The following is a 144,179-nucleotide window of genomic DNA, read 5'->3' on the forward strand; positions in this document are numbered from 1 at the left end:
CACAGAAAACAGCTTACTTCCAAAACTAAGGTGGATATAATGTCTTACATTTGGGTCCATCCCTGACTGACGGAAAAACTATTATAACTTCAAAAGACTTAGAATATAGCACACAGGTCACGCTTTTAAAATCTTAAAAGCGTCAGTTTACATTCGTTGCAACTGCATTAAAAATTAAACACTTAATTTTCAGGATTTCTCTAAAATGTTGTGTTTCAGGTATTTAAACGCTCATTTTGAGAACTTTTACAAGCCTCAGAAATATTTCAATAGAAATACTGCCCTCTTGTGGCGTCTACTGTAAAGCTCTCTATTGGTCGAGTGAATCCGGGTTACAAATCATATACAACGTCCAAGAATCAGAAGCTAATATAACTATAATTTCATCTTCTACAGAGCAACCGATCAGTTATTGAGTTATTTAGCAGTAACAGGACTTTTATGAAATATTATGAACTCAATGACACAAGCTCTAAGTCTGTTTCCGGCTCAGTTTTCTATTTTTGACTGTTTATTGAAGAATAGATATTTCATGCTGGGGCGAGTTACTGGTGTGAAAGAAGCTTTTTATATTAAATTCAGCCAGACAACATGAGGCTTGAGCAAATGTCATTCTTGCACAAAAAGAAAAGATTATGCAATTTAACATGAAAAAATTTTTTTTTTAGTAAAGCCATAGAAACGTTAAAGGTATAGTTCAACCAAAAAATAACATTTGCTCAATGTTTACTCACTCTAAGTTCATCCTAGATGTAGAGGAGTTTATTTTTTGCATTGGAACAGATTTGGAGATTTTGTTCAGCAATGGATGCTCTGCAGTGAATGGGTGCCATCAGAATTAGAGTCTAAACAGTTGATAAAAACATCACAATAATCCACAGCAATCCAGTCCATCAGTTATAAATCTTGTGAAGCAAAAAGCTGCATATTTGTAAAGACAAATCCATCAAGGTGTTGAATCTGAATCTCTTCCGATTCAGATGAGACAACTTTTTCACCGGAGAAAGCAATTTTACAGATAGAGCTAATTGTTTGAAGTTAAAAACAATTTAATGATGGAATTGTTTATTATAAACATGCAGATTTTAGAAATGTGTTGATTACTTGTGATGTTTTTTTGAGCTGTTTGGACTCTCATTCTGACGGCACCCATTCACTGCAGAGCATCCATTGCAGAGTAAGTGATGTAATGCTACATTTCTCACAATCTATTGCGATGAAGAAACAAACTCAAACATTTTAGTAGGATCTTGGAGGTAAATATTTTGGTTTTTGGGTGAACTATTCCTTTATGACCCAAATGTATATGATAACAGTTGATTTTAACAACAAACAGCAATCAGAAGATTTGATTATCTCCTTATAAAACAACCTAGTACCTGATTTCCAGCACGACAAACATTCAAAGCAGAACAGAGCAGCATTAAAGGTATAATCTGGTGCCAAAATGTAGCCAAATCTCCCTACAAGCATGGAATTAGTGTGGGCACAGCGCACCAAACAAGCACATTTACATGTTAAGCATGTCAACATTGGCAAGTCACTGAAAATGCACGACATCAGAAAAAAATAATGAATCTGAATAAATTAAGATATTTATTTGCAATGCTTGATGGACCGTTATTTGAGCTGCCAGACACAATTTCCCTCCTGCTATTATTAAAGTAACACATGGAGACTTGGCTTGTAACACATACAGTTATCATTAAACAGGAAACACTTGCTTAAATCATTGGAGAGGTTTGACAAGAGCAAAGATTTCGCATTTAGAGCTGGTGAAGTACAAAACTTGTAGTTTTAATAAAGAAGTTTGCCTTTGTTGCTGTTTCAGTACCTGATAAATGAGTATAATGTTGCTGGTTTGATACTTTGAGAGATACATTCACCGAACATCAATATATGAGAGATGCTTAAGGTCTTTCACTATCCAGTTAAAAAAAAAAAAATCTTTACTTCAAGTGGCCACTAAACTGTCTATGAAGTCGATATGAACCTTTAAAAAATGAAAATTATGAAAATTGAGATGCATTGTCATGAAATAATGTCATAATGCAAAAAATTTAAAAAGGCCTATTTTTTTTTTTTTTTTTATCCACATGTTTTTCTTTTGATTTTTGGATTGAATATGACCCAGACATGCTCCTGACACAAATTAATTTTATCATGGCTAAATTGGTGATGACGAAGGTCACACATGCACCATTCAATTTAAGTTCAGAGTTTAAAGGTGCTGTAGGGAACTTTTGTAAAAAAGATATTTTTTACATATTTATTAAACCTGTCATTATGTCCTGACAGTAGAATATGAGACAGATAATCTGTGAATAAATCAAGCTCCTCTGGCTCCTCCCAGTGTCCTATTGCCATTTGCAGAAACTCCATCGCTCCCAGTAAGAAATCAACAATCAGAGCTGCGGTCCGTAACTTTGTTTGTGTTCAAAATGTAGAAAAATGTATACAATAAGCGAGTACACAATGAATCCATTTTCCAAACCGTGTTTTTAGCTTGTCCTGAATCACTAGGGTGCACCTATAATAAGTGTTTATATTAGGACTATTTTAGATTGCTTCTGTGATACCGCGGCGGAGTAACCAGTACCTTTGTGATTCTTCATAGACATAAACAGAGAGAAGTAGTTCCGGCTACGATGTTCTTCCGCAAGACGCAAGCAGTTCTGTTTATTAACCGCTACAGCGCCAAAGTTTCCCTACCCGCAACTTTAATGCATGCATCCTGGTCCTGATTACTAAAACATTTACAGACATATCAAAGTTAAAAGTCCTCGCTCTCATATCCCAAAAACAGATGACATGGCAGTAATAATTAAAACAATAATTTAACACTGAAGAATAATCAGTCTACATTTAGGCTATTTGTGTGTCTGTTATTATAAATACCACATAGTTTACTGTCCTCGAGTATCTGACTGAAATTCATTATAGTGCAAATTCTAAGGTGTAAGAGAAATATGAAAGATGAGAATATAACAAGGAAAGGGAAAAGACTTGGCAGAAAGAAAGAGAGAGAGGGGAAAACGAGTGTGAGAGAGTGTAAAGCAAGAGGTTTTTTTAGTCCAGAAGTCAGGACAGAATCATGTGTAATACACTTTTACATTCACCACTGCATATTTATACAGCATTTCAAAACGCTCGAGAATATTTTGAACTGTTTCTCTTTTAAACAGGTACGATTGAGAAACTACTCGAGATTAATGAGACAATTTCCTCCAGATTATTAAAAAACTCCCCTCGTCTGTTTCATCTGAAAAAGATTCAAGTAAAAGATTTCTGACTTTAAAAGAAGCATAACTAATTAAAATAATGAACTTCAGCTAGTACACACTATATAAAATGCCTGAGAGACTCCAAATTCTTCACTTTCCCTGATATAGGGTCACACTGACAGTATTATTCATATAAATTACAGTGCTTAGACTGAGTACTGAAAATATTGCAGAGTTTAGAGCAGATCACTAGTTACATGTTTTATCAATGAAAATGATGGAGTGATTCGCCATCGTAACATTTGTCAGACAAAGTGGAGGCCTGGAGATAAATAAAGAGGCATCCAGATGCTTTCACTTTGGCAATTAAAGTCTTTCCACATCCCGGTGCCCATAAAATACACATATATTGCTTCTACATGTACAATAGGGCTGCATAGACTGCTTTATCATACTTGCTTATTCTTCAACAGAGATGGCTAAACTTCAACATACATGCCATCTGGCGTTTTCAGATTATTATTGCTTTTTTAGCATTTGATTATTATTTTTAGTGCTTTTTTCCTCTGAGAGAGTGTGCACATGGGATGTCCAGGACTGGGTCGATTAATTTTAACACTGGACAAAAATGCATTCATTAAAAAAATAAAAAATAAATATGGCAATTCCCCAAGCACTACAACACTTTATGCAAAATGCAAAATAATGCATAAATGATCAGAAAAATAAACCACCGGGTGTATATTGCAGATGATTATGCCTTTCATTCTCGGTCAGACTGACAACCTCTGCTTCTTCAACCGCTCAGCCTGAGGAGAGCGAGGGAATGTGATAAATAATATAAATAAATATACACATAATAAGGCACAGTAAATAAAGTAAAGAAATAATAATAATAATAATATTATTTCCCTATTATGCTGGTTGCCCCAAAGCAGAAATGTATTGTTGTGCACCCTCTCCCCTTTATTTATTTCTTTTAGTTAGCTACAGTAACAGATAGTTGTGTGCAATTCCTACCTCTGATTAAATTAAAGGAAGAACCTTTGTGTGTGTTAAGCAAAACAGAAAGCTGACCATGCAGTTTTTAATTATTTAATGATTAAAGAGCAACCACAAGCTGTTGCTTTGGAAGAGTGGGAACACACAGGGGCTTTATTAAAAAACCCACATCTGTTGCTAAAAAAGCATGCAAGACAAAACTATGCACAATGCAATGAATTTAGGCCTACCTTAAGTGTAGCAGGTGTAGCTGTTTGATGTGCACACATCCTTTCTTTCCCTTACCATCATCACAAGTGATTAGCTTTGTTTTATTGAGGTTATGTACCCTCCTATTGATTCTGACGGACATTAATTACCATAATCTAATTAGTTTACCAATCCAGCCCTCAATTTCTTCACAGACCACATGAGGGCAGACTTGGCATGTTCAAATAAACTAGCCTCCATAATCAACCAGAAACATGGATGCATGTAATATATTCAAGGTTAATTAAACTGGAGAATGGATGCTTGCTGGCATCAAGGAGTCATTATCTTCAAGAACAGGGGACTGGCCGCAAGCCAGTGACTAAACTAAACATTGCTGTGTTTGATTAGTTATCGTGGTGCTCGCATCTTCCTGTGATGGATGTAAACTGGGAGATGCATTCATCTAATTTCTTCAACCCTTCAGTTAGCAGAGGAAACTGTGTGCACTTAGATAATGCTGCAACAGAGATTTCTGTTATTAATCTGTTCGTCTAATATTTTAGACATTCCTGCTAGAGCGCTGTTGGCTGCTATTCAGAAATATTATGTTTGATATTTTTCTCTTTGTACTCCAGTGATATCTGGGCTAAATATGGAGAGAGTATTCTTTATTAAAGAAATAGACTCTGTGAATGTATTGTTTGTTTGTGAAATTAGCTACTAACCTGCAGAAGTTACTAGGTGGAAGTAACAAGTTTAAGTTAAACACTTCTTAAGGATGGATTTATTACAAAGAGCTTTTCACTTTAATTGATGGACTGGTGTTGATTACTTGTGATGTTGTGGATTATTGTGGTGTTCTTCGAACTCTTATTCTGACGGCACTCATCCCACTGATGAGCATGCTAAATTTCTCGAAATTTATGCAGAAACAAACTCGGTTCCTTTAGATGGCCTGAGGGTGAGCAAATATTAAACATTTTTAGGTGAACTATTATTTTAATACTGTTTGAAATGTATTTTTAAGACAGCAGTGTTTGCAACCCATTTAAAATGCATTGAATTTATTCTTTATTTTCCAATAAAAAAAAAATTAATAATGTTGAATGATAATTTTTTTTTTATGTTTAGCAGCTGATTCAGAAAAACAGAGAAACCAAAACAATAATAATAATTACAAAAAAAATCTGGTTTATTTTATTATAGTTGTCTGTCTATTATTTAAACTAAAAAAAATCATTATATTTATTGTAGTTAGTTAGTTGTTAGTTGTTGTGTATTCTTATCACTGACTAAATTAAAAGGAAGTAGCTTTTTAAGCAAAAGAGAAAGCTGATCATGCAGTTTTATTATTAAATGAAAGAGCAACCATAGATGTTGCTTTGGAGAGTGGAGCAATATAATGATGTGTCTGGAAGTGAAGTGCAGTTCTGCTAAAAGTGCAGTAAGAGACCTGCTCAGCAACCTCTATCATCTTAGCTCCTCCGAGACTAAAGTCTCTCTCCTTCCCCGACTTCAAGTCACCATTGCATTGTACGTGACTTTAAAGGATCAGGTAGATCCTGTGGGTAATTGTTATGGTGATTGTTCCTGTCACCTCTCTCCCCTCTGTTGATAGCAACACAAGCTTTGACAACAGTGTACACTTTAGAAGGAGCTGGATCCCTGAGCACCCAAAATCTAATCTTTTTTATGCTGAGGATTGAGGCCAAAGGATTTTTTTTTTTTTATCATCACTTGTAATTAAAAAAGCAATCAAACTGCATGTTGAGAAAAGTGGTGCAGAGATGTAGATGAATCCATCATCAAAATCATATAAAAGCAGGGTTCTTCTGTCACAGATTCATGTTTATTTTTCTTGTATATTAAGTGCACCCAAATGGGTCAAAATTATAATTTTTCTTTTATGCCATTCAGATATTAAGTAAAGATCATGTTCCATGAATTTATTTTGTAAATTTCCTTCCGTAAATATATAAAAACATAAATTTTTATGTAGCTTTTAAGCAAAAGAGAAAGCTGATCATGCAGTTTTTAATTATTAAATGAAAGAGCAACCATAGATGTTGCTTTGGAAGAGTGGAAGAGTGGAGCAATATAATGATGTGTCTGGAAGTGAAGTGCAGTTCTGCTAAAAGTGCAGTAAGAGACCTGCTCAGCAACCTCTATCATCTTAGCTCCTCCGAGACTAAAGTCTCTCTCCTTCCCCGACTTCAAGTCACCATGCATTGTACGTGACTTTAAAGGATCAGGTAGATCCTGTGGGTAATTGTTATGGTGATTGTTCCTGTCACCTCTCTCCCCTCTGTTGATAGCAACACAAGCTTTGACAACAGTGTACACTTTAGAAGGAGCTGGATTCCCTGAGCACCCAAAATCTAATCTTTTATTATGCTGAGGATTGAGGCCAAAGGATTTTTTTTATTTTTTTTTTAATCATCACTTGTAATAAAAAAGCAATCAAACTGCATGTTGAGAAAAGTGGTGCAGAGATGTGATGAATCCATCACATTTCAAAATCATATAAAAGCAGGGTTCTTCTGTCACAGATTCATGTTTATTTTTCTTGTATATTAAGTGCAACCCAAATGGGTCAAAATTATAATTTTTTCTTTTATGCCATTCGGATATTTAAGTAAAGATCATGTTCCATGAATTTATTTTGTAAATTTCCTTCCGTAAATATTAAAAACTTAATTTTTTTATTAATAATATGCATTGCTAAGAACTTCATTTAGACAACTTTAAAGGTGATTTATCAGTTTTAGATTTGTTTGCACCCCTAGATTTTCAAATAGTTGTATCTCAGGCCAAATATTGTCCTTCTAACAAACCATACATCAATGGAAAGTTTCAGATGATGTATAAATCTAAATTTCGAAAAATTGATACTTAAGACTGGTTTGTGGTCCAGGGTCATATGCACTTGTTCTTTCTTGCCTGCTGTATTTCTGTGGTTAGAGTGAATGAAGTTACTTTGTCAGTGACAACCCTGTTCACCGAACACTTCACATGATGCAACGCTGCCACAACTTTTTCTCAGCATTCACCCTTTATATGTGTGCAAGTCTCAAGGCTTGGCTGCATTTTGGCTCATTCTGTCTTTGTTCATAAGAAGGAGCTTTGCTATGCTGCAGACCGTGGCAGAAACACACTGTGATCTCATTACATTTTCAGTTCAAGCTGAAACAAGAAAATAAATCTGTCACAAAGAGGGCAGAGGCCCAGCTGTGCGGCAGAATGGGCCTGAAAAAATACGTAGATGCTGTACCAAAGTACACTTTTTTGGTTACACTTAATTTTAAGGTGTCATTGTTACAGTGTACTTAAACTTTTAAGTACTGAGTAACTTTAGTTAAAAACATGTACTAGGATAGGATTAGAATTAGAAAACTTGCATGTAATTATGCATAATTTATTGTTTTTATAATAGTAAGTGTAACGTGTAAAAAGAACAACAAAATAAAGTGTTACCCTTTTTTGTACACTTTTTTTATGAGGGTGTAATATTTATTTCACAGTGCATGCATTTTCTTGCATGCCGTTTGATTGCATGTGGTGAGATGACTTTTTTTCACTGGAGAAAGCAATATTATGTATAGAGGATTTTATTCTTCATTTATTTAACCTTGTGTTTCACATTAATTGATGAACTGGAGTAGTTTGGATTATTGTGATGTTTTTATCATCTGTTTGGACTCTCATTCCGACGGCACCCATTCAATGCATCTATTGATGAGTGAGTGATATGATGCTGCATCCGTTTAAATCTAAATTTCTTAATCACCTTGGATAGATTGAGGGTATTTTCTTCAAAATATATTTTTTAAGCGAACTATTCCTTTAAATGCTGTTTGCGGTCGGTGAGAAAAAGAAAAAAAAAACATGTGAAAAAGCACCAAATCCAGCTCTCATTCTCGATTTTTAATTACGACTTATATGTTTAGCCAGAAACTCTTGTCTTAGTTTTGCTGCTGGAATTTCTCCAGTGTGTCGACTCCAGTCACCTGCATTAATCAGACAATACTTGATATTCATAAGCAAGCCCCTAGCCTCAACCTTTTTTAATGCAGATATCTTATGAAAACTCATTTCTGAATGATGAAGAGAAAGCATTGTCTATTAGTGCAACCGGAAACAAATTTGCTGAATAATGTTTTGTAACACAGCCCAATCAAGAACATAATGGTGTAGCTGAAATGACTTCTCGTGCAAGAATCCGGTAATAAACATCAGATTTCCCACATGAGTTTCTTTAGAGACTTTCATTGTGAGGGACATTTGGGTTTTGAGCGAATGTAGGCCTTTTACTGAACAAATACGTTCTGACTCTTTCCAGCATTTCCCCATTCGTCAGTGTGACAGTGCATGCGTGGTGGAAATGAATAGATAAATAGAGAGAACACATCTGGGTTGCAGATTATTCCTGGCACATGGAGACAACTCTGACACCGGGTGACAGAACATGTTTGGCTGACTGTCTTTAGTAATGCATCAACTTGAACACATTAGTAAAAAAAAAAAAAAAAGAAAATAATTATACTATATATATATATATATATATATATATATATATGTAAACAAAACCAAAATAAAAAAGTTTTCAAGGACCCCCATAAATTCACCCTTGCAAGGACACCCTTCCTAAAATATAAATAATTTTTTTTTCATAATTGAAAGTTAATTTAAAATTATTTTATTTATTTATTACTATCAAAATACATTAAAAAAATCAAAACTTTTGGAGAAAATCTGCTATTATTTTTGGAAATCTATACAATACAAACTGTTTCCTAAGCACATCACTCACAACAAACTTGAAATAATAAGAATAACATATTTTTTATTTCCTGCTTTCCAAAAAATACTTTTTTCACACTGTGCCTGTTTGCCTCTTGAGCTCTGACCTGCATCTATTTCGTCATTGATTATTAAATCTCCCCTGTGTCACAACGTCAACGTTGTACATATTGATGAAAAATTAATCAGCTGAGTGTGGTGGTCTGATTTAAGGAGTCTACTCTGTGACTTCTGAAACTTCAACATTCTGTTCTGTAAGACTGAAAAGCATTAAATGTGCTTGACGAACAGATGAGAACGGGTTTCTAGGTGAAATGTATCTGCAAATTGATTCCTCACTTGAATTAATTTTCATGTCATGCTACATCTATTTCATTTCTGACTGTCCTCTTTTCGGTTCTACAAAAAGTTCTTTTCATTATCTCACTGGATCCTTCATCCGAATGGCATCAATCTTGAACAGACACTTCCATCATAAATTACATGCCTAGCATTCCCTGTCGACCGCTTTCCTCCCAGAATCCACCAGGTGGCTGAACTAACAGCAATAAGTGTATCTCTCCTGCGAACAAGCAGCCATATTGATCACTGCTCATGTTTCTTCTGAATCCATCTCCATCATCCAGTGGCCATTTTCCACATCATATTTCTCTTTTCACGGGAGACTGATGTTTCTGAGGCTTTGAGAAGTGGGAAGGGTCTCAAACAGTGAGATTCCATCAAAGTAAAGGTCCATAGTTCCCCCTCAAGGCACTACCGGCAATGCAACCCAACACATCACTGTCATACCTCCAGGTCTCTCGGGTCCAGAAAGACAACAATATCTGTAACAAATTTAAAAGATGTCAAAATAACTCAGATGCCTTTGGCAATATTCACTCTTTCATTCCTTAGAAAACTTTCCTACTTGTAGAAACTTTCAATAGACTACTTTCTATTAGTGGTGACTTACATGCATTTAGGTGTTGATATTTACAAGGCAGCTATACTTAGAAGAAAAGTCAGAAATCCACTGGTCAGCAGATTTATTAATCAGTCTTTTGATTCACTAGAAAGAATTGTCTCATAAGAGTCAGTCACTCGGTATTCATACCGTCACCGGTTTTGTTGGTGTTCATGCCTATGTCCCAATATGCACACTATCCATGCAAAATTCTGTCATATTAGTCGATTTCAATACTATTTTGGGTGCACATTGGGACCCATGCATGTCTTGTGCCTTGTATTCATGCTCTTAGTTTGGTTTCCTGGTTTTCGTGTGTTTCTTGCCCTCATTTGGTCATGTCAGGTGCTACCCTTGTCTAAGTGTTATGTTCTGATTGGTCGTCTTAGTCATGTGTCTTGTTTCTCAGTGGCTGGATCTGTCATGTGACCTTCACTGTTTGGTATAAGTAGCTCTCATGTTCCCTTTATTGCTTGCTAAGAGTTAAAGTGTTCATAAGAAGTCCTGAGGTAATATTATGATTACTGGGCTAGAACGGTGTCTAAAATGTCATTGTAGAGTGACGTAGAGCTAGGCAGAGCAGATGCAATAAATAAACTTAAGAGCAGCACACATTCAGATGTATTCCTGATTAGATCAATGTCCAAAAGTTTTTTAGTCCACAATCATCTCTTTGGTCTTGCTGACGTTTAGAGAGAGATTGTTATCAGCACACCATGCTGTGAGTGCATTAACCTCATCTCTGTAGGATGTCTCATCGCCATTACTGATGAGTCCTAGGATAGTAGTATCGTCAGCAAATTTGATGATGATGTTGGAGATATGCTTAGCAGAGCAGTCATATGTGAACAGGGAGTACAAGAATGGACTGAGTACACATCCCTGTGGGGCACCAGTGCTGAGTGTAAGTGAGGAGGATGTGTGATTTCCAATTCTAACCACCTGGGGTCTGCCGGTCAGGAAGTCCAGGTTAACGCTGGTCCTTTGCAGGTTTACTCTGGTCCTTTGCTGGTTTGAGCTGGTCCTTTGCTGGTTTACGCTGGTCCTTTGCTGGTTTACGCTGGTCCTTTGCTGGTTTACTCTGGTCCTTTGCTGGTTTACGCTGGTCCTTTGCAGGTTTACGCTGGTCCTTTGCTGGTTTGAGCTGGTCCTTTGCTGGTTTACGCTGGTCCTTTGCTGGTTTACGCTGGTCCTTTGCTGGTTTACTCTGGTCCTTTGCTGGTTTACGCTGGTCCTTTGCTGGTTTACGCTGGTCCTTTGCAGGTTTACGCTGGTCCTTTGCTGGTTTGAACTGGTCTTTTGGTGGTTTACGCTGGTCCTTTGCTGGTTTACGCTGGTCTTTTGCTGGTTTACGCTGGTCTTTTGCTGGCTTACGCTGGTCCTTTGCTGGTTTATGCTGGTCCTATGCAGGTTTACGCTGGTCCTATGCAGGTTTATGCTGGTCCTTTGCTGGTTTACGCTGGTCCTATGCAGGTTTATGCTGGTCCTTTGCTGGTTTGAGCTGGTCCTTTGCTGGTTTACGCTGGTCTTTTGCTGGTTTACGCTGGTCATTTTGCTCGTTTACGCTGGTCCTTTGCCAGCACATGACCAGCATAAACCAGCAAAGGACCAGCATAAACCAGCATCCCAGCATCAAAACATACCTAACCATCATATGCTGGTTTTTTCAGCAGGGTTTTGATTCACTAAAAATAACTGGCTCAAGAGTCAATCACTTGGCAATCACATGAGACTGGCCATTCTGCAGGATTCACTAAGAAAAACCAACTCACATTTGGGAATATCTGCACTGTATGTTTTTGATTCACTCAGTAATCAAACTTTATGTTTCGATTCACCAAAAATATCCCACTTATAAGAGTCAGTCATTTGGGAATGAGTTACCCGATGATCGCCAGTTCTGTTTTTTATTCACTCACAAGAACTGCCTCATAAGAGTCACTGAACTACACTGATCCTGCTGTGTAAAATAAACAGTTTATAGGGAAATCACACTAGACTGCTAGCAGCGCTGTATGTTTTAGTGTAATGCATGACCGAGAACTGGTACCAGAACCCAACTTCATGACTTTCATTTGGTTGCACTAAAAACAAAATTAAAAAATTGGAAATTTAAGAGGGTGATTTAGCCTAATCACTACTAATTACTGAAAAAAGAGTATAAGTGTTTAGATAGCTTTACTCTAATGATCTTTAAATCTGGATAACTTGGTACCATTGCTTGCTAAAGTCCCCAGCAGGGTTGAGTTTCTATTACTTTTCTTATCTCCATTGGCCAGTCCCTCTCCAAAGCTCTTAAATGGGTTTTTGGCCCAGGGAAAATGAATATTGACTTTCTATTGACACCAGACCATTGCTGCAGGTCCTTGGTATTACACCCAAATGCATTGTTCATTTCCCAGCGAGGCTGATTCAGATGTGCAGTCCAGCTCTTCAGAGTGTGCACTGAACCAGTTACTGAACGCGATGATGAGAAATGTCTGTGCAGCTCATTTACAGATCATCGTATTCATTCAGATGGCTCCTTGACATTGACCTCTTTACTGACCATTTTAATTAAATTTTCACAGTATTATAATCTAGGCTAATTCAAGCCATTAAAAGGTCACTCAAGCTGTAAAGATTTATTGCACACGAATTGGTAGGTGATATTCAACATGAAAACGTAATTTCTCATTCTTGGCATGTTATTAGCTTTGAATGCATTTGCATTATAAGCGCACAAAGATATATTAAATGTTTATTGACCAGTTCGTGTTGTGTCATGCTGTAAATAACATATTGTATTTGTATTTTACTAGCTGTCATTGTGAAGAAAGAAAGAAAAAAATCCATGACATTATTTTGAAAAGCCCCACAGTAACTGGAAAACCTTGATTCTGCTTAATAAATATCACCGTCTCCCATTTTTGCTCTTTAAAAAAAATCTGTCAGAAAATGTCTTGCTTTTTTTTTCTCTTTTTTTGCAGTATGTAGCCTACTCATCCTGTCTATAAAAATATCAATTTTCTATCCATTATAAAACATTGCTTGTCATCTTGAGTCAAATGGAGCTGTCAAGCAATGATTCCCTCATCTGAACAGTTTAACAGCGTGCAGTAGATGTTTGGATAAAAAGTCTTTTCATTGAACGGTGTGGCCTGAAGTGACACATTTTATCAAAGGTTTGCAAAAGCTATCTTTTTTCATAAAATAATACATATGTCTTTGGAGCCACAGGTGTAAAAACCCAAAAAAAAAAAAAAAATAAATAAAAAAATAAAAACATTCTGCATTACATGGAGCACAATGAGAGGTAAAAACAATTGGCTTTATGAAATGTGACTTTGTATATTTCTGTGAGAAATGAAAGCCAGCGTTGTGGTTTTGAGTTATGCTGGACAGGATAACAGGGCTCTAAATCATGCATGGGAATTCACTGACACAATTCTGCCATAGTATGACTGATATAGCCTCTGAATTCATTAAATAGATTTGTCACTGACCTCACAAGAACAAAATGGATTATATACTGAATACTGTGACACCTTGGCTTGTTATATTCATTACCCCGTTTGGAACAAGTTTGAATTTAAACTATTCCAGTTAAACTATTCTGACTCTAAAATGTTAAGTAAGAATACTAAACATAGATGTGGCATAAATTGTGCACGTTTTAGGTTTTTCCCAAACAAAGCTACCAGGTGAGACCTGGGCTAGTTGTCACTTTTTTACTGAAGTGAATATTCTAAAAGTTAATTATTTTCTGTATAGGGGCATACACTATTAAAATAAAATATATCTACTTTTACATAAAGAAAGATGCAGGTCATTTACCACATATTTACATTTCTTGACACCATGCCCCAACAACAGGCCAACAATCACACCATATAGTCACCTTTATTAATAAAGAACTTGCTTCACAAGTAATAAACAAAAATAACAATCAGTGATGCAACCTTCATTAAATGTAAGACAGTTTAATACGAGATGATATTGCAAAATTTGTCAATTATAGAATGGGCTTGATTCAGCAATATAGCATCTCAAAAGAAGACAATAGAGTAATTACTAAGTTAACTTCAGTTTGTGTTTTGTTCTCATTCGATACTTCTAGTGCACTTGAATCAATAATATTACTGAATATAAAGTCATTTATACAGAGAGTTGTCTAGATGGCTTTCGGAAAATGTTTAACTGCAAAATGAATTGATTCATAAAATGTATAGATAACCTGAAGAAATAAAACTTTTTGACTCAAAAGCTTATACCGAGATCCAGCCCTTGTAACCACTAGCTTCTCTGTTTGCACTTTCAAAAGTAATACACAGGTCAGATCTAATGTAGTGTTTGACGGTCTGCTAATATGCTTCTTTGAATCAATTCCTATCACCATCTCTGTCTCACAATGAATGCACTAAAGGATCTGTAGGCCCATTCTGCTCTGATGCAAGACTTGCACATACCATGGAAATGATTCCTGCATCGTAGCTCAAAGAGAGATATTGTGAAGACATTTGCTGATATGAATGAGGAACTGGATGGACACCTTGCATGTCTTTCTCTCAACTTTTTCATCTCTCTTCGTCAGACTTTCACATTGCCCTATTTTTCCACTTCTCTCTCATCAAAAGCCTCTAGTCCCAGCTCTGACCCCTCTTCCTCTTTCTCAACCTCAGCCTCCTTTCTCTCCAGCTCCTGAATTCATTTTGTTACCCTTGTTCTTCCTGGACTTTTCAGAAACAGACAGCACAAAATAGTTTTTGGCTGAATTCATAATAATATACTGTAGCAATATTCTTAGTATTTCTGCCAAGTAAGGAATAATCATATAATCTAATATTGATGTAATCTGTGCATTAGTGATGATATTTTTTTTAACTAACTTGTTATGCAGGTTACATAAACACACCAGTAGGTGTAGGTGGTCATTGACTCATTCATTCAATCAGTCCCTCCAGAAAAACGCAAATTTTTTTTGTGATTGTTGCGGGCAAAAATCCTTGATTTTGCGGCACGTTTTCTTAAAAAAATGCGATTGAATATGCGGTATATTTTTGCAATTTTAATGCGTGAACTTGCAAAACCTGCGGTTTGATGAAAAAGAGAAAAAAAGATGATTCCCCAACACCTTTTTCTCACTAGGATACTACCTTAATGTAAAGAGTAATTTCTTATTACTTCCTATGATAAGCGAGCATACTAAATCACAGAATATTTAAGTTGCAATCTCTTACTGCAACGTAAATTATTTGACATACTACTAATATAATTACAACTGTAAGTTTTTGGTACTGTTCTGTAACAAAAAAGTGGAATCTTACAACTGTAAAGTTGCATCAACTTCTGAATGAAACTACAACAGTGTTAGTAGTCTAGTGAGAAAGGGGTGTTTGGGGAATAACCTTTGTTTCTCTATTTCATCAAACCGCAGTTTTCGTAAGTTCTCGCAATATAATTTGGCTCCACTGTCATGTAACAAATCGGGAAACTGCTTCGCGCATTCTTTTGCGCTTATTTTTGTTGGCAAATAAGAATGATTTGCGCGCTTCAAGTTTCACGTAATTACGTCACTTCATGAGGTTCCCATGGCAATAGGGGGAAAATGGCTTACTTGCGAAAATACAAGGATTATGAAATCATGCTAGCCCCACATATTTTGCTTTCTGAAATCGGCAATTTATGCAACAAAAGAGCGGCATATTTTAAAAAATGCAACCCCGCATTAAATCAGGCGATCGCGTTTTTCTGGAGGGACTGATTCAATCACACTGATCCATTAAAGACATTAACAATACACCCTAATCAGTTTAGACACCATATTAAATGTAACATTAATGGCACACGTTGTTTAAAGGTCCTAGATAAAAAAAAAAAAAAATGTTTTATGGAGTTTGTCTACATAATATTTTTTTTTCATTTTCTTTTTAGAAAGACATTTAATCACCTGAACAATTGGTGTGTCATCAAATAATAGTAGGTCTATTGACTGTCTAACTGATTTGTGCAAAAAAATACTCAATAATGAGCGAAACGCATGTGCTGTCGGCTCTGCATCAGTTAGTTTGTCTGTGGCTTTATTTGGAGCTATTTTCACTGATAGAGAAAAAAAAAAAACGGAAAAAGCACTGGTAATTGTGTATCTAAAACAGAAGTTACTCAAAATTGACATCTCTTGTTGAACTGCTGTATAAAATCAATCGCATTTGCAATCATCTGTTTAACTCACACTGCTGTGATTACCTGTGCTGATTACAGGTTACACAATTATTTTCATGCAAAGCTGTTATTGAATTTTAATCTATGTCAGACAAACCAGCCCAGTGCACATTAAATAAAATGAACTGTGATTTCCTGTTGATTGTGTGGCTACACCAAAACTGCATTCCCCTTTTTCATCATCTCCTCTATTCCCGTTTTCTTTCCTCTCAAACCATCTTTCGTCTTCCTTCCTGAATGCACCCTCTGATATTCTTCCTTTTGTCAGGAAAGAATGAGGTTTAGATACCCTTGCAATACTCCTTCGCACAAGGTTATGCAACCCCATAACTGTCCCCACTCAGCGCTATAGTTCAGTGGGAGAATATCAGTATCAGACTGATGAATATTATATCCTGATTGCTGTCACATTTATGGGCTATGATGCACTACAAACACAGGGTTCATGGTGAGGCTAAGCAAGTTGTGCAATGCGATAAACATAAATTGTCCTGCAACCTCGGACTGCAATCACGGACTATGATTCTATAGAAGTGGTTTTGATTGAGAACTTGAAGGCCTAAAACATGTCAGCAAGAGCTGATTTTTGGTACAAAATAAGTACATCCAAATCAACTAATCATTAAATATAAAGCAGTATATCTAAACGGCAATGCCAACATGAAAATGTGTGGATTTGAGATGTGATATTGTTTACTTTAGCCTTTTCCTCAAATGGTGGCTGGCGTTTTTAGCCTTAGTTCTCTCTCTCTCTCTCTCTCTCTCTCTCACACACACACACACACGTTTGTTTCTGTGTAAAGTGTGTTCATCCCATAGGTGTAATGGTTTTTATACTGTACAAACTGTATATTCTATGGCCCTTCACCAACCCTACACCTAACCCTAACCCTCACAGGAAACTTTGTGCATTTTTACTTTCTCAAAAAAACTCATTCTGTATGATTTATAAGCGTTTTGAAAAATGGGGACATGGGTTATGTCCTCATAAGTCACCCTCTCCTTGTAATACCTGTGTCATACCCATGTCATTATACAGAGTTGTGTCCTGATATGACACAAAAACAAGAGCACACACACACACACACACACACACACACACACAAACTTTATAAATACGATTACTAAAACTTCTTTTTTAGGATGTTTGGCATGTTATATCATCAGTAAAACAATGCCTTAAAATAACTAGGCATACTGGCTTATAAAAACAAAATGCAATACATATTTTAATACAGTAAGAAGCAGATAATGAGTTGAAGAAATGCAAAGTAGTACAGTTGGAATGTTGCAGGAAAGATTAATGAGCGTATGTTGGCGTATCACTTTAAAAGTTGTTGTAGTACAAAATAATTTGACAAGCGGTAATTGATTACAAGCGTCTGGCGTCAGGTACAGAATACTGCTTTTATCTCTGAATGCAAATTGTGTGATTATGATTAATGGGCCCTGGCCTCAAGTGTTTTGACTTTTGCTTATTCTGCATCTTGGGGAAAAGCATGAAGTTGATGCTGCATTCAGAAACGGAGCGACTTAGAAAAACAAAATTGCCCTTGTGTCATTCAGCCTCCAGCGAAGCTGTCAATGCAGCAGCGTTAAATTCTGCTTCTCAAAAAGTAGGCTACAACAAAGGCTAGTTTAATAAAAATGCATCAGAAAGGTTTAAAAGCTGAATTAATTCATCAGTATGAAGGAAAGACATAATGAAAGCTTATTCCATGAGATTAGAATGAAGTTAAAAAGGTTTAATATTTCTAAACAAACTGATTTCTCTTTGCATTGCCCATGCTATAGTACAGCAGATCAGCAGAACTTCTGTACAGAACAAGGAGACAGCAAATGTGAGGTGAAATTTTATAAACTGAAACAAAAGAATAAAGCTACACTTTTATCTTCAGACAAAGGAAAAACAATAAATGTGAAGCAAAACCCCGAAGACAGTTCAGAGATTCTGATGTTCACTCAAAGCTGTTTTTCTAACAGAGGAAATATGACCTTATGAAGCTGGAGGGAGGGCCACTTTATCTGCATCATCAATCAAACTCAGAAAACAATTTAATGCCTGTCAATAGAGAATGTTGCATCGCGTTCAGCACAGACGCCTCCAGAAGACATGACTAGTCAAGCAGACAACTGACGCTTTCTCCAATAAACCTTTTCAAGACAGAGGATCAAAATCAAGATTTTATCCCTTGTCATCCAGATACGTTTAATGTTCTGTTTGAGCTTGGGCTTCCATTTAAAATTAGCATGTACAAATAATTTCAGTTAAATTAACCAATTTATCTCCCTTCCCTTATGCACTTTCCATAAATTTCACCTTTAGATTGGTAATGTCCAAAACAAACTGGTGGGACATACTGTAGGAAAGCATTGAAAATGTGAAAATGCATGGCTTTTAGTTCTCAAAGAGCTGGTCTACAATACATTTTCTTAGACGTTTCTACCTGACATTTCAATTTCCAGTAACAAAAGAGTGCAGGACACTAACTTGTTTGACAAATGGTTTTCAGAAGATTTTCTAGGTTTTTGTTGAAAAGTCATTTCTGTATGATGGAAAAGAGCCCGTAACTCTTCCCTATTGATGTTTTCTAAGGACAAATGTGCCTTGATCTTTAGAGACAAGAGGGCTTTATGGGATAAATCGAAAAGAATGAATTCGCAGTGCTTTCCCTGGCAATAAAGCCTCACCATCAAAGGAAAACTGGCTCTGTTGAAGCCAGCACTTTTGGTTCAAGAGAATACAAATAATTTCAGCTCATTACTCCAGATGGACAGTAAATGTAGTTTTTCTCGCTTGCTTGTGTCTTTCTTTCTTATTTCTGTCTTTTACTATGGTATGCTACTATCAGTATTCCACTTTCCATTTTCAGTACCTCAGCTCTTTCTGGAAATATAACCCAATGCGACATTCGGCTATCCCATTTGCTCATATTTGACTAAAGCTATTTCTGGTAATCCAGTAGACCATGACTGATTTTATTGCATATTCTCTGTGAGTGCTTGACTATTTCTTGCCATATTAGCAAAAAATGAATTTGCCCACATTAGCCTGAAGTCCTTCTAGTGTTGAACCACTTTTTATATTGATGATAATCTTCTCCACCAAGTATTCTGGAAATGGCGATTAAATGTTGATTTTCCATCATTGGAGCGGCAGATGAGATTTTACATCGCTGTATCCCTGAAATCAGTCGAGGACTGATAAAACGAGCCATCTGAAAGCAATATCTTCCATGTTTCAAGGTTGATAAGGTCTGCATTCTGTGTAATAAATTATCTTATTGCTTTTTAACTGGATGACAAAATGGGAATTTGCGATTTTGCTTCAAGCCACATCTTCGTAATGGAGCGCTCTACTATCGCATCAGGTTTATAGTTAGTGCAGTTCTTCAGTTTCTGGAGGAGAACTGTTCTACTTATGTGCACCCTTCAAGTCAGAAATATCATAATTATAGGTTCTGAGCACATTAATAACCAAACAGCATCACATTCACAAGTGTGAAATTCTAGGTGACACATGAGTTGCCAAATTGTGATGTTAGAAAGTGCATGCTGATTAAAAACATGGCAGGTAAACATCTGCAATAATATTATATATCTATATTTTTTTTTACATCTTTATATAGAGATAAGTGAGCCTGTGTGTAGGGAATAGTATTAGGCTGTTCACTTTCACTCAATGGATTGTTTTATGTAACAAAATCATTTAGCTTTGATACCATGCATTATTAAGTGATAGAAATGACTATTTTCATTATTTTGAATTCAGACGTAGTTATTGTGATGAAAAGAAATGCACGCTAGGGGGAAACTTTTTTTAAACCGAGAGTTGTCTCATTGAGAAAATATGGAGGATGCAGCATCTGTATTTTTTTTTTTTTGGTCACACTTTATTTTTAGGTCCAGTTCTCATTATTATTTAACCATTAACTATGACTTTTGCCTCAGTTAATTTCTAATTTGCTGCTTATTAATAGTTTATAATGTAGTTGTTAAGTTTAGGGTATTGGGTAGGATAATGGATGTCATGCATTATATGTACTTTATAAGCACTAATAAACAGCCAACATGTTAATAATAGGCATGCTAATAAGCAACTAGTTATTAGTGAGAATTGGACCCCATATTTTTCTTTTTTTTTTTACAATAATACTGTTTGCATGCACAAAATAAAATAGTATTTTACAATAATAATAAACAAAAATCACATATATTTAATATATTTACAGCACTTTCAGAAATTGAATTAAAACATTAAAACAAATCTGATTAGCATTTTATTATTTACATTTTTTTATTTATTATTAATTTTGTAAAAGCATAGAGTTAAAAACCTTGTTGGATATTTGCCAAAAATGCTACATTACCATATCTTGTTCCAAACATAGTGACTTGAACAAACCTTACTGTAACACATTATTTTAAGGAGCAATTCTGACTATTAACTAGTCACTTACTAGCATGCAGATTACTAGCATATTGGCTGTTTATTAGTACAACACAAATTCTAGATCCCTGCATACATAAGCATAACAACTACCTTACTAACTATTAATCAGCAGCTAATAAGGAGTTTATTACGGGAAAGCTCTTGGTTATTAGTGAATATGTTTAAAGTGTTACTGTACTTCCTCACTAGTAAATACAAACTTCCCAGAGGGGACCTGAATGCACAAGAAGGCTCGACTCAGCAGTAACAATTTTCCCAGGTGCACTGAAGACAGTAATAATGTTGAAAATACATCCTCTTTACATCCACTAATCAGAATTTACAGTTACCGTGGAATGAGGCAACATCACACTCCCATCACAGTACACTTACATATGTGTGATTTCATGCAAGAATAGGCCTACATAATGTTAAACAAGACTAAATCCTAAAAACGAATAACATTTATGCAATTGTCATGCAATATTTGCTTTGTTTGCCTCGGTACACAAAAGGCATTTTGTCCGACATGCTGTGACTAACAATAACATCAAAAAATACACTCAACATAATTACAACAGGATCAATTTTATTTGTGCACTGTAATCCAAATATTCCAGTATCACCATATTACAGTCTTTATTCAGCGATCTTCATCTCAATCCTGAGCAGAGACCATACTGTAAGTATCAATTCTTTATGAATTACTTTTGGTACTGCTTTTCACATTTTTTTTTTCTGCAATAATTAAATGATTGTGATTGGCATTGGACTTATCTGTCTGTCATATTTTATACTGTACATACATAGAGTTAAAAGTGGAATCAGTGACTATAAAATATTTTTAATGCTACATTGTTACTAAAATGGTATTTCCCTGCATATTTGGATAAGTTTAGGTTTGGTTAAGGGGTATATAAATCCGAATTGCTTTTTGATAAATCTATAAAAATGCATATTCGCTATAAAATGGGTAAGTTTAGGTTTGACACTGCACAGCATTTTGTTGTGCTCAGAGCATCTTTATTGTTTAGTTTTTGTGTAGACTTGGTGTTCATCTCTGTCATAAGCAGTGGGCGGGGCTAAACAGGCAGTGCTGTAGAAGCAGGTGTTGATCTTCTTCTGTAGAGGAGTTTTGGAACATACAGTATATATTTTAACTACAATTAACTCTTATATGCACAAAATCAAGGGGATTTTGGTTTCTCAGTTCAGAAAACTTGATCCGCTACATATAAGATTGATAATTGTATCAGCCCACTTGTCCACTGGCCACTTTTGATAACAACTGTGCTACGGTTTCTGAACCATGAAAGTATTTTAGTGATGTCTTCTGCAGTGCCCGCTCCAAGTAGTTTCTATTCATTTATATTGTTTGATATACTTTCTGTCAATAATCCAGTATATTTATTTAGTCTTTAAGCTAAATCGTCCTCTCCAATTTCATACTTTTGTTTATTAGTCTATCATTGCGCGAGTGCCGGGTAATTTCAGACTCTGTCAGACAAAAACATTTAATTCCACCGCTGATGTCAGGGAAGATGGAGCACTGCGCAATATATCATCGTAGAGCTTGGACGATGCCCAATGAGGGGATGCCAGCTCTGACAATTCAATTAAATCATCCAGCGGCCACACCGTGCCCAGCTGACCCGCGTGTCCGCACTGAGGCTGCAATAAAATGATGGTGTCATTTGCCGGAGTGTTAGAGAGTTAAAATCCATTTAGGCAGCTCGAGCAGCTATTCATCAGACTAACTAGAAAGGTACTAATAGAAGGCAGTGAGCTGAGAAGAAATCCATATGCACGATGCAATAAGATGCATGGTATGATGTACTCATTTAATTTTTACTAGAAAGAACGGACTGTTCTTTTTTGGAAGTGCATTTTTTCGTGGCAGTGGAGCGTGTGCAGTACAGCTTGATTGTGAAATGAGGTGCCTTTCTGCTAATTGCCTCAAGTGCTACGTTAGCAGTGTATTTCTGACTTCATTAGCAAATTGTTCTACCGTTGCTGGAGGCAGGATGACCGTGCCTCTCTGCTTTTGTGTTTTGTTTTGTTTTTGTCGGCAGCTGTGCCCAGGTGCACTTCTCACCATTGTGAACGTCATTTTTTTTGCTTCCAGCATTTGTTTTGCTACAACAAATAACTTCAGATCAAGTATACAATAGCTGTTTATGTGCTTGTAAAATGACTGTGTGACTGTTGTTAATGAAGAACAAAATGTTTTCACACAAACTTTCCAGACAGTCATTAGTTGTATCTCTTTCTGCAGTTACATTTGATTCACCAGTAGGTGGCAGCATGGGACTGAATTTTTTAATGAGTCCTTGAATTGTTCATTCAAATGATTAGTTCAAAATGCCAGTACATTCAAGAAATAACTGTCTTGATGGCTTTATGAGTGATTAATTGAAATATTTATTCAACAAATCATCCATTAGAATTATTTAAGTAAACAAACGATATAATAGGCAGTTGGCTGGGTGCACTGAACTGTTTACTTATTTTTGCCAAAATCTCAGTTATGCAAGTTTCCTATGTTGCAAACTGAGGTTGCAACATCTACATTACACTATAATATAGCATTTATAAAATATAAATAAAAAAATATATACCAAAGCATAACATTTTAGTATATTAAACAATAATGTTTTAGTAATAAAGTCCAGACATTTCAAGTAGATATAGTGTGAAGGTGCGTCTAATTAATATTGTTTTGTCATATCATGTAATATAAGATTTAATTTTGATTTGGAGATTACGTTGCACTGAAAGTTATTTTAACCAAATGCAAAAAATGATTGTCTATCGGTTATTTTACAATGGAGGACTGTTTTATTCTATTTTATATTGAACTGTAACATTTTCCCAATTTGTAATGCATGTGTTATATTTAGTGATATTTTAATTCATATATAAAACATATGGTTTTAGATAACAGTATAATACATTTAAAATATATATTTTTCGACTTTTAGGCCAGTATGCATATTAAACATTGTCCAAAAAAGATATATCTTCCAGAGAAGGACCTCAAATGCACTTTCAAATGAAGTATGGGAAATCACATTCTCCAGGCTCACATCAGAAAGCTTTACTGTTTTTTTTTAGCCTTCTAAGAGGCTATCATTATAACTGTCACTTCTTATGATGCATAAAGGACTCTGAGCCGATTGGATGACCTTGACAGAACTCATTTGCATAACCCTCAGCACCCCACCGCCGTGCCAGTGTGCCATTCTCAGTTAAAGCATGAAAATGCAGCTTGCTTTCTGAAAAACCCCACACCCTTTTCCCCTCTCACACACACAAACTTTACAGACAGCATTAGCCAGTTGCTGGAGAGCTTCAGATATAATGAAATCTGTAAATAGTTCATTGTGAATAGAGTCTATACTTATGACTTTGCAGAGTGCTCGCTGATGCTGATCCCAAGCGATTAATTCATCCTTTATTGGTTTTTAAAAGTAGCAGAGATGGCGCAACGTAATTATTTGGGTATTGTCTGCATAGCTTCATGCAAGCTAATTAATGTGTTTGTGACTGCAGACAGAGAAAGAGAGGACGACGGACAGATGATTGCATGTATTTAGATTTTTACCATGATTACTAAATAATTAAATCTGAGGCTTTTTGAAAACAGAGAAATGTAATTTAAAAAATAATTGAAAATAATGATTGTGACTCAGATCTGTAGGCACACTGTGTCCTTTTTTTGTCACTGCTTGGATGAGTGTTAATATATCAAAACGTATAGGTCTGATAAATTATCAGTTTGTGATATATTCCTAGCATCAGCAAATAGTTTTGTTTTTATTCTTAACTTGCACATAAATCCCACATTCACAGAGGATCTCTAACTCTTTTTGTGATTTGGTGAAATTGTTCATTCTTTAAAGTAATTGCAGTGGCTGTTTAATTACGTTTTCAATCTTGGTCCAATCACGTCCTTTCATTCCTACAATAGAGATTTACATTTAAATTGACATTTTATCACGAGAGCCTGGGCAGAGGTGCTTTAGTACAACAGACGACGTTTCATTCTCTCAGGCCTTAAGTGAGAACTTTTCTCATGATTTTCAGTCACTGTTGAATTCAGTGCATCTGATATGTGAGCAGTTTAGGATATTTTTGTATTTTATGTAACTTAAATTTTATTATTTTAAGTTTTTTTAATTGGGCATCTAAATCTGCATTTTATGAGGGCTTCTATAATTTACATTGTTTATTGAATTAAGCAAATCAGACAGGGTCAATCAGATCAAACATAACCTGTATTTACCATGCACAAAAGCTGAACAATGCAAAAGCATGAAGTAAAATGTGAGCATTTGTGAACAGAAATGTAAGTAGTATTAGAAAGTAGCTATTCAAGCTACTACCTTTCTTCTTTATTCCCTTTAAATGCTTCAATTTCTTGAGTGGAATTCTTTAATTTCTTTAAATAAAAGGACCATTACTTTTGTGATGGTCACACTTGCACACACACACACACACACACACACACACACAGCTTTGGCCTTGGATATAATTGGTCTTAAAAGTACACTAAACCTTTTAAAAACAATCTGGGCTAATTGGACTATGGGGAAAAAACAAACAGCAGACCAGCAGATATGGTTTAAAACAATATAGAACCAATTTTGAATTATTTAAAAATTGTTCCAATGACATACATTTAAGGCAGCTCTGTGTGGATATAAATCAACGACAACGATTTTGAAAGCCTGAAATAAAAATACAAGACCTTGCAAAGATCGTTTTAGAGAAGGAGTGCTACAGAATTATTGGAAAAATGAGGAGTGCAGAGTCTCAAAATCATATACAAGGGCTCTTAAAAACACAGCAACCACTTAGAGATAACCCAGGCATGCTGCAATCCAGCTCCAGTCTCTCAGTCAATGACCTTGACATCTCAGCCAAAGAGAGTCCCTGAAAAAACAAACAGATGTGAAAGCAGTGGCCTGCTGTGACCGGCAGGAGGGAGGCAGCATCAGCCAATCAGATGTAAGGACACACTGAAACGAACACACAAGTGGTTGTGCTAATGAATATTTTGCACACTCTAAATCAAAAGCTGCAATAAGACCGGTCAGTTACAGTGCATTGCTGGAAGTCAACTGTAACATCATTCATTTAATTTATTCAGAAATCAATATGAGGGTGATATGTTAGCTTTTTCAGGCGTTAAAAATCAAACAATTATTAAACATGAGATGCATCCTCCATCCTCAGTGTAATACACCGCACACTGAAAGCTGTAGCTGTCAGTATAAGATAGCAAGTACCAAATACATGTGTTTCAAATAAATGCATTTAAAGGGTATACAGTAAATGAAATGCCAAACAAACATTCAATAATAAAGCTTTGTTTTAATCAAAAGTAAATCATGAAACTACATAAAATATAAAAAGGTGTAACAATTTATCCAGTTTAATAACATAAATGAACACTAATAAAATAAAGTAACAAACATGAAAAAGATTTTCGGTCCACATTGTCTTTAAGGTGTCTAATATTAACGTATGAATTCACGATTATTAAGTTTTATTCAGTGTTGTCATATAGAAACGAGTAAACTTTAACAGTAAATTTAGGTATGCATATAAATCCAACTGCAGTTGTTAGTGAAGACTGCACTAAGATGTTGCAATGATACAATATTGCTCTAAATTAAAAGTTCAAATGTTACAAATAAGTTACATTACTAATATATTGGTAGCACTAATATAACGATTTTATGATACAGTATATGTTACAATAAAGTAACAATTGTGAAACAAATGAGTTATTAAGGGGTTTTTTTATGTGTAAAAGTAAACCAGAATGTGATCAAACAGTTTAAAATAAGGGACAGAGATAATATACACATTTTCATGACTGCAGAAATATGTTAATTCAGGATACACATTATCCCACTGGTTACAATCATGACACAATTGTTGAGCATACAACATAAAAAAATATTTAATGATTTAATATTTCAAAGGGTTATTAATGACACATCATCTGGATATTTTCATGTCTGGAATTTTTATTTTGGATCAAACAGGTTAATTTCTACATACAGTATATAGGTATCTGTGGTAGCTGAGGATTATTTTTCCACATGTCAACAGGTAAATGTGAAGTGAATGCTGGGTGACCGTTCACATCTGAGCAAAGGGAGTCCAGCTGATATGACCAGGTCAATCACCAAAAGTGTCTTGAAATGAATCCTGGCAGCTGCACGGAGCCATGCAGAGACTTGAGCAAAGATGTGATGTGTGGAAATACATCAGTGTTCAATGCACATCAAGCAGTTCTATTCTCAATGCTGATGCAGTCAAATCAAAAAGGAATAAGTTACAATAGTTTGATGCACTGTATAAACCTTACATTGTGAGAGCTGGTAGTGAAATGTGACCAGTGAAGGTCAGTTGGTTGTCTTGACTCTTCAGCTTTGTACACTCCATGGTAAAGAATATTAGTCTTGAATAAACGGATATGTCACTGGGTGAAGTAGATAAAAGCAACTTCATGTTTCTGTCACAGATTTTTTTTTTCTCCTAACATATGACTTTTAATCTGTACTTTAAATGCATGCAGTTTCTTCTCCCCTGATGTCACCAAACACAACTGCCAAAATTATTATTATTATTATTTTTTACTGAAGGTTCCTACGCTGGCCAGTGAAACTGATAGCCACGCTTCAAATGCACAACATTGTTTGAGCCATTGATAGGAGAAACTGAACAAAATTAATATAATTTCATATAAAGTTTCAGTCAAAAGTTAGGAGTAATTAAAATATTTTAATGCTTTATGAAAGTCTCTTACGCACACCTATAAGAAACTAGGTTGCATGTTTTCTGATTAAAATACAGTAACTGTAATATTGTGAAATATTGTTGCAATTTTACAGGATTGCAATTCATAAATGATAAATATATAATAATTTATTCCTGTGATGCAAAGCTGAATTTTCTGCAGTCATTACTCCAATCTTAACCCTAATATGCTGATTGGCGCTTAAGAAACACTTTGTAACATTATTATTAATATTATTAACAGTTGTGCTGCTTACTATTTTTGTGAAAACTGTTAAACCCTAAATTTCAAAGGCTTATAGCTAAGTATTTAACAAGGAAATTGAAATAGTATTTGTGCCCCTGCAGCACAAAAGCAGTCTTAAGTTGCTGGGATATATTTGTAGAAATAGCCAAAAAAGCGTTGTATGGGTCAAAATGATAGATTTTTCTTTTATGCCCAAAATCATTCGGATATTAAGCAAAGATCATGATCCATTAAGGTATTTTGTAAATTTCCTACCATAAAAAAAGGTATTTAGATTCCAGATATCCAAATATTGTCAGATCCTAATAAACCATCCATCAATGGAAAGATGATTTATCAGCTTAAACCTGGTTTTGAGGTCCTTGGTCACATTTTACTGTTTCTGGTTTTACTGTATTTTTGATCAAATAAATGCAGCTCTGGGGAGCATAAGATACTTGTTTCAAAAACGTAATATACTTCAAACTCTCTGTCAGTAGTTTACAGTTTTAACCTCGTTAATCTCTTGTATATGAGATTCTTAATACTTAATATAGTATATGAGATTCTTAAGTGCTGTCGCCACTTTTATTATAATTGTCAATGTTTCTTTAGGTGTATTTGCATACAAATCCAGTCATGCAGGGTCTGGTTTTAACAGTGTCTTGGAGCAGCGTCTTTCTCTCTCTCCTCTGGAGATCTCATTATGGTTTCTGCAAGCTGTTCGGCCTCAGCAGTTATCACACATGCTCATCATTATAACACGGCTTTGCTCACTGATCTGAGAACAGTTGTGGTGGACCACCTACAGTGTCTAAAATTATGTTGAAAGTCAAGATCAGTGCAGAGAGGCACATCTTCACATATATTGTTTAGATTACTCAAATGAGTGACAACTATGTAGCTACAGCCAGTAAAGTGTACAAGAGACCTCTTGATCCACTTCCTATTTTGCCAACAATAGCATCATCTCACTTTTTATTTATTCCCAGCAGTTCCACAGGACTCTAAAGCCAACACTTACAAAAAAGTATACAATGGTAATGTGATGTTCCAGATGATACTAACACAAAAGGTATAATCAAACACAGTGGTACTAAATGATTACCATATTCATGTACTTTAGCATTTACATTCACAAGTACTTTAAAGGGGTCATATGATGCAATTTCAAATTTTCCTTTCTCTTTTGGAGAGTAACAAACTCTTGGTGCATAAAGAAGATCTGTAACGTTGCGAAGACTAATATCTGAAAGCCAAAAGTCAACCACGCCCCCCTAAAATGCATCATTTAAACACGCCCCCACATGTCTACGTCACTCACAGTCTGTAAGTACGTTTTCTTGTGTAAAGGATTTGCCACTGACGGTTCAAATGCGAGTGGTTTTATGTTTACGTAGCGCAATATGCAGCGCGATATGCAACACAACACGTAAAAAGTCTTTATAATCAGTAATTATGTCCCCACTGGATGCAACAAATACCTTGATTGTAATGGGTGTTATAGTTTTTGTCTGGTTGTGCCATGAGACGGGATTACTTTATGGTAAGGGGCGTAATATTTCCATCACGCGCTTGAGGCATTCGTCCAATCACAAAGCACTGGATAGCTGGCCAATCAGAGCACACCTTGCTTTTCAGAATGATGAGCTTTGTAAAAATCTAAACGTTTCAGAAAGGTGGGGAATAGAGGAGAAACAATAATGTACAGAATGTGGAAAATAATGTGTTCTTTGAACCTTAAACTGCATAAACACATTGCATTACACCAAATACACAAAATAATGTCCTTTTAAGCAACATCGTATGACCATTTCAAAGAATACCATAAAAAATAATATAGTGCAATATGTCGAAAAAGTGTAAATTTGTCGAAATTGAGATTCATACATCATCTGAAAGCTGAATAAATAATCTTTCCATTAATGTATGGTTTGTTAGGTGGACAATATTTGGCCGAGATAAAACTATTTGAAAATCTGGAATCTGAAGATGCAAAAAAATCGAAATATTGAGAAAATCACCTTAAAAGTTGTCCAAATTATGTTCTTAGCAATGCATATTACAAATAAAAAATGTGGTTATGACATATTTACAGTAGAACATTTATAAAATATCTTCATGGAACATGATCTTTACTTAAAATACAATGTTTTTTGGGAGGCTATGATATATACCCCAGCGACTTAAGTGTATGTAAACACACACACACACACACACACACACACACACAAATAATTAATAGGTTAATTTAACAAGGATATATTTATTTAATTAATTCATAAAAAAATCATGGTTTCCACAAAAATATTACATTTAAATAAAAGATATTACAACCATAATTAATAATGTAGCACTAATAATATTCAAGCACCAAATCAGCATATTGGAATGATTTCTGAAGGATATATGTGACGCCATCACTATTCTTTATAACACACCACATATCGCTGCCCAAGCAACAACCGACTATAGAGAAAAACACATTGAAAAAAACAAAAAGCACATTCTTTCTATCTCGACCAGACTTTTTGCCGTCAGTAGCTCAATAAAAGTATTCTCTGGAAGGTGTCCTAGTGACCTGCTTCTCTCCTTCTTCTCATTCCCATCCTGCCTTTCCCTTCAAATCTCCCCATTACTCTGTCCTGCCATCCATCCTGAGCGTCAGAGGAAAGAATGGAAGGGATAATGTGAGTCATACATCAGTTTCCACTCTCCTGTTTCGTGAGGAGGGCTGCCCTTGTCAAAGGCGTGAACCTGTAACTGTCCTCTTTGGCTACATTGAAAGCTGTCTCTCTCCTATTGTGTCCTCTGGGTGTTTAACAACTCTAGGAGTGAAAACATTAACATTTTACAACTTCTACTTTTATCTCGCAAGGCCAGACTAAACAACACAATTGTTTTTTTCTCGCTTTCATTTTAACATGAAAGAGATGTTGTTATGGAGACACTAGCTGTCTGAAGACATTCACAATCATACGGTACACATATCTCGTCTGACAGAGTCAAGATAAAAGCAGAGGCATTTATTTTGCTTTGTTTTAGACACAACAAGACATTTTTTTAAATTTGATTAATGAAACATTGTTATCGCAATTTAGCAGACATGTTGGTCCCTTGAGAGCTTATTATAAAGCATGGTCTTTCAGAGCAACCTTGGTTTAAAGTTGGCATTCACACTATGCATTAAATTATTTTTAAATAAATAAATTAATGATTGATTAATTGTAACATGAATTATAAACAAACAAACAAACAAATAAAACACAAACAAAAAATATTATATCTACTATTATATATTAATATTTGTGATTTATATCTAAAAGTGCATTTTAGTCAGAAAAAAAAACTATAAATAGAACACATAATCCTGAATTAGAACGAGTGGAGATGACGTTTTTTTTTTTTTTTAAATAGTTTAAAAAAAAATTGTTGTTAATTATTTTTAACAAACAAATAGATGACTGATCATTGGTGAAAACTCTCTTAAATCTTCTACAATATAATACAATTTTTTAAATAAATAAATAAATATATAGTATAGATAATAGGATGATTATTGGTAAAACGTCTATTATATCTACTACTATAACATTTATATAAAATAAATACATATTTTTAGAATAAATGATAAAATGTCTATTAACAAATCATTGATTATATCTACTTCAATAATAAAATATTTGTGACATCTAAAAACTGTTCTAGACAGAATAAATGCATATTGCTAATAAAAAGCATCTACAGTATGAAGAAATATGCTTTTTGAAGCCAAATGATGTAGTTACTCCCACCAACTAAACCCTGCTCTCTTTGTGGTTTGGAGCCAAACTCCTCATACAAACCTGAATGCAGAAATGGAAAAGAGTGTCTTCTGTTTGGCTGAGTTTTTAATTGGTGAGGTGAAAAAAGACCAACACGTTCTTTGTTTACAGAGACTAAGGTTGTCACAGAGACTTGGGGGAATTCTCAAGACACCTATTTCAGTGACATCCGTCAGGTAGCAGGAAAATGTTATGCATGATATAAAAAAAAGCAGCTATTAAATAGCTTGTCCTATCAGAGTTTAAGTCTAAATAAGCCTTATTTCCCCAAAGACTGTGAACACTGTGACTGTGTGAACACATTACTGTGGAAAGGGCAGTAGGAGTGTTTTGGAAACCTGTTTGAAAACAATAATTGATTCAGTGATAGAGGTATTCCATCAGTGAATTTATCAGTCTATGGATTTATAACTGAAATAACCAAATTTCATTGATATAGAATGACAAATAAAATCAACTTAACATGAAATAAAGCAAGGGTGTAACTTAAACCGCAAAATACTTAAAATACCTTCTGAATGTTTTATATTTACACTACCATTTAAAAAAAAAAAAAAAAAACGACATCATTTTATTTGATCAAAAATAATTCAATTTAATGTTGAAAAAGATCGTAGAGCTTAATTTCGTGGTGATTCTTTTTTCAGGATTCTTTGATGAATGGAAAGTTCAAAAGAAAAAAATAAATGTTATATATAAATGCAACATTGTAACAGTCAATAAAGCTTGCAAATTACAAAATTATATTAACCATATTCATTTGAAATGGTCAAATCTGTGAATAAATATGTAAATATTACAAGGTCTTTCAACATTTGGACCAATACTTGATAAAATAAATAAATAAATAAATAAAACACACATCACCAGCTCTCCCACTACTGGTCCACTGAATTAGTTAGTCGTCTTGGAGGAAGCAGATTGTGATTCATAGATGCGTGCTCGCAGTGCATTTGCTTCTATGACTTTATCGCTGAACCACATCTTGGGTAAAAAGCATAAGCTAAAACAAAAGCACCACAGCCAGCTGATATATTTCTCCTGTTTGTTTCATTGCACCACATGCCTGCTACGGGTGAATTTGCAGCGACAGCGCTTGTTGAGTCTCCAGTGTGGTTTTAAATAAGATCTTCCCCTTGTAGATGAGTGGAGGGAGAAGATGCTTGTTTATGAATCTATTGGAGCTGAACAGCTAAAGCCTGGCTGAGCAGGTTTCTGCAGTCTCTCTTAGTAAACACACTGGAAAACAAATTAAAAAATGCCTTGAGATCACACAGGTGGTCATTTAAGAAGTGCTTACAGTTGGATGGCTTCTTACAAACGTTTCTGCCTCTGTCAGGCATTGTGCTCTCTCTCTCTCTCTCTCTCTCTCTCTCTCAGGACTACATGAGCACTAAACACTTGAGAGGAAAGAAATGGAGTGGCTTTCACTGCAGATGAGAGAGGAAAAAATGAGTGAATACATCAATGAAAAGCAGTAACATTTATTTTCAAGAGTTGTGAGCTTTTGAGTTTGCTTCAAAGAAGAAGAGGAGCAGCAAGCTGAGTTTGACCGCTGTGAGAAGCATTCAGTGCTCTAGTGCTGAGTTGTGTGGTTTGTATCTTGCGGCGACAGTATTTAGAAATGCAAAGCTTAACAAAGGTTGTCCTTTCTTTTTCTCAACTAGTTTCTCAAGACTCCAGACATAGAGCTTCAGACAATATCTAGTGGAGGAACAAAGGTAACAGAAAATTAAACTTTTTTCATTTGAACAATGTATCGATGCAAAGCCCAATCTTTCATAAACTTAAATTATGTCATTCTTTTAGCTTAGTCACTCTCTTACACACCGATCCGTCAAACACTCTTAAAAATAAAAAGTTATTTATTGGAACTGATTTGGAGAAATGTAGCATTGCATCACATGCTCACCAATGGATGCTCTGGAGTGAATGGGTGCCGTCAGAATGAGAGTCCAAACAGCTGATAAAAACATCACAATAATCCAGAAGTAATCCACACTACTCCAGTGAAAAGCTCAGTGTTTGTAAAAAACAACAACAAGAAGATATTATATTTTAAATATGCACAGACCAAGCACCATTTATTAGCTATATCTATCCTGATTCAAATGAGATTACTTTATTTTTTATTTTTTGGGAGATTGAAATGTTATGGATAGAGGACTGCCAAAGGAACAGTTTAAAATTAAAGACCTATTAATGTTAGATTTGTTTATTACAGACAACCATCTTTTCACTTTTCAAGATGTTAATTGATTCACTGGAATCATGTGAATCACATGTGGATTATTGAGATGTTTTTTATCAGCTGTTTGGAGTCTCGTTCTGACGGCACCCATTCACTGCAAAGCATCAGTTGGTAAATTTTTAGGCTGAAGTGCTGAACTATTCAAATAAAATAATCTTCATTTTAAATATTTTAAGAATTGTGCATAGAAAGGCTCACAAAATTGTTATTCTGTGGCATTTCTACAAAACTCCTTTTGTAACCTTTGTTTTTTACAGTGTACTTTTTTCCATTTCCAATGCATAACTTATAATGGGTTTCGAACGTTGTCTCACCTCGACTTTGCTAAATAAATGTCACCTTTCATAATTATTGCTTGTGATGTCATCGATCCTACAATATAAATCAACACAGATACTGAGTTTCACATCAGTTAAATCATACAACACTGTACAAAAGAAAAGAAAACTTGTTTTTATTGTTTCGATCTTCCTGGATTATCATATTCTGAGTATTTTACAACGTGTTTCTACAACAAGACCTTAACATTATATCCATATCTTAATTTATTTAAAATCAAATATTTTGTACATGCTTAGGGAGGAACATTCCCTGGTCTGATGGCATAAGGATGGAGAAAGGCACATGAGTTCTTGAGTGAACACATGGTTTTGTTGTGCATTAGCAATTAAGTCTGTAAATCAAGAAAAGATAAAGAGCTGAAACTATTGTGTCAAATTAAAGTCTATACTATTTTTTGTACCCAAAAAATACCCAAGTTTCAACATGGATCTTCAATTATCCAAAGCAATTCACAGCCTGAAGAAATAAGTGTTGAAATGGCAATTGATAAGAAGTAAAACTCAAGACATTGCTCAGAGGGGTTTGCAACTTTTCGCTTTCTCTCTTCTTTGTTTATCCGCAACTCTTTTGAATATTTCTCTTGATATTTCACCAAGACAGCTCATCCGAATTCCACTCGGGAACACAAGTACGCTGCAGTAAACCGCGAGTCTGTACAGTCCCGTGATGACGGCATTCAGCTTCATCCGCTCACTCAACAGTAAAAGCGTCCAAAGATAATATTTCACCTGTAGACGTCTATATCGAAAGCTTTTCACCCTGAAAGAAGTTCTTCTGGTCTGTCTCAACCCCAGACTCTGGGTTTGTGTCTATGGCTGCTCTCCAGCTCAGGAAGGTTGTTTTTCGGGTTGGATGTTCCTCAGTGTCTGGGGTGTTTTATCCAGTTCCGAATCATCCATTTCTGTCCTGAGCAGCGCTGGACGACCAGCCGCAGGCCAAAGTTTGCATCTTTTGACATTTCGACCTCCAAACAGCGTCCTGTGTCTCGACTTATGATGGGTCCATTCTAAGAAATAATTAAGATCAATTATAAATACACTTGGCATCACACACTACCTAGAAATGTTTGGGGCCTATAAGTACTGAGTAATATTAATTAAATGCAAGTACTTACTTAGGGTTATGTTTAGGATGGGTGTTTGGTTTAGGGTTAGTTGCATGTAATTATGCATAAATTACTGTTATTATAATACTGAGTACATGGCAAGGCAAGGTAAGTTTATTTATATAGCACATTTCTTTCACAATGGTATTTCAAAGTGCTTTACATAAAAATCCTGAAGAAAAATAATTAAAAAAAATAAAACAATATAAAAACTTTGAAAATGATTTAAAAAATGCTTATTTAAAATGAATTTAAAACATTTAAAAATATAAAATGACATTTAAAAATATAAAGTTTTTTTTACTAATTCAATTATTCAATATGTATTAGTTTATGCATTAAGTGATAGTAAAACATACAAAATTTTACAAAACATTTATATTTTCTATCAAATAAATCTGATTCTTTGGAACTTTATATATAAGAATCTCCCAAAAATATACATTATATCACAGTATTTTTGTTTTGATCAAATAACAGTAGCCTTGCTAAGCAAAAAAAAAAAAATTACACAAATCTTACAGACCCAAATACTGTTGTACATACATAAAATATATCTTAAGGGTGCTTTTTTTTAAAGAAAAGAATCCAATTGAAAATATCTGATGTTTATTTTAAAGTAATAGTATCTCAAGTGGAGGATCAAATATTAATATGAAGCGTTTAGCGATCTAATAAATAAATTGTTTAGCTTGAGTGCATTCACTTACCTGAGTAAAATCCCAGAGCCTCTGGGAGGACCTGGTGACAGCATCACATTTTTTCAAGCTTGGAGTCCTTCCTCTTCCATCATCCACCAGGCATTTTGTGTCAGGCAGAAACGTAGTCGACCCCAGGGGTCCTAACTGCAATAAGCCCTCAGTGGTATACCTCGCCAGCTGAAATAAAACACCAAGTTACAATGTGAGAAAAAGAAATGTGTGATATATAAAATGAAATGGAAGGTCCTAGAAATGCAGCTTAAAGGCATAGTCCTGCCATAGATGAAAATGCCATTATGATTTTCACACCCTCATAATGTTGTTCCACCTTTATGACTTTCTTTATTCTGTGAAACACAAAGAATGTATTTAGAAAAATGCTTTTAAAATACTTTGAAGAGTGTCTTTTGGTTCATATAATAAATGTCAGTGCAGTCCAATGTTGTTTTGGATGCCAGTGGCTTTAATTAAATGGACAAAAACAGGCGTTTTTTTTTTTTAAATGTGTGCTTCTGAGCAAAATCCAGTTCATAATCCATAATAACAGTAAAATAGATAAATAAATATTAATAATGCCCTATTGTCCTTTCATATCGCAATCCAACAACAACTTTGTTAAGAACTGTTCTGAATGGTTTTCACTTGTAAAAGTTCTTTGGTCTGTGCATATTTCTCTCCCGATTCAGACAACTTTTTCACTGGAGAAATCTTTATTATGGATATAGAGAAGTTGCCATTACTTAAACTATGAATTTGTATATTATACAATGTTAATTGATTGGGATAGGGGTGCTGTGGATTACTAGTGGAAGTTTTTATCAGCTGTTTATCAGCCTCATTCTGACGGCACCCATTCACTGCAGAGCATCCATTGCTGAGCGAGTGACGTAATGCTACATTTCTCCAAATCTGATGAAGAAACAAACTCATCCACATCCTTGATATCCTAAATTTCCAGTAAATTTTATTTGATAAAAAAAAAAAAATGGTGAACTATTCCTTTAAGAACACTCCAACAGATAAAAGCAGTATTTAGCTGTATGATTAAGAGCACCACGACACTGTACATAAACTATCGAGAGAGATGCAAGTCTAGATAGCAGCTATCGATTACAGTAAGTACATGGCACTGAATAACACAGGTCAATAATTCAGCTGAAAGTCAATCTCTTAGATATCAGATCCCAAGGTCGGCACATCACAATGAAGTACAAGCTGACATTCAATGAAAATCCAGCTCTCTCTATTGAGTAAAGTTAATCTATAGAACAGAGGGTAATTGCCCAGGCACCAAGGTGAAAACAGCCGGAGGACAATAGCATGAGCTCATCTTCATGTGTACTGTAACGTGATTCCTGAGCTTTCATAGAGGCCATGCATTCAGTAAGATGACGTACCACACAGACACGCTCACAGAGGACAAAGAAAGGATTTTTCAGTAAAACAACGACAAGTAGGAACACTGTTTCAATGCATTGCAATCAAACGGAATAAAAACTGATTTTTTTTTAATATTCATGCATATTATAAGAGTTCTTCAACCTTGCACAGCAATTAACACAAAACACTGTGCATTGAATTTGCAAGGCTATAACCAGTTTTTGTAATATTAATTTAAATAAATAAATATATGAAAATAAATCAATGTAATGGAAATGACACAGTGGCCATGAATTATTCCTGCTTAGCTGTATCATGTAAAACCAGCTTTTACTGTAATTTGACGATACAGTGGGAATATACTTCAATTGCTTTATTTCCCTTAGGCCTGGATTATAGACTAAGACTGTCATTCCCCTACAAGATTTAGGAGGGAGGACGAGAGACTGTATTTTAAATTGTTCAAAGGATCATGCCTCTATTGTGTATGAATGACAAGGAAAAGGTCAAATCACGATGTCAAAGGTCACAGGAGAACTGTTTGATAAATCCACATCCATTTAATCCGAATGAATAAAAATGTCAGATGCCAAAGTCACATAAACTAATGACTAATAACAACTGTATTGCAAGGGCGACTTTTAGAAAGGAAACTTAGATACAATCTACAAGTAATTTCAACCAGAGCTGCTCTCTGTCTCCAGGCAATGATGCAATGCACCACCGATGTGAAATAAGTGCACACTGAGGTTGACAACATGTGCTTCAATAACAAATCTAATTTAATTCTCACAATTCACATCAATATGCACATGTGATTTTATTTTATTTTTTCCCCAGACCGCTGCATATGTCAATCTTGATAGGGTCATTTATCTTTGCGAACGTGGCATACTCCTGGCTCCCAGTCCTTGCATTTGCAAGTAACAAGATTTCTGCTGTCTGCTCGGGATACAAATTTAATGTAAATGCAATGATGTAACCACAAGAAGATTGAGAACAAGATTGAGAGGCGTTTTATCTATGTGTGTGTGTGTGTGTGTGTGTTTCTATTGAAATACTGAAATATATTTGTTTTTTCTTGTAATGCTGAAGTTTAATTTTCAGCATCATTACTCCATCCTTCAGGAATAACCCTTATCTATTGATTTGGTGATCATTAAATATGTATTATTATTAATATATTTGTAGATACAGTGGCACATTTTTTTCAATATTCTTTGCTAAATAGAAAGTTAAAATTTATGTATTATGTAAAATGTATTATTCTCGCTGTAGTATTGTTGTCGTGGAGATGCTCTGTGTTTCCAAATATGGTAAGGGGCGTAACCTTTCCATCACACACTTGAGGATTTCAGCCAATCAGAATGCACTGGATAGCTGGCCAATCAAAGCACTCCGTGCTTTTCAGAACAATGAGCTTTGTTAAAATTCAGAAAGGAAGGGAGAGAGGAACATCAATAATGTATGGTATGTTGAAAATAATTATTTTTATAAAACACACACTAACCTGAGATGACATCCCATGACATGGGTAGAGAATAGCCCTGTCATCCTCCTCTGACCCCTGATCAAGGCAATATCCACTGGCTTTACTGTTTCGCACCTAAAAAATAGGTAAACATGAGTAAACACAGGCAGGCAAATCACGACGCATGAAGAGTGAGCACACTGTGTACTTTCAAGTTGCCCAGTTTAGCTTATAGCATTAGTGCTGCTCTGAATGTCGAACATAAATGCATGCACACATGCTTCGTCAAATCCATTTGAGAGATGACAACATTGACCATCCATAAAACCTAATACAGGACAGAGGATGAGATATGTGGAATCTGTGGTCTAACAGGCATATTTTCAGAGACAAACTACTCCAACATAGCTATAGATTTTCCGCCCCTGCAGTTACAGAGATCAATGTAGAAATGCAGGCCTCGTTTTTTTTCCTTCAACAAATACAAAATACTGTAAAATTCCTCTTCTACTGAGATTAAGGCATGTTAAATCCTAACACACACACACACACACACACACACACACACACACACACACACACACACACACACACTCATCCCTCCTACCTACACGCTCCAAAGTTAATAAGGGCCTCATTAAATCTCATTATGAGGAAATTGGAGATAATCCCAATGCTTGCTACACTGTTGCTATGGAAACCAATTATCTTTACCTTTCTCCTGTAACTGCAGTTTTTACCGTTCGGTACAAAAATACAAACTGCAGTGCTTAAATAATGAAATCACATGGAAATTACTATATACTCAAGAAAAAAGTTTTCCTTGGTGACCTTAGCAAGAATCAGAAAATAAATTCACCTTCAATTTAGCACTTGAAGTTTTATTAAATTAACCATTATATACATGCACACACACACACACACACACACACACACATAGAAAGTAGATATATGCAATGCACTTAAGATCTTTAGAAAGCTGTTAAAGTGAATGATTACTTTAATATCTGCCAAAAACCTGTAACAGAATGATAGATTCTTCACAGGATTATAGAGACATTAAACTAACAGCGTGTGAAAGTACATGCCTTTCTATGAAAGGTTTTGTTGGTTTAAAAGGTGCATAAGGGATTGGTTTGTCTTTATTACCTCTCCGTAAGTGATGGTATTGTTGTAAATTCTCATCTCGGGATAGACATGCTCAAGGTACCAGCGAAAGTTCCTGCAGTTCATTTTCTTCCTCAGTGCTACACGCTCTGACACGTCTCCAAAATCCACTCCTGGGTTCTGGAACGACAGAAACAGACTGTTAGTTGTCATTTGGCAGACACCGTTTTATGCAAAACAATTCAAATACATTAATTACAGGAGCAGCTCTTCTGGGATTCTGGATTAACAAAATACCACAAACCACTTTCTAATAGTTGAATTTTTCTACGTTACTTTGATACAATATTAATATCCATCCATCCATCCATTCATCAATCTATCTATCTATCTATCTATCTATCTATCTATCTATACTAACTAGATAATAATGAGAATATATGAATAGTTCAGATGCAAAACCCTCTAAATGCCATCTGAAATTTTCATCTTAAATTTGAATTTTTATCATGCTCCTATGTTTAGGTTCAGTAATTTCAATCTAATTGCAATGTATAGGCCCTTTTCTATGCAATTAAAGTGAAATAACTGAGCGTAAATATAGCGGCCTGATAAAAATGCTTATTTTATAAGACAATTTTAGACGACATTTAGAGGCTTTTGCATCTGAACTCTTCATATATACATATAAATATGAAAATTAAAGTTAAATCAACTACCCCGAATGTTGTTGGGACTTATAGCCACATTAATAATAAAGGGTGTTACGAATTTAGCCTGCTAGAACTGTTCATTTAGTAATTTAGTGGGATTACATTCCCACAACCTCCTGTTAACTTAACAGACCGTTCAAGCTATTTATATACAGTTATGTAGCTTAGGACAGTTTGTACTTCGTATTAGTTATTTTGAATTCCATATTCACCATGTTCTGTCATCAGACCATCGCTCATAAACAAAATAACTCTAATCCGTCTCAAATTTGTGAGTGAGAGCTGTGTGCTTGCATTTATGTCAGTCATGGGAGACTGCAATTGTTCTTTCATTAGGAGCCGCTAACATGCTAATCATCTGTTTAATTACCAGCGCTAGCGAGTGGGCTCAAGTAAGCATGGAGAAGTGCTCAGTGGATTGAAGCAAAGAACTTCTGATGGTATTCAGAAACTCTCTGCTAACACGCTCAGAATCTAAAAGGCAGTGTCTGATGCTCAGCGCTAGTGCTAATAGGAGTTGGGTTGCCAACCATCCTAATATACAAAAACATGTCTTTCAGGGAACAGAATTATGCTCAGTGAATACAGAATGCAGTTTGTAGAGACTTACGCCCAAACAGTTGAGAACACTTCTGTATTTATCCATATTTTTCATTGGGGTTGATAAAATGTCTAAACAAAGCATTTCCAATGAGAGCTTGTTCAACTTGAAATATTTATATACAGCCACAGTCTCTAATGTTTTATTTTGTCTGTGTAGAAGCTAAACTGATTTGTGTTTAATGATGTTTAGCAATTTATTATGACATTAAAATGAATGTGCAATGAAGTCATGTCAGCAAGCAAAAAATAAAAATAATTATAATAACTGTCATTGTATTTCACATGTACTGTAGCACTTAATTCAGTCATTTTATAAACATTTATAGCTGCACGTATACTGGGAGTATGAATACTGAAACAATTTTAGCTCATTAATTGCTACTGATAAAAAAATAAATAAATTGCAAAGACATTTTTTAAGTAGAAAACTGAATATACTCCAATATTATTTGAAAAATCATTTTTACAGTGCACAGCATCCCAGTTGCTAAAATAAAACAAAATAAAATAAAATATGTTATCGTTATTATCAATACCTTTAATTAATAAGATGACTAATATAACTATTTGACAAATAATGGGCAGTATTTAAGGACATATTCATGTAGAATAGATTTGAAGTGGAGAAGAATTAACTTAATTTTCTGCATAAATCTACCTTTTTGATATGCAACAGTAATATTGTCAGTCTAAAGCATTACTTTTGCAGTTATGTCAGTGTTTTGCTTCATAAGTAAACATCACTATCATTACTGAGCACTGCAAGACCAGTAACAAGCACAGTGAATGGTGCATTTGTAGTAGCACATGTGTAATTGAACACTACTGCTTTATGAATAACTATTAATAATGTATACTTGGCCATTATGAACTTGTTTTGCATTTTAAAACTGCGTGGAGATATATTTTTCAAGTGGTGAAGTATCTCATTCCATTTATTGACCAAGGCCATTCTGGAAACACTTCAGTGCAATTAAGTCTTTTAATAACTTAAGTGCTGGCTTTGGATGAATTATCCTTTCAATGCGCTGCAATTCATTTTAGAAAGAAAATAAGCTTCATGTTTACATACCAAGATTCTTAAAATGAAATGCATATTTTATTAATAATAATGCTCGATAAGGCAAGATACAAGAGTTCCCTTTATATAAAAAAAAAATCGAACTAATGTAAAGCATAACGCATTTGCAGCATATCTTCTGTAAAGACTATAACTGCGGGAATTGTTCGGTGATGGTGACAGTAATACTCGTTCTGACATTAATACTTGTCCTCGTTCTGTGTATTGTGCCTCGCACAGAATACACGCAAGTAAATTAATCTGGACAAAATTGATCACAGCAATCACTTTCCATTAACTATTGGCTGTGTAGACTCAAATGAGGTTTGGTGATGGCTAAAACTTGGACTCACATTCATGGGGATATTCCAGGCCATGTAGACGTGGGACTTAAACTCATCCATCCAAACTTCTGCTGCCCGCAGCGCGTTCCTCTTGGCATAGTAGTCAATGTCGTTGTTGTACGGTTTCTTTGTGCGTTCGATGTGAGCTACTCGTGCACACGGGAGAACCTCCATACTGCCACCACACTGCCACACCTGCACACAGAGGCGGTAAATAACAGGTAAATCTAAAACAGTAAAAACATTTTTTTTTTACATATTTTATGAACAACAACTTCTTATGAAAGCACATTTACAACAGCAAATTACAAATAAATAATTTACAATTGTGATTTTTTTTTTCCTCACGGTTCTAGAAAAAGATTTGCGAGATCTGAAGTCAGAATAGCTAAATATTGAAGCCTGTTTCCGTCACTGAACAAAAAATTGAATATATAACTGCGACTTTGTATCTAAAAAATTCTGACTTTTCTTCTCATAATTGCGTGATATAAACTCGCAATACTGAGAAATAAAGTCAGAACCACGAGATATAACCTTACAATTCTGACTTTTTTTTTTCACAAAATTGCGATCTTTAGAAATTCTGAGAACATCGTATTTTTCCCTTCCTCAAAATTGGATTTTAACTCACAATTGCGAGTTTATATAATGCAATTCTGACTTTATAACTCGCAAGTTTTGCATCTAACAATTCTGACTTTTCTTCTCGTAATTGCAATAAACAAACGTGCAATTCTGATTTTTTTTCACAAAATTGCGAGTTTACATCTCACCATTTTGACTCTTTTTCTTGCAAATGCGAGTTTATATTACACAATTCTCAATTTTTTTTCTTGCAGTTCTGACTTTGACATGCAATTGTGAGTTTATATCACACGTTTTTTTTTTAAGTCATAATTGTGAGATATAAACTCGTAATTCTGAGAACATTCTTTTTCTCCCTTCCTCAAAATTCAACTTTATATCACGCAATTCTGACTTTATATCTTGCAATTCTGACTTTATAACTCACACTTGTGATTTTATATCTTACAATTCTATGGAAAAGAAAGTCTGAATTGTGAGTTAAAAGGCACAATAAACTTTTTTTTTTTTTTTTTGTAGGCCTATTCATATCAAGATGCTAATTTGCTATTCTGAGAAAAAAGTCTGGATAGTGATTGAGCACAAACCTCCCGCTCTCTCTCGTGAAGCCAACAAGGAAGTGACTAAAACTGTAATTCATCGACTGGCCACTTGAGGCTGGCTGCAAAAGGGAGTCAATCCCATAGACTCCCATGCTTACAGCCTGGTGCCAAAAATGATTTTGGTCTGTATAGCTAATTTTACCCTTCATGACAACTGTGAGGGGGGTGTTTTTTGATAACTCATCCGTTTAAATTATATTATGCCTTACATTTCTGCATAATTAAGGGCGTGGCCACTTGGGTGACAGGATTGCTGTTGTTGACATTGCAGTCACGCTAGGTGGGCGTGGCTTCAGCAACCAACTCCCGCCTTTTTTTTTGCACATTTTCGATTGTCCAGGAGAGTCACGCGGTGATGGCTTGCCAAGAAGGCGAAGGCCCGCTCTGCACACTTTGAGTTACAAAAATGCTCTTCAGGAGTCTACGGGTGACGTCACGTACACTACGTCCATGATTTTATACAGTCTATGATTGTGACCTTTTTTATTTTTTTATTCTTCAGCAGACTTTTTTCTCACAAATGCGACTTTATCTCTCACAATTCAGACTTTTCTGCTTAGAGTTACGAGGTATAAACTTAGAATTGTGAGAAAAAAGTCAGAATCGTGATATGAAAATAGCAGTTACCATTATTATTTTCATTAAATTTTTTATCCTGCGCTGGAAACAAGCTTCCATAGGTTCTAGTGTGTGCAAAAGCGATGCTAAGGTGTCCATCATTAAATAATACAGGTAGTTAAATATAATTTCTCGCTATGCTGACTGTCCTGACAGTGAGAGTAAGCATTTAACTATAACAAAATGATGTGTAATTTACAACATATTGAAAAAAATTACAAAGTCAAATGTTTTGCCATCTAAATATTCTCAAAGCTCAAAAAATGAACTGCTTTTTATTTAGGGCAGCTCATCTCGCCTGTTGAGGTTTGCCCCCTTCATAATAGAAAGTGTGTGAGCGAGCCTGATAAAGCAATTAAGTGTTAAGGGCCATTAGTTTGTGCTGAGATGAGAGAAACAGGGGATGATGAATGAATGTGTGGAAGAACGAGTGCAAATATAAAACATCTACCCCTGAGACCCACCACCAGTCACACTATTATGCTGACTCTGTGTGTCTGCCTCCACATCATAGAAATATGAAAAAACAGACAGTGAATGTATTTATGCCATTATGAGGCAGAGCCAGCCTGCTGCTGATGACAGGGGCACAGGAAAGTTCAACCAAACTGCTGGAGAACAGATACAGAAGGTCTACTGACCTGAAAGGCTAGAGACTAACAAATGAACATATGTATATTAATAATCGGCTATTAACATTACAGGTGGATAACTTTGAAAAGATAATGTATGTAACTGGATATGACATACTTGAAAGAACCACTACTAGATTCGAAAGGAGTACATTTTAGCACTAAACTGAAGATTCTTGCACCAAAAAGTGATCATTTAGTTTTACATGATCATTTTTTACCCTCTCTTTTAACAGCTTTGAGAGTTACATATGTACTATAAATTTCGTCTCATTAAAAAAAACAAATGCTTCTATTTAGCAAGGATGCATTACAGTACAATGATCAAAAGTGACAGTAAAGACTTTTTTAAAGCATTATTACAAAACATTTCTATTTGCAAATTTTTGGAACTTTCTATTAAACGCACGCACGCACACAAACCTTAGCAGCATAACTTTTGTTTTCAACACTTATAGTAATGATGTTTTTAAATGTTATGCCAAATCATATTAGAATGATTTCTGAAGGATCACATGACACGTTTTAATCGTTAAAACCATTATAGTAATAATTGCAATTTAAAATATGTTAAAACAGAAAACAGTTATTTTAGATTGCAATAATATTTTTTTATACAATTTGATCAAACAAATCCAGCCTTGGTGAGCGAAAGCGACTTTTTTCATAAACATTAAAAAAATTACAGAACCCAAACTTCTGAACGGTGACAAGTGACAAACATCTTCTATTAATATAAATATAATATCCGTGATTCAGTCTAATTCTGAATACTCTGCTTTTTGAAACCAGATGGTGTTGAAAACAGGGACACCAAATTAATATTTTACATTAAAAGAAGCTAATACAAGGAGAACTCAGAAGCACAAACACACGTAGGAAATAACGAAAAACGTGGGACACCTAGAATGAATCAAGACAGGAAATAGGAGTAAAATAATAAAGATGATCTTCAAGTGCATTGTGCATCCTTGGTGGCTTTATACTTGAGAGCAACGAGCAGAAGTGCATACATCTTCGCTTTGAGAGCTAGCGGTCTTCTGTCGTCCACTAACCGTGACATTAATGGAACTAGCTATGCATTCACTGACTTTCATTAGCTGTGAAAATACTTTCAACTTCAGCACCACTGATCCATAGAGCAACCTTGGTGTACAGAATCAATCTCAGAGCAGTAGAGTTCTGCTATGGCCTCACATGCTGCAGGTCTGCTTTTCCCTGCTCTCTCACTCTACAGTGAATACTCCATTGTGTGCTTTGTTCAAGCTCAATAAAAGCCTACTTTCAGTCACAGAACAGACAAAAGACAACAAATTAACTTGTCAGCCCTCTGTGTTTGGATTAGAGTTGAGTAAAGAGACTGCCCACTCTCTGAGAAAGAAACGGTGTTAAACACCACAGAGCTAGTGTTACAAAGACAATAAAAACCCAAAACCTATTGCACACTATCGCTAAGTTCAGAGTTTGCATTGCTTTTGGCTGTATAAAATCTGTAAAGTGAGGTTTTATAGGCCTTTATAGACAAAAAGCCACTGCAACTTCCTGTTTCAGCAGGAAATACATTAATACAGGAAATTAATTACACATTATGCATTGGTTATCTTGCCAGCAGCATGATCAAATATTTAATATTCAGCTTGGCATGTAAAAAAATATATTATTGAAGTATGTTTTACAAGAAAATACTTTTACATGTTTAATTATTTGTTATTTGCCATTCCTTTGTAGCTATTTGGATAATTTATTAGCAATTTCTATGTGAATAGAGTTTCAAAGGAGTTTTCAATGAGTTTAAAGAGAGTAATTGTAATGCTTTTCAGTAGCCTCATTAATATCCTGCAACTACCTGTGCTTTTACGCTTTTTTCTGAATGTCTGCATATCACAGAATAAATCTGAATGCATTGAGACAAAATATATTTCATTGGCCCTTATTTCCATATATGCAGGATGTCCTCTATAAAAATAGTCTCTGTCACTGTTAAGATTTGACCTTCTTTGCGTGGAAGCAGGGAGTGAGATGTTTCTGCACATCTTTCAGCAGGTTTCTTTCATAACATTATTAAAACAAATCATTCTCTCTCCGGACTCTGGAGCCGTGTTGATGAAATGATGATTGTTGAAGAGCACCGACAGAAACACATTTACCTCACGCTAAGAGGGAGGTCATTACTGACTTTTTTCCACCTTTTTTTCCTCCCTGATGTAATTAAGCAGTCTGGAGGAGAGCCATCAAGGTCAAAAACTCTTGGTGAACAACTTCAAGGAGCACACTCTGACTCAAACTTTTCTGATCATTATTGGGCATAATCAATAAATCCTGTCAAAATCAAACACAGTGCTGTCCAAAGCCCTCAGATGAATTTTGTACAGTGTGTCATAAAATATGTTGCAAAGTCTGTTTTGACTTTTACTCAAGATTTCATGGGTGTCATATCAAACAATTTAGCAAGCAACAATGAATTTTCTCCTTTGAGAGACAATATCTTTATTTATCATGGATTTTTTTTGATTAACAGCTTTGAAGATTTTTTATTGGATGATAGCTATGTTATAAGCTGCAAATTAGATATTTAAAAAAAAAAAAAAAAAAAAAACATATGACCTGCTCTTTAAAGACATTATTTGAAATTATTATTATTATTATTTGTATCAATGATTGTATGGCTCTTTATATCTTTACTTCCGTACTTTTCATAAATTGAATCCATGCTGGATTACAGTATTAATTTATTTGATTAATTGCAGTGTGTTAGAATGCAAAGGGAAAAATACTAAACTTGAAAACTTAATTAAATCATTGCACCATTGTTGTTTGTTATATTTCTTGTTTACAAACCATCTGCAATCTAGTTTAATCAGGCTTCTCCACAGTCTGCAGTAGCTATCAGATCCGACCTCTAAGACTCGCAATTGTGGTGAGCAAAATTCGCTCAGTACAGATTTTGTGGGTGCGTTTACTGTTACACGATTTGCATAATTCCTTTAGTGAACTGGGTGCTAAAACAATGCAAACAGTGCATGCAAATGAATGGTGCTATCAGCGTGTGCAATTCATTCACTCCTCCCTCTCTTACTCTTAATCAAGCATGTTTGGCCAGTGTTAGACTGACGTACTTTCATTTGTTTTTAAAAAGTTACATCATCTCATCCTCTGAGTCACTCTGAGAAAACTCTCCTCCTCTCTCGCTCCCTGAGCATTATATTCTCTCTCTCACTCTCGTTCCCATTCTTCCTATGACAGGGAGCAGACAAAGCTTTGCCATCTATTATTTTAATCACGTTAATTATACCAGACGGTTTTATGTGATGTACGGTTCAGATCAAGCGCTGGCTAATTTAATTGGACCCTCTTGCCAGCCTGTGCTCTCCAAGTCATATTTCAATGATCAGACGCAATTGATGATCATTGAAATGATAAAAATAGCAATAAAAGGCCATGACTTAATGCTGTCACACTGGCGGGTAGATAAAAGTGCCACGGTAATTCATACGGAGATTTAAAAAAAACGAATCTGACATCCCGTCTCATTAACGCTCATTAAGTTTTACCTGTAGAAACGCTGCCGAAGGTTCAGTGCTGAATCCTCTAACAAACATTAACACGGTGACTTGCTGCCAATATATTATTGCAATTATTACAGTAAAACTGTGGGAACTGGAAAAAATAATTAGTGTCTTCCAAAAAGCAGTAAACTTTTGTAAACTTATGTTATATTACTTAGATGAACAAGTACGCACACACACATGGACACATGCATGCACGCACGCACGCACGCACACACACACACACACACACACACACACACACACACACACACACACACACACAGGTTTAGATGTTTTATGAAGACGTGCCAATGGCTCAACATGTCAACATGCCAAAACCAATGGTGCAATGGCTTTTATTCTGTACAAATTTAATTGTATATATATATACATATATATATTATAAAAAAAATGACTAAAGCACAAGCGCATAACAACATTTATAAAAAAACAGAAAATATATTAAAAAAATGAATTAAAATATTGCTAAATACTATAATAGTATAGAAATAAACTACAATTAAAATTTCTACATATCATTACACAACATTCAAATGAGATGCTTGAGTTTATACTATTATAGACAGGATAAAACATGTCTAGCTTTGTCTACTGGACTATGAAAAATAACCCTTGAGCCTGAAAGCATCTGTGAGCCACTCGAATAACGATAATCGACTTTTCCATTGTGGCCTTTGGGGACATTCAAAAAAAATAAATAATAATAATAATTTTTAGATTTCTAATTACATATTCAGTATCCCTCCCAGGATAAGATGCATGGGCCGCATTTCTGCCAGTGAGCTTTACTAAATGAATTATAATTTCCCCTCAGCTGTCGCTAACTGTGTCTGCTGAGGATCTTTAAAATGTTTGGACGAAGTTGCATGGTAACACTAGTTTTTGCAAAGACATGAAGAAGATGAAAATGACTTAGGAAATGGAATCGGATGATGGCACGTACTTATGATAATATTGCATGTTAAAAAAAGCGTACACACATCGGCATTCAAATATGAGTTAATGAGAATCCTTTGAGGTAAATAAAGGTTTATAATCTTTGTTTAAGTGTTCACTTCTATTTACATTACTTGTCTATATGGACAGTAATTCTAAGCCACTAGTAAGAAGGTGGCATGCTGGAGTACTTGGAGTGTAGCAGGAAAAATAATCTTCTCACGCAGAGCATGGGACGTGATGATATATAATGCAATGATGTTTGAAGGTTAATGTAAAGTTTAGGCTCAGGGATGTTAGATCTCATAAATCAAGGCTTGGCTTTAACCTGTCAGGGAAATGCAAGCATGCTAAGGCCCAAACTGCAATATTTAATATTTCACAATATTACTGGGCTCACTGTATTATTGATTAAATAAATGCAGCCTTTGTGAGCACATGAAATTTTCAACTCATTAGAAAAAAAAAACAAGATTTTGAACGATATATCGTACATTTGAAGTTTCCTTTAATGCCCCTTTGAGTTCTGAAGATTGTTACAGTACCACCTTGTAACAAAGCTTTAAAGTGTTCATGGCACACTAAACAATATATGACTATAAAATGTACTATATCTGAAGTATATATGTGTTCGTAGTGTATATGATTGATATATCATGATATCTAATAGCTACACATGAGAACAGTGGCATCCGTTCCAGAAGAAAATGTTTCAAATTCAGCTCATGCTCTTTTCTTTACTTTACAAGCACTTACTTCAAATTCTGACGTTCTTGACATTTGCTCTTTTCCTTTAATATGTGTTTGATAAGCTGGGGTCTCTCCCCCGCCGGTGTCAGATGCAAGGCTAGAGTAGTCAGGCCGTCCCAAGCCTGAAGAACAGCCATCCATTCCTTCCATTTTAACAAATTGTCAAAAATACCGTAGGTGCGTCAACTGAAGCACAAAATTAGTATATCTCTAGGTGCACGTGCACAACGATGGCTAGGTAGTAGAGTACAGCAAGAAGATGTACCAGCACACACACACACACACACACACACACACACATACACACACACTTAACAGCATGATCTGTGGGACGTATCAAAAACCTCATATGAGCCATAACAGAGCCTCCCAGAGCGCCTGCATCTCTCATGTCCTCTCTTCACTAAACACAGAACAGGAGAGGTAAAATGAGTTTGTTCCAGATCCGCTGGCTGAGCTACACTCTAAAAACTGCTGGGTTTGAAAACAACCCAATTTGGGTTATTTTGACAACCCAGCGCTGGGTCAAAAAGGGACGAACCCAGCGCTGGGTTGTTTTAACCCAACCAGTTGGGTTATCATATTTAACCCAGCCTGCTGGGTTGCCTTTTTTATGGTTTAAAATGACTATATTGCAGGGTTTAAAAAAACAGAGCGGGTGTTTTTTATCACTGTATTTCAGAAGGAAAACTACTGTATTTAGAAAATGTTCAATATCATTTCGCATGTGCTTGATAAGGCAGCGTTTGTGAGCTCAGTACCGCTCTGCAGCCGTTACCGGAGAAACCTACCTCTCTCGCTCTTAGCGCCTCCTGCTGGCAGAAAATAAACTCGCAGAGTGCAGCCATGTGGGGAAACAATGCATTTCTACGTTAAAATTAACCCAAATTGAGCTAGGCATAAACCTACAAATGTTGTTCATTTTAAATATCACTTTTACACACAAATAATAATTACCAAAAGGAAAATATTTATTAAAAACAAGAGAAAAGTCAAAAAGTAACATGTTAGAAGAAATGCAGAAAAGGATGGCATTAACAGCTACATAGTTCATAAATAAAGCATTGAACATTTGATGAATATAACTTAAGATCAAATTGGACTTTGTTCAATTGTATATATTGTATAAAAATATACGAAAACACATACAATAAATTTACAATCAGTTAGGTTTTTTTCCAACTATTCTGGCATGACAGTACACAAATAAATCACAACATTAACTTTGATATTATAACATTTAACAGACGCATGTGTGTGTGTGTGTGTGTGAAAGAATGTGAGCAGGTGTATGAATGACAGAGTTTAAACTCTTCTACTAAACAACACAGAAAAAGCATTTAACTTTTTTTTCTTAACAAATTATACACTTACAGTTTGTTTCATAGTCCATGAATACAGATCATGCATCACGGTCAATTTTCATGATCTCTTTAGCATAACTGATGTAATCATGAAGAAACCCCATCAGCACAGCATGTGACATCTTCTACATCATCCAGGGCAGCGTCCTCCTTTAAAACCACCGCTGTTTAGGGGAAAGAAGATTCTCCTCTCTGACCAGGATTCATCCCAGTCACCGCCTGTTCTTCATCAGTGGCCTAAGAGAAACACATTTGAAAAAATTAAACATTTAATTAAACTATCCATTTTCAGGTAGAGGTGTATTCACATCCGTAAGGATAGGTAAATAATTGGTTTTAAAGTTTCAACACTTTGTGCGGTTGTTTAATGTCTCAGTCCACCACAGCGCTCCAGGATGCTATAATGGCAGCACTAGTGTGAGGACATCAGAATCAGAATCAGAATGAGCTTTATTGCCAGGTATGTTTACACATACAAGGAATTTGTTTTCGTGACAGAAGCTCCGCAGTACAACAGAATGACAGCGACAGAACATAAAACACATAATAAAAGAATAAAAAATACAAATATGTAGACAGTGAATGACAATATACAAATGACAATTGTAGGCAGGTATATTACAAAGTGAAGTTATGTATGTACATATATATTGTGTGCAAAATTTAAGTGTATACTAAGTATGTGTGTTAGATAAATAAAGTGTGTGTGTATATAAATATAAAGTGTAGTGTGTTCGCCATTATTGTCAGCTGTTCATAAGATGAATTGCCTGAGGGAAGAAACTGGTCCTGTGTCTGGTCGTTCTAGTGCTCAGTGCTCTGTAGCGTCGACCAGATGGCAACAGTTCAAAGAGGGAGTGTGCTGGATGTGAGGGGTCCAGAGTGATTTTGACAGCCCTTCTTCTCACTCTGGATAAGTACAGTTCTTGAATAGATGGGAGGGTTGTACCAATGATTCGCTCAGCAGTCCGGACTACTCTCTGTAGTCTTCTGAGGTCAGATTTAGAAGCTGAGCTGAACCAGACAGTTACTGAAGTGCAGAGGATGGATTCAATGATGGTGGAGTAGAACTGTTTCAGCAGCTCCTGTGGCAGGTTAAACTTCCTCAGCTGGCGAAGAAAGTACAACCTCTGCTGGGCCTTTTTTACGATGGAGTCAATGTGAATGTCCCACTTCAGGTCCTGAGAGATGGTGGTTCCCAGGAACCTGAATGACTCCACTGCAGTCACAGTGCTGTTCATGATGGTGAGTGGGGGGAGTGCAGGGGGGTTTCTCCTGAAGTCCACGATCATCTCCACTGTTTTGAGGGTGTTAAGCTCCAGGTTGTTGAGACTGCACCAGACAGCCAGCTCTTTTACCTCCTGTCTGTAAGCAGACTCGTCACCGTCCTGAATGAGGCCGATGAGTGTGGTGTCATCTGCAAACTTCAGGAGCTTGACAGAGGGGTCCTTAGATGTGCAATCGTTGGTGTACAGGGAGAAGAGCAGTGGGGAGAGAACGCACCCCTGGGGAGCTCCGGTGCTGATTGTACGGGTGCTGGATGTGTATTTTCCCAGCCTCACTAGCTGCTGCCTGTCTGTCAGGAAGCTGTTGATCCACTGACAGATGGAGGTGGGTACAGAGAGCTGATTTAGTTTGGGCAGGAGGAGGTTTGGGATGATCGTGTTGAAGGCCGAGCTGAAGTCCACAAACAGGATCCTCACATAAGTCCCCGGTCTGTCTAGGTGTTGCAGAACATAATGCAGTCCAATGTTTACTGCATCGTCCACAGACCTGTTTGCTCTGTAGGCAAACTGAAGAGTATCCAGCAAGGGTCCAGTGATGTCCTTCAGGTGGGCCAGCACCAGTTTTTCAAATGACTTCATGACTACAGACGTTAGAGCCACAGGCCTGTAGTCATTTAGTCCTGTAATTTTGGGTTTCTTAGGGATGGGGATGATGGTGGAACGTTTGAGGCATGAGGGGACTTCGCACAGCTCCAGCGATCTGTTGAAGATCTGTGTGAAGATGGGGGCCAGCTGGTCAGCACAGGATTTCAGACAGGCTGGTGTAACACAATCTGGGCCTGGTGCTTTTTTCCTTTTCTGCTTCCGGAAGACCTGGCGCACCGCATCCTCGCTGATCTGAATTGCCGGTGTGGGGGAGAGGGGGGATGCAGGAGGTGAGAATGGTGAGAGTGCTTGATTGGAGAGGTGTTCAGGATGGGTTGCAGGAGCTGTTAATGGTGTGAACGTTTGTTTGGAGAGGCGATATTGCGATATGCGATATTGTTTGAATAAATATTGCTTTCAGAAAGCTTCTTTACTGAAACATTAAAACAGACATGACATTCACATACCTCACAATATTCATGTACATGGAGGGCTGCTCTTCAAACCGTTAGTTCACCAAATAATTAAAATGTTCATAATTTACTCTCCTCATGTTTTTCCAGACTCATACAAAATCTGCAAATTTTTTGGAAAACGTATGAATATATTTAATATTCTCTTTTTGTGTCCTCCATTGCTGGTCTGGGAGACCAGTATTTTATTTTGAACATACATGTTTGCTATCATATAATTTAAGATGTATTCATATATAAATATCAGAATTTACTTCTACAATAACTCTATATTTATGAAGCTTGAAAATACTGATTATCTAAACTATAAATGGATTAACAAATATTATGAGAAACCTAAAAATATATTAATTTATGTTGTAAAGACAGACAAAAGTCTTATAGGTTTGGAATGACTTGAGGGCAAGTAAATTATTTTTTGTGTGAACTTTACCTCTAAGAGCGAAGACCAAGAATAATGACTCTCCAAATCAGACAACTCCAAAGTTGGTTTGAGTTCTGCAATAAAAAACACAGACATCAATGGTCTTAATGAAATGAGCACGTAATCACACTGTTGTTGCATCAAAATGTGAAGTAAACCGGCAGGAGACAACAGAAAAATTTATTTTCTAAAAATAACTTACATAAAATCTCAAAGGAATGATGCTCTCCCATGTCTCTTGCTTTTAACATCTACAAAAACAAAAAACAAACATTATTTTACTCTTAGTAAAAAAAAACAACAACTGATAACATGAAATTATGAAGTTTACTTGCCTTAAACGATCTTTCCCTCTCTTCAGAAGAAGCTGAGAAAACCACCTCCTCACACAAGCAGACTTCTGTGTCCTTAACTCCAGTTAGTTTGAGTTCTGCAAAGAGGGACATCAATGGTTTCAATAAAATATTAACATATACATACATACATACATATATAAAATCACACTGTTTTTGCATCAAAATGTGAAGTTAACAGGCAGGACACAACAGAAACATTAATTTTCTAAAAAAAAAAAAAATAATAATAATAATTTAACTTACATCAGTCTCAAAAGAATGAAGTTATCTTGCCTCTGGATTTCAACATCTAAAAAAAACACACACATTATTTTAGTCTTAGTAAAAATAAAGATAACTTGATGTTATTCTGAAGTTTACTCTCCTTAAACCGTCTGTCCCTCTCTTCAGAAGAACACCTCCTCCTCATCCTCACACAGGTCTGTGACTCCTCACACAAACAGCTTCTGTGTCTTTAACTCTCAGCGCGAGGACAATGAAGATAGGAGCTGGACAAGTCTGAAATATTACATGTAAAACATACTTTTAACAGTTACCACTTCAACAGCCTCAAAATAATTATGCTAGTCCTTACTACACAATGCCGTTTCCTTTAGGAGACAAACATACATTCAGTTTAACCGCGAAAAAAAGACAAATTCACATGAGCGTAACCGTGACCATAACCGTCTGTTAACGCCTCAAAGAGAACAGATAATGTAAAATCTTATGTAAATATGACAAAATACATTCACAGACGTTATATTAAAAGTACATCCTCCGTTCAGTAACGTCACATGAGGCAGTTAAGACCTCCGTGTCCGAGGCGAAAACCGCGTCCGTTTTTTAATATATATATAACGTTAAGCTCCTTTGTTTCCGCCTTTCATAAAACCTTCCGCCTTTCATACAACCGGGTAAACAATAAAAGATAACTTTACATTTTAAATATTTAACGTTACTTACCATAGTCTTTCACTCGCTTCTCGCTTCTATCACGCTGAGAAAATGGCGGCTGCTCGCACTGGAGACGTACGATTTTGACGTGACGTGCGTGCTCTCCTTCACGTCCGCGTCCTCAACCCACCCCGCTGGGTTAAAAAAGAGAGTTATTTTCAACCCAAACTTGGGTTAAAACATCCCAAAGTCCTATTCAACGGCCTCAACCCAGCAGTTGGGTTGAAAAAACAACCCAGCGTTTTTTAGAGTGTAAGCCTAATGGAAATTATAAAATTCAATTTAGGCTCAGAGGAGAAAATAAATTCAGAGAGTACAGTGAGGGAAAGATTGGATTTCTGTGCTGTATTATTAATTTTGTCAGCTGTCAAGCATTATCTTCATTATATGAATTTTTGCTAATTTTTCTGTTGTACACCTAAACTTAATTTATTTAACTTTACTTAACTTTTTAAAGTAATGCATGCAAAGAAAACACACAGGCATTCACAGAGAGAAAAAAACAAAACAAAACTTTTTGCTGCTATAATCTTGATTTCTTTATTTTTAATGAGGAAAACAGTTCTGTAGACTACAATATATAAAATACTCTTCTTTCATTGAGAAATGAGTGGCTGCTCTTACTAATGGTTTGTGAGTTTACAGTCGAGTCCAATATAGTTTGCAGTTCCCCATCCTCCTTGAAAAGCTGATTTACTGTATGTTGTGAGAAAATAGGTCTAAAAGGTGCTGCAAAAAGGGTAAAAATCCACAGTGTGCTGAGGAATCTTGTAAAAAATATCGAAAAAGTATCGATAAATCGATGCTCTTTTCAAGATGACCCAAGCTCAAAATTAGCCTTTTTTGCAGCTTCATTTTTTACATTATTTTTTTTTAATGATTTTTGTGTTCAAAAGATTCAGAAAAATTAATCCCACTGAAAACAAATTAGACTAAGTTCCAGCTATCTTTATCCTCCCCAGATGGTTACATCCAATCGGATGTGATGTTAACTTAAAATGCATGAGAAACATTTCAGAGTTTGCTGATCTTCTTGAATATGATCCACGCAGACAGGGGAAGTAGCTCTCAAAATATTTTCCATCTCAGTGTTTCGATTTTCTAAAGCAACTAATAAATGTATTCCCCGGATAACCCAATTAAAGAGAAAAGCTGCACTGATCCATGTGGGTAGACACTAGTTAGTTATGCAAATTAATTCTATCTATCTACATAAAGCAAAGAGAGTCAGATACTCAGTAATCGTGCAGCTTCCCATAGTGCATATCAACATGACAAAATACATGCCTTTGAGTCCATTAAAGCTGCATTCGATTGACCAGAGGGCAAACCAATTGTGAATGTACAATACAACCTCAAGCAAAGATGCTGCTCAGAAAGATTTAAAAGCTTTACAATTCGCCAACATGATCCAAAGGTCATCTTCCTTCTCTCCCTTCACTGGTTTGTTTTGTATTCGCCTTTCAGCATCCATGCGGTATGTGTGCATGTGGGTGAGAAGAGACCGCAGATTAAAAATAAATAAAAAAAGACCCGCTCGCCTGTCTTCATAATGAAAAATTGCTCCCTTTTGGAAGGTTTAAAGCAAGGACAAAAGTCACTGGGGATCTGACGTGCTGCTTTAACCTCGGTTAGGGTTTTGCTTTACATCTGATTCTAGATGAAATCCATCTCATTAAGTCTTATGAATCATTAGAAAAGGTTCTGCAGAATTGGGTCTGTCTTGAGTCCTGATGAAATAGTTTGGCGCCATTAATTTAAAGCAGGGGAAAAAATTGCTATGAAAAGCCCATTTTATTAAAGTACAGTATTCCTTTTTAGTTCTATATCTTTGTAATTGTATATTTAAAAACAATTATGTATTTGATTGAAATGTTAAATTTCATCAATACTAAATATTAAAAAATGTAGGGCCAGTTTTACTAAACAAGACAAATTAGTGCAAAAGCGCAATTCCAAAACAGATGGGAGGGTAAACTTCTGTAGGTGATTTACTAACAACCGTGTAAATTAAAGAACACACATGCAACATCTAATTTACATACTGACCAACGTTATATACCATGCACAGCGCAAATTAGTGTAGTCACAAATAAAGAATAAGAAATAAAGAAACCACTGTACATTGAAAAGATAGAGATGGAGCTGGTATTACGTTACTCATAGTGGAGGGTTTCAAGTTGTCTTTTATTTCTTTAGCAAAGTAAAAAAAAAAACATGGCTTGGCAAATGATACGTTCGAATAATGTGTTCTTCAGACATTCCAAATAAAATGAATACATATGAAAAAAATCGTATCCATTCTACCATGCACTCTCTGTTTTTTGCGCAACAGTTGCAGCTGTTTCAAATGCAAAATTGTTTATAACATGTTTTAAAATAACGGCAGAAATACCTGTAATTTGACAAATGCCAATGTTAGTAAAATGCATTGCATTTTGCATTTTAATACTCTCCTCCCATAGCTTTTGCATCTGAAAGGGAAACTCCTACAAATTCATATTCAATAAGGTCAGGCCCAAAAATAACTGTCCACGCCTTTTCAGAGATAATTCATCACTGTGCATCTTTAGTCAAACCTGACCGTACAATTTTAACATCAAAAGATGGTTTGCACTGGCACAGGCTGTTAGTAAAACTGGCCCAGAGTAGGTGTATTTAGTTGTATCAAGTTTAAGGCCTTAAAAAGTCGTAAATGTTTTAAATGGTACAAAAAAAGCCTTTATTATTATTTCAAAAGGTCTTAAAAGATTCTGAAATCCTGGAGATCTCCTCAGAGGCTGAGAATACATGAAAACAAAGAAAAAGAAAAGACTCAACAAAAAGTTGCTAGCTTGCGAATGGCTGGTTGATTAGTGTGTATTGTTTCAAAATGATTTTTTTATTTGCTATTTGTTTTTAGCGAAGGCTTTTTGTAATTTCCCACTCTCAACAACAAAATTGTTGCCAGTGAAAAGGCTGTGTGGCTAATAACTATAATAAATAATTAATATATGTATATATATGTTTATCAGGGCTGTCAACAGACTCAATGGAAAAACTATATAATAAAATGTATATATATATATATATATATATATATATATATATATATATATATAGAGAGAGAGAGAGAGAGAGAGAGAGAGAGAGAGAGAGAGAGAGAGAGAGAGAGAGATCGAGAGAGAGAGAGAGAGAGATCAAACAATATTAAAACACTGTTACAATTTTTGTGTGTTAATTAATGGATCTCATGCAGTAATTTTGAGAGATTCAATGTTGATGTAACTAGAATACAACATCATTTACTACAGCTATTTGTTAAGCATTGCATCTTCATACACTACAAGTCCAACACTGTTAAAAAACAGTATCTACAAAACTGCAAAAAATCAGCAATTGGAAAAATGCTATAAAAGGCTGCTCACACAAAAAAAGTACCCTTGTGAATCATCGTCTCCCAGCCTGAGTTCCTGCTTGCATTGGTAAAACAAAATGTCACTTCAGGATAAAATTTAACTGATATACACTAAATGCAATTAGTTTGGGCTGTAAGTGTCAAATCAGCTCTTTCTGAGCCACTTTACCGCAGTTTTAATTTCCCTTGTGGGCATTTGGTACAACTTCACACAAATTAATCTCCCATCATACCGCTGCACATTTCTTCTAATGTTTTTAAGTCTTCATATAACCTATTCAATCTGAGCCTATTGCTCCACAACGTCCTCTGCTCGACTCCCCGCTTCTGAATATCTTTACAGAGTGAACTAAGGTTGTCTATTTGGTGTGGCATAAGGTTAATTATTAAATATGTAGCTGTCAGTCAAAGTTATCCCTCCTGAATGAGCTGCATCAGCTTTGGAGGATTAACCAGAGGATGAGATGGATCACATCTGCACCAATAAGCATTTGGTTTATTTCAAAGCTGGGACTTTGACACAATTGCTAAATTCTATATATATATATATATATATATTTTTTTTTTTTGTTACAAGAAACCTTCTGCGGCATGTAATGAAGGAACAAATGGAATGCACAACACAGTAACATTTTTTTTCACTTAAAGTTATAGTTTAACCCAAAAAATTTATCTAATTTAACACAAGTGTGAGCTAATGTTTACATGGTTTTGACTTTTTGGCTAAATTATCCCTGTATGTTTTCTTTAAAAGGATAGTTTAACCCGAAACAAAAAAGCAGCCCATGATATATTAATTAATGTCTTGTGACACTTTTTACTTCACAAGCAAGGTGATGGACTGGAGTGGTGTGCATTACTTGATGATTGCTGTGATGTTTTATCAGCTGTTTAGACGGCACCCATTCGCTATAGAGGATCCAAATGATGTAATGCTATTCTCCAACTCTGTTTTAATGGAGAGACCAAGTCATCATTATCTTGGATGGCCTGAGGGTGAATACATTTTCTGTCAATTTTCATTTTGGGGTGAACTATTCTTTTAAATCCACTAGAGCAGACAATTTCAAACCGAGGTCGGAAAAAAAATGTGTTCAGATGCAAAACAGTAAAAATCTTCTCAGAAGTGGTCTGTGAACTGTTGGTGGGTATGTGAACTATTTACATTTCAAACAAAAAGTCTTATTAAATGTATGAATCATCCAGGATATATGGCGAACACAGACAATGCCATTGTTATTTGTTGTAGAAAAACAAACAAAATACCAGGATGTAAAATAGCAGAACATGATGATATCGGAGTGCAAACAGTCACTGTGCATTTTCAATCTATACCGATCCAGTATAAAATGCCTCTGAGGTTTCAGCAATTCTGTTGATTCTGAATTTAAGTAAAAAAAAAAAAAAAAAAGAACAAAATTCCAGGAAACTATTTTCAACAAAAACCACAAATGATTCTGTCTACTTTTGTATCAGCTGTCAGCGAGACATAACAAACAGACAATTGAAACCGTCTTCACCCAGACGTTTCAAACAGCACGAATCATCTCCATAGTTCAATCTATCATCAGGCTGAAAACACATTTCTGTCAACCAACACTCGCAATGAATCTTTAAAATGAATTAAAGGATTTTTATCCAAATTATGCAAATCTTCTAAGGATATTTGACGCCCCACAGAAAGAACAGCTTCTGAATTTAAGCAAGTTCAATTCTCCGTTGGCTCACAGGCCATGTGAGGCTTGAAATTTCTCTCAGGGCTGCAGCTCCAGGAATCTACTTTCTTTCTACCCTACTGCCTTTAAAGCATTCGAGCATGTGTAATTTGGCACAGAGTACTTTCCCTTCCTTTGGGCAATGCATCTACTCTTTGATGGAGGGGGGAGTCTGCACACTTACCAAACACTCTCTAGTATGATGCCTTGGGCATGAAAGCATGAAGAAATGTAATTAAACGTATGTCAAATGCTGAAGCTTTGTAGATAGAGTTAATTACATTGTCACCTGTGAATTTACAGAGAGGGTGGCAACAATCCCAAATTGTAATTTCTGAGAGGGTCTCATATGCTAAAAAAATGCTCAATGAATACCAATGGACAGTGAATGTCTCAGCTGAACAAAATGAACAAGGCATGTTTTTATGTGCATATGTTTACATCGCCATACTTCACTTATCTAAGGCAAATAATGGCATCAGTGCACAAATACGGTTTAGGAAGGATCTCACTTACCCTCATACCAAGTTCAATGTTTTCTCCTCCGTACACCTCCATGCCTGGGTCGAGCAGTCCGATTTCTCCAAAATACTCACGATCTACCACAAAGGAGCAGCCGATCATTGCAGGTGTCCTGTGCACAAGAAATATACATGAGCATTCATATTCAGAGAGACTGGTCGGATGGACAGATTCACTCTTAAAAATAAAGGTGCTTAAACGGCAATGCCATAGAAGAACCATTTTTGGTTCTACAAAGAACCATTCAATCGAAGAACCATCTGTTTCTTACCTTTTTATAATCTGAAGAACCTTCCTTCCTTTTGTAAATCAGAAAGGTTCTTCAGATGTTAAAAGTTCTTTATGGAACCATTTAGACAAAAAAGGTTCTTCTATGGCATCGTGAAGCACCTTTATTTTTTTTAAGATAGATATACAGAGAGACAGACAGATGATGGATGATAGATAAAGAAATAGAGAAATGTGTTTATTTGGTTTTTGTTAGTGCTACTCTTTCTTCACCCTTTGCTTATATTCCCTCTTGGTTTCTTGCTCTTCAGCGTGTAATATTAAAACAACTCCACATATGAGAGTTTGCTGAGATGGCGGTTGTCCCTGGTTTTTCAGGTCAGAGACACGCTCAATTCAAAACCCTTTCCAAGAATTTGCAAGTACCGTATTTTTCGGACTATAAGTCGCACCTGTGTATAAGTCGCATCAGTCCAAAAATACGTCATGATGAGGAAAAAAACATATAAGTCAAACTGGACTATAAGTCCCATTTATTTAGAACTAAGAACCAAGAGAAAACATTACCGTCTCCAGCCACGAGAGGGCGCTCTATGTCTTCAGTGTAGACTACTGGAGCAGTGAGCAGCATAGAGCGCCCTCTGGTGTCTGGAGATGGTAATGTTTTCTCTTGGTTCATGTCTCTTAGTTCATTTCTCTTGGTTCATGTCAAATTAATTTTGATAAATAAGTCGCACCTGACTATATGTTGCAGGACCAGCCAAACAATGAGGCCAAAAGTAAAAAAAAAAAAAAAAAAAGTTTTATTTAGCTACTGTATTTTCCGGACAGTAAGTCACACTTTTTTTCAGTTTATTGGGGTCATACAAAAACCAGTATATGAAGTTTTGTGAAAGTTTTCTTAGCAAGTTTACTTTCCACTTGTTCTAAAACTCTTGCCTCGGTTAAAAACTTTTGGGTCAGATCTGAGGTTTGTTGTGAACACAGCAAGGAGGCAAGACGATTTCGAGCCGCCTCTACGAACCTGTCAGCTCTCCACAGACAAAACAAGTGTTGTGTTACAGAAACTCAAGATGAGTTTGTCACTGAATGTCATTTTTGGTTTGGTGCTTTGCTGTTGGGTTGAAAGTGAATTGTTTGTTAGCTGATAATGAATGCTAGATGTACAAACAGTTCTACAGCGATCCATTATATAGATCACAAAGAAAATAACAATTCTTTGAGTCCAGGTCTTTGTGCAAACAGTGCTTTCTTAAGAAAAATATTTCACTCGTTCCGGTATTGATTTAATTGTGATTTAGTAGACCACAATTACCACGTATACTTTCACCGGGAGTTTGGAAAAGAAATGTTTTATTTGTATGAATAGTCTTTGTGGAATGCAGTGTTCTTTTTGCCAATACTGACAAACACTTACATTTTTTTCTGTTTTCTTTGCTCCTGTAGTCAAGTACAGTGCAAGTACAAACATTCACACCCTTGGAATGCTTTATATTTTATTTTCTAACAACACTAAACCACAAAGGAATTCATTTGGCTCATTTTGTAAGAATATTCTTTTGTTAGGCAAACTCCCCCAGATGCATAAATATCTATTGTTGTTTAATATTATATTCAAAATAATAACATTTTTTTTCACATAACAGCAAGTCTTTAATTATTATTCTGAATAGATTAATAAAACACTCAAGGCAGCATAAAATGTTGAATAGATAGTAGTTATCATTTAATAAATAAATAAATAAATAAATAAAGGAGCATAAAGATTGTATAATGTACTTTCCTATACTTTTTATAGGTGCTATATGTCAGGGTGGTCTTTCTGGAAAGCATTCATGTGGAATATCTCCCCTTGGAGTGACTAATTGCTTATTCACAGACATTTGAACCTGGCTGTCCTTCATTTAACAGTAAACATGCATCATTCAAATAAACGCTGCTGCAGTGTGCTATGAGCATTGGGATCCTCAGTGCTGGATAGCCACAGGCTAGTTGAGCTGCAGTGGATACACAGAGAGCTTGAGAGAAGCGGAGCTGGAATGATTTCCAATAGCGCAGCTCACTGACACACTGCAGGCCTGCGGGCGGTCGTTTTAACCTGTCAATATCAGCACTTGAGAAAAGGCTTGCATGGACAATGCATGCTGCCTTTCTCTGTAATGAGATTTTGTTCAAACGTTTAACACATGTTGCTACCTCAGGTCACATATATGCAATAAAAAAAAAAAAGGTACAGTAGATATCGATCTGGAGAGATTCATCGTATTAGTCGATGAACACTCATGTTGTGTTCTGGTCATTTTGACCTGTAGAGGATTTATTTGCCAAAATTATGCCCAAATAAAGTACTCAAAAACTGAGGTGTGTAAGTTCAGATCAATGAGGCTTATCAATCCGTTTTCAAAATGAAATATAAAACTTGTGCTAATTGATGAAAGCAAGATTTAATAACAATACAGAATAATTAGAGGTTTATAAGCAAAAGAAAAAAAGTTCACTAGGAAAATCTAATTAAGTAAAGGATTTTAAGAAAAGTGCAAAGGCTAAATTAGTTTGGAAAGATTCACTAAAAAAGATTGTAAAGCTGTAGCAACACACAGGTCCTGAGTTCAGTTCCCAAGGAACACATTTGCTGATAAAACATTTATACCTTGAATGCACTTTGGATAAAAGCATCTGCCAACGTAAAAAAGCATACTTTACTTTGACTTTAAAAGATGTTTTAGTACATAAAGCATACGTTGATTTTATTGTATCTATAATAGATTACAGTATATGTGTGCAATATATGCCTAAATTCTAAAAAGAAATCAGAACTTCCGTGATAGTGCACACACATCAAAAATTTAACGTTTTTCTAAAATTGCATGCTTTTTGAACATTTATGACAATTAAATTCTGATATACACACAGTGCAATGACTTTAATTAGTGCATTTCAGCTGTGATGGTATTAGATTTGTGTTTCTAAAGATAAAAATATACTTTACACAAGAAATGTTTATGCTTTAGATGCTACATGCTACATACATAAATATATGTGTACACTTTTTTTAGGTATGAATTGCTATGAACAGGAATGAGATCGCACTGGCTCCGCACATCTAAAGCTCTTAGGGTATTAAATATCACTGAAAAAAAAGGAAAAAAAGAAAAGAATAATAATAATAAAAAAACTTTTCAGTAGCCAATATGAGACATCACAGGGATCAGCTCCAGTAATATTGGGCTACAGGCCTAGTTTCTCTCTCCAAATAGCTATGAGTCAGAGGCATGAATAATGAATGGGATTTCTGCTGTCCTGATACTCTCACACAATAGTGACCTTGACCAGATTTCAGACGAAATGAAAAAGTCCACTCTCCTCCGGCGAGGTATATCCACCGCTCTCAGGGGTTTAGGACTGAGCTGTAACAAAGCTCATTTCACCAAGCTGGTTCTAAGCATACAATTAGTATTTAACTGTAAAGGTTCATGATTTGAGAATTGAGGTGTTGTAGAGCTGGACAGCTTTAAAACGCCTCTGCACCATGGTATGGATTCTAAACCAATATCTTCCAATAATGTCCAATGTATCTCTTTGTTATTGTTGTTGTTGATAATGCTAACTTATCTGTAATAACTTTCCCGACATTTAAGTATTAATGCATTTTAAAAGAAATTTTAATTACACTGGAACAGTTCCATCTACAAACAAATAATGCTAGACACTATACTGATTTAAATTTCTATACTGATTAATCTTGTTCCACAATGTTTGTCTTCATTTTGAACAATGTACTTACTGTAAATCTACTGTTTCATATTTTGAAACCTAACACATTTCATCTTGTTTAGACTGAAAACCATGCAACATACAGTAAATATGCCAATTAGTCTGATATTTAATGAATGTGTCACTTATTTTGCACTTATGTTGTAGTAACATTTATACCTTTTAAAATGTTGTTTATGTGTTTTACAGTGTTCCTGTAGCTCAGGTGGTAACTAGCAAGTGCAAGGTTGGGGATTCGAATCCCAGGGAACACATGTTAGGAGAAAATTGCTAGCATTGAATGCAATGTAAGTTGCTTTGGATAAAAGCATCTGCTAAATGCATACATTTTATGTTAATCTTTTTTGGCATGCAAGTAATATTTGAACAAAAATATGATATTTCATACTTGTAGACCTGAAACTGAAGACACAGACAAACAGAAGTGCTATTAAACATTATATTACTACTGTTTCAGTTTTGGCTTGCACTGAGTGACTATATATATTTTATTAGTTCATCCATTCCCTATAGGGGTCAAACCTTACCCATAATCATCTTGTTTGAACTAGAGTAGCAGCACACTGCCGTCTAGGTCAGAAAACAAAAATATCCAAAATAATGATGTCAAACTGTTGTAATCCATGGTATTTTTTAATTTCCTTTTTAGTACTGGCCATGCAACCCTGAAATGTGGACTGAAACGTTTTTCTGCACTGTATGAAATAACACCGACAAATCTTTCAAGGAAGCAAAAACATGAATGCATTTAGTGCACATCCAAGAAACTAACGCAACCGTATCACTTCTGAAATATTAATCTTTTATATCCCTGGTCATTTATATTTCAGACAATGTCCTCATGCATTATGGAGTGGACCGCTGGATGCCCTTACCTGATGGGGGCAGTCTCATCGCCTCTGTCCAGCCAATCCTGTGGTGGGATGATGTACATGCACCAGAGGCCCCAGTTGTAGCCATGAGCAGCATTAGCGTACTGCTGCACCTCGAAGGTGTTGTACTTGATATTATCTATAGCAGGGAGGATTATCCTAGTGTGATCTTCTTTCATTCTGGTGAGGATAGGCTCAGCCCTGAATAAATGATAGAGATCAGAAAGAGAAAGAGATCGGGAGGTGAGACATACTGAGCCTGTCTTACTTTTTCTTTTTTTTTAACTCAAATTATAAAAGAGCAACAGACGTAAAACGAGTGTTAGATTTAGATAACGTACAATATTGGATTAAAACAGTCTCCAAAATGCCTAAACCAGAGGTTGCACCTACATAATTCTACAATGGGAAACATTTTTGTATGATAGCACTCTTCTCAGATTTCATCTGTGATACCCAACTAAACCAAATGTTTAATGAGATATCATTTTCAATGCTTTATTTTGCTTTTGATGAATAATTAAAGATGTTGACAAGGTGTTGCATTCACATTTTTCACTGCGTCCTTTGGATTTGTGAAAGGTAATACAATTTGTACATCAGACAGTCCACAAACTTGATTGTAATGCGCAGATGTCTCTTGCAAGCTGAGATTGTAAATAACCAAAAACAAATTAAATGCTACTTTCTCATTCGATTCATTCACCTTTTACTTTAAAATCCACGTGGCTGTTTCCAAGAACGATCTTGGGTAGAAAATTGATTCTGTCATTTTTGGAAATAAGCTTGTATTCCATTATCAAAACCGGTGTTGGTTTAAAAGGAGAACAATCAAGCCTGACAGCGTAATCATCACATATTGACATCAGTAGCAGAAGCACATACAAGACTAACAGCTATCAGCCCCTCTTTTTCACAACCTCACAAATCATTTTTCTCTAGCATCATTATTTGACTCTTTACTTTTTCTTCCTATGTCTCTTCCTTTGGTGTCCTTCATCTTTTTCGAGGTCATCCTTATAAAGCTCAAACACATTAAGGTAATAATCAAGATGGAGATATGACTTTTAATAGGGCTTTTAGAAAGTGGGGCCTTTAGAAAAAATATAGCCTGCTGAGAGGCTTCTTAATGTAAGTGTCCAATTAACAAGAAAAAGTGTGTTTTCAAAAAGGCTGTATATTGGTATCATCGAGGACAGAGGTCTTTTTGTTTTTTAGGGAATGCAGAAGGATTTATTATGGGACATCTTTAAGGCTACACAATAATGTGCAAACATCTGGGTCGGTAAGACTTTCAATGATTTTAAAAGTGTCTTATGCTCAATTCATATATTTTAATATATTTTAATTTATTTTAAAATGTAATTTATTCTTTTGATGCAAAGCTAAGTTCTCAACAGTCTTCAGTGATCTTTCAGAAATCATTTGAATTGTATGATGTGGCATTTGTATTATTAATGCTAAAAACAGTTTACCGTATTTTCCCAACTATAAGTCACACTTTTTTTCATAGTTTGGCTGGTCCTGCGACTTATAGTCAGGCGCGACTTATTTATCAAAATTAATTTGACATGAACCAAGAAAAATGAACCAAGAGAAAACATTACCGTCTCCAGCCACCAGAGGGCGCTCTATGCTGCTCATTTTCCTGTAGTCTACCAGTGAGCAGCATATAGCACCCTCTGGCGGCAGTAGACGGTAATGTTTTCTCTTGGTTCTTGGTTCTAAATGAACTTAAAGTCCGGTGCGACTTATATATGTTTTTTTCCTCGCAAATGACGTATTTTTGGACTGATGCGACTTATACTCAGGCGCGACTTATAGTCCGAAAAATACGTAATATTTTAGTGGAAACTTTGATTCTTTAATGAATATAAAGTTCAAATGAACAACATTTAAAAAAAATCTAAACTTTATGTTAACTTTTCAGAATTGTTGTCTTTTTATTAAGATGTTTCCGCATATGGACATGATTGAGGAGAAGAATAAATATGGGATTTAAACATTTCACAAACCAGAATGTCACTTGTGCAACATATCAAATTCTGGGTAAACCTGGGTAAAAAATATTGAATCTACATTATATAAAGATAAAAACAACAGAAACTAAGCCCTGTCACATCAAATTGACATCTAACATTCTACTACAGAAGTCTCAATAAGAGCAGATGCTCTTTCATGAATAGCTGGTCCTGAATTAGCACGACACAGCACATGTGAGGATGTACTGATATGCTAACCTTGCAAGAGAAACCATCCCTCGTGTGAATCCTCTATTCATCTTCTCTGTCCTTGGGCCACTGGCTTCATAACCTGGACTAGCTACATGTAAGATCCCAAAGGAGCTCATTCATGGGCTATAATAAACCAGCGCTGTGCAGATAAGACTCAGTACGTGCAGCCCACTCTATTGGGTGCCCTTTCTTGTGATGGTGAAAAACTATTCTAATCTGATCATGTGATAAGTAGAGCAACCACATAGAGAGAACTCAGATGCTATAGTGAAAACGGTTTAACTGAGAGAGAAAATAATGCATTAAAATATGGAAGTTTGTTTTTTGTCACATAATAAAAAAATAGTAATTTTGAATTTGCGTTTGAATTGAAATGTTTAGAACTCCAAGAACGTTTTCTCTGAATTCTAAGTTTACACTTCACAATTATTATTATTATTATTTTTTTAAGGCTATCTCACAATTCAGCCTTGTTTTCTAGTGATTGTTATATATCACACAGATTATTATTTTTTGCCTGAAACACAACATATGAGTTTATATCCAAAAGTCGCAAAAATTGTGTGATATAAACTAACTGTGCAATATAAAAAAAGTTAAAATATAATTGTTTAATCCTGTGGCAGAAACAATCTTCCATATTAAAATGGAAATTAAAACTATTAAAAATTGTTTACAAGTTTAAATACATTTTCAAAGTGAATAGCAACACATTAAATATGGTAATGAGGAAATACAGCAAACAAATTAACCAACCACATGAGCAGCACACAAGTATTTTTAATAAAATACACTGCTAGTGCATTCACTGTATCTTTTGTGGGCCTTTCACTGATTTTAATACCCTAATTTATAATAATATTAGGACACAGTGATAACGTCAGCCTATAAAATAGTATATCCATCTAAATAGTATAATGTATACCTGCTGACTTCAAGCAGGAATACATCTGTCAAACTAGTGCAACGAAAGGAAAGTTACAGCCCACGCTTGATTTACTCTTGGAAGTCACAAAAGAGAACAAAAACAAAAGAAAGAGGGAGGGAGTATCACAGTGTCACGGCATGAACTGGAGAGCTACATAAGAATCAGCTCGAAACACACATATCAAGTGCCACAGTAGACAGTGTGAAGGGAGCAAACAGAAGGAGGAAATAAGAAAAACATCTAACAAACAAACTTTGAGAATATAGACAGGAAAATGGAAATGCTGCATTGCCTCCTCAAAGCTGAATGTCCAATTTTTAAAACCCTGTCTCATTACTAACAGAGCTGCCAGTGATTGCTGGGATTAATTACAAAAGGGACTCTCTTTGGTATATGAGACAGGGTGCGTGGAAGGGCAACAGTGATCAGCTCTTTCATTACCCACAGGATTCGTCTGGATCTTTTCAAACAGATGAATGTGCCAGACATAACATCAGAAATGCTAAACTTATTACTGTTGTATAACAGCCTTAGACTGACAGCCATATACAATAAAGCAGCATCAATGCCACATTTAAAATGTCAGGTCTGACAATGTTAAATTACATTTAAGACCTATTTGACACTATTAATACATTATATAATAAATAATACCAAAATAAAACACTGATAATAGAGATGCACAATCTGTTCAATGATGAAGTGCTGAAAACAAATTTAGATGCAAGACAGTAAGTCCCACAACCGATATGTCTATCCCTCACAACCACGTTTTAATTCATGTCAAATTAAATATGGCACTTACCACGACTAAAGTCTACGGGGTACATCATAAATCACTTATACTCTTAGTAGAAACAATAAAGCGCTGCACCACGTGCACAGTCGAGTAAACGGGTCTGGATCAGCCACTGTGCTTGACTTGGCATGTCATTTTATGGAGGTAAGTCCTACTATCCTCCCTGTCTTCCTCCCTTTACAGATAGCCAAGAAACACAGTCCTTAGAGATTAGCCCACCATTCTCCACAGCTGATGAAACCCCTGTGTGACATATCTCGAATTAGGAAACTTTCTCTCATGTACCTCTATCAGAAAATGAAATCTCGCCTCGTTCACTGTGAAGATCCCATGAACTGTTTGTGTCTGCTTGGGAACAGTGCCTGGTTAGACTGGGGCAAGATGTTCCCCGAAGCTTTTTTCTTTCTCTCCTGTAGCACGATGAAGGATAAAACATTTTACATGTTGTTTTTAAACACATTATGGATCTGTTGAGCAGCTTAGAAGCTGGGATAGATTTATCGCCTTCGGACATGTTGCAGCCTGTCACGGTGAAGCTGTGTTAGCCTCATCCTGTTAAAAGGCTTGCGTTTTTCATATTACATATTTACAAAATGCTCCCAAGAGCATTCTATCATGGTTTTTCACTCCACAAAATTATATTCTTTAAATGCATGAGCTCATATAAGATAGTAAACTCATTAAATTAGGTTGAAGCCTGCCCACTTGCAGTGCCACTCATGTTAATTTAACCATAAACACAATGATTAATCACTTACTAAATATGATGAATAAGTAATGTCATTTTCAAGAAGCCTATACAACCAATCCTGTCTAAATTCCTTCAGTGTCAAGGTATATTCAAATCACATCTCTCTAATGGGTTATTTCCATACTTGGCTACACGTCACATCCTTTCCTTTCCTTTACGAGTCAACTCACATTAGTGGCGAATCACAATTGGTTGCATTTGTTCGCTACAAGGACATGGACGATATCAGTTAACATATACTATTCTTTAAGCTAGTGCTGGTGAGGACATATATAGTGTTGTGGACTCATTTTACACACAACACTCTGTAGACTGGCAGATGTGCTCCCACATATGCACGGATGGTGCAGCATTGATAACGGGGCGGATCTATGGATTTGTCTCGAGTGTCAAGCAGGTGCATCCCGGCATCAAAACAATGCACTGAGTAATTCACAGGGAGGCTTTAACTTTAAAACAACTTAGCCTGAAATTAAACAAAGTCCTTAATGAAAATAAAATCATTAATTTAATCAAACCCAGAGCTCTGAATTCCAGGCTGCTTAAAAAACTGTGCACCGAGCACCATCAATTACTGCTGCATACTGACGTATGCTGGCTCTCGAGAGGAAAAACACTTCAGAGACTGTTTGAATTACAGGAGCAAGTTGGCGATTTTCTCTCTGAGCACTTGCATCCACTTGCTGAAAGATTTCAACTGGCTGGCACACTTAGCTTACCTGGTGGATATTTTCAGCAGGCTGATTGATTTGAACTTGGAACTGCAAGGTACAGATACAGTACATCTGTCTTGCACATGTATGATCGAGTTTCTGTTTTCATGAAGAAAATTGACCACTTGGAGAAGGAAATGTCAGGATGGGATTTAATCCTTTAGTTAAATTCAATTACGAAAACTGCCATTAAAATGTGTTAAAAGTACTCTATCTATTGTAATATGTTTGTGTTATTGTGTTTGATGACTGTTAATTTTAATGCATTTTTTTAAAGTACAGTATTATAGTTTGTGATAAATAAGTGCAAATTTCACATTGAAAATAAAATAGATTATTTTACATTTAGATGGACCTTTATTAAAGTAAATAAATGAATGTACAATTAAATGTCAAAGCATTTAGGTATTACTGTTCATGTTATTAAAATACTGACCACAAACAAAAGCAACACAATGGTATTTAAATGTAAATCCTTGTTGAAAAGTTAAATTCAGCAACGACAAATGTTAATAAAATGTGTAAATAATGTTCTAAATACTGACATTTCACAAGTCAACGTTATTGTGTTTGATGATTGTGTAATTTTAATGCAAATAAAAAAAAAGTTATTTTAGTTAAAAAGTGGACTCAAATAAATACTGATGTTGAAAATGTGATTGAAATATAGTGGTGACAGTGGGGTGGGGTTGGACAGGGGTCCACTAGGGTGGTTTGATATATGATAGGGGTATGGTCCTCAAAATAAATTTGGAACCACTGTTTTACATCATATATTAAAGCAAAAAGCCATATCAAATATGTCTAACAGAGTTACTGATTCTGTACAGGTTTGCTGTATTTGTGCATGCCAGAGGCGAGGATGCTGCTCCAGCATCTTCTTTCGTTGTAGTTAAGAGAGCCAGAAAGATTGCAGGGACAATTCACATTCATGCCCCATCACTGACATGATTTCTCTCACCACTAGGCCGGCGTTAGAGAGTTTTTGTACAGTTGTGCTTGGCATGCAGTGGCTGCTGTAGATTGTCTCAGTGCCAGATGCTTTACAAATCAGACAACACAGAGCTAAGAAAACTCACCCCAAGCTACACTGCTTACAATGGATGACAGAAAGGTGAGCATAATATGCAGCAAAATAAAACTATACAAAATAAAACTATATAAAGTTCAATTGTTAAGTTACAATTCATCCTTTGTGTATTTTCTCCACTTTGGATTGAGATAAAAGGCCAGAGGAATGGGTTGCAGCAAGGACCGTATTTTCTCCAGTGAAGCGACTTCGAACATGGCTCAACCAATCAGAATCAAGGACTATTTTATTTTACACAATGTAAACAAATGTGCAATATGTGTAGAGGGATCAAATAAATTACTGGCTTTGCCATGTATTCAGTTCAATTCAATTAAAGTTTATTTGTATAGCGCTTTTTAGGATACAAATCAACGTTGCAAAACAACGTTACAGAAAAATGTAGTTTCTACAATATTTAGTAGTAGCTTATCAGTGGTGACTGTCAGTTTATGTGCATATTGCAGAAATGTACAGAAAAAACTATTAAAGACATAATCAAACAGAATAAACAATAAACACTATTAACAGCAATTATTATATGATGCAATCAAATTATAGCAACATTTGATAGTTCTGTATGTTGTTTCAGGGTTAGCGACAACTGAGGTCCTAAGCTTTTATTTATTATTATTATTTATATTTTTTTTTGTGTGTGTGTGTGTTTGGAGGCCTGGCAGTGAACCTCTCGCTGTGAACATGTAGCTGTGTTTTGCAAGTAGCCTAGTGTGTTTGTACTTCCAACTGACTGACTTCAGAAATGCTCATCCCTCATACTTCATTAGCTCTAATCACTTCAAATATTTCATCTGCAATTCTTCATCAGGTTCCAGTAGATTAGTGTGGTAAAAGGTGAATCAACAATTATGTAAAGCGGCTCCATAAAGTCTTCAACGGTGCATGCAAACTAATATAAAACTGTGCAGGTCTTTAGTTCTGACAATATCACATCAAAGGCTCTAAAAAAGGCACCAACAAAAGCATATTGAGATATTTTACCAACATCACAAATCTAATTTCTTCTTAGCTTTCACTTGATTTCTTATCTTGGTCCTTTAAAACAAATTAGTGTATGCCTGCACAAAAAATACTGACCCACATTCGCAGACATCTGGCTCCAGATACAAATAATTAAACCATTTACTGAACCACAGTTTTAAATTGATATTTAAACGGTTAGTGATGTAGCCTAGTGGTTAAATATTCAATCTCATCTGACCCTGTACAGAGGGAAATCTATAAACTATCAACCATGTGCCCTTCAGCAAGACACGTAACCTCTCATTGTTCATGCAATAACTGTACTGTGAGTTGTTTGGGATAAAAGTGTCAGCCGGATGAAAAACTGTAAATCATTTTTATCCTGAGATTCGCTTCCTGAGCTAATGTAAACATCTGAAAAACTACTGATTAAGCAATCAAAAGCTGATTCCAGTAGTGTAACTGAATGGTATACGGATATACAGAAAGGCTTTCGTAGGGAGGAACGAGGTCATGAATCCTTGGAGGTTTGCTTGAAATGTTCATTAGAGCTCATCCCAGTGAAAGCTGTGTATTGATTAATGTTTTCATTGAGACACTGAGGTCAGAGCGAATAGAAGTCAGTCTTTGAGTGACGACCCATCTATCTGTCTGTCCGTCTATCCATTATAAACTTGCAGAAATGTGTTTAAAATGAATGTGATCCAAAGAGATTTTATTTGTGTTATGATTGTGTTTTATTGATTTTGAGAGTGCTTTCTCTGATCAATAAGTAACTGTGTGGTACATGTAGAATATAGTGCCGGGACTTTAACGGGTTAATTGAGATTAATTAATTGCACAAAAAATAACGCGTTAACTAAGATTAATTAATTACAGAAAAAAAATTCCCACATTTTTAATAACTTATTTTTGCACCGCGGAACTTTTCTCACTGGACGCGTTTCGGAGGACCGATTATACTGGCGCACCAACTAGCGTTCGCATATCACCGCAGCAGCACATCGAGCCTCAAGTATCACCTCAACGCAAAACATATAGCAGCTAGCGTGGACTTTACACTTTATGTTGAACTATGTATTATTTTGTTGGTGCAACAGTTTATGTTGAACTCTTTATTGTTTTGGCCAAGGTTACTGAGAGTTGGACTTAGTATGTTATGGCCTCTGAAGCAACAGAGAGATGTTTTCTAATAGTCAGTGTTTCCAATGTTCTGAATGTAATTGACAGTATTGGTTTTACTTAAAAAACACTTTACAGAAGGTTCCAGCACCTATAAGCTTCCTGAATTTCTAAAATGTACTATTTCTAAATTGTTTCTAAATATGCTATTGCTACACTTAATGGCAAACATTGCACTGGTCTGCTAGACTTGGTTGAACAAAAATAAACAATATTTTGTTGCTTAAGCTTATGTATTTAGTCATTATTCAATGGTATACTATAAATCCATGTGAAAAAAAAAAAATACTTCTCATTGTTCTGAGGTCAAATATTTATATGCGATTAAAATGCGAATAATTAATTACAAAGCCTCTAATTAATTAGATTATTTTTTTTAATCGAGTCCCAGCCCTAGTAAAATATTATCTCATGGACATCACTCATTCACATCATCACCATGGTAAACACCATTAATGCATTGCATTGTATTGAAATAATTAAATGTAGATTTAAACTGATCTGTGTTTCTCTGCATAATGTTTAAGGGTGAATCCCATTTCACAAACTATTCATGCTGTATAGTATTCAAGACAAGGATCACTGAATCCCAAACCAGAATACACTGAAATCTGTATGCTAAATGTTCCCAGATTTCAAACCATTGCAAGTTATTTTTGTTTATTTGTTTGTTTGTTTGTTTTTGTAGTTTGTAATATAGCATGCTATCAAGTCTCTACTTTTAGTGTGCAGTATAAGTATGAGAACTGGGATTCAGCCATAACCATTAGACAAACCAATCGTAACTAAACTGAAACTACACTGAAAAAAAAAAATGTTTAAGTAAAATTTACTTTTCTTTTGCAAGATTTGAAAGTAAAATTAACACTGAATTTTGTAAATAAGTACATAATTTTCAGCTTTCAAATTTTTTTTTATAAGGCATGTGCTTAAACTAATCTTAATTTTAGAAATACATCTGTAGTTTGTCCATGCACAATCATTACCACAGGGAAGCAAAAAAGCCATAAACATCCTACAACCGAACCATAAGCTCTACTCTACAGAAGCTATTTTAACCCCTTAACTGTCACCCGCCATTTTTTAAATAGGTATTAAAGTGCACTATCCAAACTTAAATGCTGTAATTTTTGCTTGAATTTTGCTTAATTAATTTTTTTCTAGATTTCTCTGTGAATTTTACTTCTATCTCAAATTAACCACCAATTATGAAATCCTGAGACTCAGACCTTTCCAATGATATGTTTGTTGCCAAGATTATAAAAAAGTTTTGGTTCTAGAAGACCGTAATGCATTATGTTTTATGACACTTGACCCTGCCCACTAAGGGGGAGGTGACGTTTTCACAGGATGAATCTTGGGCTTCTAATCTTTCAAATGATATATGATTTATGATGATTACTAAAAGATTTTATAGAGAAAAAGACAACAACAAAAAAGAGTGCCAAGCGTCCAGTTATATTAAATGTCCAACATAACTGAATATGAGTCTAGTCTCAGTTATACAATTCAATTGAACAAAAAGGATTCATCCAGTCCCAACATGAATTAAGTGAACTTCAATTTTACATTGTAGCTCTGCAACACACATCTAACAGTCAGCTAAAACATGTTTTCTGGCTCTTTAACACACACACACACACACACACACACACTTCTCTTCACCCACTGTGAACAAGAGCAGCCAAGTCCAGCTTCAACAAGGTCACATTCTGGCCCACATAATCCATCTCAGTTATCAGTCTCTGCCATCCTATATTGGCTTAATATGAAGAATACAATGTTTTGGCACATTTCTTTATGAATATATTTATGGCTTCAGTTATCACATCCACTGAAGCAAAGGTGAAAGCATACAAATGGCCTGTTGTTCACAATTTACATCCAATTCAGCAATAATCTCTGGGAGCTTTTGGTTGCTTTTGTACATGAAAGGACAGTAAATCGTTATAAGGAATTTGAAAGATTTCCTAAATTGCCATAACTCATGTGTACATGCACACACACTCATTTGTTTTACTATATTAGTGAAGAACTGGTGATATTTACTGTCCCCTAAAACTTGTCTGGTTCCTATAATACAGACGATTTCAGGTTTTATATTCGTCTTGGGGATGTTTGGTCTTCACAATGTAGGCAAAACCTTCTACACACACACACACAGCAAAAGACAAAATCGATAAAGCAGAAGTGTGTAATATGTGTGCCATTTATAGGCCCAAAGAGAAGAGCAAACATAACGATTTTCAGGATTTTTTGCAGTTCTTCCAAACACTCCAACCTCCCCATTTCCATTGTTTAGTCCCGCTTCCAACTCTAAACTCAAAATCATAGGGAAAAGAGCTGTGTGACAATTCAAACAATCACAGACAGTGTTTACAGTCTTCAAGAAGTCAACCTTAGAATGGCTTACTTACAGTTCAGCACAGCACACTAAACTGGGACATAAAGTATTTTTAAACCTGAAAAAATTACACACTTCAGCTCTTAAAACATATCAAAAGATCAAAGTGTTCCACTCACAGAGGAAGCTGATAAACAACTACTGCACGCTTGTTCATATTGTTGTGGGACATAGACCAACAGGACTTTATGATGTTTTTGTTGTTGCTATAAATTTTTCAGAGTCAATCTAGAACCATATTTATAATGAGTTTCAGACTGTGTCTAAATCAAACAGGGCTCCGCAGAATCCTGAGGCGGAGAAGAAATTGAAGGAGAGAGAAAAGGTGTGAGAGATAGAGATCAAGAGAAGCAGGCGTAGAGATGAGAGATCAGAGAATGAGCGTGTCAAACACAACGGTGAACAAGGGGGACTGGGAGAACAGGACACAGGGCAAAAGGTTACAGCGGTGGAAGTTTGGACATAACTTTCGGAAAAATAAAAAACAAAAGCTGGCCTTCAGATGAGGGCTCAAGAGTTATCAGTCAAGCATCTAATGACACACACACACACACAGCATTTTAGAATTCATCAGCAGATGATAAAAGACCTAAGTCATGAATAATCAATAATGCTCACCTGAGGCCTTCTCCTTGTATTCATACAATCACAGCTAATCCTGCCAGTCCACAGAACACTGTGCTGGGCCACTCTATAAAGGTCAAACTTGTTTTATTAATAATGAAATTCTGTCAGGAACCTGATACTATACAATATAGGCATATATTTACAATGCAGACTGAAAACACAGCGATTGTGACTAGGAATGCAAAAGTAGATCTTGTTCATTTCAGGCAGCTGAAAAATTCTAAAAAGAAACACGAGATGCAAATAAAATGCACAGAATGTGTATAAATCAAGGTGGTATGACATTGCAAATTAAATAGCTGAATTTTAATTGAAGCAAAAAATAAGATTCAGAACGGCAATTAATACTGCAAGGAAGTTGACATAAAAAAAAGAAAACATAAAAAAAAATTTTTAAAGAAAAGAGAAGATGGCATGAAAATGTTGAGAAAAAAAAAATAATATTAATAATTATATATATATATATATATATATATATATATATATATATATATAATTATTTTATTTTATTTATTTTATTTTATTTTTTCTCAATTTTATTTGAACTCCTATCCCCCCTCCCCATACAAAAATCAAATACAGAGGTACAGAAGTTATTATGCAAATTACACATCCACATATTTTTGAAATACAAAAGCACACCATACATATACATATCAATCAGTAGAGTAAGAGATATCTAACACTGTCTGTGCCAATGTTTGCCTATTTTCCAGAAACGGAATAAACAGATTCCAATGTTTATGGTAGTTCTTCAGTTTGCCCTTTATACTGTAGCTTAATCTTTCCAATGCAATATATTGTAATGTGACGGATCTTTCAACCAGTGATCAATGGATGGGCCTTTGCAAAATGCTATAAACGGTCGTTTTTAGCTAGAAATGCTCATTTGGCAAGGCAAACTTTGAATACTGGCTTGACAAAGTCTTGTTTGAAAAGTTTTATTTCTGTCATTCCAATTCAACTTTGCCTCAACACGTCATGAATAATGAATGAGTTTAGAACACTGTGCTCTGTGCTGAAGAAAAGGTTTTGTGTAAGGCACAGTGGGTGCAATTTATGACCAACTGGACTAGCTGTACTGTAACGTCATGCACACACACACACACACACACACACACACACACACACACACACAATACATATTGAATCAGACAGGCCAACCAGCTGAAATGAGGGTGGAATTACAGGCTGTGGTATAATTTGTTATGTGCTGTTCACAAATGTCACTCACACTGAAGACTGAAACACCTTTAGAAAATTACATAATTCACAAGCTAGCGCATACAGACGACAAACTAAATTACACATTTGCAACAGCAGCTATGTGGACCAAAGTGACTGCAAAATTCACCCATGCCAAAATCTGTTATAATAAAAACTTATTGTACTTGTCCATGACATATAACACAGAACATGCAGAATAATAAAATGATGCATACACTCGCATTCAAAAGTTTGCAGTCGGTAAAAAAGAGAGTGAAAGAAGTATTTGCATTTATTTGACAAAATATACAATAAAAACATTTATTTGCGAACAAAAATAAATGCAGCCTTTGTGAGCATAGGAGACTTTTTTCAAAAACATATATATATATATTACATAAAAAAAATGTCCCTTGGCCATTGCAATGTCATGCACAACGTGTCTACCATAAAATGCCTAAAATATTATTGATCCCCTCTGTGCATAAAAGGTGGCAACAGTGATTTGAGTTGAAAAGACTTGCCTGTCGGGAGGTAGACATGAGGTTGAAAGATAACTCACCAGGCCATAATACCTTTTCCATTGCCCAGGGATCCTGGTTTTATGCTCAATACACCAGGTTATGTCTTTGTGTGTTGGTCTCGGAAACAAGAGGATTTGGAACAGCAGCCCTGCCATAAATCTGAGCTTTGTGAAGCTCATGACATACAGTGTTTTTTTTCTTCTCTCTAGTGAAGAGGATTGAGGTTTGTGGTCATATTTGAGAAGCTACTTTTGTGCCACTTAGCAACTGTCCTGTAAAACATATCCTCTTGGGAAAAGCAAAAACTAGCGCTTACTGACAGCACTGCTTATCTGCACACTCTGTTTGGGTTGTTTCAGTTCCTTTCATTTAATAATGAAATTACTAATAAACAGTAAAACACAGCCACAAAATCTGAGCTGAGCACAGTCTGCATGCCATTTAAAGGTTTAGTTCACCAAAAAATAAAGAAATAGCCCGTAAATTACTCTCTCTCTCAAGTCATCCTAGGTCAGATCCCATTTCGTTTTGGAAAATGGGGGGAGGGGGGGATTCCTCTAGTCTCTTGTGGGTTGTTGGAGTGGGGGGGCTATTTTTTTGACATATTTTTAAACTACAATCATCCAACCTAAATGTTTTGTCACCCAGTGTATTTGTGTTTTACAATTTATAATGTTGTTGATTTGTATTTATATAGTGAGGAAGATACTTAAAAAATATATAATGTATTAAAATAGTAATAAAATATGAATAGATTAATGACAAGCAATGGCACAAACAAACAAAATTACAAGATACAACTAAAATTAACTATGCATTTCGTTTTTCAGGTAGGTATAACAGTAATATTCAGGTACAGAAATAATATATTTAACTTTACTGGTTAGTCTTCAATGTATGTAAATAAACATTAATGAAAGACCAGCAGGTTTATTTAGGTTGCTGTCTCTTTAAGAACTCATGCACGGATCAAACTGTTACACATAAGTTTTGCTTTTCAACTGTTAACATTAACGTAATAGCCTGTACACCGACAATGTTTCGTAAAAATCGACTGTTTACATGAATACTCATCAAGACGGGCACATTGACTTACTTTTATTGTATTTGGTCATTTACGCGCAAAAAGGCGCATGCTCTCAGATGCATCTCTATGTGTGCACGCTTTGGGTGTGGGACGGCTCACAGAAATGGTCTCAGTCACAGAGCGTGCAAGTACTGAATTGAGCACATGAATGTTTAAAATTGTAAGACTCAAAAGCATTTGCAAATGACACATTCTGTCTGTCGCAAGCGTCTTTCACAATATTTTCAAATATTTGAGGAAATTTCCCTGTTACAAAGACGGAAACTGTGGGAATCAGTAGAATTATACAGAATCCCACGCCGAAATTCAAGCCCTGCTAGGTGTATATGACTTTCTTCTTTCAAACGAATCCAGTCCAGAGTTATATAAAATATCGTCTTTGATCTCTCAAGCTGTTTCATGGCAGTCAGCGGGAGTTGCACTGCTTCAATCCAAAAGAAGTTAAATAAAAAGTGCCCATCCATAAAAAAAGTGTCTCATACAGCTCCGGGGGGTGAACAAAGCCGTCCTCTAGCGAATCGATGTAAAACATAATAATTTAATCTAGCTTTTGCTCACTGTTGTAAACTAAGCATTCTGGGGGAATGACGTATGAGGTTAGCTTTGCGCATGTGCTGCTCAGAATTGCCGAATGCAGAAGCGTAGCGAAGAGATCGAAACAAAACAACGCTCATGAATTAGAAGTACAAAAGAAGAATTTGTAAAGAAGAATGTCGTAGGTTCACCGTCACATGCACAACCTCATACATCATCCTCCCAGAGCTGCTAAAAAAAACTACATTTGAAAAACTGCTGTCCTTAACACATGAAATACTTTCAGTGTTTCTGTAACCAATGCTCTCGCGGTTCATATATTGACTAATTGGCCTCTTTGGAATTCTGTTAGTTGCCTCCATTTGCTTTGAAACTAATATATCAAAGTGCTAATTGTCAAACATCCAGCACAGTGTGCTGCCAATATGAAATCAACTTTTCTTTGAAGCTGTGCTTGTAAGTGTGGTTATGTCAAGTTACTTCAAAGTTTAACATTTGATGTTTCTATAAATAGAAAAAAGTTCTCAACTATGCATCAAATATATATATATGTGTGTGTGTGGGTGTTTGTGTGTGTGTGTTTGCATGTGTTTTAACAAAATAAACATGGGGGAACAACATGTACATAGGAATATAGTGCAATTGTCAATTTAAAAGAGTTCATCATGTTTCAGAAGAGATTTTATTTGTGAGCTAACGGTATGTTAAAAAGGGGATGAGGAATCATATTTTCCTTAATCTTTTTGACATACAAGACATCGGTGTGCTGTGAAAACATATGCTAATTTCAAAACTTCTGCTTGTTTTACATGTTAATGAGGGTGTTTCTTAAAAGCAGAATTCTAAGCCAGAAAGAAGGTGGAAAATCGGCACGAAAAACAAAATTATGATGCTTAAGGGGGTATGCAATAAATTATGATATAACATCTCTTAAATACAAAATTAAAATGCATTTAATTTTCGACTGTTTCATTACACACCTTGAAATTTGAAGATTAGACAGAAGGAAAACACATTTAAATGAAATAGTTTTGCACGAGGGAAGTGATAATAAAACTCTAATTTAATTTTGGCTCCAAAATGAGGTATGCACCTCTTGTCTTTCCGACCGCAGATCTGGCATCATGCACCTGAGAAGGTGGCCCCATTCAGTGATCATCTCTCCATTAAATGTTTATGTTGTGGAACAAAGAGGAAAAGCTCATTAATGGTTAATCCATAATTCCCAAATGGAGGTCATACTACTCTAATGGGAGGCTTTAATGAGAACTCATTGCTGTCGAGCGGATGGAGGTGACAGATGAAGGATGCTTGAGTTCATTTAAGGATTGTGAGAGCAGTGGGTACAACAACTCTCAGCACATTAGAGTCATTTTGTGTTTTTGGAGGCAACAAATAATGACTTTATTCTTCTACCTGGACTGTGGTTTGAACACCGGTTCTAATTAAACCAGAACTAAACAGAATATACCAGACTTCTCAGCAGGGAAGCCCATTACACATCAGAGGAAAAAGGTTATTTAATATGGGGCACATCTCATTCATCCATTTCTGAGATCATTAATCTATCAGTTCATTTTTGACGGATGCTTTAGATAAAAAACCATCAGGCTGCCTTCCTCACTGAAGTCTAAGCTTCCATTGATGTCATGATGAATATTCTCCGCTAAATCAAGCCTTTGTCATGTGAAGCACAACAGTGATATTCTGAGTGGCGAGACAATGCCTTATTAAATAATAAAAGAGTGAATCCCACTTACCAGCCTGTGTTGAACTCCACGTGGGCGTCAAAGAAGCCCACAACAGGCGCAGTGGCTGCATTCCAGCCGTGGATCCTGGCCCGTATCAGTCCCTCTCTCTTACTGTTCCTCACGATCTTCACCAGGCCGGGATATCGCTTGTTCACGTACTGATCCAGATTAAACTTCAGCTCCACTACGAGAGAAAAACAGAGCATGTGAAGGAAGGAAATCCAAACCTCCTACATCAATAACAGGGACTTCGACATTTGTCTTTTTATTACATGAAGATCACATTGTCTTGGAAACCCTTTTTTTTCATGCCATATTGTGCTTCTTTTATTTATTTTCCTTTTATGCACAGGTTTTATTGTGAAGGCATTGTTTATTCATGTTTTTTGATCTTATAAATTCATCAAAAACTATTGCAAAAATTTGTGCATTTGCAAAAAAAAAAAAAGAAGAGTTATATGAACCAAAATTTGAATAGTTGTGTTGCTTTTATCTGTTTTTACAGTAGTCCCTCAGCTGTGCTGTAATTTATTTATAAAAAACAATTCTGAATGCTAATGTACTGGTATACCAAGGACAGTCCTAACGGAGCATGCTTAACAACTTCTTGTCCAAGCTCTTGTTATTTCTAGACTGAACTACTGCAGTGCTCTGCTTCCATCATGTGCATTCAAACCTCTACAAATGATTCAGAATGCAGTGGCACAACTGGTCTGAAAAGAACCCAAAAGGACCCAGGTCAAACCTGTTTTTATCACCAATCGGAGCTCACATCAAGTTCAAGACACTGATGCTTGTGTATAGAAGAGCCACAGGCTCAGGACCCTCCTACTGTACTTCCACTCACTCTTAGGAATCTATTTTCCCTCCAGAAGCCTGAGATCTACAAGTGAGCAATGCATCGTGGTATCATCACAGAGAGGCACAAAACCACCTTCCAGAACATTGTTTTCATTCACTGTTCCTGGCTGGTGGGATAATCCTCCCACCCCCATCTGGAATAATGCTCTCTGACAATTTTCAAGCGACAGCTGAAAACAAATCTCTTTCATCATCCTAAAATAAAAATAAATAAATCATTGCTTTCTCTTAATCTAGCTCTTTCCTTAACCTGTCTAGCTTGTTCTAATAAAAACAATTGGCCTCATTCATGAAACATGCATGAGTAAATTATGAGCAATTTGCGCGTAAAACAGACCTTCCCGAAACTTTCTTCCAGATTCACAAACGTTCATAAATATCAGATTTGATAGTTAAACATGTGTATGTTAATGAACTCCAATCATTCTTGTGCACGCTCATTCACAATTACCATAATACCCGTATATGAATTACAGCTATGCAAATTGCATGTCCAGGAACGCAGAGAAATATTCTAGTCGTCATTCTCTGGTTTTGCTCCGGTATATTGCATAAATGCAAAAAAGACTAATAAGCCATATGCCTAACAATAAACATTCAATAACGTGCGTTCACCAAAGAGAGTTTTACCTGCTGAGAAAATGTCAAGCACTCCTCTTAAAAAGACCAGCTAGTGGCGCTGGAGAACATTTTGGTGGTACATTTTTCTAACCGAGTCGATTTAGTTGCTATGATATGGAATATCCACGGCGACAACATATTACTAATATTCATTTTTAAGAATTTTACTAAATATAAAAAAGCAGTAAGCAGTAATACTGACTTCTCCACTGTTGAAGTCGTTGTAAAAGTAGGAAAGGTTGGTGTCCTCAGTTTGCCAAAAAGAACACAGTTCTGCGCAGTTTTGCGCACTATTTACATGTGATAGGGAGCAGGTGTACATATCTTTTGTACCTAACTAACATTTTGAAAATAAAAACATTTTCATTAATTCTAAAGTTTACGTTTTTAATGATTTACACAAAAAAAAAAAATAAAAAACGTTCCGTTCGTGTTTCATGAATGAGGCCCAATGTCTAAATCTTTGTATCACAAGCACTTCTTGTGTTTATTTGCCTTATTTTTAGATGAATCGCTTGTTGTATTTCCTCAATTGTACGTCGCTTTAGATAGAAAACGTCTCTAGGTTACGTATGTAACCCTAGTTCCTCGAGGGAACGAGACGCTGCGTCAAAAGCGCTTTGGGGAACGCGCCCAGCGTGCGCGACTCTGAATATCGTGTGAAATCAGACCAATGGAAGAGCGTGACGTCACCGGCGGAGTGACGTAAGCGACCAGGAAGCTATAAAAGCACGTGCCACGCAGCTGGCGTCAGCTTCGAGTACCAGCAAGCGCCGGCAGGGGTGCCGGGGGGTATGGCTCCGAGACGCAGCGTCTCGTTCCCTCGAGGAACTAGGGTTACATACGTAACCTAGAGACGTTCCTCTTCAGGAACTCGAGCTGCGTCAAAAGCGCTTTGGGGAACGAGTACCAACGCCGCCAGACTACCAAACCCCTGCCTAGTGTGTATCCGAAGAGCACAGCTTAGGTCAGGAGGACTGAAGCGCCTGGAGTGACTGGCATGTCTAGGCCATAGAATCTGACAAACGTGGAGGGCGTGGACCATCCCGCAGCGTTGCAGATGTCCAGCATGGATACACCTGCTAGGAAGGCCTTGGAGGCCGCCATACCTCGGGTAGAGTGAGCCTTGGCTCCCGACAGCGGGGGACGACCAGAGGACTCATAGGAAGCGTTGATAGCCTCGACTATCCAACGACTGATAGTCTGCTTAGAAGCAGGAAAACCCCTCTTGGGGGGACCGTAGCATACAAGCAATTGATCGGTCTTTCTCCACAGGGCAGCTCTGTGGACGTATGCGTCCAGCGCTCTAACTGGACACATACAATTTAGCTTCGCCTGGTCGGGCTCCCGAAAGGGAGGAGGACAGAAGGCCTGCAGTACGACGGGTTGTGGTGTAACAGAGGGAACCTTAGGAACATATCCCGCTCGAGGGTATATGAACGCTTTAGTCATGCCTGGTGCAAATTCAAGATAAGTAGGGGCCACAGAGAGGGCCTGAAGGTCTCCTACTCTCCGCAGAGAGGTGATAGCCAACAGAAAGGAGGTTTTAAGTGTAAGGTGTCTGTCTGAGATATCTTGAATAGGTTCAAAAGGGGGTCTGCACATTGCCTCTAACACCACCACCAGGTCCCACGGGGGAATACGGGACCGTACTGGAGGTTTCAGCCTCAGCGCACCGCGGAGGAAACGTGTAACTAAGGGGTGTCTTCCCAAAGACTGGCCATCGAGAAGGGCGTGGTAGGCCGCAATAGCCGCCACGTAAACCTTCAGCGTGGAGTGGGTCAACCCTGCAGAGAGCCTAGCCTGTAGAAACTCCAGAACTGTACCAATCGGGCAGTTTGCTGGGTCTAGCTGGCGGTCTCTGCACCATGAGGTGAAGAGTTTCCACCTCAGGGCGTACAGTTTCCTCGTTGAGGGAGCTCTGGATTGGAGAAGGGTCTCAACAACCTCGGTTGAGAGACCGGCTGCTAAAAGTTGTGCCCCCTCAGGGGCCACACCCACAGCTTCCACAACTCCGGGCGAGGGTGAATTATCGTACCCTGCGCCTGCGAGAGGAGGTCTGTCCTGATCGGTATCTCCCACGGAGAGCCGTCGAGGAGCGAGACTAGATCTGAGAACCATACTCGGCCCGGCCAGAACGGGGCTACTAACAACAGACGGACCCCGTCCCGGCGTACTCTCGCCAGAACTCCCGGGAGCAGAGCAATAGGGGGAAATGCGTACAGACGAAGCCTCGGCCAGGTCTGTACCATAGCGTCCAGTCCCAGAGGAGCTGGATGAACTAGAGAGAACCAAAGGGGGCATTGAGACGTCTCTTGAGATGCAAATAGGTCTACTTGAGCCCTGCCAAATATTCTCCATATCTGCTTCACTACTTGTGGGTGAAGTTTCCACTCCCCGGGCCTCGGCCCCTGCCTCGACAGTATGTCTGCTCCCACATTTTGTTTCCCAGGAATATATACTGCTCTTAGTGAGAGGAGTTTGCTCTGGGACCACACCAGGATCTGGTGCGCCAGCTTGTACAAAGGGCGCGAACGCAGACCTCCCTGGTGGTTGATATAGGAGACCACCGATGTGTTGTCGGTGCGCACCAACACATGGTGACCCCTTAGGTCTGGGAGGAAGTGCTTCAGTGCACGAAAAACTGCTAGCATTTCTAGACAATTGATATGCCATGTTCGATGGCGATCGCTCCACAGACCACGGGCAGGGTGGCCACTCATGACTGCACCCCAACCAGTGAGGGATGCATCTGTCGCTAGCGTTACACGGCGACAAAGAGCTCCCAGCACCGGGCCCTGTTTCAAGAACCAAGGTTTCTTCCATACATCTAAGGCACGTAGGCAGCGCCGCGTGACCTTGATAGTGCGGAGTAGATTGCCCCTCGGGGAGAATCCCTTGGTCTTGAGCCACCACTGCAGGGGCCTCATGTACAGCAGGCCAAGAGGTATCACGTTGGACGCAGCTGCCATCAGACCCAACAATCTCTGAAATTGTTTGACAGTGAGTGACTGGCCTTGTTTGACTCTCTCGACTGAGATGCGGATCGACTCGATACGAGCAGGGGACAATCGTGCCTGCATCGTGGTCGAATCCCATACTACGCCTAGATAGGTGGTTCTCTGAACCGGAGAAAGTACACTCTTCTTGGCGTTCAGTCTCAAACCCAGCTCCCCCATATGTGCGAGGACGACATCTCGATGCCGAATCGCAGCCTGCTCTGACTGAGCTAAGATCAACCAATCGTCGATATAGTTGAGAATGCGGATGCCCTGCATGCGCAGGGGGACCAGAGCCGCGTCTACACATTTTGTGAACGTGCGGGGTGAGAGTGCAAGGCCGAAGGGAAGTACTCGATATTGGTAAGCTTCGCCCCCGAAAGCGAACCTCAGAAACTTCCTGTGATGTGGAAGGATGGATATATGAAAATATGCGTCTTTGAGATCTATCGTGACAAACCAGTCCTGGGACCTGATCTGTGCTACAACTTGCTTGATTGTGAGCATTCTGAATTTTAGTCTCATAACTGAACGATTTAAGACCCTCAAGTCTATAATCGGACGCAGCCCCCCATCCTTCTTGGGAACTATGAAATACCGGCTGTAAAATCCGGACTCCCTGTCTTGAGGAGGGACCACCTCGATGGCCTCCTTCTCTAATAGGGTTTTCACCTCCTGTTCCATAACCAGACCCTGCCTGAGGCCGACTACTGTCTGAACGACCCCGTTGAATACTGGCGGCATGGAGCCGAACTGAATGCGGTAGCCTTTTTCTACTGTGTGCAGGACCCATCGAGATACATTTGGCAGTAGTTTCCACGCTGCTAAATAATCTACTAAGGGAATCAGTCTCTCGAGACTGATCTCTGGTGTAAGAGGCCCCCGCAGGGGCGGCGAGCGTCTCAGCCCCGCTACGCGCACGGGCGGAAGATACTGAGAGCGATGCTCGCTGGGACCTGCTGCGCCCTGGATCACTGGCAGGGTTAGCAGACCGGCCCCCAGAGGGCGCTGAGGGGAGACGGGCACCGTGTACTGCGGTGTGTACCGCTCTACCCCAGCAGAGGCTGCCCTCTGAAACCCTGGGTTGTTGGCGTCAGGGTTTCTTGGCCGAGGACTTCTTAGCTTCAATAACCGCCCTGAGATCTGGTTTGGGCTGGGAAGTCCTCGGCCGAGAGCGTCGTCGAGACTCTCGTTCCCGACGCGGAGGAGCACGAGAGGCGACGCTCTGCTTCTGGGCCTCGCGGTACGAGGAGCTAGGGAGCGGCTGGGGCATCTCCCGCCCAGATGCCCCGAGGGAGCGACGAGGGAGGAACTTATGGAACGCCGCCGCTTGCTTGCGGGCCTCCTGAAACCTGTCGACGACAGAATTGACTGCGTCGCCGAACAGGCCAGTCGGCTGGATCGGGGCGTCCATGAGGCAGACCCTGTCCCGCTCTTTCATATCAGACAGGGTCAACCATAAGTGCCTCTCCGCGGCCACCATAGCTGCCATGGACCGCCCAATCGCTCGAGCGGTCTCCTTGGTGGCGCGGAGGGAGAGATCAGCGGTCCTTCTTAGCTCAGAGATATCATGGGACTTGATCTCCTCTCCCTCATCTAGCTCCTTGAGCAGATCGGCTTGGTACGCCTGTAACACCGCCATGGTGTGCAGACACGCACCAGCCTGACCTGCTGCCGCATACCCTTTGCCCACCAAAGCCGAAGTTGTTCTTAGTGGCTTTGAGGGCAATGCCGGGGCCTTTAGAGACGACGCCGCACCGGGGGACAGATAGCTCGCGAGCGTCTGTTCCACCCGGGGTATCGCTCTATAACCGCGCTCTCCCATCCCCACTACGTTCCCATAGTAGTCTGACGAGGGGATGTAGAGGCGGGCCGAGAATGGGCGTTTCCACGACCTGGAGATCTCATCGTGCAGGTCGGGAAAGAATGGCAGGCCCCGGCTGGGAGGTGGCTGACTCGCGCGCAGGAAGCGTTCATCAAGCTTGCTTCTCTGCGGTTCAGCTGCTTTCTCGGTGGGCCAATCGATGCTTAACTTGGCCACCGCGCGAGTAACCACCTCCAAGAGCTCCTCGTACTGCGGCGAGTGGGGTGGCGAATCCCTGTCGAGCGACTCCACATCAACTTCCTCCTCGGAGGAAGAGAGGCGAAGCGTCGACCCCTCTCCCTGAGTGGAAGGAACCGCTGAGCGTGCTTCCGACTCTAGGGATTGGGTGCCGGATCTGGCAGAAGTGGAAGGAGATAGGGACTGGCCCGTCTCCATTCCCTCCACCAGATCCACTTGCGAACCCCACGAGTGCAGCCGCCGTTCTGCCTCAGCAGAAGCGGGACCAGCACCGCGGGGAACGCTGGCGAAGGCCCCCTCCTCGAAGAGGGCCCTCCGGGAACGAAGCATACGCACCGACATCCGCAAACAGTGCGGGCAGTCGGCCCCCTCGAGAGCCGACTCGGCGTGCTTCGCACCCAGGCAAACCACGCAAAGGTTGTGTGTATCCCCACCCGTTATATATCTCGGGCAGGGAGGAACACACAGCCTAAAACGCGATTTGGAATCGCCAGAATGCTTAACTTTCGCCTTGCTTTTGGGCATTGTCTAGGAGCTCTTAAACTGGACAGACAACAGTAAATAAGACTCACAGACAAACAGTTTGACAATCACACACAGAGCGCTTGCTGAGAGACGCGAAGCTGACGCCAGCTGCGTGGCACGTGCTTTTATAGCTTCCTGGTCGCTTACGTCACTCCGCCGGTGACGTCACGCTCTTCCATTGGTCTGATTTCACACGATATTCAGAGTCGCGCACGCTGGGCGCGTTCCCCAAAGCGCTTTTGACGCAGCTCGAGTTCCTGAAGAGGAACTAATATAATGTAAATGAGATGAGAAATGAAATGTGATGTTTTGTGCTTTTTTTGTGTTCATCAAGCTCCAAATAGGTTAAATTAAGCACTACTCATTTTGCATTTTTTCTATACAAAAAAATAAATAAATAAATAATAAAAAAAACTATGAGATCTTGTCTCATAACAAGACACAATTGAGATGTGATGCAAATGTCCCCCTAAACAAGACAAAAAATTATACTGTAAAACAGTTAAATGTAGAGTGAGAGTGTGAAAAGCATATTTTATGGCTAGAAACACCCCTGTACTCTTTATAAGCATCTATGGTCTCATGGAACCTTTCCATTGCACAAATGCTCAAAGGTTCTTTGTGGAACCAAAATAGTTATTCCATGGCATCACCAAAAAAACAAAAACCCTTTTAGAACCTTTATTTTTAAGAGTCAATATCCCCTTTCGCTCATGATTCTATATATAAAAAATAAAGGCATTCAGGTTCAAGGAAGAAGCTTGTGTTGAATTCTGTATGATAAACTCAGCATAAATAGCATAAAATAAAGAGAAGGTTTTCGTGGCACTATGGATGACATGGTAAATAAATCTGCTGAATCCCCCCACTCCTTTAGTCTCTCAGCGTTAGCTACTGTATCTGTCCTCATTCAATAAGAACTCTGGGAGGTAAACAAATGGAGTGCAAGGAGAACACACACACACACACTCAGAGAGACAAACACACACATACACACACTCAAGGAAGACAGATGAGTGTTTGGGCTCTCTCCTGCAGGTTTCTGAGTGCTCGAGTTTCTATGGGGAGAGGAATAAGGAGGAACAGAGCACTCTTTAAGGCACTGATGCACACAACTACCTCCCCTCTCATTCATCAGCTTAGAAGAACGATTAACATTTAGTGTTTCGGTGCAAAGGAAAACCCTGGCACTGGATTTAATCACCCAAGAATATGATTTACATTTATTTTACATAAAAGGTGAGATGCTTTTTATGTTTGCCTCATAGGACACGTACACATCTGCTTTTAAATACTAAACCAATATCAACAGAGATGTCATGTTTATGTTTATGCGCTTGAAGGGTTGACATGCCCACTTATGATAAAAGCAATGCTTATCATGCTCTTTTGGGCTTGTTATTTGGGTTCCAGTTTATGGGGGTAATAAAGTAGGCAGATGTACTAAAATGTACCCTGTGATTTCATGCACCACACATACAGAAAAGATATAACTCTGATACATGTCTAAATACATCATTAACAACTAGTTCAGACTGGTTCTGTACACACTGCATGGTTGTACTACGTGGATTTTTGTTGTTGTAGAATGCAGTTGTCCCTCACTGTGTGTGCAGAACAGGATTAAGTGAAAAACTATGAACTGAGAACCTAATTTAGTTGTGATTTGTATGTGGCCATAGAACAAGTATAACCATTTATTTTAAGACTATATCTTTTTTTTTAAGACTTTCCCCCCTAGATTTCCATTGTGTTGTGAAAAAAAAATCTCATTCTCATTACTTTTATAAGCAAATATTATAAATATGTGATTTATACTGATATACAAATGCAATACTGTCTTCTAACAGGCTTTCATCAGCGTACACAAACACACACACACACATTTTTATTATTATTATTTTTTTTACTCAACTTAAATTTGTATCTTGTTTTTAATTTTGGGGGTGAAATGCAATTTTTTGGAAAAAATAAAAGTAAGCATTTTCGTGAAATTCACCCAAGTGCAATAAAAGTGTCTGCTAAATGAATAAATATAATGTGAAAGTACATTACATAAAAATGTTCATAAATTATATTCACGCTGACACTGCCATATTAGGGCGGGCACAAAACTTAATTCAGTGTGTGTCGAACAGTGCGTACGCATGCACACACACACACACACACACACACTCACACACACGTGCTGTTAGAACAGAAGTTGGGATTCCCTCTGGTGCATTCTGAATGAGATTGAAATTAAGAATCATGAGGCAGAAATATTTTATAAGCATTCACCAATCAATGAAGAACAAATATCCATCCATCATACTGTGAATAGAAAAGCAGAAATAAGTTCTGGAACACTGCAGATCGAAATTGAGCTTTATGAAACTATTTGACGTGCATGCTGATCTTGATTGATCAGCTATGGCAAAGGGATTGCTTTGCTTTATTTAATCAACAAAGAGGACTTATCATTTTTCATCTGCATATATCAAGAGCTCTGGCTTGATATACAACCATATGCAATAACTAGTGAAGGATGCATATAGCACGGGAACAGCATTTAATGCACTTAAAGAAAGTGATTTTCCTCATGGATGCATGTGTATGTGTGTGCCAATAAGCTTTAGTAAACCAGGGATCATCACAAGAAATAAATAAATAAATGTGTGTCCGATAGAATTAAAGGAAGAAAGTGTCACATGAAGTTGAGTATATGATGATAACATTATATTTTTTGGACGAATGCTAATTAAATCCACAAATTTTGGCCCAACGTATGAAGCTTAATTGTGTAGTTTGCTTTTAGGGATCAAGCCAGAAATCATTTACTAGCTGGAGTGAAAGATGAAAGAACGTCCTCAAAAAGTATTAAACAAACTCCTCATCTAAAGGGCCTAAATTCCTTTTCATTTGGACTGAAACCCATTATTATCTGTTTACAAGTGACGTCTAAATGAATAGAATTTCAAGGGCGCAATACCACTCGGTGTTTAATGAGATGAGAAAAATAGATGCAATGTCCCTTAATATTATTCACAAGGTGAGAATGAATGCTACCCTGCGTAACAGGATTCAGCTGAGACTAATCCAAACAGACAGGGATGATGGAGGGACAGAAAAGGAGACAGAAACCTTACTGGCTTCAGTGAATAGTGTCACACGAGAATGGGACTCTATTAAACGTCTTGATAATGGACTGAAGACTTCGAGAGACAGAGACACGCTCGCTAAGGTCAATTCATTATTCAAGTGGTGAAGGCCTGTACCTCCAGCCGTTTTTTGGGTGCGAGCACTAAACCGGAGACGACAAGCTACAGCGCAGAGAAAAGGTCAAGTAGGCAACCTTTGCATGCTAATAGTTTAATGTCAGCTGGAAGAAGCTGAAGCATCAGCAGGAAATTAGCATATGAAATTAGAAACGCCACATCCAGAGAAGCTGAGCGTGTGAGATAACAGCAAATTGGGAAGATAGCAGTACTGTCAGTCATCTGCCCCTGCTCTCTGTGTATCTCTTTATATATATATATATATATATATATATATATATATATATATATATATATATATATATATATATATATATATATATATATATTGCAAACGTATATTTTTATTTTATTTTTCTTTTTTTTGCTTGTTATTTATTTACTTTTTGAAATAATCCTGCATTTAGGCTGCATTTACTTGATCAAACATACAGTAAAAACTTTTATACTGTAAAATATTATTATGATTCAAAATATCTTTTTTTCAGTGTTCAATGTCAAATTATCTTCATAAATTATTCTAATATGCTAATATGGTATTCAAATACTAATAATGTTTTGTTTTTTATTATCAATGTTAAAAACAATTTTTGCAGCTTAATATATTTGTATAAAATAATAATAATAAAATAATAATAATAATAATAATAATAATAATAATATTTAGCAATAAATAAAAATATTAAATGAAGAGTTCGGTTGCAAAAACAGATAATTCTCAAAAATAATTATTTATTTTTTTCATTGTGCATTCCAATTAATCTCAATTTAAACTACAGTTGGGTTATTTTGATTAGGTTACAAAATACAGCTAACTAACACAATAACACACAATAAAAACATGATTACATAATGAAAAACAGGATAAAAAAATGGGTTATCTGTTTTTGCAAATAAACTCTTCAAATGTACTTATAAACATATTGTTTTCGACTGTAATGGTATTTTTGATTGTATAATTTATTTGGTAAAGGCTACAAACAGAATGCAACTATTTCCAGAATCTCTATTCAACTGAGAACTCAGAGAACTACTGAAAATCTGAATCTTAAATCTTAAAGTTTGATTGTGATCAGAATAAGAACCATCATTAAAGTGAATACACTACAGGTCCACGAGCCTGTATCCCATTTATCATTTTATGATACAGAAGAGCACCTTCTTTGCAGCCATAAACCCAAGCCTCACATGAACAAAACCCAACAGTGATTCTAGAAGAGGGTTCTAGAAGAGAGAATGGTTCATTATTGCTCCACCTTGCTTGGTTTCAGGGTTGTATGCAATAAACAACATGACACAGAAAACATATTTTTATGTGACACCAAAAATAAAAAAAGCTCAACTATTTTGAGAACAGCTGAGCTGCTGCTGTCACAGTAATGAAACATGTTCAGTTAGAAACATCACTACTTTTAGTCAGTCCGATACTTCATTTAGAAAAAATCATTTATAAACCTTGAGCTGTGTGCAAGACTACACACCTAAAGGATTACTCTTGCGGTGCTTGTCTCTTGCTGTTTGTTTTCAATCTTTTTGTTAGTCTTTAAGCGCAGTCTCTAACCAAACAACAGAAATATTTGTTTGCTCAGACAAAACATAGACAGTTACAGCATACCAAAACAGGTTAGTCATAGTTTAACCGAGGATGCCTACTGTGTTTATTCATGTTACACAAGGCTTTTATATCTGGAGCAACAAGAGAAACAGCTGTATTTGTTTCAGGACATAAAGCGATGCGTCCTCACCGCTGTCACTGTTGTCGTCCACCAGTATGATTTCTTTGAGCATGTGAGCCGGGGTATGGTTGACCACGCTGTGTACAGAGCGCAGGATGACAGACAGAGCTTCATTCACAAAGATGAAGACGACAGAGATCTGGGGAAGGTCATCAGAGTAGGTCAGCTGCTTACACCTGGACAGAAAACAGACACAGTGGCTCAGCTTGCAGCTTTAGAGTCTGAACATTTAATAATAGGAAAATCATAGCTGACCATAATCATTTTTATTGTATATTATGGAGGTGTTATTGTGTATGACTCTAGATTCTTATTTGTATTAAATAATAGTACTATTTTATTGTTTAAATAATATTTAAAAATAAAGTCTAAAGCTCTAGATATTCTGTTTCACATAACACTTTTCCCCACCATCTTTTTTTTTATAGTTGCCATTCATTTTTAATAATTTTCAGAAATGTCTGAGCATGCAATACATCAAAAGAAAGAAGAGAGTTTTATTCCAGCTTAATGCATTTTTATCTACACGTGCATTTAGGCATGTTTCATACATTTTGGCTAAAAAGCTGAGAAAGGTTTTTTTTTGTCAAAGACTACATCCAGACCAGATTGAGATGACCAAAACACATCTCTCGACACCCCAAAGATTCACAGTCCTATACAGATTCCTAGGTTAACAATTAATTTGGTAATGTCCAACAGTTTTGATTTATATTCTGATTAAATTTGATGCGCATGAAAACATGGAAAGCCAGAAAATTCCATCAATGGCAAAGAAACAGTTCAAAATTAAATGCAATGCATATGAATGATTTAGGACTCAGTTTTAGGGAGTTCTTATATTTGCACAAGACAACTAAAATCTTGCCATTAATAAATGTGTGAATATTTAATGTGTTTCTACATTCTGGGTAAAGACAAAACCTGACAAGCCACTATAAAGCCTATATCCATTCCCACATTTACCCGTCTTCTTATGGGGAAAATTGAAGCATGCCAACATTGCCTTTATTGCACATTGTAAATGTGGACTGGTTAAATATGGAAGCCATAAGTTCTTGATCAACATCTCACTGTGAAATCCTTCCCTCGGCCGGTCTCAGCTCCTGATCGTATGGACTTCCTCTCAGCTCTTTTAATATGGCTGAGGATTACAGGGCTCAGGAATAGGTTTTATTTCATAAAATACGATTACAGAGACTAGGTTTGGCATTTAGCAGATTAAAATTCTCTAGGCAATCACATTATTGAGTCGTCTGCTCACAAAAAAAGGTATACTCAACAAATCAGATTATATACAACCAAGAGAATAAAAGTATGTATGTGCATCAATATGCTGTGTGCAAAAACAGACACGATTAAAATATAAGTCACTAACTTCTAGTTTCTTAAACTACTCTCTAAAAGCAGTATCACATTTTCAATGGAGCTGATATTCAGGGAATATGGCAATTGTTCTGGTTTAATAATGCTTTAACTAAAGGAAAATATAAAAATCCGAAACCTATTATTGGATATTTTTGCCCCATAGCTTGAATTTTTAGGACATTTATGTTATTTTATGGTCATTTTTGCCTCAATATCCCATTTATGTCGGACCCAGCATGCTGTGCTTCAATCAAGATCCAAAAAAAGAAAATAATTATAATAAATAAATAAATACAAATGTAAAATTGCAATGTAAAATTAAAACACTTGCAAAAAAAATAGGGTGCTACAGCCCTGTTGCAAAAAAATAAATAAATAAATAAAATAACTCTTGAATGCAATAGATACAAATAGCATGTTTATTTTATAAACAAAAATACAAAATAAAAGCGTACATACAAATATTTATGACCCCTTTATATATTTATATTAGGGGTCAAATGAATCCATAGTTGATCCATGTTATTCACGGATTACCTGCAACATGTAACCATCATAAATTGAACATTTATTGTATTTATTTATGTATTAGCCAAACTTTCTGTATATGTAAAGCATTCACTTCACTGATAGCATTCAGCCTTACCCAATAATGAGGACCTTTTTTCAGTCACACTGCAAAACAACAATTACTGATCACAGACGACTAATGGTCCACTAAAATAATGACTGTGGCAATTTATGCATGGACATTTCCTTCATCATAATCTCCATAAATTATTTTATATAACAATTTGAGGAGAAAAGGTAATTGTGCCTAGTCTAACACAGTCATGCTATGATGCTACCACAAATATTATTTTTTATCCCGAATCCTGAATTTGGTAATGTCTTATTCTGGAATAACAAGTATAAAATCCCTATCAGATAGATATCACTGAAACACTAGGAAACACTAGGTCTCTGTTTTAGCCCAAGGCTCTGTAAACAGCAAAAAGGATCTGATTGTGGTGTGTTACAGCCCATCAGAAATCCTAGAGCCATTCCTTTACCTGTCAGTCATAGATAATACACACTGGGACAGAGATTTGGAGAGCACGGTTGAAGAGATGAGAGGAAGTCTAATTCAATGACATAGTCTAAAATAGAGAAGTTAGCAAGATTCCTATTAGGCTAACATTGTTTACAGCAGCTATAAATTGTCCTCTATAGTTGGGTAACATAACATCTAAATACCTTAATCAGCAGAATAAGTCCAGTGTAAATCGATGTAAAAAAAAAAAAAAAACCTTACATAAAATGCTAGCTTCAGTGCAACAGTCTATGCAAGAATGGGTTTAAAGGTTTCATCATAAGGCCTTCAAAAATGTTTGTAATATATAAAAATATACAGATAATCTAGCCTAAAAAAATGTATTTATTAAGCTAAGTCATTTCTCAAGCCTCTTGGACATGGATAATGTTGATTGAGCCTCCTGCTGCCAGTCAGAATATTTAATGGCTCAGTGAAAAGCCCCTCATCCAATCTGGAGCAAGAGCTTTCCTTATGTGTACAGTACACACTCGCACCCACACACTCACATGCGTGAAAGAGCCACGTACCGTAGTCTCTGTGAGTCATAATGGTGATGTTTAGTGTTTTAACTGCAGGTGGAGAACAGTCAGCCTGAAACGACGCAACACTACCAAAACACAATTCACAGTAGGTGTAAAAAAACATTTTCAAATCCCAGCTAGATCTTTAAAAGTACATGCAAACTATGAGTGCACTAAGTAAAATGAACAAAAATAAAAAACCTGAAAAAAAAAAAAACACTATAGCAATATCTCAGCTATATTAAACTAAAATATTTCACTTTAAGTTACATTTGCTAATTTAGCAGGCACTTTATCCAAACTACAGTCTAAAGAAAAGTCTAAATATATCCAATTGATCAATTCTAGGCTAAATCGTGTGCAACAGGCCATAAGGAAGCACAAAATGAAAACAAGCCTATTTATGGAATATAACTTACATCAGCTAGACTGTGCTAAAACAAGCATACAGCTATGGCTAACATCCATTGCATAAAAACAAAATATTATGATAGTTTCAACAGTGACAGCTGTGCAAATATCATTCAAAGCTATTTAGAACAGTCTTCGGTTCTGCAGCCATTAGGAAGGTTTGATTGATCAGGCCATTAAAGCATTTTTTCTTTGCTTCCCAGCAGGTTGCTGTTTTTCCAATCCCCCCCTTTTTTTCTCAACTGCTCATGCAAAGCACCATGAATACAAAACTGATGTCACCAGCAGTATTTTTCCACCAAATGTGCATGAAAACATCAAATAAATCCTAGTAAATCCTTTTATCACAGGAGTGAAGCACTGTCGTGTTCAGGCGAAACAGCCAAAACAACAATGCAACGTCACGTCAACACTGAAAAACAACACGATGTTTGAGTAATATTCATAAACATTCAAAAACATAATTTTATCTAAGAAGCATTACCATATAAAAATATAAAAATAAATGAAATGACTGAATTTAACAAATATTTATTTCATGCTAAGTAAAGTTAAAATCTATCTTGGAGTATTACTTCATCACAATGAATTAATAAATTACATTTTAAAATATATTCAAATAGAAAACTGTTTTTAAATATTGCAGTAATATTTTATATTAAATGTGGTCTGAGAGACCACCTCATATGATTGTAACCGCTTTGGGAGTACAGTAGTAAAGCACTATACTGCATAAATACCTAATTCATTCATTCAATCATGCATTCAGACTTACTGTATTTAATTAAATAACTCTAGTCCAGAGCATAAGAGACTTCTGTAAGTATTTTTCCATAAAATTAATTTCTACTACGATACAAAATGTGACCCTGGACCACAAAACCAGTCATAAGGGCCAATTTTTCGAGATTTATACATCATCTGAAAGCTGAATAAATAAGATTTGGCTGAGATACAACTACCGTATTTTCCGGACTATAAGTCCCACTTTTTTTCATAGTTTGGCTGGTCCTGCGACTTATAGTCAAGTGCGACTTATTTATCAAAATGAATTTGACATGAACCGAGAGAAATGAACTAAAAGAAAACATTACCGTCTCCAGCCACGAGAGGGCGCTCTATGCTGCTCAGTGCTCCAGTAGTCTACACTAAAGACATAGAGCGCCCTCTTGCGGCTGGAGACGGTAATGTTTTCTCTTGGTTCTTGGTTCTAAATAAATGCGACTTATGGTCCAGTGGGACTTATATATGTTTTTTTCCTCGTCATGACGTATTTTTGGACTGATGCGACTCAGGTGCGACTTATAGTCCGAAAAATACGGTATACGGTATAAAACTGGAATCTGAGGGAGAAAAAAAAAATCTAAATATTGAGAAAATCATCTTTAAAGTTGTCCAAATGAAGTTCTTAGCAATGCACATTAACAATCAAAAATTAAGTTTTAATATATTTACGGTAGGAAATTCACTAAATATCTTTATGGAACATGATCTTTACTTAATATCATTTAGTAAGTTAGTTTTAGTTTAGTTTTTTGTCTATTGCAAAAAATATACCCCAGCGACTTCAGACTGGTTAGGTGGTCCAGGGTCACAAATGATTATTTTAAGTCCTCTAACAGCTATTAATTTAATTTAATATCCATGTACATTTACAGCTGACTTATTAAATCAAAAGAATCTGTACGTGCATTTCAAATGTCAGAGATGCTTTTCCCACACAGCTATTCATTTAGATTCAGGACCATAAGTAATGCTACACTTCCATTGCTCTAGTTACTTCCTGAAATCTAGGCCATTGTTCAAGTCTGAATGTGTACGGCTGTAGCAGGATGAGAGATGGACTCATCCGTGTGAAATAGAGCCAAAGCTGGCTGTCCAGTTATCATAATTTGACCTGGAACAAAGCATGACAGAAACAGACACTTAGATTAAGATGTATTCCTATCTCTCTCTTGCTCTTCGGTCTCTGCCTCTCCATGAATCATTTCTCTGTGTAAGACTTCTCATTAACCTCTAACACTGCCTCTGCGTTCTGCTTGCACTCTTGAAGCAACTTGCTGATTGCGATCATATACCTCTGCTAAAAAAATCATAACTTGGCTTGTCACTACACCATGTTTCCACTGAAAACATCTCATCGCTTCAAGAAGGAGTGTTGATGGATCTCAACACCCTTTTGATCTCATTCCCACTACATAAAGGCTCACAAAAAACAATCCATCTATTGTTTTATACTCCGACTCGAAACACCTGACTGATGCCGATTCATTCACTCATCTCCTTGCATACAGTTTCCTCCTCCATCCTTTCCTGGGTCAATAATAAAATGGCTCCTTGATGTAGTTTTATCGATTTGTTTTCTCCGCCTGGTGGTAAATTAATTTGCGTCAAGTATTTTGAGCTAAGGTTAGCTTGACCTTTTTAAGAGACTTCTTTTCTTGTGGCTGCATTAAAATATGCTGCCTTTGTTTGAGAAAGCACATCAATTAGGCCTTCGAGCAGAGAGAGTGAAGAAGCAGGTATTACGGAGATCTGCAATTAAATGTGCATTAAATAGAAACGGCCATCAAAGCGCTGCCCCTTCTGGACATCAAAGACCTTTGGAGAATGACTCCTCAATTAGCCAAGAAACACATCAACAACTGCTTCCAGTGCATCAGCGTCAGAAGTGACTGCTGAGATTGTATCTAAAACATGATTTATCCCAAAAAACAACAACAACAAGTTGTTATAAGTCTTGCAATATCCGTGCATGCACAATCCTCTTGTTCAGTATTATTGTGGTCTGAATCCGGCTTCAGTTGAAATGGCAATATTGATGCTAATACTTAATTATACCAGAGCATGCATCATTCTAATATGTTTATTAGTATTATTAATATTGAAAACAGTTTTTGCTACCGAATATTTGTATGTAAATACCTTTTTATTAACAATTGAAAATATCTACTATCATTTGTTATGGTGCAGTAACATCTAACATTTTACCAATTCATAATTTTATGTTAGAGATTGTTGCATCCTGTTCAGGAAATATGTGGAATTCAACACAGATGAAAAATGTATTTCCATTTTTCTATTCTTTTTTCAATCTTTTTGTGGCGAGTAAGTGCTTTGATTCAGATAGGAATCATTCAATTGATAATAAAGTGACAGTAAAGACATTTGTAATGTTACAAATTATTTCTATTTCAAAAAATATTGTGCATTCTATTCTAAACATTCTATTCATCAGCAAATCTAGAAACAACAAAAACCACACACACACACACAAAAAAAGCCACAAAGAATATTCTGCATTAATTTCATTAAAAACAAAATATTAAAAAAGAAAACAGGTATATTAAACAGTTGATCATGTGACACTGAAGACTGCAGTATAATGATGCTGAAAATTCAGCTTTGCATCACAGAAATAAATTACATTTAAAATGATTAAAGCATAAAGCAGTTAATAACATTTCACATTAAAGTTTTACTGTATTTCTGATCAAATAAATGCAACCATAAGAGATGTCTTTTTAAAAACATTAAAAAAAATCCTACCAACTATAATATAAGTATTTTAGCACCACACAAGAGATGAGGAAAAACTGTGACAGTGAGGACTGTGAGCAGACATGTTTATTTAAATTTTTCATGTTTCTTACCAACCAAGGATCCCATGAATTATTTACCATGATTCTACCCAGTTCTACCTACGTGTTAAAGAAATCATTGCAATTATCTTTCCATATAATAGTTGCATAACAGGACCTTCCACCTCATGCAGCGTGAGGGTCAGATTTGTGATGCCTTGGATCATGCAAGTTACATGGAGATATGAATGATTGTGTTTATCAGGGATGCAGGCGGAAACATTACTGCCAAGATGAATGCACACAGTGAATCGTGATTTACACACAGACTGAATCACAACAACTTCAAGAGGCTTCAGAATAGCAATAGCAAGACAACCTCCATCATCTACAATGGCCTAAAATTAAACCCATATGTGTTAAAAAAAAAGTCCAGGATACTAACAAAATGTCACAGCTTTAGTTTTTTGGCAGTTGACCAATATTAATCACAACAAACCATGCATAGTTTCAAAAGAAATGCTGGATGATGTTATCTCGTCCAGTCACTGTATCTGTGCTTTGGGTTGTGTCTTAAATATATAACTTCTTACGAATGACCATTAATATTCCAGTGCTGTTTCTAAGGTTGATTCCCGCCATATAAAACACCCCTGCACTGTTCCTGCATTATTACCATTAACACTATCCTAGTGGGCTAATATTTTCTTTGTCTAATGCAATGCTTTTTCACTGCTGGCTATTGACTCTAATAATGTGATTCTCCCCTGAAGGGCGTTGTAATGCTAAAATGTGGGAAATGATTCAGCCACTGGGCTATTTATAAACCCCTTTTCTTTGTATAACGCCGTCTGAAAATCAACCCTGCAGTGTAGTTAGTTTTAAAGGGCCATGACATTTATGGCACGACGAAACAAAGTAGCAAATAAGGACACAGCGTGTTACGAACCATCACAAATGTTATTTTCCCTCCAGAAAATATCAAAGAACAGAATGAATATTTTCAAATATCTTGTGAATATTTTCCTGTAAATAATTATTGGAATTGTTCACCCCAAAATTAAAATTCAGTCATGATTCACATTCATTTTGTTTCTATTTTCTGTCGAACATGGTAAAAAACTAGTTTTTTTTAATCGATAAAATCTTTAAACGTTCATTGTAGAACACAGGGTTCTTATATTAAACTAAAACAAAAGCCATTTATAAAATTGTTACTTGAAATAAAAAAGGGAGTTTATTAAAATTATGTAAAATATTTAAATTGTTTATATAAAATACTAACATATTAACATTTTGTCTAACTTGATGCATAAAACTTGAAACTGAAATAAAAAGAATATAAAAAATTGGATAATAGTAAATAATAATCAATAACAAAAATAATCTATATAAACATAAAAACAAAACTTAATAAAAATGACAACAATTCAAAATTACTAAAACTTTAACAAAAAATTACATTAAAACAGAAAATATAATATAATTACATATTTTATAGAAAACAAAACAACAACTTAACATTAAGCATTACTTAATAATTAATAAACCCTATGTAAAATTATAAAAAAACACATTATCAACTTAATAAAAATGATGACAACATGCAACAAAATTATTCAAACTTTAACAAAAATTAAACTGCATATGATCATGCATGCATAATATAATATAATATAATATAATATAATATAATATAATATAATATAATATAATATAATATAATATAATATAATATAATATAATATAGAAAACAAAACAACAACTTAACATTAAGCATTATTTAATAATTAATAAACCCTATATAAAATTATAAAAAAACACATTATCAACTTAATAAAAATGATGACAACATGCAACAAAATTATTCAAACTTTAACAAAAATTAAACTGCATATGATCATGCATGCATAATATAATATAATATAATATAATATAATATAATATAATATAATATAATATAATATAATATAATATAATATAATACAATATAATATAATATAATATAATATAGAAAACAAAACAACAACTTAACATTAAGCATTATTTAATAATTAATAAACCCTATATAAAATTATAAAAAAACACATTATCAACTTAATAAAAATGATGACAACATGCAACAAAATTATTCAAACTTTAACAAAAATTAAACTGCATATGATCATGCATGCATAATATAATATAATATAATATAATATAATAATATAATATAATATAATATAATATAATATAATATAATATAATATAATATAATATAATGACAGAATTCATCAGACAGAAGCTAAATTGCATATTTATTTGATTTAATTTCACGTAGTAGTGTGAGACAGACTAGAACAAACCCCTTTAGCACACTGCGGCTCAGTGTCTATTCTTATCTCACCTCCAAGGGCATGTTCTTTGTTTAAAGGCACTGCAGCACACTCACTTTTTCGGCCTGTAGTCCGGAATGTTCCTGTCCAAGGAGATGCGGTCACTCAGCTGAGCGTTGTAGCCGTACTCCTCGTACCTTCCTTCACTCTCTCGGCTGTCCACCCCCAGCGTGGCCGCAGCACCGCCCTCTCCCAAACCTCCAGGACCCTCCACCAGACCCATGGGCTTGGCTAGACCTGCCAAGCAATGTGGGGAAAAACAGGTTTGACTTCAAAGGTCAGGACATCCCATAAGAACGGTTGAACAACTGCTGAACAAGAGTACAGAGCGATAATTGGATGTTGGACACCGAGACACCACCTTCGCCTTTTGTCACCTCTTTGATACAGACCTCCCGGGGGGAGAGGTGGAAAGCAAGTGAACTATGTTTAAAGGGTTGTCAGTACAGAGTAAGACTTCTTTCCCTTTGGAAATACACCTAAAACGTCTCATCTGTTCTCTATGCTAATTAGAATGGGACTGATGCGGGGGTTGTTTCCGGCACATCAAACGCTGTACAGTTTGACACCCCAAAGAATATGACAAAAAATAATAAATCCATTATATCTGATAGTGAGCGCCATATGGCTGTTCTTAATTACAATAATCATTCTTTCTGCTGAATATTTTTGGTCGGAATAATCGACATGTTATTTGAAAGCCAGGATTTAAGCCTTTGCTGTGCTCTTTAAAAGAGATGAAACAAGTGTAACGGACTTATTAAAGATGCCGTTTCATTTTGACATTTAAAAGAGCAAAATGATGTGTTTCACTGCATTATTAATGACTACATAAAATTTCTAGCACGTTTCTGAAATAAGTGCATGATCCAAAGATGTTCATTTAAAGCCTTGAATTACAAAAAACATTTATCACGTTTCTACGACAGAAATAGCTTGCAGTTTATTTTATTTTACTTGCTCTTTTTGATAAACAAAATATCAATCTGCATTAAAAATTATTAACAATAATTAAAATGTGGCATGTTTGAAGATGCCAAGCAAAGCATGTGCACGACTGTAAAATACATTCTATATTATACAGTTATCTAATACTTGGGAGATATTTTTTAGCAAATCAATATTGTTATTAGACATTTATATGATAACATCTGAGTCATATCATTATGCTTTTTTTGTCATATTTTAAAATCAATAATTAATAAATGTATTCTCAATATAATACATACAGTAAATGCAGTTTAGAACTAACCAAAATAATGCATTAAAAATAAAATAATATGTGATCAGTTTTAGTAGAAATCAAAACTAATAAAAGTCACTTTCGTCACATAACATATTATAAAAATGCTGTTTTATTACAAATAACATTAGATCATTTTTTATTAGCATTTTTATTTGACTAGATGAAAACTAGAAATGTTTTCTTGGCAAGCAAGTAAGTTTAAATACTAAAATTACTTTATTTAAAAAAAAAATCAAAATGAGTTAAATAAACATTTTGAAAAATTTAGAATAATATTTTAAATTGATACTAAAACATTTAATTTTTCTAATGATATTTCATGAATTCCTCTCATCATTACTCTGAATGTCCATGTTTCTACATGACATTTATATAATAACATCTATCATTATGCTTTTTTTTGTTTGTCATATTTTAAAATCAATAAGTAATACATGTATTCTCAATATAATACATACAGTAAATGCAGTTTAGAACGAACCAAAATAATGCATTAAAAATATATAATATGTGATCAGTGAAGTGAAATATTCAGAAAAGTTTAGTAGCAATCAAAACTAATAAAAGTCACTTTCGTCACATAACATATTACAAAAATGCTGTTTTATTACAAATGCATTAGATAATTTTTTATTTTTTATTTTTAAACTAGATGAAAATTTGAAATGTTTTCTTGGCAAGCAAATAAGTTTAAATGCTAAAATTACTTTATTTAAAATTAAATCAAAATTAGTTAAATATACATTTTGAAAAATATAGTAATAATAGTTTAAATTGATACTAAAACATTTAATTTTTCTAATGATATTTCATGAACTCCTCTCATCATTACTCTGAATGTCCATGTTTCTAAAGGCTACACAGTTGAAATCCAGTCCTCCATGCAAAGAGCTTCTTTGATCGTGAGGTTATCATTTCACAAACATCATTAAAATGTATATGAATCCTTACAGAGTGTTTTTTGAGAGGGTCTGCTTGGATAGTTTGGCTCTGGTGGCTTGGGTAACCATGCTTTGCAACCAAACGCAGAAATTGTGTCGTTAACTTCAAACCGGTCACTTCTACAAACAGCAGTTGGTGCAACATTAAAGCCAATCCCACCCTCAACCCTAGAAACCAGACTTGCACCACCACCGGCTCCGTCCCAGCTGATCTACTTAAAGCATCTCTCCTCCTGGCAGCGGTGACCTCCCAGAGTGCAGACTTGTCTTGGAGACTGAGTTCTTGGATCATGAGGTTTTCTCGCAAGCTGGAGCTGAAATGGTAATGTCTCTCTGTAAGCGTCTGAGGGTTTGTGCCATTGTCTCGAAGGCTGCCTCTGTTGGCTGTTTGGAGGGAATTCTATTACATAGCGGCCTGGCATTTTGACATTAATCCCTAAGAGCCAGCTGTCTATGGCAGAGAGAACCTGACTTAATGCAGCGTACTGCTAATACAACACAATATATCGAGGGGCAACATCATGTCATTTTCATGAATATAAAGTTCGACAATTTATTAAATAACGTTTTCGCCAATGATTGCATGATGTAACTAAAAAACAAGACATCCTAAGCTGGTTTAGAGGGTTTTTGGACAGTTGTCAAGAGCTGGCCAGCCAACTAAGCCAGCTGAAAACCAACTTGGCTGGGTTTTCTAAACAAAAGATGTCCAATCTTTCTTCTTGATGCAGAGTTTAACTCCAACCAGCTTGCATTGAAGTTTGTGGTTGCTGTGTCTCATTTTGAGGTTGCATTTTTTATTAATATCAAAAGTGTATGTACTCTCTCTATATATATTATAAAAAATGTGAAATCAAACTAAAATATTACAAGAGCCAAATTACAAATTGCGATAATGATTCTCTATTAAAGCATTATTCAGCAATCACAATCGCAAACAATGTACTGTAGTCTAGATCTTATGAAAGAACACAGATTCAACAAATTTCAGTTTAATTGTTTGTCTTTGTTTTCAGATCATTGTCGCATCTTCCTTCATGAAATGCGAGCATCTGCGCAAAAAAAAAAAAACAAAACAAAAAAAAACACTGGGCAGAAAATGAATCGTTTAAACAGAGAAGCTCTGATTTGGGGATTTGAATTCTTGATATCTGGCAACCGCACACAAAAAAGCTGGCATAGTAGAGGTGAGTACAACAGTCCACAATAATATTTTGTCTCCTTTTTTTTCGCGAAAATAAAAAGAGATTTTTATAAAGTTTTTAAAAGTTTATAATACATTTTAGTTTCGTCTTTTATCGTCAATGATATTGCATGTTAATAAAGTCACAGTTATCATCCATCTACCTTATTTTTGTCACATAATTTTCTCATTTTAGTCAAGGCGAAAAAAGCTCATCACTATACTGTATATTATTCATCATAGTTTTCGTTAACAAAATGAACACTAAATAACAATAATTTATGCATAACAGCACGTTTTATATGGGTTTCTTTTCTGAAATGAGAGGTACACGGCGAGTATAAAGCAACCTCCAGAGGACGCAGACTACGAAATTAAGCAGCTACTACAAACTTCCTGGCAAGTGCATTCGAGCGGGAGCTAAACTCTGGTTCAGGTGGGTTTAATTGGGGTTCACGTCATGTCATAATTACATTAATTTGGAGATAACACGTGACTCTAGTTGGAGCCATCATTCGACTCAGAATTCTGCGTTTCTGGACCATTGATGCCTTGGAAGCACCTATGAATCTGCAGCTTTTCCAACCTTTATTTTTAAGAGTATACGAAAGTAGATTTAGGGATTTTCAACCTCCAAACTAACTAGCTAACTGACTTCCTCAGATTATTTTAGTGGCTGCTAATAAATTTGGTAAAGGAGATTATTTATCCCCCTTCTGTTCAGCTCAAAGTCACTACTTAATCTCTGTCTATGTAAATGTGCGTGTGCATGCATGTGTATGCTGATAATAATATGCTTTGAAGGCTGTAAAGAGACAGCAGTGATTACAGTGAGCTGAAGAAATTAAGTTACAAAGACCAAAGGAAACAGACTCTGTTTGTGGACAAGCAATTACTCTGTTTTCTTCCCTTTAAAAGAAAATCTACAGTTCTCTTGCCATTATTTCATCCTCCAAATGAAAAGAGCATAGTAGAGACTGATGATCTGGAAGCTTCTAGTTAACAAATCCCCAGAAATAAGATAAACATGGAGTCTAGAAACGAATCATTAACTGCTTCTAAACCATTAGCACTTTTCTATATGTTCTGCTCCACATGAAGATTGACATCAGTACATCAAATCATGAAATGCAATTCACTCATTAAAAAAAGCAACAACCAAGTATCATTGTTTAACGATGTCGTAGATCTGCACACAATCACAATTCAAAGTGTCCACTTGAACTACAGATAAGAACACCTCTTAAAGATCCCATGGTATAATATTAAAATATCTGTTAGCTTTAAGGTCATCTGCATACTACTCCTAAGAGAAACACAATAGTATAATAAAATAAAATAAAAAATTATAGTAATTTAAAATAATGAAAAAAATTATAATTATTAATTTTAGGATATATATAAAATGTATAGCCTTCTTATGTGTAAAAAAAAAAAAAATTGAGTAAAAAAATGATAATTTGGTTTGCCCTTAGAAATATAGTATATATAAAAAAAATATTAATCCATGCATCATATGTTAATTAAAGAAACCCCTGACCCAATTTTCTGTTTCAATAATAATAATAATAATATTAATAATAATAATAATAATAATAATAATAATAATAATAATAATAATAATAATAATAATAATAATAATACGTCAGCACTGGAGTTGCAATTTTGTTGCCTTCCTTTCTGTCATGCAGTCAATAAAAACACATTTGCTCATATTATTAAAGTAAAAAATAAAGAAAATTGACTTTTACACTTTGGTCACAAAATTTGTACTTTGTCTGCTAAAAATATAGAACACATTTTTTTTTCTGAAAAAGTGAAGGTTGTGTGTCTAAAATTCATGATCTCTGATTAGAGGAACAGAGTAACTCTCTCTGTGACATTCTCTCTCTTACAGTAATAGACTGGCCTTTCCAGACTCATTATTTTAACAGGCAGCTCAGCAGTCTGTCTTTGAGAAATGGCTTATGAACACATCCTGTTACACTACTTTTGGCAAAAGCTTTGAATTTCTTGACAGATAGCTTCAATTCAGATAGCTCACTTTCTTTTTCAAGCACATTCCATGCATTTGTTCTTAAACATGAATACTTCACTCATGATAAGCTATTACCGTCCTGAAAGCCGAAGTACAGATCCAAGCCCAGAGGAACTTAGAGGTCACTGTTTTACAGCTCATAAGACTACTCTAATTCGAGAGTTTAAGTTTAAATCTGGGAACTAGGAAACATTGGAAAAATGAACCATGCACATTGTTTGTGAACAGTGCACTATAAACAACCGACAGAGGTCACGACCCCTTCAGCCACTGCCTCGGCCGATGCGGTTTAATCCTCTCTGTGTTTGTGAAGGTCTTTTAGTCATCCGTTCCTGATCTAGCCGTGATCCTACTAGTCATGTTTACCCCCTACTTTCTCGTAAAGTGCTCTGCCTCACTTCGCTCAGGACTGCTTTAAATTATGTAACATGATTTGAAAATAAAATAAATGTTCTTACTGACCCTCTGTGAATCGTGGGGTAAGAGATACTCCTTCCTGAGGTGATTTAGGGGCTGAATGAATATAAAAATGCGTGTCAAAACTGATGCTAGTGCAGCATAAATATTCATGAGGAAAATGCGGTTAAGGGGAATGAATGACAGGATTGGACAGTCCCCTTAGAGTCCACTGTGAATGCATCAGACACTAAAATGTACTGGGCCATAAACCATCAATGGTAGTGAAATACCTACTCGAAGCCAGATTTATAACCATAAAGTAAGACATAGAGTTGGAACATACAAATATTTTTTTTTTCATGTATTTCAGTACAGTACCAAATTATGTGTTACATTGGGAGCAATTATAGATATTGTCATTTCTTCCACTGAATCTCATCTATTCCTCTAAATGACTAGAGCCAGAGAAATTACATTATCTATAGCACCAGCACACTATATCAGAACAATGTCGGGGCGGTTGTACTTTTTATAGATGCATGACAAACAGGACACCTACACAGCCTCAACCCTACAGGGGGTTCCTGCATGGTGTGATAAACCACATATATACTGCCTAAACTTGTCTTTGAACACTACATTGAAGCTTCATCTAACGGCCTATCCATCTAAGGTTGTTTTCTTTTAGTTAAACCAAAGTTAAACCGAAATGGCAATTATGTCATAATTTAGTCACCTCATGTCATTTCCTGTTTTATGAAGAACATAAGACATGTTAGGAACAATATTGGACCCAATTGATGTTCATAAAATCTTTTTTTTAAACCTTTATGGCACATTTTCATTCATGAAAGCCATACAGTGTTAAAATGCAAGTGAGTAAATTAAACATAATTTTCAAACCTTTTTTTTTTTTTAATTTAAACTCTTTTAAACTCAGTTATGTAATTTAGCAAACAATGTGCTGTCTTCATAATGTCACATTTATGCATTTATCATATTTGGGAATTTTTGGCATCAAAAGATTTGGAAACCATTCAATTTTGGATAATTTTTTAAATAAATAAATACTTTTATTCAGCGAGGATACATGTGAAACAGCTTTTGCATTGTCACATTCATATTTACAAAAATACGTAAATACTTATATTGTCAAATAAATGCTGTTCGAAAAATAGATAGTTCAAAAGAAAAAGTTTGCACAAAATTAAGCAGCACAACTGTTTTCAACATTGATAATAATAAGAAATATTTCTTAGGCACCAAATCAACTATTACATTTATTTCTGAAGAATGTTGTTACTCTGAAGACTGGAGGAACTGTATTAAAGGAAAATGTGTTAAAGGAAGAAGAAAAAAACATTTTTACGTTAATAATGTTTCACAATATTACTGTTTTTACTTTATTTTTGATCAAAGAAATGCAGCCTTGATGAGCAGAAGAGACTTCATTTTAAAAATCGTATCCTAACCCAAAGTTTGATTGGTAATATAGTCTTCTCTGTTAACTTAACTTTCCAGGTAGGAATCTGTTCAGTCGACTGTAACTGTGTTTGTGCAGATAAACCGAACTACAGCTGTAGAAATTAAGCACACTTTAGCGGTAATGCTCACGGTAGATCTGCTGCCTAATCAGGGGGCTAATTGCATATTCTCATATCTCTGCATTTTTAATAGCATTCAGATAAAGGGTCTTTCCACAATAATCTAGCATTTCTAAACAACTGTGTGAGAGTTGACACACTATCTGTCCCTGAATGGCTCTTTGCACTTTGCTTTTTACTGTTAAATGCACTTGTTAAGTTTGTCCAAATGGTAAATGGCATTACACTTCCTGCACTGATTACCTTAATCTATGCTGTTGTAGTTTACTCTACTGTGTAGCTTTGTACATTGGAAATAAATTTGACTCCTGTGACTCAAGGTAACCAATTTTGCATGCATTATTTAAGTAATTGCCAAACTACTCAGGTTTTATAGTAACATTTCCACTTCCCTCAGACACTTTAGCTACACAACTATTCCTTAAGGTCAGATTTAGTTGGTTGAAGCAATCCAACAGAACAATCAACCATCACTTTTCATTAAACAATGAAGAATGTCACAATACAACTTTATAGTTTATCCAAAATGAAAATATGTTGAAAATATACTCAACCTCTGGCCGTCCAAGATGTAAATTAATTTATTTCGTCATTGGGACAGATTTGAAGAAACTTGCTCACCAACTGATGCTCTGCAGTGAATGGGTACCGTCAGAATGAGAGTCCAAAGAGCTGATAAAAACATCACAATCCTTCAAAACACTATTAACTTCAAATTGTTGCTTCCGGCTAAGAAATATGCACAGAGAAGAGTTGTGTGAATTATTGTGATGTTTTTATCAACTGTTAGGTCTCTCTTTCTGATGGCACCCATTCAGTGCAGATGATCCACTGGTAACCTACATTTATTCAAATCTGTTCCAGTGAAGAAATAAACTCATCTACATTTTGGATGGCCTGAGGGTGAGTATATTTTCAACAAATTTTCAACTATACTCAAACTCATCACATATTCAAACTGGCCATGAACTTGTCTGTAAATCCACAGTAAATACTTATTCTACTGATATATACATACATATATATATATATATATATATATATATATATATATATATATTTTTTTTTTTTTTTTTTTTTTTTTTTTTTTTTTAATTCTAAATGACTCAGAATATATATATTTTTTTTTTAATTGCGTGTATACACAGACATCATGCCCATGCCCAAGGGTGGAATGTGCTTGTAATTTAAAAAAATATATATTTTTTTTTATTTACTTTATTGATTACTGTAGGTTACTTTTTGTGTGTAAAACAATGTGGTAAAGATCATCCACTCATGTCTAAATATTGTCCATTCAGTCAGGTCACACCTTCTTGTATATACTGCATGCAATACAATGCATAGTGATCACTGACTGTCAAGTTAAACTGCAATTTCACCAGGCCCACCACTGATGCCCCCTCGAAAATAAAGAAAATTGGTGCATGATCACGCTGTGAACTACAATTCTCATTTAATGAATGTTGGGGGTAGGAAACGATGACACATCTGTACATCTCCAACCCGAATCATTGTGTGTGCTAATGTTTTATATGTTCTCTGGGAAATTATTCATCAAAGTAATGGTCACATAAACATTCACAGCATATTTGCTTTGATCTTTCTATGCACGAGGGCACCATCAACAACCAAACAATTACTGATTTCTTGTAAAACTTGCTGTGTCCTAGAAATGCTATTGGACCTTGGCATAATCATAATCATTCTCAGGACAATAAACAACTGAAAAAACACCTCAAATCACCATTCGAAGCAAAAATTAAAACACAAATTTGAAAACCTCATGGGAAAACCAATTCCACATACAATTGGTGAGTGCCTCGCACTATTGCACAAGTTTTATGCACATCAGATAAATATGTGTCAAAATAAAATGTATAACGGCCCCAACATCAACAAGATTTGTGACATACTGATGAATTCTACAGAGTGGAAAAGCCTCCGGGGGAAATATGTGGTGGCACTTGTGCAGAATGAAAGCCCTCTCAATCAGTAGGGCACATTAGAGAGCTTTTTGTGAAGCAGTGCCTCTTGGCTTTCTTCCAAATGCAAGAAGGATAATTCAAACTGACAGAGTGACCCCCTTCATACACAAATGGTGCCGGTCTTACAGAATAACAATCAGATCAAACAGATGCACTAAGAAAAGCTAACAGGTCTTCTAACAGACGTTTAAAGGAAAGAGAGCACATCACGTGATCTATGACCTTCACATGTTCTCCAGATGAAACTGTTCTATGATCCAGGAACATAATGATTGAAGAAATGGGATCTAATATTCTAAGAAAAGAACTCAGTAGAGAGAGAGAGAGAGAGAGAGAGAGAGAGAGAGAGAGAGAGCACATGTGTGGTGAAGGCAAGGACGAGTGCATGGGATGCAAGATCACATTTTAAGGCCCGGAGAAAAGCGTCTGGTTATTCACTGCACTTATTTTGAGGTAAAATCATTGGGATTATAAGGAATGGATTTAAAAATTGTAAAACATACTAAACAAATCTGACTTTCATATTGGCAGCCGAAAACTTGATAAAATTAGCTAAAAATATGACAATTTGTTGAATGACAAGACGCAAAATTTCCATTTTCCATGTTAAATCCATGCGCTTCATAAGGTCTCTCAAACATTTCAGGAAATGTAGAACCATTGCAATATTTAGTAACTTTAATTATGATTCACTGCTGCAATTTCTTGCATTATATTTTGCTTGTAAAAAAACAGCCTAGATAAAAAAAAAAAAAAAAAATTCTACTTATTAAATGACGTCTACAAGTTTATAAGGATTCAAACAAACATGCAGAATTGCACATTGATTTGATATTAATTCACATGACTCTTATAAGAATTAATACATATGTGGAAAGGTATGACAATGCAAACTTTGTATTTATGATGTAATAAAACTTTCAGAACAAAATCCTCATATTAGAAACCCAGGACAAATGCATTACTGTTACAATCAGGCATTGCTATTATTCTGCCCTTTCTCTAATTTCTCTGACAGCACTTTATATTTAATCAATAACGTTTAACAATCAGTACATTTAATCTGTTTGATTGATATATTCTGATCAGATTAGGATTACGCGCACCTAATCTTGCTTTTCTTCACATTTATTGCTTGTCATGTGTTAAAGCATTAGGATGACAATCCCAGTAAAATCCAAATTGTAAATCTAGATGAAATTATATCTAAATGTCCATAAAACACTGATCTGTCATGCATTATGTAATGCCTGTGAACGTCAAAGATGGTTAAAGCCTACATACCATTTAACTGGTTATAGACCACATCTTCTAGTCGCTCGAGCCTTTTGAGAATGGATTGTCTGTCCATGGAGTTCGTAACTTTGGCATTCCTGCCTCGCAGTCGCTGATCCGAGAGCCTCCCGATCTGCACGAGCTCTTCGGATCGGTCCTGGATCCTGCAGTAGACGGAGAACAAGATGATCCCGACGAACACCAGAATGTTGACCGTCAGCAATGTTTTGATCTTGCGTGCCACAGCCATTAAAGCCCGCGAGCGACACTGTCAGACCGCTAATATTGATCCATATGATCGGCTGTGGAGGGAGCTGTCCTTTCAGCACCACGCACAACAACCCGCGCGAGCGGCAGTTTCACAAGCCTAACAGCTGATCAGCGAGCATAAACGATGATGCATATGCGATATATAAGCGAAAACACGTAATAGAGGTTGCAATCAAATCCCACCGCCTCGGTTTCCTGCGTTGACCCCCATAACAAACGTTTAGAAATGTGTCAGAGCAGCCTACGGAGATTCCGCTCCGATTAAAAGCACGCGTTTAATCACGCTGTGCACTCAGGAGTCGAAGAGCACGAGATGTGCACAGTTCAGAAGGCTCATTTTAAATGTCAGTGCATGTCAAACAATGATTCTTCGTGTGCAGCATCCTTCGCGGGACTCCGTCTATCTGTTAAAGCAAAGATGCATCGAAGTAGAACGCGATTTTAGATTAAATCCACAATCCTTAAGAGATGAACGCAGGTGGAAGTGAAAAAGACGCTGTCAAGCGACGCTTTGCATGGCAGCGTTCTTCTCTCGCGCTCCCCGCATGCTCCCTCCCTCACATCCCGCTTTTCACGCGCTGCTCAGCGCTCCGGTGACGTCGCGAAAACTCATAAATATTCAACAGACCGCGTGAGGGGATGAAAGGCTGGAATATGATAGATGATGAGGAAAGCTGCTGGATTACATTCTAATGTTTTCACGGAGATTGGCCAATTGAATTACAACTCTGAGAGTTTGTAGGAGAATAATGTCTTGCAATTTTACCCTCAAGTGCAAATTTGGCATTTCAAATGGATAGTGAGCAATCAGTGGGTCCTTAACAAATTAATAAACACATGAGCTGTCACGTTGATCTGAAATTACTTCTCTTAATTGTAAATTACCTAGAGCTTTAGATAGACCCTGATAATATAGCCTACCATTATTCTTCTTCAAGACAAGTTACTTCATTCGTGGCAGTTAGAGAGTCAGCCTTGTAACTCAAAGGTCGCTGGTTCTAGTCTCGGTAGGGACTGTAGGTGAATAACCAGTGTATTCTTCCACCTTCTATGCAAGGCACCGGCCAATGGCTGCTCACTGCTCTGTGTGTGTGTGTGTGTGTGTGTGTGTGTGTGTGTGTTTGTTCACTATTTACTGCTGTGTGTGTGCACCTGGATGGGTAAAAGCAGAGCACAAATTCCAAGTATGGGTCAGCATTCTTGGCCACATGCTACGTCATTTCCTTTCCTCGTCCTTTTTTAGTTTGTTCTTTGTGTCTCTTGCTGTTGTTTCTGCTTTCGCCTAGCCAGAAGTTTTGTTTACCATGAAGGAATGGCCTTCGAGAAGCATTTTCAAATGTTTTTGTAACCGCAAAAGTAAGATTACAATACAATTCTACAAAATGTGCTAAATGTGTATGCACGCAAAATGCCATTCATTTGAGATCATTATCCACCTTATTTTTAAGGTAAGAGCAGGTGCAGCCATTTCTAACTTCAATGTTTGTGGCAAAAAAAACCACGGTCTTGCTGCTTTATATTGCAGGCCGGTGTTTATTTTCATATTATTTTAATTTTTATCATAAATATAAACATGCTGGTTTGTAACACTAATATTTTTAACCTTAAAGGCACAATATGTAAGATTTTTTTTTTTTGTTAAAATATCCAAAAACCACTGGAATGTTATATATTTTGTAGACTTGTGTACTTGTTAGATATGGCTTGAAATGGCTGATATTCCGATTGTCAAATATATGCAAGTGGAAGTGTTTTGTTGTTTAAACACCTTTATAACGATCGCGTTAGTTGAGCTGTATGCGCGATGGGCGCCGCTATCTTAGTTTGTGCCGCAGACGCAGTTCAGAGAATCAGATCTGTTGGATTTACAACACGTGAATTCATCCACTTCTCCCGAAATACATAAAAGTAAGTGGCTGGTGAACTGGGAGAATAATGGAGTAAACTTTAAAGTTACTTACACAATGTGTATCTGATATGAATAAAATGTGTCTAATTATAATGAAAAAGATTATTATTGCCTCTTCCTTTGACATCAGTGTGTATTTTACAAACTCTAAATGTATTGTTTTTTCTAGTACTTATATGTCTGAAACCTAAAATAAACATTATGTGGTTGAAAACACTGAAAAGTTGTGATGACAGCTCTGAGCGCACTTGTCTCTGGCTCAGCGCCAGCCAACTCGCGAGAGCACATTTGAATTTCACGTCATGCACTGACTGGTGTGGTCGTACACTCCAGGGACTAGCCTAGACTGATCACACCGGTGTGATCGTACGTGCGATGCGAAAGAGTTAAATTAATTGAAACAAAAATATATAAAGCCTATATCGAAATCATCTCGCGACCCCTGCGCCGGGGTCCCGCGACCCACCGTGGGGTCGCGACCCCTACTTTGGGAACCACTGTTCTAAGGCACACAGAAAGCATCTGTCACCCGACATTTAAGTCCTAAAATAACTTCTCTTTCATATCTTATTGCACTTAATCTGTCCAATACTCACAAGTTTATGTCGGAAACACACATAAGCTACAAAAACACAGTCGTTTATGTCGGATGACAACAGTGTAATATGCTGTCTAAGCTGTTAAAATGACTCAAACAATAAAATAAAACAGAAAATCACTCACTGCTCTTGAATGAATAATTTCCGTAGCTCTTATTAAATGCTCTAGCATGAAGATAAACATGACATATTGTGGCTAGAAGGGATACAGCTAAAACCGGAAGCTAAGAATAAATTACATTTTCAAACTGTAGTAATGTTGTTCTTCATTCAAAGCTTTCCAATGACTTCAGAAGACCTGGGATATAGGGCAAGTTGCATAGACCTCCTTTACAAATGTTTATTGGCCATAAAAGTCTATTGTCAATATTGAAGTAACTAGAAATATAGGAAGCACCCCAACCAAGCAGCTTTCTGGTGGTCTACATGGTTGAGCATTGGGCAAGCTAACATTTTACACATAGTGAGCAATCTCATCCACATGAGCAGACCGGACACGTGTATACAGCAGCGGGCAATTTTAGCACTATGCTAACTTGAATGCCTGCCATGTGAAGTGCCTGACCAGTGATTCAATCTAAATAATGAATCCGGAAAGTTGCAGCGGGAACAGATGGAGACAGTGAGAGGAAAAAAAGAGACTGGAGAAGAGAATGGCAATGTCAGCTATTATAGCGTACTAACCTACAATGCATGCTATTTTTGCACTATAAATACTGCATGCATACATTTTTCTCTGTATTCATAGATACACAGATGAGATAACGTACCACATTAACAACAATTATGCAGTATTCAACAAAAGCACATACATTAAATATCCTGTTACGTAATATGGTCTTCCATTTCAGTGTGAAAAGTGAACCAGAAATTATAAAATGTGACTGGTGCATGCATTATTATGGGATTAGTGACAAAAGTCAAACACACACACATATATATATATATATATATATATATATATTTTTTTTTTTTTTTTTTTTTTGCCAAGGCATAATTTAATTTTAAATTAAATTAATTAAAATGTTATTTAACTTGGTGTACTAAAATAACAAAAACTGAAATAGAAATGAATGAAAAGTGTATAAACTTAAAAATATGAAATGACCAAAACACAATAAAATGACTAAAGCTATAACTAAGCCTACAATAAAAATATAAAGTATAAAATTGAAACCGAATACAAATATTAATAAAAACAAAAATAGTATCTTTATGATGCTAATAACAGTGCAGTACAGAGTATGCTAATATTTGATTCTAAACATTTCCAATATATGCATGAGCACCATACAATGGGCCACCAAATTAATTTCCACAGATGTAGTGCATTCGAGCATTTGAAATGATCCTGGTTAACTGTATTAAAATCCATGCAGATTGTAATAGATTCAATGCATGCAGAGAAGCGTACACTCTTTTAAGTACAGAGCAAGTAAGAAAGGGAACTGACGAAGACACATTTTATTGTCTTGTAAGTATTTTCACACTTCAAATTGCTGTTAAGACAGCACAGCATCAACAAATAAAGTGCACATGGGCAACATCTGTATAGCTAGACTAATCAAATAAGCCATAAATCAAGAAGGTGAACAGGTATCCCACAATATCAATCCTAAAGAATCGTTAAAAAGACACAGTTGAACCCTGTTTGTGTTAAACTCAGATTTGTTCAGCCAGTCTGGCTGCGAAACGGAAACTGCAAACGCTCACACAAATTGTATGATGAGCAAACCTCGCCTGGAGGTGTTGGAGATTAATCCTCTCAAAGAAGCCCATGCAGCCTCTGTTACATGGCATCCTCAAAATAAAATAATAAATAAAGAATAAAGATAGGAAAACTCAGGAGAATTCACTCAGAAACATCCTAATGCATGCACATGCTGTTAGAGAGAGAGAGTTGGCCAGGAGTTGACTTCAAAAGCCAAACGGAAACAATGGTTCCCATGATACTTAAAAAAAGATATATCCTGTAGTTCCCCCAATTCTTTTATTTTTATTTCCATTTCACTTTCCTCAAACCTACCATAGTCCTCTAACTACAAATAATGGAGTTGGACATGAAATACAGGAGGAATGTGTTTATCTAATCCTGTCAATCATAATTCAACTTGTGAATGTAGAAACCTATTTGCATAGGTTTTAGTAAGTATGTGAGTTGTGCTTTGGCTATGTTATTTTTTTTCTTTATTAAAAGATAATCCATTGTAAAAACCCTGAATTATAAATAATTATTGTAGGCTTTCCAAAGTGATTAAGGTTAAGGCAAAACACTGTTTAGAAAATAGTTTTATGATGTACTTACTCATTTTGTTTTAACAATAAATATTCGAAGCGAAGTAGCTTATCGTTTACTAGACCATGGGAGAAATTTAGAGTTTGAGTTGAGTCTCCATCTTGTACAGAAAGCAAAATATATAAATTTTACCTTATTTTAGTGTCATGCACTCTTAAATTAAGTTGTATAGCCTATGTCTTCTTCGTACTGTAGCTTACAACACGTATGCAATTTGTTCTCATATGCATAATGACAAGAACTGGCTGTCTTTGCAGAATTTAATTAGTTTTCCTGCCTAATGTGAATTGCATTAGAGAAGATGCTGATTGGGTTTGTTAAGACGTCTGCTAAAACAGATGGGACGGGGAAATGCTTGCATTTTCTCCAAAACAATAGAAAAGAACATGATTGCTGCTGATCGACTTTAGCTACTGTAGTAATGATAATGTTAACAACAGTTTGCAGTTCCTGAACAAAATCGATAGATGCTAGGTAAAATATTAAACCTTTTGAAACAGTACAGTTCATCTGTTTTCTTTTTAAGCCACAGTTTTGTTCACAGGTACACGACAAAGTCCAACATTTTAATGGAAACTATGAGTGTCATCTCTAAATCGGAGTAAAACAGCTTCTGGAATGAGAAAATTGTGCAGGACTTGATTTTTATCCATTGGATCACTGTTGTTTGCAACCTGCTGTAATCGAGAGACAGTTTTCTGAAAGATGTATTCCTTTAATCAAGATTAGAAGAGCACATGACTTGAAAATTAACAATGTCCACAAATCCTTTATAACAATCAGTGCAATATCCCATAATAATATATGAAATTAAAAGTAAATAATCAATAAAAAACATTTGGCAAAATTTCTTAAGAATTAATTTTCTTGCTTAATTTCGAATCCACCAAGATAAAAAAATGGAAATATAGCTGCACCAAGCTGATCCTCGGTGACATGCTTTATTTGTGCTTTTACTCCACACAGAAGCGAAGAGCCGATGCCACTTGCCTTTCATAGCTTTTAGTAGTATTAGCTCAAGGGGAAGCACACCTAGTTGTCAGACACCAATCTCACCAGACCTGAAAAGAAGAGAGTGAGTGAGTGAGAGAGAAGGAGTAAGAGGACTTAAGGGAGAGCTGAAGTAATGTGTCTTTACCCAGCAGCTTGGCTGTAATTCAGACTCGCTAGCCTCTCCAACCCACAGCCGTTCCCAATTAACAAGCATATCATTAATCAGCAAACTGAGTAAGTGCTACTTATCAGTTACTTAAAGTGCTTAACCAGCAAGCCACTTTATTATTTAATTTATTGGTTTGTTTCTGCTTCTGTGTCAGACGATGCCTTTCACATGAACTGAAGTGAAATGATGCGACTAAACCAAACATGCTGTATTCAGAATTCAATCTGCATCTTGAAAACACGAGGTTTTGTTTATAAGAAATGCATATTCCCTCAAAGGGTTTATGAATTGTACTTGGATAATATCATGATTTCTTGGACATTTAACATACATATTGTTTGATGGATATAAAACGATTTATAGGTTTATTTCCATTTACAAGACCCTTCTAGCCAACAGACAGACAGACAGACAGACAGACAGAACTGTAAAATGCCAGAGAGATTAGATAGATCAGCAGCCTCAAAAAACCTTTTATTATGAACTTTTTAGTGTAATATATAATGACACTAATCCACTGGAGTCTGCCAGAGTTGTACATTATCACTTCCAGCAAGCCTGCAGCTACCAATTCAGCCCCAACCCCTGCCTGCTCACATCACTGTGCTTATTAATCATGCAAGAAGCATTATATCCGAACCCTAAAATCAAGATTTTGTTTATCGACTCAATCAGATAATCTGGTAGTATCATATTGATTGAGGGCAGCTCCAATGGACACAGCATCACACCTTCACACTCACCTTCCTCTCAAGACAGCTTCATTAATGATCAGTTTTAAAATATAAAGGCCTGACTCAACTAAGGAGCACAGGGCAAAGCTTAACTCTATGCAAATTATGCTCAAGCAACTGTCCTTTCTGCTATAGTCTGCTATCTAGAATGGAATAATTAACATTAGTGCCTTTAGATTTACATGCAAGCTGTTGCATCGCATTAAAGATCTGAATCCTTGACCAAAAAATCGAATTATGCTTTTGACATAAGTAGAATGCTGTCTATATAATGTCATGTTGGGCAAAGGCAAGATTCAGGATTTAAATGATGTGCATGGTAACTTGAAATGGCGATGTGAATGTAAAATAAAATGCTTTGCTAGGTTTAGTTTTGCGTTCTGATGATAGATAGATAGATAGATAGATAGATAGATAGATAGATAGATAGATAGATAGATAGATAGATAGATAGATAGATAGATAGATAGATAGAGTGTCCTGCATGCAGGTTATCCACTAGCCACTGGACACAAGTCCTTTAATGAGATATAGGGAGATAATGAAGATTATGATGGTGATTATTATGGTTATTTTTTAATTAGAGGCTTAAGATGGACCACTAACTGAGAAGGACCAGTAGCGTCTGGCTGTGAGTTTGGCAAGAAAAAGGAATTCAGCTGCAATTCACGGCAAAAGTTTAAAACTGGCAGAAGCTGCACCTGCCTGCTAGTCACCAGGGAAACAGGCCAATGTGTGTGTGTTTGTATGTGTGTGTGTGTGTGTGTTTGGGGGGGATGTGCATGCTCTCTGTCCATCTGTGGTCATCTACAGACCAGCTGTTATTGTCTTGATGGTTATGATGTGTTACATACACATCACGTTACTAGATACAGCAGAACAGACACATAACACCCATGCTTACAAACATGCACATATGGTCAAATCCTCTTCAACATTCCTTTAGCAGACAGTTATGCACACACACAAGCACACGCTCACACGAATCCCTCCACACACCCTCAGCCGAGAGAACAGTTGGGAGCTAGATATCAAGCAGCGGGACTGAAATGCAGGATATTAGAGAACAACAGAGCAGCCAGCCAAGAGCCACACCCAACAGATCACCACACAACACAATCACTGCAGTATAGAACCGCTACACCACACCATTTCATCGCATAATTGCATTCACTAAACACATAGCATCACACAATCACAACAACATATAATCACATTGCAGTATTGCTTATTCCCATCACACAAGCATAGCTTGTTACAATGATGAAGTTCAAGCAAGAACAATAAAAAAATACTTAATGCAGACAATTACACAACAGCATCCCGAAAATAACACCACACCGCTACACACGATAGCATCACACAATCACAACATTATACTATCACATGCCTGAGTCATGCAAGCAACATTCAAATACCACATAATAACTATCCCTACTATCATTTTAACTTTGAATGAACACAATCGCATTACAATTAGTTACAATATCACAACATTAAATGGATGCAGTTCACTCAGTCAGTTATTTAATTCCAACTTTTACTCCTGACCAGATGCTTCCATAAACATTTAGTTTATAAGTAAATTTATGCTTCAACTAAGTATGTAATGGTGCAAAGCAAGAAAAAATGTAGTGGTGCATATGTTGTAGCTTGAAGCTTAGTGTACAATTATGTCAAAACTAGGCTAAGTTGTAACTAGTGTACAGCTGGTGTAACTGAGACCAGAACACCAACATCAGACAAATATAATACTCAGAATCACAACATATTAATATCACAAGTAACAACATTACAATATCACTCAATCACAGCAACCGTCACTTATCCCAATCATACTGTATAATCACAGCATCACAACATTACAGAGGAGTACTATCATGGACCCAGCTCCAGTAACAGGGTAACATTTTCTATAGTTTATATACAGAAGCACAGCTTTGAGCAACCACTAATCTATTCTTTTTTTATTTCCAAGAGACGAGGCAATGCAAAACAAAAAGGAAAGATCAAAGTAGTGTATAGCTCCTCTTTCACTTGCTCTGCCTTATCCTCCTCCACCCCGTCTTCAAGTGTGATTGTAATTAAAGATAGAGGTGTTGCATGGCAGTCGACGGAAAAACAATTAAGTAAAGCGACAGAGGGTGTTGTGGCTTAAAAGGATAAAAGTTAGAGAAACCGTTAAGGTTATTGAGGTCACGTGGAGAAAAGAAGAATGAAGATGAACCAGGAGAGGACCTGCAGGTCACTAATTGAGAGCAGCTGCACACTTTTATTTTTTGCAGTTTTTGTAGTTGCTTCCAAGTTCTTCTCAATCATGTTCTCCATTGGAATAAAAAAAGACCTACGAGTATCTATCTGACCATCTACCTATCTATCTATCTATCTATCTATCTATCTATCTATCTATAGAATACGCAGAAGAAAGGGAAGATCAAGTATGGTATAGTGTATAGCAAAATATTTGAATATTTTATATAATATCAATATATATATATATATATATATATATATATATATATATATATATAATTGGAAAATATTAATATATGAATATGCACAGTAAGAGGTTTTAGAGCATAAGGAGACTTGATTACGTTGCTTCATGGGAGTTTGAAGTCATCAAGCTCTTTTCCGGCAATTTCTGTTTCTAAAGTAACAGTTCTCTGATTGGTAGATCTTCATGATTCATAATTAGTGTGGTCCTTCACGTCCTTCACCAGTAATTGAACTGTTAACCCTGATTTTTCTTTTCTTTTCTTTTTATTTTCGAAATCTCATTGTCTGTCCTGAATAGCTTATACATTCTTGTCAAAAAACTATTTATCAGTTGAGAAAATTAATAGAACCTTTATATTATTCATCAAATGCAAAACACAGTCGTGTTAACTGAAGAAAAAAAAAAATCTTCTGAAATGTACTATTTGAAAACTTGAATACAAGCTCTCACAATTCATCAACATGGGTTCAATTGAAATTGAAAGGTAATTTCAATACACTTGTTTTTGGAACATGGCCTCTTTTAATTGTTCCATTGTTTCATCAGAGGGCCACAGACCTTTTCTCTGCAAAGGAATACATTGTTCTCATAAACCACGAGTGCATTGACATAAAGCTGATTTCAAGAACGTTCCTGGTTCTGTGTTAAATCTGCAATCAGGCACAAATCATCTATTTATTCTCTAGGATGTTTCATAAACATCAGGACTGTATTAATCCTACATTGCTTTTATGGCATTTTAAAAGCTTATAGCATTTAACTGGCACAACTTTATGTAAGAAATTTATGATTAGAATTTTAAAAACAAACTCCGACTGCTGGTGATTGCTAGTTCCTAATGCAATAGCAAAAACACAGAAGTTTCTGAATCCTGAAAAAAAGAAACAGCACAGTGAATGCAATGAGTATTTTGGAATATAAATAGTTCCATTATATGCAAATGGCAAACAAGGCATTTGCAGTAATACTGCTCAAAAATACCTCTGCCTGAGATGAATGTGCACTTTCAAAGCATGAGTCTAGAATATTCTTTGATGTTTTTGCATGCAATTTGCATGATACATATTTCTAAACAATGAATGGTGGTCTTTGAAAAGCAGTAAGGTAATGCCACTTCCATTCTTCTCATCTAGGCATCTCGTGTATTGCTATTCAAATATGAGATTTCTAGAAAAATAACCATTTAAAGGTGCTACAGAAAAAAAAAAACACAAGGTTCTTTTTGCCAGTCTCTTAATTTCCTCACTAGGGAATTCACCAAGTCACTAAGGAGCTAAGGACCTCCTTTTCAGCAGTTTTGGATTCAAAATCTCCCTCTGTTTTTAAGCCACAGGGGTGCCCGATCCTGTTCCAGCAGATCTACTGCAAAGTTCAGCTGCAACCCTAATCAAACACACTTAAACCAGATTTGAAGGCTTTTACAAATGCTGCCACCATGGGCAGCACAGAGAGGGAGGAAGCCAGCAAGGCATGTCTTAATTTAATGATCGTGTCACATCCTGTCGACTAAGATGCCTTCATCTGATCAATTTTAAAAGCAACACTGCCTGATAGAGCAGCAAAGCAAGTCTCACAGCTCTATTGTCATGGAAGCCCTGTTGCGTGAACAGAACCGTACTGAAAAAACATCTGATCTGCATTGCACATATACATCTTGCAGGTTTTATATGTGTAAGATGCATATATGGGCCTTGTTTCATCTAAAGGGTTAAATCCAGTCACTCTATTCCACCAGAACTGCTCCAGACAGTTCTGTGGTCTGCGTGTGACTCAAATGCTTTGCTCTTTACGGAGGTATAAAGGCTGCCGTTCTTAATTAGATCTTGATGGATAAACCCGCGTCTCAATGTCAAATGCTATAATGCATCTTTGTTTTCTTTAGTCACTGTCGCTAGTTACAGGTGAAAGTCACAAACAGAAGATGACTTCAGTTGCATGTTCAAACAGACGATATCCAAGCCTCTGTTGAAAGCTGTGATATAAACAGGACATTTCAAGACTGTGGGAATGTAGCCTTGATTTAGATCAACTAACATGAGCAACTAGACTCATGTTGACTGGATTGCACTACTGGATCCCTCAAGCAGGCTTATCTCTCCCATCCACCAAACTCTTCCTGCTTTCCATCAATTTTTATATATGCACCTAATAAATCTTAAGTATTAAATACATGCTATTTAGTGCATCCCTGTGAAACAAACCTCTAGCCTTGGCCTTGCAGATGCCATGCTCTACAGGAACCTTCTTTAATAAAGCAGTTGGAGCTCAACGCCTCCAGCTGTGCTTAGCTGACTCGCTCCCCGTGCTGGTTAATTAACTCTTCATGAGTTTAAGGTTAATGACTTACTGGTCTCCGAGGCCAAGCATAAGACGACATGTCAATCTTAAGCTGAACTTAGCTGGAGATTTCTTTCTGGTTTTTCACTCGTTCCTTATGACATCAAACTGGACATTATTTCTGAAAATCACAATCTCCAATCAAATGCAACAGTGCAATGCAACACCACTAAATATATGCTTTGCAATGTTTTGCATCTTGAAAAAGCTCTATACCAATAAATGTGAAACGTGGACATCCAGCAGTTTAAAAGGCAGTGGGTAAGCCTCTGGTTTGAGGCAAACTATTCACAAACAGAGCTGCATATAATACTTTTTAATAATAATAATAATAATAATCAGCACTGATTACTGTTGGACGGTTTTTGTTCACAAAACTACACACATTGCTAGACTATAAAAACAGCAGTTGTCTATTCCCTCTCTGACTTTTTCTTTTTCTCCAGCTGATTGGGTAAAGCTTGTTATCTGCAGCTGTCATTGCGAATCTCCCTCAGTGACTTGGCAGCGTGAATATTAACTGTCTGAATCTCATCTCGTAGATTCTTCACACTCTTAACCAGATTAACTCCCTGTCATCAATCCTGTCCTGTCACAGCAGACCAGGTGAGGTCTGACTCTGATCTGACCATTCAGAGCATATGATGAGGTCTGACGAATAGCACTAGTTTCAAACTGAGAATTGATCCCACAGTGAGTGCTTTTATACTGTTATTGTATGACACTGAACTGTTTGCTGAAAGGAAAATGAGACTGGGGTTAGTTTTCACACTTTGTACTACAGGAAATATCTGTCAGGGTATAATTAGTCTCTTGAAACCGTTACTTGAAACCGTTAAGTTACTGAGGCAAAGACCCTGCAGCCGCTTCCCAGTGTGACAACTAGCCCCGGTCTCCCTGAAGCACTACCTTTCCCAGGAGGTATTTCATATGCAGCAGGACTGGGTCCAAAGCAATTCACAGTCAATGAGCATTTCACATTCTTCCCTTCCTGGGATGCACCACCCATCTCTGATCTAATAAATCACCGTGTCACATCGACTGATAGGGCAGTCGAGCGGGACGAAACAGGAACTTGTTTGAAAGGGTATATCTGCAAAAAAAAAAGAGAGAAAATTCAAATTTTACATTTCGGTTCAGGATCGTCTATGGTGATGATGATCCAGATTATCAATTGCTATAGCACTACTTCATGACTAACAAGTAGGGATGTAACAATTCACTCAATTCACGATTCGATTTGATTCATGTTTGGATTTAACAATTTGATTTTGTTAAAATTTTCTGTGAGAAAATGTGACTGAAGACATTATACAGTAACTTTCATTACCCATAATAGGGGCGCTTTAATATGCATTGTTCAGAGGCAGGATGAAAACAAAATACCACGTACATTTTCTGAAGATAAACAGTTCCCCTCAGCGATACATTAATATAAACTCCTACTCCAGTTGTATTGCTACATATTTGGCACCAATTTGAATCGTCACGTATTTGAATACATTTTTTTCGACTGGCTCTCAGTTAATTGTTACATCCTTAATTAACAAGCATCCTATTTGAGGGTTCTCAAGTCCAGACATGGCGTGCACACATTTGAGTCTTTTAAGTTTGAGAACAAGTTGTGCAAATGTAAGATGATGCACAAGTGCAAGGTTTCTGTAATTAGTAAAGAGAATATGTGCGGAATCAATAACCAAGCAACTGCAATATTTGCATTCTCTGTCTCTCTACACACTCACAAACACAAAAATGTTCTGCAGTTCAGTTTTTCAAAAAAGATTTAAAAAAAATGTGTTTGTTTAAGCTTACTTCCTCATGGGGACCACAAAATAAATACATAAAATATATAAAAATTAAAACATATATAAAATGCTTTTACACATATTTAGCAGAAAATTATAAGACAACATATTATAAATACATGACACACATACTGTATACATTTTATATATATAAAATTTTCAGTTATTACACAAAATCCAGAGAACTAATAGGTTCTAGCACCTGTGCATCTTTCAACCAGACATCCTCCACATGCACAACAGATCAGATCAGTCTTCTCAGACAAAAATCAAACTAAAATCAGGGTGCAGAGACATGCCACTGATAGTTAGAGGAAACATCTCTTAATGACAGGCATCGTCTCCTGCTGGGTCTTCAATTGACTGTGAGGGTCTTATTCTGCTCTCATACTTGGTGAAAATATGTTAATTTTCTTGCAAATAGAAATCCACGGTGGAGTTGCTGTGACAAGTCACCATGTCCTCAACTGTTCAAATTTGCTGTTATCACATGAACTCATTCAAGGGCTAAGTGCTTATGGCCCAGCTTGCTTGTTTAACCCCTGCAGTGCAGATTTTTTTTCTTCGTTCAAAAACACCCTTCTCAATCTTGAGCAGTTGCATCATGCTGGTGCACGAGATTGTTTTGTGCCTTAAAAGCTCAATCTGTGTGTAATGACACAGTCCACCTCTAATTAGTGTGCAATTTAGGCTACGTCAGTTAAAATGGAAAGAGATTTGGATCGTGATTTCTGTGCAATTGTAGATGCCCAATGAATAAATGTATAGAGTCTAAATAAGGATGCACGCCTGCGGATCAATATTGCACAAAAGACACTGCTGAAGCATGAGGTGTGAATGTGTGTGCATATCAGAAAGAGAGGGGGTGGGGAAGTGAAGACAGAGCCGGGGAAGCCAGGCTTTTGATTGGTAGGGTCCAATGGAAGTTGGAAGCAGTTGGCCTTGGAGTTTCTGAAAATCCCAGATTATCCATACAGCATAAATTGATGCCACTCACCATGATAAGACTCATGTATGAGCTATCACAGCTGCTCATTTGAAGGAAGAACACTAGAGGATGTTAACTGCATTGGTTTAAAATGCTGAAGGCAAGAAACATGCAAGATGCTGTAGGCCTACGTTTCCCTTAGGGGGAATGAAACCCATCAATATAAGATGATACCAGATGAATGGAGAAATGAAAAAAAAAAAAAAAACTAAATTAAATTAATTTTCTTGGAGATTTTGCTCCAATATCAGTGATTTAGGACTGTAAATCTGTATTAAAATGTATGCACCCCAAAACAAAAATGCGAAAATAATAACTGTTATAATAACACTCCCACAGTCTGCCATTGGTCAAACATACAGACAGTCTCGCTGCAATTTCACAATGTTGCTGTGCTGCTTAATGGCTTATCCTTCAAATTTGTCTCTGCATATTAAGCTTGGAAAGAAGAAACATTATACAAATCAGTAGAGCTAAGTGTGATTATCAAATCGCAAAAACTGCGATTTCATTAAAATTAATGTATGTGAAGGGCTCTGAAGCGCTGCACTGGGTTCATTTACAATTATGCAGGTCGTGATCCAGTGCTTGTAATGACAAATGTATATTTTTTGCAACTGTAATATTGCAACATCTGTTAAACATTTTATTTAACCTAAACACATATAATAATAATAATAACTTTAAAATAAAACTGATTTATAATCACAAGATCCTCAGCACAAAATCTTTCAAAAAGGAATAAAACATTTTCCCCAAGTTGCAATGCACAAATTAGCTTTAAATATCCAGACAAAAAAAAATTACAAATAAAAAATGGTAATTTATATAACCTCATGTTGTTCCATACCTTTTTCTGTGGAATGCAAAATAAGTTATTTTAGTCAATGTACCTGTTTTTGCCCATTCAATAAAATCAGTGGGGTCCAAAACAACATTGGAACCATTTGACTTTCACTGGACAAAAATACACTAAAGATGACAATCTTTATTTTTAGGTGAACTATACCTTTAAGCATTTAATTAAGAATCTATCATGCCTACAATTAATCAGACATCTGATAAATGATGAGACATTCCTCACCTTGTCGTTATGAAGTCCTAACAGTTTACACTTCAGCATGTAATAGAGGTATTATGGTTCTTTTACAGAAGCTGACGCTAATGTTTTTAGCATCCTTAGCCTAGGGCTTTCTCTGAGCTTTCACAATTTCCCCTCAGTTTATAGCTCCATTACTGCAGGCAGTAACCGTGGCATTGCGGTGTTAATTCACTGGCTGTAAATTCAGCGATGACAGTAAATGGTTCAGCACCTCTGGACAGCACCAGGTACTGTATGTGTGCGGACACAAGCAGATTAGAATCCAGCTGAAATACTGCTAGCACATCCGTACCACTCAGAGACACAACAATGGATGTGATATTAGAGGTTGCCCAGGGTGTAATTTCAGGCTTGTTTCCCATAATTCCACATTGGTTTTCATTTTACAGCTTGTTTGAACTTTGGAAGCTCTGTCTCCCAACCGAGACAAAGCATCCCCAAAATCAAATGGTAAATATCAAACATGTTTTATTTGTATGCTTAAAAAATATTTTAAAAATTAATCTTACACAATATCAAACATGTTAGATTTTTTTGTCAGAGCCAGCTGACAACGTCGATTGTTCTCCATTCGTTTTTTGTTTTTTCTCTAGTAAAAAAATGACTATATAAACAAGTTCGCTTATGCATCCTTGCAGCAAAGCCGAGAACTTCAACTCTCTGTACATTCCCTTATTATTCCTTTCTGATTTCATCGTTTTCACCTCTTAACTGCTCTTTTGTGTTCTCATGCCCATTTTCTTTATCAGCTTTCTGTTACTCTCTAGAGGAAGGGAGGAGAGTATTTGTCAGTGTCAGTCAGATATGCTCCACTGAGTTCTGGAGTGGACAGACCTCAAACTGAACTCAAACTTAGAAACCAGAGCATATTCACACACGCCTGACCCTCCCTCATGCTCCAAACACACACACACACACACTGAAGGAAAGAAAACAGAGAATATCAGCAGAAGGGAATCACAGTGAGTAGGCCAGAAAGAAAATCAAATGATGAGTCGCCGTACAAACATTCACGTACTTCGGGTCAAAATGTTCTGTACATGTTATCTGAGAGCACTCAGGGTGTGAGGATTAGGTCTTTACTTCATCTTATTACTTTACCCCTCAACCCACCTCAGCCCACATTCCTTCAGCATTACCGCCTGGAAAGGAAATTACTTGTGTGAAGTTATTTTAATTGTCACTAAAAGAAAACATCAACAAAAAACAGGTTAATCTCTAACATACATAACATGATTCTCTCGAGAGACTTCCCACAAAACTGTAAAGCTGGTTCTACTGTGATGAATTCAGTTTAGTTTAGTTTACATGTTCTAACTTCCATCTGATGTGTATCTGATGTGCATGTGATTTGCTAACATTTCTTGTATTTCTTTGTGACACAGCTTCTTCAGTATACGCCTGATGTAATTTCTCAATCTTTAAAAAAAATACAAATCCTGTATAAGTACAAATAATTAAAGCTCTATTGACAGCACTTGTGGCGTGAATTAGCAATAATGCATTAAATTGATCAATTGTTAAAATTATATTTCAAATAAATGTTCTTTTGTTTTTTGTTTTTGTTTTTCCTTTGTAAAATAAAAAAATATATAACTTTTTACTGCATTTTTGAAAACTAGTTAAATGTTTCAAAATATATTTTTGTGTTCAACAGAAAAATAATATTAAAGCCATTATCACAGATATGAACTCTCTTCCGTGTTTCGTTTAGTTTCTGTCTTCTGTTCTGGTTTAGGTTTGCCCATATTTGGTTCTGTTCCTGTTGTCATTAGTGCATTACCTCATTAGTCAATTATCAGTTAACCCTTCAGCCTTATTTAAGATCTCTCCTTGGTTGTTTCTGTTTCTGTTCATCATTGTTGTAAATGCTTGTGTTCCCTTCTGTCTTGGATGAACCTTTATCATCATGAGATCTTATTAAAAGTCTATATTGTGTTATCTTCGTGTTCGTGCTCTTGACAAACAGAAGGGATGAAATAACATCCTTTAGTAACCAGCTGCATGTCACTGATGCAAACAACAGAGGTGGACTTGTAATGAATCCGGACCATTCCTTTTGCATCCTGAATGCATACAGATTCATTTCATCAAACGGACATCTTACTGACATTTTGAAGTTAAGGCCTTATGTCACATACAGTGTGCCATGCTGTTTGACAACATTAAACGGGGACATGTGATGTGAGCTGGCAAGACATGGTGCATGTGTGACAACCCTGGTTCCATCCGTGTGCCAGAAAGACTGAGAGAGTTATCAGGAATCATCACACTTCTCCACGGGATGCTCATTTCATCATGACATGACCAAATCTAAGGTGGCAGATTTGTTGTGATGAGACTATTAATGCCAGAGAAGTATGTGTACAGGCAGTTCTTAAATTACAATGTGTTACTTTGTAGAATTTATGTAAAATTAGCACTTAAAAGGGGTTCAAAATAGGGCATGAAACACCAAATAAAGTAATTAACTTCCTTTTTAATCAAAAGTTCAGTGAACTCTTTATCAGAACATTTTGATTGTGGATCTCAGGAGGTCGCCCTTATGAAAGGAAAATATATTTACCAATATATTACTTAAAATATATTGTGATATATTGTAATATATTATTTTCCCTTTTTATTTCTAATATTTTATATATTTGAATACATTTAATAATATATTGATGACACATATATTATATAATATATTGCAAAATATACAAATGATTGCCGCTTTCAATATATTGCAATATATTGGAAAAATAAATATATATAAGAATACATGCCTAATATATTACATGATATTTTCCAATATACTGCAATATATTTTTGTTTCATAAGGGTCAAACTAAATTTGCAACACTATTTTGGACATGTGTACATACAGTTTAAAATCTGATTAAAATACAATACATTAAAGAAATGTCAACTAGTAACAAGCACTTTAGTCTATATTAGTATGAGCTAGCAAATGTGGAACCAAGTACTTGTTTGTAGTCGTGAGAGTCCAAACCATAGCATACTATTCATGGAGTGGACATTATTTTTTTTAGTTCTGTGGCTTTACTTATTCCTCGGTTCGATTTTGTGGTTTATAATAAGCTACAGCGTCACTTTTAATTGAAACGGTAATTTATTATGTGGCATTTCGCCTATGTTTGTGTGCAATATGAGAGTGAGCTTTAATTTGTCTGTAATCCGTAGATAAAACTGGGCCAGGTGTAGAGGGAAAAGCAAAAGGAAAGCCTCAGCACTTTGAAAGTAATGTTCTCTACTGCAATACTGACACGAATCAAGAGTCAACCTTTTGTAGTATTCTAGAACTAAAATCTCCCAGTTTCCTGTAAGTACTTTTGAAACTCTTCAGACACCCAAATAAAGAAGTTCAAATTAAATAACCCATGCATGACTCTATTTTCATGCTTATACTGCACTAGGCTGAGTCACAAATGTGAACACAAAAATGTCTGTAAGAAATAAACCCGTCATTAACCACAGCTTCTGGCCAAAAATGATACCATAATCCATAACGATGCTTTCTTCAGTGAAAGTCCATCCTGTTCTGTCCTCTCACACTGATACATTTGTTTAGAACTGTTTTGGACTGTTTGCACTTTTAACTTAATTTAATTATTAAATTTAATTTAATGTAATTTAATTTAATTTAATTTAATTTAATTTAATTTAATTTAATTTAATTTAATTTAATTTAATTTAATTTAATTTAATTTAATTTAATTTAATTTAATTTCTGTTAATATTGTTGACTTGACTGCACAGATACTATTCAACAGAGATCGTAAACATGGGTAAGTCTCTTTTTTATTTATTTATATACTTGTGTACACGTTATGTGAAAACTAATACTAGTACATAATGCATATTGGAGACGCGAACCGTTTCAAACGATTCAGTTCGATTTGGTGAACTGGTTCAAGAAGATCCGGTTACATCGAGTGATTCATTCGCGAATCGGATATCACTAAACTGTTCTGTTTTGAACTCGCTCACAACAGACACGGAAGAGAAGACACTGCTGAATAAAGTCATAGTTTTTGCTATTTTTGGACCAAAATGTATTTTCAATGCTTCAAAAAATTCTAACTGACCCTCTGATGTCACATGGACTACTTTGATGATGTTTTTCTTACCTTTCTGGACAGTATACTGTACACAGCTTCAATGGAGGGACTGAGAGCTCTCGGACTAAATCTAAAATATCTTAAACTGTTTTCCGAAGATAAAAGGAGGTCTTACGGGTTTGGAATGACATGAGGGTCATTAATGACATCATTTTCATTTTTGGGTGAACTATCCCTTTAATGATGGATTTGTATATTACAAACATGCAGCTTTTTGCTTAAGGCATTAATAGTCGTGAATCATGTGGATTAATTGAGGATAATTAGGGGCCATGCACCAAAAGTTCTTAGGCACCTATTTTATCCGTTAGCATGAATTTCATCTTCCAAATGCATGTCAGGCTATATCTCCACAATGGTTTGGCATATTGAGACACAATTTGGTGTGTGTTATAACAAGCATGACCTGAGACTACCTGCCGCGTTTCGGAGCTGTGCCACCTAGTGGTCAGGAGATATGAAAAATTAATATTTTTGCTTTAACTTCTGAATGGTTGGGCCAAAAATGACAAAACTGGTCTCTTTAGATTTGATGCAAAATGCCAAGTCAAATAATATCCAATTTTCCCAATGTCAGACATTTTGGGCACCTGCCATTTCGAATCTTGTCATAAAATGTTATAATTTACTAACACATTTTAGAAATCTCTGGAAATATTTAACATATTGACACCAAACTTTGTATGACCTCACAGCTGTTTCAGCTCTCATTGACGGCACCCATTCACTGCAGAGGATACATTGTTGAACAAGTTATGTGATGCAAGTTTTCTCCAGATCTGTTTATTTTCCAAATCTGTAAATTTCCAACTATTTTTTTTAAAGTATAAGCATACTTCTCCTCAACAAACCACGTGTTATCATTGAGGTCTGTATTTGATTTGAACACATACTCCTGTATTTACACTTCTGAAACCCTTGCTGTTTTTCTGCTATGAAAGACTGTAATTGTAACTGGCAAAACATCAATGTCTTTTAGCAGACGGTTTCCTCTATCCAAAATGTCAGACTGTGATAGTGATCTTTTATTATTCAATACGACATATCTCACAAGTGAGCCAGGTTAAGGAATCAATTTGTTTAAGGGTTCAGCCTGGAATTTGATTTTAAATCCCAAGGTTGCACCACCTGATTCTCTAACAGGGATCTCTTCCTATTACCCAGAATGCATCAGCATATCGTTACAGTCCCTGTCAAGAGAGAGGAGGGTCAGAGTCATTATGTAACCATGGTGACTGTGACTGTAAATCCAACCTCGTCCAGATTCAATCATCATGCAGCCAAAAAAGGGGGAAAATACATAAAGTCACATTTGGAGATGCTGGAGTGCTGTTTCTTGTTTGGTGCATTTAATCTAAGACAAGTTAGATACGGTTAGATGTAATATGATAGTAAAAGGAAGATAAACTTGACTAAGTATCTATGATTCTTTGTGTTCAGGGAATGTGCATTAGCTCAGCACTGATTTCCAGGGTCCTACATGTGATCGAACAAGGATGCAAAAGGTTATGAGACTACCTATAGCTCAGAGTCACATGGAGCTTGACAGGAACAACAAAAAAAGTAGGTAAAGAGTTCTGCATGCTCATACCATCAAAGTTTCTGGTGCATTTTTACTCCCAGACAAAAAGAAAGGATTTTAACCCTAGTTCAACAAAGAAAAGCAATATATGCACATATAAATGTTTTCTGGCAAGGTTTATCATTCACTGCTTTATCTTTCATTGTGAGTATAAAAACCCTTCAAATTGAATTGTACATTCAATATGTTAACATAACAGTAATAATGTGAAATATTAAATTTTAAAATGACAGTTTTCTAATTCTATGTTGAAAACCGTCGTGTTTATTATTTTTGTGGAAACGGTGATATATATATATATTTTTTTTCAAGAATTATTATAATTTTTTTTTTTTGCAACAATGTACAAGCCTTCACTTTGATCATTAGTTGTTCTTTTTTTTTTTTCTTTTTTTTACTCAATCTTTTGAGCAGCAATTTACAAAACTTGGTCACGCCAATCTTAAACATGGCTACACTTTGAAAAATAAACATACTTGGTCATTCATAAGATTGCTAATTTTAGATAATTATGAGGCTGCTGCATGCTAAAGGTGTTTGATTGTCTAGACATTTTAGAGGATCTCAACCCTCTTAATTGTCTTCTTTATGTTTATTTCCTGCATCCATCAAATCTCCTGTAGGCATGAAACACATCTGGAGTTCTGCTGGGCCTCGAGACCTTTTAATTCACACCTAGTGGGAATTCTTAATTAACGTTGTTCCACAATTGATATCATGAGGATCAATAAACGACAAGCATGGCATTAAATTAGCATTATCCCATTTATAAAGATTAAGTACATTGTTCATTAACACTCACCTTCATATGTTCCATATGCACTTGAGAAACACATTGATATACAGAAAGGCAAATACACACGATTACATCATGCTGTCAATATCCATTTGCACATAAACTGCAGTGCACAATGTCAATGCAGGAACATGTACAAAGTAAATGGGCATACACTGTGCACCACAGACATGTAAAAATAACATACGACAAGCACAGCCTTGACACACTAGAGATGTACCACATGGAAAGCCACACACATGCACACACACAGTACCCAGAAATGGAAGCTTTGACATCTTGACACACACATTCTGCAAGGATGCTGACAGCACATGACAGTCAGTGTCTTTCTCCTGATGCAAACTGAGCTGACTCATTCAGTCAGTCACCCATTGGGGGTCTTGTCAACCCTGTCTGAGACAGGGCTCAAGTGAATGCCACTCGTGGCTGTGGCTGAAGTACAGAAAGTGATGCAGAGGTGAAAAACACCTGCCTCCGACTGGAGGAAAAGAAACAAGATCATTTCTGGTGTAACCTCATCAATTGCACATCCTGGTTTTAGAATATGCTCATTTGCACTACTCACACACACACGTGCACACATCGATTTTAAATAAATCATGTTCTATTCATTAATAAATCCTGAAATAAAGTGTCATAATTACACAAAAATATAATTTAACAAAAAACTGTTCAACTTTGATAATTGAGCACCAAATCAGCATATTAGAATGATTTCTGAGAGGTGAAAATACAGCTTTACACAAATAAACTATATTTTACAATAAAATGTTAAATGATTATCGCATCTAAAATAAAAGATTTGTTTACATAATATATGTATGTGTACCTTATATTTATTATGTATATATAAATGCATAAATTCAGTCTAAATTTTGAAAATATTTTTACATATATATACATTTATATATTTTATTATTTTATATTATATATAAATATATTTATTATCTAAACATATCATAGTTTTCCTAAATATATACAGTGCATGCATGTGTTTGCATTTCTTTATACATAATATATATACACAGTAAACACTTATATTATGAAAACAAAAACTTTAAAAGCGATTAATCATTTGAAAGCACAAGTTTTTACTGAATTTGAATCAAATAAATGCAGCCTTGTTGAGCATATAAGACATTAAAAATCTTAATTATGTCTTAACTCCTCGTCTACCATTAATACATATTAAATATTATTTGTGACCCTTTACCACAAAACCAGTCTTAAGTCTCTGCGCTATACTTTTAGCAACAGCCAAAAAAACATTGTATGGGTCAAAACTTTCAATTTTTTTAATGCCAAAAATCATTAGGATATTAAGTAAAGATCATGTTCCATGAAGATATTTTGTAAATTTCCTACCCTAGATTTATCAAAACTTAATTTTTGTTTAGTAATATGCATTGCTAAGAACTTCATTTGGACAACTTTAAAGGTGTTTTTCTCAATTATTATTGTTTTTGCTCCCTCAGATTCCAGATTTTCAAATAGTTGTATTTCAGCCAAATATTTTCCTCTTAATAAACCACACATCAATGGAAAGATGATTTATTCAGCTTTCAGATGATGTACAAATCTCAATTTCGAAAAATGTATACTTAAGACTTTAGGTTTTGTGGTCCAGGGTCACATTTATGTATCATTTCCAAAGGATTATTTAATATTATTCTTTCTATAGTAATAAAGAGTGACTTTACTTGAAATTCCAAACCTCAATGTGATGAATTTAACACGTGCATATGTGATAATGTGTAATATTCATATACTTTGTGTGTGTGTGTGTGTTTGTGTGTGTGTGTGTGTGTGTTTTACCATAAGGCTGACAGTTAACTCAGGATGGTGGATGTATCATATTAATTCTGGCATGAGTGTAAAAATATTCAAAACGTCTGCAATAAGATCAGCAGATATCTGATTTTCCACAACGCCCATGCAATTCAATAAACCCCAGGTTGGTTCCAGGGGACCATAAGTTACTTTGAATCTTCTAAATGACTAGCGAAACCATATGGCTTCATGTAATACGATCCGGGGTGAAGTCAGTGCATCTCACAGCAGAGAGGTTTGGGATGACCAGTCGAGATGCTAAAGAAGAGATTAATTTTACCAACACATGCACACTCACTCGTCTTCAGGCATATTTCACAGCTTGGAGTAAGAGTCTCTGCTTTGATGAGATTCTCTTAAAGGAAAGTCATCTTGTCAGGAGACGTACAAAGAGAAGCTCCATCAGCAGCAGAATAAAGAATAAAAGAGAAAAAAAGCTTATGTTTTCCTCAATTTGATGATAAAAGGGCTTATAGAGGCCAGGGAGTGTTTAAGATGGAGAGTGAGGCTTTGCTGCCCTCTGCTGTTCAATTTGATCAGGAACGACACGTTTAATACAGTTCAAAAACAACGACGACAATGCGTTTTGCAAGCAGAATCTATAAGAATAACAAAATGATAACATATAAATAAAATAATAAATAGGCCTAAATAAGTTCAATAGTAATAATAATAAACCACACCACTATAAAATCTTACATCCACTTCTAGGATTATTTTCACTGAGGTATAGATACAGTATATCAAAGACTTGTCAAAGATTTACAATTATCCCTTAAAGGGACTTTGGTTTACGTTTACAACGACTTATCTACTAAAATGCTGAAAGACCAGATAGTCATTTTACAACTGCTGGTCAAATCCTGTATACAATCTAAAATCTAAACCTGAAATCAAATCAAAGCAAAATAAATAAATAAATAAATAAATAAATAACAGGTGTGTCCTAAAAATGCGCATGCGCTTTCGAGAATAAACAAACAAGCAGCGCATGGAAGATTACTTGTCATTTAATTTATTTTTCTTCCTACATATTTTAAAAGAGTGAACATGACCTCCTTCCAAATTATGTCTACGAGTTTTATCAGCCAATCCCTTGCATTATCTGAAAAGGATTTATTATTTTTTTTAATTTATTTATTTTTATTACAAAACTTGTACAAACACACAAAAACAGGGAAGCGAGACATAAAAACATTACAACAAGAAGCAATCATAAAATAAAAACAAACATTCTGGATTTGCATATCAAATTATAGTATTATGGAAACATAATTGTGCACAAATTAACTTACATTCTTTTAGAAAAGTTGTCATAATACATAAAAACTTACTACTTTTTTTTGTTATTCGTAAGTCTAAGAGATGAAACAAGAGAGTTCAGTTCCACAAGAAAAAGGGGGAAAGATAAAAGAGGAACTTAAGCCATTTTTGTTTATGAATGAAGAATTTAGCATTCAATATAAGAAAATTAACAACATATTCAACAGATAATAGTTTTGGACTTTCATAATAAAAGATAACATCTTTGAGGACAAAGGTATGGGACACATTTGTAAGGTTAGAATCATAGGTGCTTAAGTCAACCCATAATTTGTTGGTAACACTGCAATAAAAACAAAAACAAATGGGCAGCTGTTTCCTCAACAAAACCACAAAATGAGCAAGACTCATTAGAATATTTAGAGAGGAATTATCTGAATCAGTTCACAATTCAATCCGAATCATTAGGACAGCTGTCTCATGAGTTAAATCAACCGAATCAGTTTTCTAACACAGGACTGGGATACTTTAAAAGACACAAAACATAAAAAGTGATGTATGAAGTGAAAATGTACCTGCAATCGGTTCAATCAAATCCTGAAAATGTACCAGCGAGTGAAGCTTGTAAGCCACTTTCATATCAAAATAATATCAAAATACAATCAAAGCAGCACAGATACAACCGTGTTACAATGTTTCTGTGCTGTGTCATGAGATGATACTTTGTAGGCCATAGTTGCATTAACGCTACACCATTGTATTGAGTTCACTCTCTGTCAAACAGTACATGCTACACTTATGATTAGATTAATTATGGAATGTGAGGTCTGCATACATTTAAATAGCATGAATTTTAAAACCCCTCCTGTGCCACTGTAATTGCCATGGCTTTTGTCATGAATATGTAAATTTTTGCTTGTGTTTATGAAACATTCAACATCTAAACAATATTTTTGACTCCAGCCATCAGTCCTCCCGTTGCAATATAAAGAAATGGGTTGCGTATTGCTTGCATAAACAATTCTGTGTTCAGCACAGAACATTGCAGAGACATTGTATATCAGAAATCTGACAATGCTGGCAACAGCATTTTTGTTTAAAATTAGTTTGTGATGCAGTGCATTCATAAGTGTTGCATTTCAATCAGTATGTGTTTAACTTGCAGGAAAATAGGCTATTTCACATTTGATTTACCATGCTGCAAGGTGAGTGTATAATTCATTCCGTTATTTGGAGTCTATTAAAGATAGATTGTATGTTATTATGTTTTTTGTTGATGTTGACTCTGTTTCTAAAGGAAAATGGCTCATGTCAGCATTAAGTTGATAATAATAACCTTTTCCCTCATGTTTTGCGTTCCATCCCTGGCTTTTCACAGTGATTCACAACCCAACCGGAAAAATAGATTATAATGGGATCTACAACAGTATTAATGTTTTTGCCCTTCAATGAAGACTTCATATAAAGTTGCATTACACTAAAAGCTCTCCATTAAAGATCTACAACTGTATAAAACAGCACAAGAAAATTTAATTGTAAGTGAAGGTCTACAGAGCAGGTCAAGGTCATGCTACTGTATACTAATTGAAGATTATATTAGCATTTTTATAATTTATTTAAAAAAAAAATCCCACTGTGCTGCTTTTTAATTGGTTTTCGCTACAAATTTGCATTAGGTCTTTGAAAGTTGTCGCACTTTAATTTTTAAGATTTGGATTGGGCATTTCTGAATTTTCAGCAGCTTTTCCTCCAGTCTTTATTCTAAAGAATTTATTCCACTTATTTGAATTTTATTCTTATATTTGCTCAAGTAATTATAAATGTTCAAACAGTTGAGTTGCTTTATATATATATAATAATAATAATAATAATAATAATAATAATTATTATTATTATTATTATTATATATTTTTTTAAACCATAGTACATTTTTGTGATGAAAAAGGACAGCGTTTATTTAAAATGTAATTTAATGCAATTTAATGCAGCTTTGCTGAATTAAAATATATTAGTTAAAAAAAAAAAAAAAAAAAAGGTAGTGTATAAGAAACCTGCAATGAAATATCCAAAAGCGCAAGATGTGAGTTTAAAGGTATAATGGAGAAAATTCAGGGACAACATGCATTTGGAGCTTCATGGCGAGCTTTAAAGGTGTTTTTGGACCTTGTAAACCTTAATTAATTTTTTTTTTTTTTTTTTTTTTTTTTTTTGTGTTCCGAAAAAAGTAAAGAAAGCTTAATGGATTTAAATCAACATGAGGTCGATTAAATGGCAACATTTTTATTTTTGGCTGAAAAAATCTTTAAAAAATATAATCTTGAACAATTCTAGCAGATGCTTTTATTTGCAGGACTTGTGAAACACTAGGCAAGGCAGGTTTTATTTATATAACACATTTCATACACAAAGGTAATTCAAAGTGCTTTACATAAAAATAAGTAAAATAATAATAATAATAATAATTAAAACACTAATTGCTGTTACTCTCCTTGTGAAGCGACCTAGGGTTAAGTATTTAACAATGACAAGGCATGACAACAAAGCTAATTTCTATGGATCAACTCAACCCTGTGACCTTTGTGCTAACCACCCATAGACTGCATCCACCAAAACATTTATTTTTAATATGCATAAGCCCCATGTGCTTCAATCTATGCTTGTGGTCCAAAGGTCTGAACTCCCTTTTCTCTTCAAATATCCATCTGGTGCTCGTACTAAAACGGGGAAAGATTATTCTCCATATGGGCAATTAGAGAAGCTGTTAGTTATTATGGAGGGCTGCTGGTGCAGATCACACACATTACAGGAAGCACTCCTGCGGTGAACGCTCAAACGGTGGGCGCAAACCGCAACATAACATATTCACCTCTTTATGTTATGATGTTTAGCTGAACATCTGTGCAATCTCAGGTTGTGTCTTCAGGGAAGACGCCGAGACGGGAAAAAAGCATGTATCTTGGACCCTGTTTTCAGAGGTTTGATCTAGGCAATTAAAACTCTTTACTTTTTTTTCTTCCTGACTGGAGTCGCTCCAGCATTTGTTGTTCAAAATGTTGCATGAAATAGGTAGCGGCATAATCAAAAGGATATCTCATCTCTAGGTGTGCAAACATTGCTATCTCTCTGTTGTTGTACTATAGCAGCTATATTGTGGCTCTGGGGCCCCATAGCAACTTATCCTCAGAGAAAACCAACCTCCCCCGAGGAAGGAGAAATGAAACCGTTGTGGTAATCTCTTTATTGTAGTTAAGGGAGGAAGTGGCGTAGACTCGTCTGTGGGCTGCTGTGCAAGCAGTCAAAGAGGATGTTGATAGAGAAATCCTGTTATTCATAAACTAGCACAAGCATGCACTGCGCTCACTGTTAGTTCTCAATGCCGAGGCTTTACCTGTTTACTGAAAATTGGAATAAGGAGATTTTAGAGAGGTTTCAAAACAGAGGCACAAATTGTTAAAGCTAAAAGAAACGTTTCGATTTGTAATGCAGTATAATAATACATACAAGAGAAAAGCTACAGGATGCATTCTTTGAAGCAGGAGATATAGCCTTTAAGAAAAAAAATGCCTTTGTCTATTTTGAAGCCAGCTTAACTCTTCAGAGCTCGACGAGTCAAATGTGGTTTTACCTCTTGGCAGCAGAAAAGGTCTCCTGCAAAACAAGAG

General features: G+C 36.0%; 1 protein-coding gene across 1 annotated transcript; it reads right to left on the reverse strand.

The window, feature by feature from the left end:
• Positions 1-34,340: 34,340 nt before the first annotated feature.
• Positions 34,341-116,061, reverse strand: LOC113048763 (polypeptide N-acetylgalactosaminyltransferase 9-like). The gene is made up of 11 exons (XM_026210598.1): positions 115,227-116,061; positions 104,600-104,780; positions 95,222-95,388; positions 83,161-83,335; positions 66,365-66,562; positions 61,482-61,599; positions 42,744-42,929; positions 40,057-40,194; positions 38,947-39,042; positions 36,066-36,233; positions 34,341-35,256 (listed from the first exon to the last, which is right to left on the reverse strand). The coding sequence occupies exons 1-11, from the start codon at positions 115,465-115,467 to the stop codon at positions 35,110-35,112; spliced, it is 1,815 nt and encodes a 604-aa protein (XP_026066383.1). The 5' UTR covers positions 115,468-116,061; the 3' UTR covers positions 34,341-35,109.
• Positions 116,062-144,179: the final 28,118 nt, after the last annotated feature.

This window comes from Carassius auratus, chromosome 30 (genome assembly GCF_003368295.1).
Source record: "Carassius auratus strain Wakin chromosome 30, ASM336829v1, whole genome shotgun sequence".
In the NCBI taxonomy this organism is placed as follows: Eukaryota; Metazoa; Chordata; class Actinopteri; order Cypriniformes; family Cyprinidae; genus Carassius; species Carassius auratus.

Excerpts from the sequence above, each read along its gene's own strand:
- LOC113048763 (XM_026210598.1), bottom strand. The coding sequence starts at position 115,467 with ATGGCTGTGGCACGCAAGATCAAAACATTGCTGACGGTCAACATTCTG. Across the intron at positions 95,389-104,599 it reads CCGGACTACAGGCCGAAAAA|GTGTAAGCAGCTGACCTACT; the intron begins GTGAGTGTGCTG and ends TTTTCTGTCCAG. Across the intron at positions 83,336-95,221 it reads GGACGACAACAGTGACAGCG|TGGAGCTGAAGTTTAATCTG; the intron begins GTGAGGACGCAT and ends TTTCTCTCGTAG.